This window comes from Mesoplodon densirostris, chromosome 7 (assembly GCF_025265405.1).
Source record: "Mesoplodon densirostris isolate mMesDen1 chromosome 7, mMesDen1 primary haplotype, whole genome shotgun sequence".
NCBI lineage: Eukaryota > Metazoa > Chordata > Mammalia > Artiodactyla > Ziphiidae > Mesoplodon > Mesoplodon densirostris.
This window is the reverse complement of record NC_082667.1, coordinates 47,799,048-47,943,226: the sequence shown is the minus strand read 5'-3', so window position 1 is coordinate 47,943,226 and position 144,179 is coordinate 47,799,048. Positions and strand designations below refer to the sequence as shown.

The following is a 144,179-nucleotide window of genomic DNA, read 5'->3' as shown; positions in this document are numbered from 1 at the left end:
AAAAGGACAAATAATATATGATTCCACTCACATAAGGTATATAAAGTAATCAAACTCATAGAAACAGAAAGTAGAAAGGTGGTTACCAAGGGCTGAGGGGAGTTAAGAGGAGTAATTAGTGTTTGGTGGGTATAGAGTTTCAGTGCTGCAAGATGAAAAATTTCTAGAGATCTATTACTTAACAATGTGACTATACTTAACACTACTAAACTATACACTTAAAGATGGTTAACATGGCAAATTTAATGTTGCGTGTTTTTTACCACAATTTTTAAAACTAGGACAAAATACTTTTTAGATTTCCAAAATGTGAAAGATTTCATCACCAGAAGATGTGCTTTCTAAGAGAATACTTTAGGTAGAATTATACCAGATTAAATGAATCTATAAAAAGAACAAAAAACACCAGAGATGTAAAATATGTGGATAAATACAAATTTTCTTATTTTTAAAAGTTACTTCACAGACAAATGACTACTGATATCAAAAAATGATAACTATGTGATATGTGGTTTATAAAATATGTAGAAGTAAATGTATGACAACAATAGCATAAAGATTGAGAAGAAATGAAAGTACACTGTTGTAACATTCTCATACTATATGTAAAATGGTATATTACTTGAAGATAGATTGTGACAAGTTAAAGATGTTGTCATGAGTTGAATTGTGCTCCTCCAAAATATATTTTCAAGTTCTAATCCCCAGTACCTGTGAATGTAGCCTTATTGGAAATAGTGTCTTTGCAGATGTAAGTTAAAACGAGGTATATTGGGTTAGGGTGAGCCCTTAACCAATGGTGTCCTTATAAGATAAGAGAAATTAGGGTACACAAACACACACAGAGGGGAAATGGCCATGTGAAGTCACAAAGACACGGGGAGAAACGTCATACGAAAATATAAGCAGAGATTGGAACGATGCTTCTACAGGTGAAGAGACACTAAGGGTTGCCAGCAACCACCAGAAGCTAGGAGAGAAGCATGGAACAGATTGTCCTTCAGCACTTCTAGTAGGAACCAACTCTGCCAATACATTGATTTCAGACTTCTAGCCACCAAAATAGTGAGTGAATATATTTGTTATTTTAAGCCACACAGTTTGTGGTACTTTCTTAGAGTAGCCTGAGGAAACTATAGAGAGGTATACTGTATATGCTAAAGCAATCATTACAATTTTTAAAAAGAATTATAGCTAATTGGCCAACAAAGGAATAAAATAGAATAAGAAATATTCAGTTCGTTCAAAATATAAAGGCAGAAGAAAAGGAAAGGGGAATGTAGAACAGGTGGAACACATAGAAATCAAATAGCAAGATGATAGATTTAAAAACCTAGAATATAAAAATCATATTAAATATAAATGGCTTAGACACCTTCTTCATTAAAAGTCAGAAACTGTCAATTTAGATTTTTAAAAATCCAATTATATACTGTATTTAAATATAAAGACACAAATAGGTTAAAAGTGAAAGAATGGGAAAAGCATTGTCATGTTAACACTAATCAAAAGAAAGTTATTGGAGGGACTTCCCTGGCAGTCCAGTGGTTAAGACTGCACTTCCACTGCAGGGGACACAGGTGCAGGCCCTGGTCAAGGAACTAAGATCCCACATGCCGCCTGGTGCAGCCAAAAAAAAAAAAAAAGAAAGAAAAAATGTTATTGGAGTGGCTATATTAATATTATGTAAAGCAACTATACTCCAATAAAAGTTAATTTAAAAAATATTAAACAAAGTAAATTGCAAAGCAAAACATATCACCAATTATTAAGAAGGTTATTTCATAATGATACTGGGATCAATTTACCTTAAATGTTTATTCATATAATAACGAAGCTTCAAAATACAAGAAGCAAGAGCTGATAGAACTGAAAGGAGAAATAGAACAATTCCCATAAAAGAGAGTTCAATAACCTTTTCTCAAGAATTGATAGAACAAGTTGGGAGAAATTCAGAAAGAATAAAGAAGTCTTAAAAAATGCTATCAACCAACTTATGCTAATTGATGTTTTCGAACACTTGGCATAACAGCAGCATATACATTATTTTCAATCACACGTGAAACATTTACCCAGATGGACAAGAGTCTGGGCTATAAATATCAATAAATTTAAAAGAATTCAAATCATACAAAGTATATTCTCTGACCACAATGGAATATAATTAGAAATCAATAGCAGAAAGATATTTGAAAATTTTAAACTATTAGCAATGTAACACACTTCTTTTTTTAAATAGATTTATTTACTTACTTATTTATTTATTTATGTCTGTGTTGGGTCTTCATTGCTGTGCATGGGCTTTCTGTAGCTGCGGTTCGTTGTGGTGCACGTGCTTCTCATTGCGATGGCTTCTCTTGTTGCACAGCACAGGCTCTAGGCATGTGGGCTTCAGTAGTTTTGGCACGTGGGCTCAGTAGTTGTGGCTCGTGGGCTCTAGGGCACAAGCTCTGTAGTTGTGGCGCACGGGCTTAGCTGCTCCTCGGCATGTGGGATCTTCCCGGACCAGGGTTCAAACCTATGTTTCTTGCATTGGCAGGCGGATTCTTAACCACTGTGCCACCAGGGAAGCCTAGGAAAGTAACACACCTTTAAATAACCCACAGGTCAAAGAAAAAAGCAGAGAGAATTTAAAAGTATTTTGAACTGAACTAAAAGAATGAACAATGTTTCAAAATCTGTGGGATATAGTTAAAGCAGTACTTGGCAGGAAATTCATAGCGCTAAACTCATATATGGAGGAGAAAAAGATCTTACACCAATGACCTCAGCTTCCTCCTTAAGAAATTACAAAGAGGAACAACTTAAATCTCAGGTAGGAATAAGAAAGGAAAAAATACAGATCAGAGCAGAATACAATCAAACTGAACACAGAAAAAAGCAAAACAATCAATTAAATATGAAACTAGTTGAGAAGGTCAAAAAAATTATAAACCATTAGCTAGATTGATCAGACATAAAAAAGAGAAGACACAGATGACCAATAACAAGAAAGAGAGATGTGGGCTCACTACAGATTCTGCAGATTTTAAAGAATAATAAAGGAAAGTTATGAGCATTTAAGCCAATAAATTTGAGATGAAATCTGACATTTCATCTTGACATTTCAAAAGAACTGATTTTTTATAAACCTCAACGTACAAAATTGTCTTTATTACTCCAGAATGGCATGCTACAGACACTGTACAGCATGCACATTTATTAACTTCAAAATTAGCTTCAAACCATTTAAAATTAAATTGGAATAAGAGTATAAAATGGAGTGTTAGGGGGGAAAAGATATTCTCACACATACACACACACACACACACACACACACACACACACACACACGTTAGAATCCAAAAAGCTGGTTTTCCAAAACTTTCTCCTAATTTACCTCGGAAACTTTCCGATTGGGATGTACGCTGACTTTCCACCTCAGAATATGAGGACCTGTTTTTATTTTCTGGTTCGTTGACAAGCCACGATTTTGACATCAGATAAATCTCACTCAGCGAAGGAGTTGGGGTAGCGGAGTCTTCTCCTGCTCACCTCTTCTATGAAGTTTTCCCCCTTTATCTTTTTTTTTTTTTTTTTTTTTTTTGCGGTACGCGGGCCTCTCACTGTTGTGGCTTCTCCCGTTGCGGAGCACAGGCTCCGGACGCGCAGGCTCAGCGGCCATGGCTCACGGGCCCAGCCGCTCCGCGGCATGTGGAATCTTCCCGGACCGGGGCACGAACCCGTGTTCCCTGCAACGGCAGGCGGACTCTCAACCACTGCGCCACCAGGGAAGCCCCCCCCACCCCCGCCTTTATCTTGAATACCACTTTCTCCCTAGATAAAGCTAAATGATTTTCCAAGCAACCTTGGTAAGAGCTTTTATAGGATCCTCACAACTTTACAAAATAATCAGTGAGACTGTTTCCCCTCCTGCTTTATAAGTGAGGAAAGAGGCTGCAAAGGGGAGACCTGAAACAGAGGTCTTCAGAGGTTTGGTCCAAGACTTTGATTCTCAATTGTCCTGAGGGAGCCACAAGACTCCTTTGCTCTCTAAACAGTTTTTCTTTCGTCTCATTCACCTAATCCTCCTTTTATAAGCAATACTCTACCGGGTCCCACAGATCCTCAGAAAAAAACAAGCTCCTGCTTGCTGTTGAGGTGCTCAGATTGTGGTGGCACAACCAAATCGTAACATGGCACAAGAAGCTCAAGGTCCAAGGGAGAATATAATATCGATGGAGCAAAGAAATCTCAGGTACTTTTAGACTTTTTAACTGAGTACCTATCTCGTATGCCAAGGGTTGTGCAGTTTTTATATATCCCTGGTCAATACACGAAGTATAATGTATTGGCCAGGAAGTTTTAAGTACCATACCTAAGGTAGATTTTCAACGAATGGGGCAGGTTTAAGATCACTCAGTTTTCATCTGGAAATTTCACAATTTCTGCAGTCTCTATCCTGAGGCGTGGGTAAGTTGTAACCAGTATCCTCCGCGGTCTCCAAACCTCATTGCTGCGCGACACAGCACCTCCCACTGCTAGAAGGCCCTTGAGCTCAACCTCGGTCCTGGAAGCCCAATCAGCGGCCCGGCAGCCACCCAGTGCCCGCCTCGGGCCGTGTCACGTGTTAGCCAAAATGGCTGCGCCCGGGCGACTCGAGCGCAGCTTGGAGTGAGCACTCGCGTGGCTGATGGAGGTTGGAGGAGGCAGTGACTGCTGGGAGGAGAGCGTAAAATAGCAGCATTCCGGGTAAAGGGGTGCAGTAAAAGGCGAGTATCAAGAGAAGCACAGCGTGGTAATGAGATCCCGGGACTGAGTCGCAAGGGGAGGAGGGGAGTCGGTTCTACCGCACCGACCGTCCCTACACTTTCCACCCTAGAAAAAAAGATCTTATATTTAAATTAAGCCTACAGGGGGCAAAAAACAAAAGCCTGTGCTTGAATTTAATCCCGCGTTTACTGCCAATTTACAGGGTGACCTTGGCCTAATTTAATTTTCAGAGGCCCCACTTTCCTCATTTGTCTATCTCGGGAGTTATCTTGAGTGATGTGAGATAGCTAATGCAAAAGCCTTTTGAAATGTTTGTAATATTTAAACGTGGCATTGTCTTTGATAGGGATTTATTATTAATAACCGGGATACAATGGCCTACTGCGGGCTGCCGGATCAGAACTTTTACCGAATTAAGGGTGACTTTTAATAGCGACACCTGACTTTAGAAATGGCTAGTTCACAGAACCAGGAACCTCACCAATATGCAGAGCATAGAACAGAAAACTAGTGATAGCATTAGGCTGGACTTTATGATGTAACAGTATTTCAGACATATACACTATACATTTTATATATACTGAATTTGATTACTGTTTTTATCTCTCTCCACCACACCCCCAACCCCACAACATAAAATTATTCTAAGTTCCTGTAGGGCAGAGATCTTAACGTTATTGTAACCAAGGCCCTCAAAAAGTTTGAGTCCGGGGAAACCCAGACGTAAATTTCTAAGCCTGCATTGTACTACTTATGTTAATTTTAAGTTTAGGGATATGAAATTCAGTGTACTGAACATTTACCAAGCCATCTAATGGCTACCCAGTAAATATTTGTTAAATTAGTGTTATAAATTAATCTTGTAGCAAATGAACAGTGAACCAAAAAAATTAAATTTCAGAGTCATGTTGTCTGTTCTTTCTGAACTTTTTGATTTTCTTAACTCTGCTACCCTGAAATCTTAATGAGCTGTATCTTCAGGCTAAAATTCATCATTCACCCATTCCCTTAATCTTTTATTCACCTCAACTAGCGCAGAGATCAACAAACTACCTGCCTGTGGGCCAGACGAAGCCTATCGCTTGTTTCTTTACAGACAGCCAAAATGATTTTTATATTTTTTAAGTTTTTTTCAAGTATTCGACAAAAGACCATTATGTGACCCGCAAAGCCTAAGATATTTACCATCTGGCCCTTTAGAGAAGTTTGGTGACCTCTGCTCTAGGGTATACCTAGATGTGAAATTGCTGGGTGTATGTGTCTTCTACTTGTTAAGTACCAAATTCTTTTCCAAAGTGGTTGTACCTATGCTTCCACCAGCAGCACATGAGTTTCAGTTACCCCACATTCTTGCCAGTAATTGAAATTTAATTTCTATTTTCCTGATTATAGTGGTTAAGCATATTTTCATATTTATTGTCTGTTTGACTTTCCTCTCTGTGAAGTGCCTGTTCAAACCTTTTGTCAGTTTTTCTATTGGGTTGGTTGCCTTTTTCTTATTGATTTGTACTATTCAATACTTTACATATTCTGGGTACCAACTACTCCTTTGTCAGTTATATTGCAAACATTTTCTCCCCAACTGGCTTATCTTTATGGTATCTGTAAATGAACACAAGTTCATTTTAATTGGTTAATATTAGTTTAATATTAGCTTTATGTGTTTTATGGTTAGTGCTGTTTGCAAATTTACAATATTTTTAAGGGTTACAAAGATATTCTGTATTTCCTATAAGCTTTATGTGTTGTCTTCCACGTTCTGGTTTCTATTTCATAGAATTGTGGGGGGTTTTTGGGGGGGTGTCTAATGCATTAATTTTTCAGATTATGAAATAAAGCTATGGCTACTTCTTTTAAAATTAAATATTTATGGTCTTCCAAAGGCTTTTTATAAGCTCTTTTGCTGTTTTTCTATAGATACACATTATTGAAAAATGATATTTTAATTTAAGGCTCAAGATGGAAAATCATAAACCAGATGATACTGTCAACAAGAACTTAATTGAAATCATAACCAGAAAAACTAACCAACTTCCAGAAGCAGAAAGGTAAGATCCCTTCTTAATTAAAAAATTCTTTTATCAGGTGGATTTTCATCAATTCATCTCAAATTTCTTTGGTTTGAATATAAACAAACATAGAATGTCAGAAGGAAATTGAGTTTTTTTTCTTACATTGATGAGAAAACCAAAGCTCAGATTAGCCATTTTCCTTTAAGTCAAGGCTAAAATTCATTTCTTTGGACATCTGATAGTGCTCCCAGTTTTTCATTTGGCTTAGAGTATAGGCAGATGTATATATTTATGGACTAATTTAAATAACAAACCTTTAAAATAGCTTTTAAACTGTCTTCTTTCTCAATTCATTTCTATCACTACACTTACCAGTCTAAGAGAGTGCCATGTAATACACACAGCTAGACAAGGAATGTCAGAGAAATGGGATCATGGCTAAAAGATCTTTAAGATGTTATTAAATTTATATAGGAAACATACTGATCTTTGAAGACAAGGCTGAGTGAACTCCCACAAAATGTTCTTCAGGCAGCCTTTCTAACATTCCATTTAAACTGAAAATATGAGACCAAAAAGGATGAAGAAGAGTCAGCCTGGGGAGGAGGAAGGAATGGCATATGCCTAGGCCACAGGACAGCAACGAGTTTGTCATATTTGAGGAACCAGTGTTACTAAAGTACAAGGGAAGTGGGCATAAGGTTGAAGGAACAGGAGGAGTTTTAAGCAGGGAATGATCCAGCTAACATTTCCAAAGAACATTACAGTTGCTTTTTGGAAAGTAGATTTAAGGTAGGCGAGAAAAGGAAGAAGAGCAGTAGGAAAACTGGCATAGTAATCCTGGTGAGTGGTGGTGGCAGTTGAAGTGAAAAAAGGATGGATTTGAAATACATTTTGGAAGTATAATCTTACTATCTTGCACAAATTCCAATCTTGCTGATACCAGCTCAACACGGGAGAACCCATAAACCAAGGGCAGTAATAAGATGTATATCCAACCTCCCTCTGCACCCACCACAAACACACACTGTACATCATTTTTGTTATTGTTTTCCAGAGGTAAATAGAAACTTTTTAAGCAGTAAGGTAGGGAAAGCCAGGAAGAATAGAGATGTGACAGCCTTGAAGAGAAGCAAGCAGGCTGTGTTACTGGGACTTTCACCAAATTAGAAATAATAATCAATGGGGAATTCATCTGGAACTGCAAAGTAAGCTTTAATTTGGAATAAACTGCTTTCGAACAGTGGCACCTAAACAGGGCAGATGACAGCATCTCATCTTTGCTTTGTTCGCTATTTTCCTCTGCTTCTATTTTATCTATCCTGGTTCTCCTAAGTTTGAATCCTCATTTCTTGCATTACCAATTTAGATATGTTTAATAGTTATTTGAAAAGTTCTTAAGTGTATGAAACTTTAGTATCAAACACTTCACTTTCTAATCTACAGAATTTCATGTGCCATCTACTTCACTGCCACTTGTTATTTCTGGTCTTATATTTCATGTGTTAGTTCATGTATCTAGTTATTTTATGGGTATTATCTTGCCAAAAAACCTTGAGTTCACGTTTCTAATTGTATAGGCACTTTTTGGGAACACTGACTGGCAATGGGGCTGCTAGATAATAACAATTTTGTATTGAATTATTAATAATGTGACTTTAAGCCACAGGAAATTAAAATCTGGTTGGGAGACAGCAAACATTGCTATTCAGATTCCAGTTACACTCCTTGTTATATTTAGGTACTTATTTATGTAATTTTTAATAATGTTTAACATTAATATATCAACATATTACAATGTATATAATAATTATAATTCATATATAATATATATGGGCAAATTATTTACCTGAGCATTTGTTCCTATGACTAAAAATACATATTTCACAGTATTGTTATGAAGATAAAATAAAAATATTTTAGAGGAAGTGCTCATTTCCCATTCCCTCAGCTCCCACGAGAATACACAGGCCTTTTCACATGCATGTGTTTCGTTGTTTGGTAGCTCTCTAGGCCCTCATCACAATTTAAATATTGTCTTATGTGCCCTAAGTTTCTAAACTGCCTCCTTTGTACTTGGCTAACATTACCATTTCAATACACTTTTGTTATATTGGGTTGAGCAAAATGTTCGTTCGGGTTGTTCATGGAAAAATCCGAACGAACTTTTTGGCCAATCCAATATATCAAGTTTATGTATCTTTCATTCTCCAATAATAAACTATGAAAACACTGAAGATAATTTTTTGTGCCTTCATCACCAAGTCTGCAGCATGCAATAAGTGCTCAATGACTGAATGACAAGTACCATTGTGATTGCAAAGTGACAGGTAAGAAAAGTAGTACCTTACACAATGTAGAAAGCTCAATTAGGAATTCCTAGAAAACCTGTCTTGAGTGTTAACCATCGAAGTTAGAGGGGATAGTGTGTGTGGCTAGTTTGGCTAATTAAGAGAGTAATGAGAAAATTAAGAAGTTGACCCCTGTGTTATAGGAAGCAAAGCAGATGGTAAAGAAGTTAAGTGATAGGCTGAAGCTTTGAATTGGATGCTTTCAATATTCAGCAGTTTTAGTTTTTTTCCCCAAAACTAAAGAATGCATAGAACATGCATTTTAAATTTCATACATGCCTTCCTTAAAAACCAGTTCTACCACTTACTATCCCAAAACATCAATTTATTCTTATTTCAGTGAGTTCTTATAAAGTACCTAGCATAGAGTATCCCTTAAATGTTAGTACTGCTCCACCCCCCTAATCCTGACTCTAATGCTTCAAGGAAGAGTAAAAGGAAACATCAATTTCACCTTATTGAATGCTTTCTATGTGCCAGGTGCTGTTGAAACCAAGATATTTATATCTTTGTATCCACTGTCTTCAAGTTGTTTACAGACTAGTTGGGAAGCCTGACAGTTAAATCTGTGATAAGCTAGTACCACCTTATAATGTGTTTTGCTACAGAAGTAAGTATTGGGTATTGTGGGAGCCTAGAGAGGCATCCAAGTCAGACTCTTCAGAAGCTCTTCCCTGCTGTATACTTGGCCGGGGTCGGGGGGGGGGGGTGTGTGGAATTTCCATACCAATATTCTTTGCAAAATTCCACAATACATTTAGCAAAACTAAATGTATCACTGTATCCTTAAAGTGTTGACCATATTCAAAGCCTTTTAGAATAAAAATCTATATGTAAAACATAATGATTTCTAAAGGTTTTTGTTTTATGGAGCTATAAGATATAAATGTTGGATCCTGTTAATCCTAAAGTCCTGATAAGTTCTGTAACATATGCCAGAATTGTTGGAGAGCTTACACACGCAATACAGCCAAAAAGTTACTGTTTTTTCTCACCGACTCAGGAATCTGCTCGAAAATGGATCAACATATATTGGACTTAATGCTGCCCTCTGTGGCCTAATAGCAAATAGTCTCTTTCGACGCATCCTACATGTGACACAGGCTCGTATAGCTGCTGGCTTACCGATGGCAGTGATCCCATTTTTGACGGCACACGTATCTTACAAAGGTTTTGTAAGCTTACCTTTGAATACAGGTAAATTCTATTTCACTGTCAGCAACAAGTTTGCTTCGGTATATGTACATTATTTGCACCTTACATTAATCCTTAAATAATCATAGCAATTGGCTATATGCTGTAATACAGTCACTGCTTGGATAAGACTGAACCTTGCTAGCCTATGTAAAGCAGCAATTAATTCAGATTAGCATGGTCTACCAAACAAGTAAAATATATACACAGTAATTCTAAATACTTTCCTTTATCTAACTTATCTCTCCCACAGTGTTTAGTAAGAAATATTTGGAAACTTTATCTTTTTTTAAATGCTGACTGCCTTAATTTTTAAAAAATTATAGAATTTTCTTAAGGGGAAAAAATTTTTTATGGGAACAAGACTCTTTATCTTGTTCCCATAAAAATCACCAAATCTCTAAAAGCACTAAATGTGTATATGTGCAATAGTTATCAAATACATGGAGACTTGATTTCCTTTGGACAGTTCACCATATTTGCTGAGTACTCCAAGTATAGCTAAATCATGAAAGAATTTCTGATTAATAATTTTTAAAAAAATTATTACCACAGGTGGTAGTAGGGAGGCAGTCCATTTAAATTCTCTTAAGTGCTACTTCAGATTTGTTTAAATTAGATGAGTATTTGCTTGAATCCCCAAGATCAGTGTGGAAAGACTTTTTTTTTTTTTTTTTTTTTTTTTTTTTTTGAATTACGCGGGCCTCTCACTGCCGTGGCCTCTCCCATTGCGGAGCACAGGCTCCGGATGCGCAGGCCCAGCGGCCATGGCTCACGGGCGCAGCCGCTCCGCGGCACGTGGGATCTTCCCAGACCGGGGCACGAGCCCGTGTCCCCTGCCTCGGCAGGCGGACTCTCAACCACTGTGCCACCAGGGAAGCCCCTGGAAAGACTTTTTACGTGCAGGGAAACTTACTGCACAATAAACTGAACAGAATGAGTGAAAACATAGGTTAGCTTAGCTTTCTATTTTTAATACCTTGTACTAATCTGGAAATGAATAAACAATTTTATAAAAATAAAATCACACTGTATAATGTAAAAATGTAAGATAAATCAAATTGTTAAATTTCCCATGGGTTTAAAAAGTTTCTTAAAGACAAAAATATTAGCTCAGGTTTGCGAATACATGTGCAAAAAGCTAGAAGCAGTGCAAACTGAGTATTATATTCAAGTTCAAAACAAATTAGGGTATTTTTCCTAAGATGGTTTTATCAGTTATTCCTGGCTGTTTTAGATTATCCATATGTGTAATTATACCTTTTAACATGCCTTGTAGAAATGCATTTGCTGTATTACTGCCTGAAAATTGAGTATCTGTGATACATATAAGGGGACCTTGCATTCTTTAAATGTTTGCTTCACTATCCATTTGCTGAACTAATTTATTTCCTAGGTGATTTACATTGTGAAACCTGTACCATAACACGTGGTGGATTGGTGGGTCTTGTTTTTGGTGGCCTGTACCCTGTTTTCTTGGCTATCCCTGTGAATGGTGGCCTAGCAGCCAGGTAGGACTGCTTTCCATAATTATCGAAAAACTTTAATATATATAAATGATTGCCTAGAAAATGCAGACTTTAAAACAGCAAGTACATTTTCTATTTTTAAGGCAATGTTACCTGTTTGACTTGAAAGAGTTAACAAGACTTGTTTTTTCTGGGTAATCAAAGAATACTTCTCAAGAATTTGAAAACACTTCCAGAAATTTATCACACTACCTCTTGGGTGTGTAGTTCAGGTTCTTAACTTTATATATTGAATACTAGCTACAGAGCTGTAAAAAGTACTGTGACTAGCATGAAAGGTACATTATATGCATAATGTTCTTAGGGTTTGAGTACTTCCTCTAAAAAAAATTCCACCAGAAAATGTCTTGCTATAAGCCAAAATAATTCAGTTATTCTCTGATGAACTCTTGTACCAAGCAATCTATACTATATGAGCTTCCAGAGGTGAAACGGAGAAAAGGACAAAAGAAAACAAAAGGGCAGTGTTTATGACTAAAAGACATTGAAGAGAATAGCATTACCTCAGTCTTTACCTAAGCTAGTTTTAAGACTTCTGGAATTAATATGTACTGTACACAGATTTGCCACTTGATACAACTGTCTCTTCTAGTGAACTGTCTCAATGTTTTCTTACAGGTATAACTCAGCCCTGCTACCCGAGAAAGGAAACATCTTAAATTACTGGATCAGGATTTCTAAGCCTGTCTTTAGCAAGATGTTATTTCCCATTTTGCTCCAGACTGGGTTTGCAGCATACCTTGGATCTAGACAATATAAACTCCTTATAAAGGCTCTTCAGTTACCTGAACCTGACCTAGAAATTCAGTGATGTTTAAGCAAATCTGTACACAAAAATAAAACTAAAAATAACCTACATCTAAGTATGAATAAATAAGACTTGTAATTTATCACATGAGGTACAATTCTGGGATCTACAACAAAAGGCTGAATAAATTGTTCAACACTACCCACTCAGACAAGAGCCTACTTCTCTAGTGTTCCCAATACCGTCTCTCCCACATTGCTTGCTCTACTCCTTTACATTAGGCAGTTTGGTCTGTAATACAGGGAAAAAACCACACAGCAGTTTTCACTGAAAACCTCATAAAGAATCCAAACAGGAATGAAAATGGCAGGGGCCAGGGTGGGGAGTATCAATACATACAGAAATGTTACACTTCATTTTCTCAATTCACTGTTTCCATAGGTATTATTCTTTCATAGAATCTTAAAACATATTTAAAAACATCCCTTACAGAGGGATCAATTCCCAGTATTCTTCACAGATGATTATTCAGGCTCAGCTTGAGCTGTCCTAATGATAGTTACCTACTTCAAAAGTCATCTTATTTATATCATTGGAAAGCTATACTCTTATAAGATTAAGGCAAATTCTATCTTTGAAGCTTTCATCTAGTGTGGTATAATTCTTTAGAAGCACATAGACCTGAACCTTTTTTTTTGGCTGTATGATGCTAAGCAAGTTAACTGATCTCTCTGGCCCTGAGTTTCCTCATCAGTAACCTCACTCAAGATTGGTATCGTATATGTAAGTTGACCTAATGTAGCACCTGTCATCAGGCACTCAAATTTGAGGTAGCCATATTCTTCCTATTGTTTCGGTTTTGTTTTTTGAAATATCCTAGGTCTATTCCTCAATTCCTAAGATAGATCACTTAAATTTTTGAAATGATCTATTGTGTTTCCCTTCCTAAAAGTTTTCATCTCAGTTCTTGAAACCATTTTCTCATGTAACAGCATCTAAATCAGCATTGGCCAACAAACCTTTCTGTGATGATGAGGAAATATTTTATATATGACTGATAATATGTTAGCACTAGCCATATGTGGCTACTGAGCACCCAAAATTTGACTAGTGCACCTGAATAACTGAATCTTTTATTTTAATTAATTTAAATTGTTTAGCCACATGTGGATAATAGCCTCAGTATTACACAATGCAGAGCTAGACCAACACTTCCTTATGAAACAAGCCAGTCATACCAAACAATATTTGTGTCATCCAAGACCACATTCACAAGCATCTTAACTATTCTTTTCAAATATAGTGATATATCTGTTAAATAATCTTATGCTACTTAAAATTATATGAAAGGATTTAGCCTGTCACCTAAAAAAGGCAGCTCTGAGAGTGGGACAGGCTTTCAGTGTCCCCTGAAGAAAGCAGTGCAGCCAAAAATTTAAAATTCAATTAATAAAATACAAGGGCATTCCCTGGCAGTCCGGTGGTTAGGACCCCACACTTTCACTGCTGAGGGCGCAAGTTCAATCCCTGGTCGGGGAACTAGAATCACGCAAGCCACGTGGCGAGGTCAAAAAAAAAAAAACGAAACACCAAAACCAAATAGAAACAGATTATTAAAAAAAATTCCCTATCAAACTATGTTTGATTAAAAAAATGATCCCAATTATCAGACAAAAGAATCTGTATTTTACTGTGGATATTCTCTGGGTTATAAAATTAAGGCTGATTTTTCTTTTCATTCTGATTCCTTTCTGGATAATCCCAGCTTTCTGAAATGAATATGCTTTACCTTTACAACTAGGAAAAACATATATAAAAGGGAAAAAAAAACCAAAAATCTTTATTTCACAAGCTAAAATACCATGATAAAGCTGTGTGGCCCAAAATTATACATTTTATGCATGTGCTGTCATTTTTATTTAAAGCAGAGTTCTACTTATCACAGTAAAAAAAAAAATTAAAATTCCTGACTTCAAAAATAAGAAACCCAAATTACTGAATTAGACTCCTTTAAAAAGACAGAATGGTGTAATGAACTTAGATAATTCAAAACCCACTGATATTACTAAATGGATAATTTAGCGCAAATTGTTTCCTTACTTATCCTGAAACACTCCCACTGTACTTACTCCCTAGCATACCACCATCTATAAACACACAAAAATTTACAATGGTTTCTGCAACCAAAAACGATTTCTAACATCTGTCCTCTACCATATTTTTCTTAAATCATCTTCCCAGTTAGTAGAAATGGGCAACATAAGCCAAAGAACATGTTACTTTAAACCTGTTGCTACAAATCTACTTTACCAAAATTTTTGGTCAGGGGGCAAATCTGTGTGAACCTGCTGTGATCTGCATTACAATTTAAGGAAACAGTCATTTTTAGCTAAGACCTAAAGAACACTGCCTCAGTCAGGAAAATAGTTTATTTCAATTCTGTCACAGTAAACAAACTATTTAAACCTGTCTTTCAAAATTTATTCTGTGTAGTTATTTGGCTTTAAAAAAGAAGGTTCATGTTATACTGTACTTAAATTAAGATGTTAATTTGTAAACCCCAGACTATGGTACATTAGAAGCCAGAGGGGTTTGACCTCAGTGGGTAAAAAGGAAACAATTTGATGGCACATTTTAAAGGAAGTTGGGCCACCAATAAAATTCAAATCCGTACATATTAACAGCTACACGAATGTTCAAAACACCAAGTGACCAGATTTTTAAATTAGATTAACTGAAAATTGAGCAAAAGATGAATTTCAACAAATTTTGGGTCAACAAAACTACAAAAAATTGGGAATTCCCTGGCGGTCCAGTGGTTAGGACTCCACACTTTCACTGCAAAGGGCCCGGGTTCACTCCCTGGTTCAGGAAGTAAGATCCCACAAGCCACATGGCATGGCCAAACAAAAACTACAAAAAAAATTATGAAAGCCCTCTGTGACCTCGTTTCTTTTTAAAAAGTGGGAAAAAAGGCTAACTAAAAAATCCTGAATGTACAAATTGGGGAAAGGTAAAAAACTAAGAATAAAAACACTATGAGTATCCAAAGCAATGAACAGGGCAACTTTTTTTTTTTTTTTTTTTTTTTTTTTTTGCGGTATGCGGGCCTCTCACTGTTGTGGCCTCCCCCGTTGCGGAGCACAGGCTCCGGACGCGCAGGCTCAGCGGCCATGGCTCACGGGCCCAGCCGCTCCGCGGCATATGGGATCCTCCCAGACCGGGGCACGAACCCGTATCCCCTGCATCGGCAGGCGGACTCTCAACCACTTGCGCCACCAGGGAGGCCCAGGGCAACTTTCTTTTAACCTTTATCTTTAAAAAATATTTTTCCTCTAATATTACATGATTTGTTGCTAACGATAAAGTAATTTACTTTCTGAATAAAATTTAAATTATCTCCAGTTTAATTTTTCTGCACTTTAAAACTGCATGTAAATGACCACTTGCAGTCTAGGTCAGAGCTCTGAGCTCAGTCTGGTATTATAAGACAATAGGGAGTGACCGGCAGAGAGAGTATTGAGGTATTCAAGTTCAAATATGTAAAAAATACTGTGCTGGCCAAACAAACACTTTACAAGTTTCTAATGGAGGACCTCCCCTTTGTGATCCCTGGCTTAAATGGTAACTACCTGGTTTCTCAACAAAAAACAGTACAGGAAAATATAAAAATATAACCATTTGGGGAGGTCTCAAAATTTTGTATTGATAGCCTGGGGAAAAAAACTAAACACTTGAAAATATTTTACTACCTATTCAACCTTAAATAGTCATAAGATTGTTTAGCTTAAAAGCATACCTCCAAAATACTGAACTAGGTAATCACATACTTTAAAAGGTAATGACTCATTATCAGTGAATTATCCACTCTATTCTATCAAAGCAGTAGTTACAGTCACCAAATAGTGTTGATGCCTACCTGATTTTGGTTACAATACAACCAGCTGTACTGTTCATACTGTAGGAGCATCCATCTATCACATAAGCATAAGCCACTGGGAATGCTCTTTGCTGCCTGGCATCAGAGACACTGAATACACTTACAAGAAACTGAGTGGATTTAATAAATTTTTTATATCACCATACAATAACCAAACTATAATTATTATGATGAATCGTTCTGGAAAGAAAATAAGAGCCTATCTCCTACCCCCTCCCACTTCTATCATCTGCACACTTCCCAAATGAGTCAGTAAGATAAAATGACTCAGTCTAGACCAGGTGAAATAATTGTATTAACATAATCCAACAAAAATGAAATAAAACAACCAGAGTTTTGAGTGTTTTTTCACACTTGTAATGAACTGGGAAAATGTTTCAATTAAGTAAAACAACCATATTCCATGAAAAAAGCCACTCCCATCATCCAGAATACTAAAGCCCTTACATACTAGAGAAATTTTAATATAAAACAGTAGAAACTAGTATACCATTCATTAGAAACCTCAAAATATTTTTAATAAGTCCTCAGAGAAAGCTCAAGAAGCCAAAAACCTCAGAATCCACACATCTTGGCATTACCCTGAATCGCAATTAACTACCCACACATTTAATCATAATCAATTTTTCAAAGATATACAGACAAAGCAATGCATCTATTTAAAAAGACTACTCTTTAAAGACTTTACATTAACTTTTATATTCTACTCAGCAACGTCTGTCTGTACTTCAGATTAGTTCTCATGTTCCAGGAAATAAATACAAACTCATGATATGCCTGTGATCACTGATGGCCTGTTTATGTAATTCTACTCCACTAAATCTAATTCCACAGAATGTGCGCTTGATTATGTAAAGAATCTAATATTCCTTGATGAAATACTATCATTCTCTTCTCCAATGGTTACAATTTTTAAAAGGTATGCAAAGAACTGAGTATCACTCCCATGAAAGACAAAAAAAAGTATAATTTTGTTCCAAAATTAACTTTGTCTCATGTATTTCTATTAAGTCTTTCAAGGATTCCAGAGAATCTTTTCATATCTCCATTTCTGGAAAGTGAAATCAGTATAGAAGTAATTTGGGAACTTGAAAATGGCATTCATTTTTTTCAGCAGATGCCAAATTTTTGACCGACATGGCTCCCACAATTACTTTGTTACCATCAGTCCAGTCAGTTAACAGGTTGTAGGAAAAGATTCGTTTTTGCAGACACTGCTAAGCTGTTTAAAGAGAAGAGAGAGAGATTAATTTAGTGATTATCAAATGCACAAATATTTTAAATATTTCGAACACTTTTTGTCGGATTATATCAGAGGTGTGACTACATTTTAACAAACGTGGACTTTTTAGTTAGGTTTGGTCAAGGAAGCGCAGAAACATTAACTCAATATGATGTGTTAGTTCAATTAATGTATAAATTCCTGTCACCATCGGAAGACAAACATTAAAAGCTACATCTTTACTCTAGTACTTGCTGTATCATTTTGCCACAGAGGCACAATTAGGAAAAAAAAAATTTTTTTTAAAGATTCCCCAAACACTAAATTGCTTTCATCCATTACAGTAAATAGAGCCAAACCTGAAAATTTCTAAATCCATATTATATTCCAGAAATCTCCTTTATCCAACTACTAATCATTCAGAACACAATTTTCTAAAAATAGTAAGACAACAGTTTCATATTAATCATAACTTTTTTAATTAACAAGTAGTGAATAGGACACTTTAAGATATTGTTTACTACATACTGAAATAAACATATCTGTTGTAAATTCAGAAACCCAAACATTTACAGTAAAATGTGTTTACACATAAATATGACCAAATTTATTTAAAGCCCCTGTTAGATAGGTCCTAAATACATGCAATACCATGTAAAAACAAGACCATGACGTTGATGCAAAAAATGACAAAATCACTAATTTACCAAAATTAGAAAAAAAAGAGAATGAAATGGAAACTAAGAAAAGACAGTTAAAACAGAAGCAACCTAACAAAGCAGCTTTTAAAATAGTCGATACTAATCTCCATTTTCAAAAGTTCTTAATCAAGTATTTCCAAAAACTGCCATTTATAAAATGACATTCTAAAAATCTATACTTGGAATGTCAAAGCATCCCAATTCAGAAAGCTTTGACTACTGTTTCTCCCCAGCCCCAAACTTCAAATAATGCAGGAAAATCATTGACATTAGGAAGAAAATATTCCAAGGGAATGGTATAATTTTTAGAAAAACGCACTTACTGCCTCCAGAACCTTTTAAGACCCACAGCATTAACAACAATCATTTTTCCTATTTTCATCCATTATTTTCTAATGTCATGTTAGAGATGAATAAATTATTTGAGCCCATGACTGAAAGATCAACAAACCTGGTTTTATTATGACACCATATTTTTGTCATTGGTACTGCACAAAATTATATACAAAGAAATATATACAAAATGTTCAAGTATTAATTAACTTTCAATTCAAGGCTTCTGTTTCAAAAAGCTACATTTAACATATTCCATAAAGATAGCACAAATTAGTCATTTCAAATAACTTTTCCAACTACTTTTGGTTTTTATATATATTTATATATATAATTCAGTAGGCACTAAAAATCCATGCAGCTGCATTGTGAGGGGCTTGCTCCTGCACTTAGGTATAAGCAGGTTCATCACTCCAGGTTGTGAGTTTGGCTACTATCCATTCATGCTCAAGTGCAGTAGATGATTTTACAAAATATGCTGTAATGCACTGGAAACCAGAGACCAAGTTAGGTCTCAAAAGTGTATTATCTAGCAACAAAACATTTACAGTTCTGCAAGAACAAGATTCCATTTTCATAACCAAATAACAACAAAATAAAACATTTTATATGTAAGATAACTTACATCTTTGGACTGCTGGAAAATACTTTTTAATTATGAACATTTTAAAATAAAAGCAGAAGCCCTGATATTACCTCTTTTTCCTCATTTCTTATACTACCTTTTAAAATAAAGCAGGAAATGTGGCCAGCAGCTGGTCCCGTCTCTTCTGCCCCAACAGCTGTATCCACTTTAGCACAAAGAAAAACAAGGATGCTAAATACGTATATACTTTATCAAACAGTGATGTTTCACAAAGAATTTCTTAATGTCTCTTACACTGAAAGACACTGTGACTCAATCTATACAACTGGACAATAGATAATAGAGTACTTCAAAGGAAGACTATGTCCCAACTTTGGAAAAAGTGTCAATCGTGTCATTAAGTCACTCAATTTTAAAACTTACTTTTAAATAGGACAAATACCCTTGAAATATGGAGAATAAGATTCTTTGTGAAGCCTCACTTTACACGTTTTCATTCACATTTCATAACCTTCAATATCTAATCATACATAAATTTAACCTAAAATTTTAATACAACAAAAATAAAGGTGTTCAACAATTTATTCATACTCAGTGATAGGGTAAATCACTGTGCTGGTCCTCAAAGAAACATTTCATTAACCATTCTTATTCTTCCTTTAAGTAACTAACACCGGAGTCTGATATGCATGTTAATTTCCAACTTCTCTAATGGTGAGATATAAAAATCTATTAATCTGAATAGATTGTATATCTAGATCTATGAAAACTAAAAGGCATTCTTGAATATTTAAGAGATTTCTGTCATCTCCACAAAATAACTATCACATTTGTGTATGCCCCAAGTACTTATTGTCAACCTCTGAAAAGTTGCTCTAAAATTGGAATTCCAATTTGCACCTTGTACAACTCGGAACTTCCATTCAACTTCACCTGTGTCACTTTCTCCAAACTGTATCTCTATTAGCAGCTTTCAGTGTACAGTTGGAACCGATGTCATCCAAGGCCATGTCCACACTGGGGACAGAAGAGCTAGGTACACGCAAGTCTGAACAAGGGGACACATTAACAGCTATTTCAACCAGAAGAAGCAACTTGAATACAATATTGACCAGCACAAGTCTGTTTCCAGGGTGGACAGGGCCCAAATTAGATTCCCCTCCCACCTTCCAAAAAAGAAAAGAAAAAAAAAATCACACACACGCACACAAATTGAGATGTTGCCCATTAAAGTAGACTAAGCAGCAGAGCATGAGCGTTACGTGAAGAGATGGATCCTTACCAGGTTGTGAGGCGGGAACGACTGTTCTGTAACCCCTACAACGGAGCCTGGCAGGAAGGAAATCACCTAAAAAAGAAACTGTCAGAGAGATTTAATAGTGACATGTTATCATTAGGAGTTGGTTACAGTGTCACATTCATGCTTTTAGCTAAACACTTAAAGATTCAATATTACTTTTTTTTCCTCCTCTGAAATGTGTCCAGTGAAGATGTCCCACTAAGGTGTTTTACATGGTGTAAGGGAGTTGAAAGGGGTAAACGCGGATAAAGAGCAGATTACTTGACCCTACATTTTAAGAGAAGACGACGCCTTCCGGGCGCACGCCGAGCAGAACTCCACCGACACCTTATCCTTGTCCACATGAAGACACACTCCTCCGGCTGAGTCGTCCTCTTCCAGCAGGTCCTGCTGCTGCTTTCCCACGGGCAGAGCGTAGTCATGGTCACCGGCGGGCGAGTCTCTGAAGAGCGAGGTGGTCAGCCGCAGTCCCACGCCGCTCAGCCGGCTCAGCAAGCGAGCCAGTCCGGTCTCGTTGGCTAAGACGGCCCGTAGGTAGCGACTCTCCTCCTGCAGTGCTTGTACGCGCTTGCCCAGCTCCCGATTCTCGGCCCGCAGCTCCTGGTTCTCGGCTGCCAGACCCCGTACTCGACTCTCCAGCCCCATCACGTACTCCTTCTTCTTCAGCCGATTGAGACGGGCAGCAGCCGCCGCCGCCTTCCGGGGACTCTTTGTCGCCGCCTGGTTGCTATCGTTGCCGCTGCTGCCGCCGCCTCCTCCCGGGGACTTTCTCCGCCTCTTTTCGCCGCCGACACTGTCACTGCCGCTGCTGCAGCCTCCGATGCCGTTTAACAGCCTCTGCAGCAGGTCAGAAAAGCGCTGCATCTCGGCAGCCGCGGCCTCGTCGTCGTCGTCCCCTCTCCACAGGCCGCCGCTATCCGAGCCTCCACCGGACGAGGAGAGAGGCCCGGGCGAGTTGAGCCCGGGCTCCAGATGCCAGTCTGGTTGCCGGGGGTCCAGCAGATCCGCCAGTTCCAGGCCGGACAGAAAGTCCATGTCCTCCGTCTCCTCCCCGGGGACGCTGGCGATAGCCTCCTCCTCCATCTCCTCGGGCGAGGGCGCGCGCGCGGCCACGACGCCGCGGCCCCCCCTCCCGGCGTCCGACTCGCCCTCGTCGCCGCGCGGCTGTTTGCGACCGGGAGACCCGGCCGCCGCCGTCCCCTCGTCCTCCGCTGCCGCCCGGCTCAAGTCCGGGGGCAGCGAGCAGGTCGCGACCGGCGCCGGGCTCTCGCTGCGGGTTGGGGAGTCGCTGCCCGAGGCCGCCAGCAGTTTGGTCAGGCTATGCCTCATGGGGCCCGACGGCGGGCCCACGTAGGCCCCGGCCCCTCAGACCGGACCTCGCGGGTCCCAAGGACCCAGAGAGGGTAGCCGGGCAGCAGGCCAGAACGAAATGAAGAGGAAGGTCCGAGTCGCCTCCCGCCCCACTTGGCTGGTCGACCCCCCGCGCCGGGGCGGGGGGGGGAGGGAAGGGAGATGGAAGCGGCAAGGCCCAACGATGACTCGACCGCGCCACCCAGACAACGGCCTGGCCGGAAGTCAGTCGATCTCTTTCCAGCCCCTCCCACCGCATTTCGCGCTCCACCAGGCTCTAGTATCGCGAGAGTTCGAATGAGATCTGGAGCTGGAGTAGCTCCAGATCTCCAGTGATGTCATAGTAACACCGGCAAATATAACAACAAGCCTGGGATTCATTGAAAAAGTGGTCTGCCCTCTCGGCCCTCACTTCTCAGTACTCTGTATTCTAGCTTCCACCTCCAGTGAAGCCAATCTCGCTCAGGATTGATCTTTTAGATACCTAATTTATGAATAATCTTAGTTATCCTGGAACTTAAGACTGCTGATCAGATTCTTCTTGGAATTGCTCCTTTCCCCTTTCGCTATATCACAAGATCTTTTCACTCAAACACTTATAGAGTACTAGAAGAAAAAAGAGGTGAATAAGTCATTCATATGTAATTTAATTTTTCCAAGTTTTTATTATAAAAATTTCCAAATATACAGAATATGTGAAAGAATATTACAGTATCCACTATAACTCAACAAAAGTACCCAATACCCAGACTCAACAATTAACATTTTGCCGTATATGCTTTATCTGTATATAAATGTTTGTAAAACTTTTTTTTTTGCAGAATCATCCCAAAGTTGCAGACAAGACACACCACCCAAACATGTTGCAGTATGCACCTCTAAAGATAAGAACATTCTATTTCATAGTCATAATACTATTATCAGGTCTTGGGAAAATTAACAATCTTGCTAATATCTATTACCCATACCATATCCAAATTTGCTCAGCTTTCCTCAAAAATCATCTTTTATAGCAGATATGTTCTTTTGAACCAGGATCCAATCATGGCTCACTTACTGCATTTGATTGTTTTTCCCCCATTTGTCAAACTAGAATAGTCCCTTCCACATTTTAGTTTTTCTTAATATTGGCTTTCTGAAGAGACAAGGTCAGTTGTCTTGAAAAATGCACCATATTCTGGATTTGTCTGTTTCCTCATGGTGTTATTTTGTTCCTCTAGTACCATAAGGTATTTCAGATTTTGAGCAGTTCACAAATACTCTAGAATACAGTGAAACAACTCAAATTTTTACAGAGCAAGGCCAGTGAAAATACAGATGAAATAGGAAGATAAGGAGTTCTGAAAGGAGGAAAAGTTTGTATTAGAATAAGGTGGACGTAAAATCTTACACAATTCCTCAAGTTGAGCCAACAATAGACTAAACTTCCTGGTAACCCAAACAAATAAATAAACTTTCCTTTATTTGCTTATGAGTAAAGTATACATGAATTCCTCAACTATGTTTCCAGTTCTCATGTCTTAAAGAAACTTCTCTATGGGATACTGAATAAAGTAACAGATAGCCTCACCAATAGCTACCTTTATATGGCTGTTTCTTAGAAGGATAGAAAGCAAGTTCCAGGAAAGCTGGACACTGATAGGTCCCAATATTCCAGAACAGCACCTGGCACAGGAGAGGCTTCAATAAATATTTGTTGAATGAATGAATGAAGAAGGTCTCCAACTTTTAGCTGAAGGCATTGCACTAAAGCTCAACCAAATGAAAACAATTCTTCAAGGGGCACAAATAAGCATTACATATGGTATCTAGAAAAAGAAATAAGTGGCCTCCATGTCCTTCTTAACCTTCCCATTAGGAAAGGTTTTGCTAAAGTAGAACAGCAAACAGTTTGCGATAATAAATATTCTGTCATATTTTGACTTACAGGTGTTTTGTGTGGCTGGTAATCCCATCGAACTGCATTTTCTCCTGGGGCAAAATCAAGATCATGGATTGATTTATCATTTTTTCCCTAAATTACAAGATTTTAGATTAAATATACATTGCTTAAGAGCCTCTCCAATTGGATTAAGAGGAAAGTAGAAAACTGAAAGAGAAGAAAGTTTTTACAACGTAGCCTCAGAAGACAAAAAAAGCAACTGAAGCAAGGGTAAAACTCCCAGAAAATGGCCTTCCCTCCCTTTCACCGTTCCTCCCTTTTCTTCTCCTCATTCTTCTCATTCTCTCCTTCTTCAGAGTTGGTTTTTCTTTTTTCTGGTTATAATGATCATTGCAAAAGATTCAGATAGCACAGAACTGTACAAATAAGTAGAAGGATATTACCCATAATCTACCTCAAAATAACTATTATTAAAATTTTGGTGTATAATAGAGTTTTTCTATGTACAGACATAAAACAACACATTGTTTATTTTAGTTCTTTGAACTCTACTCTTTTGGTATGAATATTTTGTGGACATCTTTCATACAACTAAATATAGGTCCACATGCTTATTTTTGATGACTGCCTACAATTCCATTTCATGAACTTTCCAGCTTTCATTCAACCAGTTACTCACTGATAGCACTTAAGTTGTATTGGATTTTTCACCATTATAAACCACACAATAATATTGTGCAAACATCTTTGTTCACTTATCCTATGATTTGCTTAGGATAAAGTATTTGAAGTAGAATTTCTGGCTAAGTTTTTATACATAGACCCTTATTTTTTTATTATTATTATTATTTTTTTTGCGGTACACGGGCCTCTCACTGCTGTGGCTTCTCCCATTGCGGAGCACAGGCTCTGGATGCGCAGGCTCAGCGGCCATGGCTCACAGGCCCAGCTGCTCCGTGGCATGTGAGATCCTCCTGGACCAGGGCACGAACCCGCATCCCCTGCATCAGCAGGCGGACTCTCAACCACTGCGCCACCACGGAAGCCCCATAGACCCTTTTTACATACGGGAAGGTATCTCTCCCCAGTGGTGGTCATGGTATGTAGTTCCTATGCACTCATGAGAGTGGATTTGTTCTTTTTAGAATGTGCCTATCTGAAAATTAAAAGTGATATCCTTTTTTGTGAATGTGCATTTCTTTGATTATTAGAAGGTTGAATGTTTTTCACATGACTAATTGATTTCTAATGTGAATAGCCTTTTTACCTCCTTAGCCCATTTTTCTCTGAGGTAGGAGAAAATGTTTGTCAGGGAAAATATCTGTCTTTGTCCTTCTTGATTTATATGAACTCTTTGCATTATAAGGAAAACATACCTTTGTCTCTTATATATTTTCCAATTTTCCCCCCAGTTGATCATTTACTGGGGGAGGAAAGGGGTAAAAACTGCTTGTTTTGCTATAATTTTTAAATGGTCAATCTATCAAAATTTTCTTCCTGGTTTCTGGCTTTGATGTTAAGCCTAAAAAGGCTTTATTAGCCTAAATAATACTGATATTTACCTATATGTTTTAGAACTTCTTTAATTACTTCTATTTATAATTTACTAAGAGTTTTTTAAAATTAATTTATTTTTTTGTTAGGTCTTTGTTTCTGTGCGAGGGCTTTCTCTAGTTGTGACAAGCGGGGGCCACTCTTCATCGCAGTGCGCGGTCTTCTCGCTGTCGTGGCCTCTCTTGTTGAGGAGCACAGGCTCCAGACGCGCAGGCTCAGTAGTTGTGGCTCACGGGCCTAGTTGCTCCGCAGCATGTGGGATCCTCCCAGACCAGGGCTCGAACCTGTGTCCCCTGCATTAGCAGGCAGATTCTCAACCACTGCACCACCAGGGAAGCCCTACTAAGAGTTTTTAACAAGTGATTATTTCATTTAGCTCCAAATGGAATTTATTCTAGTATAAAATGTGACATAGTAATATAATTTTTTCAAAAAGTTATTTGCCACAATATGATTTATTGAACAATTCATACTTGCCACACTGACTTCCCAACATGTATACCAGATATTAAATTCTTACATAAAGTTGAATGTATTTCTGGTCTTTTTCTTCTATTTCATTGATCAGTCTAACCAATCTGGAAGCAAAATCACTACATTTTTATGCAATTTTATAATATATTTTAATATGTCATAGGACAAGTCCTTTTGTGTTAGTCTTACTTTCTCAGAATTTTTAATCTCTATTTGAATATTTATTCTTCCAGATAACTTTATAAAATTTTCCAAGTTCAAAAAAAAGCTGGAATTTTCATGAAAATTGCATTAAATTTATGAATTTATTTTTCCCAGCGACTTTATGCATTTTTTCCTACTGGACTAAATTATTTCTTCTTTTATATTTTCTAAATGGTTATCGTTGCTACATAGGAAAGCTATTGATTTTTTTGTTAAAATTTTAACTGACTTACCCACTCAACTTTCTTAATAGTTTTTATTTTTAGCTTATTCATTCAAATTTCCCTGGTAGACAATTATATCACCTTATTATATATAATGACAATTTTGGCTCCTTCTTTGCAATACTTATTTCACTATCTTGACTTATGATGAAACAGCATTTCCAGATCGATATCAAATAATGCTGTTAATAACCAACTTACTTGTCTTATTCCTGACTTTAGCAGGAATGCCTCTAGTGTTTAGTTGTTGCTTTGAGATGGGTATTTTTATTTGGTTAAGCTCAGTTGCAGGTAACAGAAACCAATTCAGCTATTTTAAGCAGAAAAAGATGTAATACAGAGAAGGTGTTTACAAAGTAATTGGAAGGACTGGAGGAGTGGGCATTAGGCTGGGTGATCAAGAATGCCTCTCAGTACGATGTCGCCAAACAGGCCTGATAGGTCACTGCTATCTCTGCCCCAGTTGGGAAAGTTGTAAATAGAAAGCTGGAATGTTAGCTTCAAGAGCACCGCTGCTGCCAAAACTCTCAACCTGTTGTATAAATTATCTATTGCTGCCTAAAAAGTTACCCAAAACCTAAAAACATCAATAAAACAACAATAAACATGTGCTTATTGTTGCGGCTTAAAATAACAATAAACATTTGTTATCTCTGGTGGTTTCTATTGGTCAGAAATCTGTAAGTGCCTTGGCTATACAGCTTAGCTCTGGAATTCTCATGGATTTCAGCCAGATTTTGGCCTGGGCTGGAGTCATCTGAAGGCTTGGCTAAAACTAGAGGATCCACTTCCAAGGTGGCTGACAGGTTGCTCCTGGGGGAAACATCAAAAGAAAGATAGGAAGAAAGGAAGGACAGAAGGAAGGACTAATTCGAAAAGATATATGCACCCCATTGTTCATAGCAGCATTATTTATGATAAGCAAGATATGGAAGCAACCTAAGTGTCCATCAACAGATGAATGGCTATATACATATATATACGAATGGATATATAATATATACATATTTATGGCTGGTATATTACTCAGCCATAAAAAGAATGAAATTCTGCCATTTGCAACAATGTGGATGGACCTAGAGAATATTATGCTTAGTGAAATAAGTCAGAGAAAGAAAAATACTGTATGTTATCAATTATATGTGGAATCTAAAAAAGTAAACCAAACTAATGTATATAACACAACAGAAACAGACTTACAGATACAGAAAACAAACTAGTTGTTACCAGTAGGGAGAGGGAAGGGGGAAGGGGCAAGATAGAGGTATGGGATTAAGAGATACAAACTACTATGTATTAAATAGATAAGCAGCAAGGATATATTGTACAGCACAGGGTATTACAGCCATTATTTTGTAATAACTTTAAATGGAGTAAAATCTATAAAAATATTGAATCACTATGCTGTACATCTGAAACTAATATAATATTGTAAATCACCTATAATTGATAGATGATTGATAGATAGATAGATAGATAGAACTAGTGAATGAATACTAGGATGAAAACCCAATGTCTTCAAGAATGTGCTTGGCAGCAAAAACAGCCAAAGCAGAGGGAAAGGATCCCTGCCTCATTTGCATCTTCCAAATATAACTGCAGAGGTGTCTGGCAAATATAATTTGTTTTTGTGTTTCTTTTGTTTTAGTTTTTCCATTTGTGCCATACAGGAAAACACATTAAAAATGATGAATTGGGAGATTGGGATTGACATATATACACTAATATGTATAAAATGGATAACTAATAAGAACCTGCTATATAAAAAAATAAAAATAAAATTCAAAAAAAAACACATTAAAAGAAGGACTGAAATACATTATGAGTACCAATCTATCAAATCCTCCACAAAGACTGTGACTTTATGGTTCTTCATCACCAATACATACATTTATTGGCTTTCCTAAAACAGAGAGTTGGTGTAGAGATGGTAGGGAATGCAGCTGAATCAGGGTTGGGACTTTGCTGAATAGATACAGCAGAAGGATAAGAGTGCTACAGAGGCCGGAATGCTCATTTTAATACAGTTTGCCTATGCACTCATGAAGTATAATCTGTAAAAGGTAGGAACTAAGACCATGAGAGGATTTTTATGATTGGATGAACATTAAAGACTCAAAAGATTGACATTGTCTAGGGTACTATAGGATTATGTTTACAAGTGCTACATATTTGCATGGATTATGTTCAATTCTCAGTGTGCTAGCTGTTTTTCCATTCCTTTCCTCTCAAAAAACCATTTCTGAATGTAAATGAATGAGAATTATAGTATTGTGGACTAATCTGGAATCTGATTTATTTTATTTTAAAATGACCAACATTTGTAACCAACTAAAATAGTAACAAATTACTGGTATGCCTCCCAACTAATCAAGCCCCACAGTTGCAGCCCCTGAAGTTGAGATTTGCTGCTCTGGTGGGGAAAAGGGAGAGCAGGTGTAGAGGAAGTTTGGGCATTAGAGATTTGGAAGCTTAGGAGCAGAGCTTTTCGTGTTCTGATGGGAAGGGCTCCACTTCGCAGGCAGGTGGGAAGTTGTCTTATCTCTCACCCCAGGCACCCCAGAGCCAGACCTTGACTGAGCTGCTCTTGCTTTCCATTGCCAGTTTCAAATCATTTCTCCTCCTCTCTCCTTCACAAACCTCAGCTCTTTATTAACTTTAATTTTTTAAATATTGAAAATCTGCAATCATACAGAGCTAGAGAAAAAAGTATGCTGAATCCCTTGTATGCTCCTCCTCCAAATTTAAGAATTATTAAAATTTTGCCGCACTTGCTTCATCCCCCTGCCTTTTTTCTACCCTGAAATATTGTAAAATAAAAATCCTTGACATATGTCATTTTATCCCTACACACATCACTATACATTTTTAACAATAAGGTCATTTTTTCTGTAACCACAATGTCATGATTGCAACTAGTCAAATTATTATGAATTTCTTGGTGGTATCTAACCTCAGTCAATATTCAATTGTGTCAAAAATTTCCAGCTACAGATGGTTTGATTGAATAAGGACCCAAAGAATTCTAATACATTCCTTATATCTCTCAAACCTCTTTTAATCTAAGACAGCATTCCTCCACCCCTTTTCACCAATGCCATTTGATTTTCCGAAGAAGCCAGGTCAGTTGTCCTGTTCAATGTCCCATTATTCTATATTTGTCTGTTTGCTTTCTTGTACTGTTTTACTTTCCCCTCATCCCCATAGTTCCTGTAAGCGGGAAGTTAGTTCTCAGGGCTTAGTTAGCTTAAGGTTCAACATTTTTGGCCGGAATACTTGCAGGGAGGCGCTGCTCTTCATGGCCAGTCACCTCAGGAGGCATATAACATCTAGCTTTCCTGTTTTTAGTGATGCTAAGATTGATCAATGTTTTCAAATGGTGACTGTAAAATTCTCCATTAACCTTTCTCCTAATGGTTTCATCTAATGATGATCAGTGCCTGAATAAATTATTTCACTACTTTTATTACCTGGGATTCTTTTCTTATCTGGGATTTCTTCAGTGAAAAGCAACTTTATCTCACCACGTATGGGCCATTTCCCCTGTGAAATACAGGGGATAGGAAAAGTAGGATAAATGCTCACTCACTGAAAGCTTTAGCTCTCTGATTTCCTCTTCACCCAGTAAGATCTTATTTAAGGATACCCAGTAAGTGACATGATTTGAAACAAGGCAGTCTGATGCCAATGCTCCCCTTCACTCACTGCACTAATACCTTGACTAGTTTGTTGATCACAGATTTGGGTTTCTAAAGGGCGTAGTGAAAGGATTTGAGTGGGGATAGGGTATGGGGAGGATTGAGCTAAGATTTCTGACAGGGATGGAGATAAATATGGATGTGAGCATAATTGGATTAATCTAGCCAGAGTCTCTTGTTAGAGTCTGCTGTGAGTGCTTATTCTGCAGCCCTAGATGGTGTGGCTATTGTGAAAGCAGTTTTCTTACCAAGAACAGGAAGTGCTATGAAGGCTTCTGAGCTTCTTTAATGCTTTCCTCCTCTCTGCTCTTGGACAATTCTTATACATTATATAGGCTTTAACTTAAATGCCACTTCTAGGAAAAGCTTTCCCTAACCTCTTCTACCTTATGTTAAGAAACCCTGCTATGCACTCCCATGTCATCCTATCCTTTAGCATTTTCTTCTTACCCACTAGGATGCAGATTCAGTGAGGATAAGTTCTCTGCGTTGCTCACGTTGTGCCCAGCACTTAACATAGTGCCTGGCTGATAATAGGCTCCCTATAAATATTTGTTACATTAATGAGATATATTAAATAAATTAGTTATTAATTAAAATTGAATATCAGAGTGGCTTGGCCTGCCCTACCTCTACATCTTTTTTTGTCTGTTAGGGCAAAACCAAAAACCAACACCCAAAGCCTAAAAACTTGAATAGATGAGAAAATAGGCTTTCCAAAATCTAAAATTTAGGTCTCACACAGATGTGAAAATCCATGAGAAAAGTTAATACATTTAAATCTTTATACTTAGGAGAGAAATAGGAATCATAGGAGGCAGTCCTTAGGGTAGAAAAAGATACTGTCATTAGCCGTATGTGGCTGAACATTAATGAAATCAGCAGCCTCCAGCTGAATGGCCTGACCCAGATCTGTCAGGCCATATTTGGCTCTATAGAAAATATGTCTTGTCTACTCAGTTCTTGGGGAAAGAAAAATCTGTAGGCTTTTTGAGTCATCTGCACAGAAATACAGCTTATTGGGAAGCAATTATGCAGAAGATATTTTTTGTTTTTAATTTTAATATACATGTGTATATATATATATATATTTTGCGGGGGGGCTGTGCCATGCGCCTTGTGGGATCTTAGTTCCCCGACCAGGGATTGAACCCAGGCCCTCGGCAGTGAAAGCACAGGGTTGTAACCACTGGACTGCCAGGGAATTCCCAATTTTAAACAGGTGATATATTCACATGGTTCAAGAGTCAAATGATACAAAATGGGATAAGTTGAGAAGTTTCCTTCACACTCCCATCCTTAACCAGCCCTGTCCCCACACTCATCCACACCACTAATAAACACTTTCTTTTTAGCATTTCTTTCTTTTTTTTTTTTTTTTTTTTTTTGCTGTACGCGGGCCTCTCACTGCTGTGGCCTCTCCCGTTGCGGAGCACAGGCTCCGGACACACAGGCTCCGCGGCCATGGCTCGCGGGCCCAGCCGCTCCGCGGCATGTGGGATCTTCCGGGATCGGGGCACGAACCCGTGTCCCCTGCATCGGCAGGCGGACTCTCAACCACTGCGCCACCAGGGAAGCCCAGCATTTCTTTTTTCCAATATTTATTTATACAGATGGGGGTACATATGTTTACATTCTTATCCCCCCCCATTCTCTCCCCCTTACACAAAAGTAATATATGATAGATGTTCTGCACCCTGTTTGTTTTTTAAATAAATTTATTTATTTTATTTATTTATTTTTGACTGCGTTGGGTCTTTGAGCTGTGCTCAGGCTTTCTCTAGTTGTGGAGAGCAGGGGCTACTCACTGCGGTGGCTTCTCTTGTTGTGGAGCACGGGCTCTAGGCTGTCGGGCTCTAGAGCGCAGGCTCAGTAGTTGTGGCACACGGGCTTAGTTGCTCCGCAGGATCTTCCCAGACCAGGGCTTGAACTTGGGTCCGCTGCATTGGCAGGCGGATTCTTAACCACTGCACCACCAGGGAAGTCCCCACACCCTGTTTTTTTCCCCTGCGTATATCCTGGAGATATTTCTATATCAGTGTACAGAGAGCTTCCTTTTTCTTTCTTCCTTTTTCTTGCTCTTTTTTTTTTTTTTTTTTTTTTTTTTTTGCATTTGCAATGTATTCCAAGGTATGGAGGGCCCACAGTTTATTTAATTGGTTCCTTATTGATGGTATGTAGGGTATTTCCAATCTTTTGCTATTACAAACAATTCTGTAATGAATCATCTTAAACATGAAAAGGAAGATTATTTCACACTAGTGCAAATAAGAGTGGATTAGAAGCATTAAATAGGGAGAGTCTGACAAATAGCTAGGATAAGTCCCTTTGTTGAATTGAGGAGTGAGGGGGTTGGAGAAGGGGTGTTGTAGTTAGTTGACTGTGTAATGAATGACCAGGGAGTTCTGTCCAAGGGAAAATTCTTTTCTTGGATTAGTTTTTGCCAAATGGGATAAACAGAAGGTTTGAAAAGAACAACATCAAGTAGCCCTAGGCCCTTAAATTTAATAAGATGTTCTTAATGTTTGGAAAATAATATCCAGTTTGTCCTTAAGGAGATGGACAAATGATTAGAAAAGTCCATTCTTGGCCACCTCCCAAAATTCCAACAACTTTTTTAAGAGGCTGAGATTGAAAAAAAAAAAACAGACTCCCTGCCTGACAAAGCCCTGTCAATCTAAGTAGATGTGGTACAGCAGATACTGTTGGTGGCCCACCCAACATCCATCTCCCTTCATCCTTGCTGGCAAAGCCCTGCTTTTGTCAGGTAGCCCCATCTACTATATGCCACAGAGATTGGCTTCATTCCTATCCTATCCAGGATCCAGGCATATCCTGACTGGTCCAAGTCAGTCATGGTGGCAACATTGCCCATGAAGATGTTTGGTTGGGGTATTTGCATATGGCCCAATTCTGGCCAATGATAATGAAGACAAGTCATCTGGTCAGCTTTGGGGAGAGTAGTTAGGGTCGTGGCCCTTTTTCCTTTATTCATGTGCCAAGAGGTAGTATCTCAAATGTCTGCCCAGTTCTCTTCATCTTGTCATAGTGGGGAACAGAGAATCATTCCTGCCCCGACCCAGCCACAGCTACTCCACAGGTATCTGAGCCAATGAGGGCTGGATAGAACAGCAAGCACCTGGGCAGGTATTCCTTCAAACAATGTTCTTTAAAGGTTTAACTTCAATGTAGTGGAGTTGGGGAGAAATAGATTTTCTATCAATACTTTGTTTATTAGAAACAAATTAACTTCAGTTAATTTTCACTAAGTGAAACGGAGACAGTGTTGTGAAAACATCAGCCAGTCAGTTCACTTTTCCTGTAGTTCTTCTTTTTCTAGCTCTCTTTGATTTTTTTTTGAACCAGACAAGTTCCTTAGAGGCACACTGAAGGGCTTACAGTGTAGGTAACACAAAAGATCACACTTAGCTACACAGCACTAGTCACACGTTATTTGGTTTTAGAATCTCTGTTCTATGGATTTTCATTTTAGGGTTACTGCTTGTGGATGCCACAGACAAATTCACTAGGGATCTAGGTCTGCTTTACAAAGGAGTTTTGTTGTTTTGTTTTTAAATTTCTCCTCAAGGGCAGTCATTTGGAGGTGGCTGATTTACATTTTGACAGTTTGTTCCAATGATAAACATGGCTTTACAGATGAGCATACCACAATAACTAGTTGCCCATGCCCTAATCTGGTCTGGGTCACAGATTAAATACAAGATAAGCACTGAGAGTGGAATTACAAAGTGCTGTGGAGCACAGAGGGGGAAAAAAACCCAACCAACCAACCAAACAAATACAAAACATTGCCCTTTTGTGGTTGGTTAGAAGGTGGTTTGTATACTGAGAAAAAGCATGGGTTTTAGAGCCAGAAAGCAGGTCCAGCTACATAATTTGTTGTGCCCAGCATAAAATGAAAATGTGGAGCCCCTTGCCACACAATTATTAAGAATCTCAAGGCAGCAGCAGTAGAACCAAGTGCAGGGTCCCCGTGCAGGTGGCACGTCCATGAAGCCAGTCCTGCCAGAGGGGCTTGGGTTCAAATCTCACCCCTGCCACCCCAAAACTTCCTGGCTTTGGGCGAGTCACCCTCTCTCTCTGAGTCTCATTTTTTATCTATAAAATAGTGATAATTGAACCTCCCCTGAAGAGTTGGTATAAGGGTGACATGAAAAGCACTTGACACATGATAGGTTCACATTACTCTTACTTTCTTCCTTTGTGTTGTGGGCTCCTTTCCTCAGCTGTTCTCTAGGCATTCATTTTTGACCTTCTATTCTCATTACCCACTTTCTTTTCAATATCTTTCGAAAGGGTATTAGAGTGAGCATTATGGAATGGCCCACATCTAATCATTTGTAACCTACAAAGTGGCAATTTTATATGGTTCAACCTAACACAAACTCCTTAGCATGACTGAACAGTATTGTCCTTAGACTCGGTCAACTGAGACCCTTTCTTTGCGCCCACGTTTTAGGGAGCATGCACCTTACCCATCCCCCATGCTCTTCCAGATGCACCCTTCCCTCCTAATGAGCCCAGGTGGCAAGTCCTCTACTAGCCCACACTCCTGTACGAGGATCCCAGAATTCCCTGCTCAAATGGCCCTCAGGACCCGCTTGGCCTTTGCTCAGGAGCCTCTTCCTCCTCCTCGCAGGCTGGGCACAAAAGTTGAATGGGAGAGATCATCACCCCACTCGACAGCTGTTTGGTAGGAGCTTGCACGGGCCAGCGAGGGTGGAGGAGGGGGCGGGAAGAGATGCTGGCAAGCATGCGCACCAGTCTCTTCGCTAATCCGCCCGAACCTGCGTGGGAGGAGGAGGAGGGCTCGTCTGTGGCTCCTGTTTGTGCACTTGCCAGTCTCCTCCCGCCTCTCTTCTATCTGTAGAGATGCTTCTCCGCACCTCCTCCCAACTACTTATGATTTCCAAGTATTCTGGACATTTTTAAAAACCTCTGTGGCTTTCTACATGATGCTGTCTGAAATCTTTCTCCCTTTTCAACACCTGATAAAAGTCTACTAGTTATTTAAGAACCAGCTTATATATCAACTTCTGTGTTAGTCATCCCGGGCAATCCTCTCTACCATCCCAACTCTTACCCTTAGGCTTTTAACTGGTGTGTGCGTGTGTGTGTTTTACCCGCTGTGATCTCATAACACCCCTTGTGAAAACACATTACACTGTATGTGACTGCTCTTTTGCCCCTGGGCTAGACTGTGTGGGAGCTCTTCCAGGGCAGAAAACATGCTTCTTCATGCTTATTCTCAGTGCCCACCCCCAGAGCTTGGTACTCAGTAGACAGTCAATAAATCTTTCAGTGTGATGTTGTCATCAAAATCCCGGCTCCCCAGTGACCAACTGGCCTTGAGCAAATTACTGAATCTCAGTTTCCTCTTCTTTGAAACAGAAATGAACACTATTAGCTTCTTCAGTGGTGCTAAGGATTAAATAAAACAATACATTGAAAGTGCTTCAGCACAATGATAAATAGTATGCACTCGGTAAAGGGTAACCTTAATCAGCTCCTATATATTCTGATTCTTGGTAATGTGTAAGAGGAAGTAAACAGTCCTTTCATGCCAGCAAGGTGGATCCTTGGAATTTGTATTTAATACCACAATCTTAATAGAACTGTGAGAAAATAGATTTTAAAAATTGCTTTAGGTAAGGCAAGTGATGCTTAAAATTGTTTATTAAAAAGGTACCAAGTAATATTTTTTAATAAATTCAAATCATTAGGTAACTCTTGGCACTCTTGGCACTAAATGTGTGAGAAAAATACTACACTGCAATCTATTTTGGGAAGTATTCATAATAATGCTTCTATGTCAACTAAATATAGGGAAATAAGGAAACATAAAGTGTAGTTTTACATCTACCTCTTTAAGAACTTTGCATAAATATATAATAACTATTATGTTTTTATCATTACACATTTAAGTATTCCTACAAAAATGATGTAAGTATACATACATACATTCCATTTAGATGGGTTTTTTAATAAAAGGAAAGAGTTGCAAGAAAGTATGTTAATAGAAACACAACAATCACTATGTGTTTCTATATATCCAGTGTGCTGTGACCTATTACCCCAAACTGGGGACTTTTGTCTATTAGCATATGGTGCAATATTAAATGAAACTACTGATATTTGCTTTTTTGTACCTTTAAATCCATTTCTATTAAGGAGAAAAACCAAGAAAATGGAATGTGATCTAAGCTTGCAGGAAAAATTAAAATGGGTTGATTTTACTTACTTGAATCTTATTGCTCATATAGACTGACTATAATAAAGTTTGCCTACTTTGGAAAAGAATTTAATGAGCTCAATTTTTGTTCTCCAAGCTAGTGCGAATAAAATAAAATAGAAAGGATACTGCCATAAAGCAGGTGAAGCGAGCAACTGTTTGTCCCATTGCAAAATCAGACACTTTTCTGCAAGTTACCCATGCTATTAATATGCTATTAACTGTTATAGATTACAGTCTCAACTACGGGAGATTACAAGCTTACCTATCTACAAGGGCTAATTATACTATTTTTTTCTTTTCACAGTAACACATCCCATTGCACTTTTAAGATTCACTCAAGTCCATAACGGCTGCTAATTTTAAAACTTAGGACACATGAAGATATCTGAGGTTGAGAATGAATAAGTTATGGGGGAGGTAGAGATACTGACAGCAAACTTAGGAAGATTTCAAAGGCACAGAAAGAAATTTGGTAAATCTTGTGTATTCTAGGTGGTAGGACTGAAAATTAGTGTTATCCTGACAATGGCAACAACAATATCATAGTAAAGTAGTTTTTCTGTGAGTGGTCTCTTGTACTTAAAAGTAGAATAAACGGAATCCTATCTTGACTCTCGCCACAAGGCACAAATCCTCGATTTCTAAATTGGAGGCCAGAGGAACCAGAAGCTTCCTTATGGAAAGAGATGGCGGAGTTTGGCATTGAGTTCTCTCTCCTTGCTTAAAAGATCCAGGCTGTGCTTTTTGAAGGCTTCGGACTGCAGCCTGAGTTCATCGTAAGCCTTCTGGATCCCATCTACCCTGCGCTGGAGTTCCCGGACTCTCAAGTTACTGTCCACAGCCACTGCCTCTTGTTCAAACCGCTCTAGCGCACGCCTCCTGGCCACATTGGCCGTCTCCAACTTCTCCTCAAGCTGGCGGATCTCTGCTTGCTTGTTCTGAAGCACCTTGCCCCTCTCCATGGACAGCTGCAACAGCTCGTCTTTCTCACAAGTGACGGCCTGCAGCCTGGCCTGCAGCTCCCGGTTCAGCTGGCTGTGTGCCTGCTCGGCCTTGGCCATCCGCTCCATGGCCTGCTGGTGCTGCTGCTTGAGGCTCTGCAGCTGGCTGCGCAGCTGCTCTGTGTCCTTGGTGTGGGCGCAGGCCTGCTGGCTCTGGAACAGCTCCAGCAGTTCCTTCTCTCGGGCCTGGGCCTGGCAGGTCTCCTGAGCGCTCCTCTGTTTCAGAGACTCCAGCTCCTTGGTGAGGGCTTCACTCTGGGCAGTGAGCTGCAATACTTTGGCCTCCTGGTCCTTCAGAGCCTGGCTGAAGAGGTGGTCATTCTCCATCCTCAGCTTCTCATTCTCCTCTCTCAGATTGATGTTCTGACTTTTGTGTTCATCCTTGAAGCGGATCATCAACTCATGGTTGGCTGCCAGGGTCATAAAGCGTTCCTCCAGCCTCTGGGCCTGCTCGCTCTTGGCCTTCAGCTTCTCAGCATCCTGCATCCTCTGCTCCTCCAGCTCTGTGTTGAGCAGCTCCAGGATCTGGCAGCGCTCCAGGGCCTCATCTGACCTCCGCTTCAGGATGCAGATGAGCTGGGACTGCTCCTGGATGCGGGAGTACAGCATCGCCTTCTCACTCTTCTCCTCCTCGGACAGTCCCCGGAGGTTTGCTAAGGCTTCCCTCAGACCATCCAGTTCCTTACACTCCATCTCCTCTTCCTGGTTTTCTAGTTTTTTGTTTTGCTTATCTAAGGGTTCTTCAGAGGGTGGGGTGTCCATCCTGAGAGCCGTCTCTTCCTGAGGCATCAGCACTCTCCTCTACTATCGGCCGACTGCACAGCCTCCCCCTCCAGATTTCAAAAGCCGCAGTGTTGCTAGGGACTCCTGGCAATGTCTAGCAGTCATTTTTTCACCCAGTAAGGAGCCCTGTGATTGGTGGACAGGTCTTTAGAATGCCGTGAAGTAACAACAGGGGGACCCCGGTGACTCCAGAACCAATCTGGTCAGGTTATACTTGCCTTTCTAACCAGTCACAGATCTCAGCCCAGTGTCTGGCCTGTACTGTACAGAGATGCCAAGCCCACTTGATTTCCAGCCAGCATCAGAGGAAGAAGCCTGACTCCACATAATTTCTTGTGGGAATAAACAAATCAAGCAGTGGTGACATATTACTCTTCCCTCTCCCCACTTCAGTGGTCATGAGAATAAAGTCATCTCTGTGGAAAGTGTTGGCTCCTTAAAAATTTTGCAATCTATAAATACAAAGTAGCAGTAGTACTCTGAGAGCGGTGATCCTAAATGGCTGTGAGTTTGTACCTGTAGTGTTTAACACACCTCAGTGAAAGAGCAAACCCCAGAGAAATTTCTTTTGTTTCCCGAAGCATTGTCCCCAACTGGGAATACATTTTATTAGCTATTCAGCACTCCCTGTTTTACCCACTGGCACAATAGGGTTACAAAGAAAAGCTTAATGGACAATATAGATGTGATAAACATTAAAACAGAAAAAAAGATTCAAATGAGGCTTACCTTATACACAACAAAGTCAATTCCAGATGGATTAAACAGTTAAATGTAAAGACTAAAATGAAAACAAAGTATTAAAAATGGAAACTAGAGGAAAATAAAGGTAAGCATTAAATTTCTGGGTCAGGAAGGACTTTCTTAGCTTAAATATTATGTAAGAGATGAATAAGGTAACACTTAATTTGACTTAAACATCTAAAGTTATATATAATTTAAAAAATTATGTGACTCTAAGGTCTCTCCAGCCCCTTCTTCCTCAGGACCTGCCTGACGTTTTAGTTTTATTCTCTAGCCTAACACCAGCTATTGACGTTTCCCTAGCAGGCCCTGTCTGTAGGTGTTCCCTCTGCCTGGAATGCTTTTTCCCATTTTGTCCCTTGTCGCTTTAGTAATTTACTCAGCACTTTATACTTAGATAAGAATCACCTCCTCTGTGAAACGTCTCCTAGCCCCTAAGTGTAGACGTCACCACTCACCTCTTTTAGTGCAGCCACTCTAGCCTATTTCTACTTCCAACAGAGCATTTGAAAGCCTTACTGCACTCATCATTTACTCTCCTGCCTTCCCCTGTTAAACTCTGAGATCCTTAGGGGCAGGAACTGTGTTTGTTTCATCCTTGATGACTAGACCAACACCTTGGGGAGACTCAGATAAATATGTGTTGAATGGATGTTGAAGGCAAAAATCGAATAGAGAAAAATATCCACCATAAATATGACAGACAATGGATTTATATTTTTACAAAGAGCCTGTACAAATCAATAAAGCATTAACATCTTAAAAGAGAAATAAACAATTGAATTCATAGATGAGGGGACAGAAATGGCCAAGAATTGAACCCTTTCAGGGATCCAATAAATATAAGTTAACATTAGATATCATTTCATCTATCAAATTAGTCAAAAATTTTCCCATTCTTTTAAGATGACCCAGGACTGGTAAGGGTATAGTGAAATAGGTGCTCTCTTATACCATGGTAAAAGTCAATTGATGTATTGAGAACTTAAAACACCTTTATGCCTTTTGAACTAATGATTGTCCGTCTGGGGGAGGTCTTTGCTGAAAGAAAGGCCTTTTTCTGAAAGAAAAAGTTTTGCTCAAGTGTGGTTTATAACAGCTAAAAGTTGGAAACCAAAATGTCCAAAAAAGAGAAAATTTTAAGAAAATTACGATATTTTCATATAATAGAATATTATGTAGACATTAAACATTATCATGTTTATAGGTAATTTAATGGCATGGAAATACTTGTGTTTGAAAGCTAATTGAAAAAAGCAGGATAAAAAAGTTAAAATTTAGAATGATCTCAATGATGTGAAAACTTAAGTACAGAGCAAAGAGTTAGCTATTCCTGCAATCACTGTTAAGTCTGTGGTCAGACTTAATTTCTCAAGTCATGATGATAAGGAAAAAGCCTGGGGTGTTATTATACATGGATGGATTTTTAAATGCTTCAGGTTTCACTTGGAGCAAAATAGATCTGAAAGAAGAGTTTGAGATTTTTGCTTTGATCTCAAAGATCAGGATCTCCTGTCCCAAATCCTGAATCTGTCTATCAGGGAAAGCTTTCACCAGCAAATGGCTGGGAAAATCTCCTGAACTAAAATTTTAATAACTTAAATTGTAGGTTATTTAGGGTTTATGAAAGTGAATTTAAAAATGTGAGTGAAACCTATTTTTAATTTCCCCCTCACATCTCTTCTTCACTTTTCTTTAAATTTCAAGCTTCATATACTGAAATGGAACTTGAAAAGCTGAGGCAAGTGACTAGAAAATTAGAATAGTTACCTCTTCATTTAAATAAAAGGATCAGACATACATTGAAAATTTTATTTGCTGATTATCATATATGGTTGTCTGATATAGTAAAGTGAATTCACAGAATATGTTTCCTAAGAAAAGAAAAGAAAAGAAAAGAGGAAAAATACTCAAGATGTTAATAGCAGTTGTTTCTTGAGGATGAGCTTATGGATGCTTTCCCCTCTCTTTGTACCTAAGTCCCTTGCACATAATGGATGCTCAATGAAATCTGTTGATTAAATACATTTTCTACTTTAGGAATATTTTATATATCTCTTCTATATTAAAATTATTTTAAATATTAAATTCATAGATCACTTGTCAAGGTTAAAAATCTCAAAAGATCCTAATCAGTATTCATTCACTGATTTATTCAACAAACATTTGTAATGTATGGTGCGGTGCTAGATGCTAAGTATACATGAATAAATTAGGTATATCACTCTTCTCAGAGAACTTTCAGTTTAGTAATAATGACTTTTGGCTCCTTTCTGCCATGGTTTTCTTCGTTATGCCATTTTCCCACCTACCTTTGACCCTGAAGGTATCCAGCATATTCCCTTTCCAGAGGTCCAAGTCATGAACCTTGGCCAATGTTCTCCCTAGTGGTGACCAACGAGTTCCCTCCACTTGTCTTTGTTAAGTCTTTTAACATCTCCTTTTTAAAGCGGCTATTTACAGAGTTGTTCTATATGCCCTACATAGTACTAGGCATTTGTACATCTTCTCTCATTTAATTCTGACAATATTCTTGAAACACAGGCATTATTATCCACATTTTATAGTTAGCAGGGAACAAAGAATCTAATGCACAGAGAGGTTAACTTGTCCCAAGTCACTCAGAGAGTAAGTGATAGAGACAGAATTCAAACCCAGATTTTTTTGATACCAAACCCCATGGTCTTTAGTTCATCATTCATTCATTTGCTTAATCATTCATTCATTCAATTCACATACTGAGAATCTGTTATGTCCAAGGTTTGCAGTCCCAGCTTTTAAGATGATTACAGTCTAATGATGGAGACAAATAATAGAAAAACAGCAATTCAGTATGATAACTGCTAACATAATCATGGATAAATTGGACACATCACTCTTCTCAAAGAATAAAAATAGGGGCACAATGATCTGAAGTCTGATCCCACATCCTGACTGAGGTGCTGAATGTGAAGAGTGAGAGTCTTCTTTTTGTAAGGCTGAAGGAGAACCAGTTCTTTTGGAACAAGTCAGCCAAAGAAGTGGAAGGAATGTTCTGTGATTGGATCAAATGTGTGGGAGCATTTGTTTTGTAAAACAAACTAGTGAAATTAGTGAATGAGCCTGCGGGGGAGTGGAGATAGGAGAGCAATCCCAAAGGAGAATGGGGATGCTTCTTGGGACAAGAATTCTTCTTGGGACAACTTAACCTCTCTGTGCCTTAGTTTCTTTGTTCCCCGCCAACTATAAAATGTGGATAATAATGCCTATGTTTCAAGAATATTGTCAGAATTAAATGAGAGAAGACGTACAAATGCCTAAGAGTACAAGAGAAGGCAGATGTTCGGGGACTTTTTACTTAAATGGTGAGTATGGATGAGAGACGTACAAAGAGGTCCAAGCAAGTTCCCTGGACGTAAGCCTAGGCTAAGAGTAATCATGCTTTGGTGGGCTCCTAGGCCATGTGAACAGGTTATGCAGTTCCCAGGATCCTCACCATCTACTTAAAAGCTGCAGCAGTCCTGATGGCTGGGGAAATTTCAGCCTCCCTGGAAAGAGGCAGCAGTGACTCTTTGGAATATTATTTCATATTTTAAATAATGGAATTTTGAAGCATTTTCACCAAAGGGGGAAACAAATTACATGGCTACCTAGCTCTTGATTTCTCCAGTGCCCATGTGTATGATACCTTATTCTTCTGAAAACGGATCACTTCTCCCTGGCCACAGGGTGGACACATAATCCATGCAGGGCCAAGCATAAGATCTTACCCTATCCATTCCTGGCTACCGTGAGTGGTCCAATAGGTGGGGACGTGACCCAAGCCTGGCCAGTTTCTCCCAGAGCTCTCTCAAGCTGAATCCAGGAAAGAGAAGTGCTTTAGCTGAGAGCTTGTGATGCTGGAGCTGCCTGTCCCTGAGGAAGAGGAGAGACGGTATCTGAGTTCCTGGTTCCAGCCCACGAGTCCCCAAAGTAATCTAGTTCCTGTAGTACTTCCTTAATTCTCTGGGCTAACAGTTTATTTCCAATAAATCCCCCTTTTGGGCTTATTTCTGGCTGGGTTTCTGGAAAAAGAAAAAAAGCCCTAAAACATGCAGTTCAAGGAAATGCCTCCAGTTTAAGAAAATAAAAAATTTCAGCAGGGCCTTTGCCTAAAAATCCCACTGGATGAAAAGTCTGTCAACTTGAGTTCACCAAAGAATTCAGGTTGCCTATACTTTATAATGCATGAAAATCCCATTTAGCCTTCCTCTTGTAGCCAGGTGAGATTAAAGCTTTTGTAGTCTTTTTTTCGGAAAAACAATGTGACATGACATCCCCATGGATGACCTGAGGCAGTTGGAAGTTCTGTGGGCAGATGTAAGGATGGTTCTATTGTCCCCTCTGGTGTTTTGGGGATCTGGGGATGGGGGAGGCGGGCATTCCTAGTCCTAGATGGAGAGATACTAGAACCCATCTCTTTCATGCTTCATAGCTGGCTGGATGCTGACAGATGGCTGAGCAGGTAACTGAAAAAAGGGCTGAGAAAGTAGCTTGTACTATGAAGTGGCAGGAGCTGGAACAGGATTTGCACTTCTGCTACGGCTCCAGCCGATCTTGGAGGTGTGCCTCCTTTCACCTCATCTTGTCCCTCCCTGCAGCCAGAACAGGAAGAGGAAATACAGCTAGATTAACCACCCTCCTAAAAGATCTTGAGAGACAATGAGGGAAGGGCGTTGTTTTAGGTTAGTTGCTCTTACTGGCCAGTGGGTCGAAGGTTCTAGCATCTGTTTCGGGGAAGGGAGGCAAGCACTCCAGATGTTTTCAATGACATTTGTTAGATACCTGTTGTAAGATCTCACCCTCCCCTCACCACCCAGGCTTCCCCCAACCTATATTAAATCAGGGCTTGTTTTGAGAATGGCGAGCTAGTGGGGTTCTAAGGGGGAGTAATGCTTTATGTATTAAATGACCCAAAAATGCCTTTGTGGAAAACTTTAAGAATAAATGTTAATGTATCTTCAAAGCTTTTCAACTACCTTTTTTTTTTTTAATTTTTGGCTGCATTGGGTCTTCATTGCTGCGCGCGGGCTTTTCTCTAGTTGCGGCGAGCAGGGGCTACTCTTCGTTGCGGTGCGTGAGCTTCTCATTGTGGTGGCTTCTCTTGTTGTGGAGCACAGGCTCTAGTCACGCGGGCTTCAGTAGTTGTGGCACATGGGCTCAGTAGTTGTGGCTCGTGGGCTCAGTAGTTGTGGCTCACGGGCTGTAGAGCACAGGCTCAGCAGTTGTGGTGCATGGGCTTAGTTGCTCCACAGCATGTGGGATCTTCCTGGACCAGGGCTCAAACACGAGTCTCCTGCATTGGCAGATGGATTCTTAACCACCGCGCCACCAGGGAAGTCCCTCAACTACTTTTTAAAAATAAAAGTTCTACTCTTAATAACACAGCTGAAGCTTCCAATTTAGAGGAAATGATGCCCAGAGTTGCAGTAAGGACTCTGGAGGAATATTAGCCCAAAAGTTCTTTAGCCTTGCTAGGGAATTTAGATTTTAGGGTTCTTAACATAAAGTATTTCATTTAAAACAAGAAGTAAGATTAATTTGACAATTAAATCATATAATAATTTATTCTAACGGTTTTTAAAAAATACTTTATGAAAAGTATACAAACACAGGAAGTACAGTATAATTTAACAATTTACATTCTAATTAAAACTTTGTTGCAAGGCATGTCTGCGACCACGCTCATGCTCTTTTCATATAGTAGAGTTATAAGAAAAACAGAATCTCATATATGCAAGGTTTTGTTTTATATACGGGCACTCTATTACAAAATACAGGTTTGAGACTTATCTTGGGAGAAAATTAAGCCCAAAACTAAATTCCACCTATGGCCAGTGAGTGGCACCAAAGCACATTTGGGACTTTAACACTGGGAAAAGGGAAAGTTTCTCAAGACAAAAAATATATGCAGTAAATACAGTATCATTGCCCTAACATGGAATTCCATTTTCAATAGAGATTACAGAGTAAATAGTTTTCTTATGAACAAATTCTTTATCATCACTGATATTCTGCTTTTTTGTCCCCTCGTAGGAGTATCCTTCAGTCACTCTTCTACAACCAACATTTTTTCAGTTCATGCAAGGGTTTTCAATGATCAAGTGGCAGGCCCTTCTAACTGTAGCACAAAACTGTGGTTTGAAACACATGGTGGTGGGACTTCCCTGGTGGTCCAGTGGGTAAGACTCCATGCTTCCAGTACAGGGGGCGTGGGTTCGATCCCTGGTCGGGGAATTAAGATCCGACAAGCCTTGTGGCACGGCCAAAAAATGAAAAAAAAACAAAAAAAGAAACACATGATGGCAAATTGGAAAACTTTGTTCATTAACAACACCCCACATTTAATTATTTTTGGCAGCTTTTTCTTTGAAGCAGCAGCAATGGTTTGATTTTCTTAACTTTCTCAAACATCTTCTTTAATGTTGGAGTCACAAACACGTTACATGTTTTGTTATCATTTAAGTCTCTTGGGCCTTGTAACCAAAGAAGTACATGCAGGTTGACTTTAACATGCTGTGTAGCATTTGTTATGGCAATAGATAGAAGGTGAGGATCTCTGTCTACATAGTAACATTTTTAAGATCAGATTCCACCTGTTTAGTAGTTTTCAGTGGAGGAGCCAGTGGACTCTGGGTTCACTTGGAAATCTTGGCAATCAACAGCATTCTAAGAGGCAGGGTTGCTTCAATCCAAGTGTTGGGGGAATTTACCATCTTTTCCCAGAGAGCAACTTCCTCTGAAGTAGAGTCCATCCAATCCACTTCAGTACCATAGCTTTTCCCTGGAGAAAAAGGGAAGCTTTGCATTTAGAAAGGAATAGCTCATTGGGAAAAACTGAGTCATTCCCTAATTATCATTACCAATGGAAACAGCTAGGAAGAGTTTTAACATCACCAGGAGGGCAGAGAAAGAACTGTTTAACCATCTGAGATATCCAATAATGGGACCCACCACAATTGGGATTATTCTCATTACTCTCAGAGTAATGATTTCTCTTCACATCCATATAAAAGGTAGATGAGAATCTGTCAGGTGCATAAGGGGATAGTAGGGAGGATTCCAGCATTGGGTTGGAAGTGACAGTAGGTGATCTCTAGGGAAGTGCAGTTACAGCTTTAGTGTCTAACAGACTCGATTTTGAATCCTGGCTCTGCCACTTATTAGCTCTGTTTCTTAATTTCTTGGAACATCAGTTTCTCTGGGGATAACATTAGAAACAACTCGTAGAACTGCTGTGAGGATTAAATGAAATAATGCAAATAAAGCACTTAGTACAGTGATCAGTGCTCCACAAATATTAGTTACTATTATTATGCAAAGCACACTTTTAGCCATGAAGAGCCATACATGTTTTTTCAGGAAAGAGTAGTGATGAAGGCTTTTCTGGTTTCCCCCACAATAACTTAAGTTCTGTGTGGACAGACATTGCATCCTGTTAATCTTTGTATCCAGAGTCCTTGGCACACAGCCTGACATTCCTTCACTCATTCATTTCATTATGCTTAACAGAAACAATATCTGTTTTCATTAGGAAGAAGCGAAACAACAAACCAACCAATCTCTAGTGTCTCCAGAAGCGTTTGACTCATGGAGAATTTAAAACGTAACAAATGTTACCTGTTCCAAAGCCAATCCGAAGACCTCCCAAAAACTGGTTGGTTAATTTGTAATGGTCCCAGACGGTAAGCTCGACACAGGCTTCCGTCAGGTCCTCGGGCCTGAACCCATCATACACCATCGTGTGGTTGAAGACAGGGTTGGTGGTTTTCCCCACAGCTCTCGTCTTCTGGCGACTTTTCCTACTTGTATCTGGAAGGATGGTACTACAAAAGGAAACATTATTGTGAGAGCATTTTAATAAGACAGTAAACTAATGCTTTCAGTGTGCTTCAGCTACTGAGGATTGGCGAGAGGAAATGGAAGAAAAAAAGAGTGTTAGAGAGATGGTGATGGTGGTGGCGATGGTGGGGCATCCTGCTGGAAAGACTCTCTGCACCAGAGTGGACCACACTTGCTTGGAATCCTGACTCTGCCACTTAGTGGCTGTGTAGTATAGGAAATTGACTTAACCTCTTAGACACTTGTTTCCTCATCTATAAAATGGGAATGGTGATGCCTACCTCAAAAGGTTAATATTAGAATTACATATTAAGCAAACAACTTAGTTCAGTACCTGCACTTAGTGTTTACTATGTAGCAACTGTTTGAGGATTCCTCTAAAATCTATTCCTGATTATCTGTGATAGCCTAAGAAATCAGTCTTGTACAGAACTGCAAAAGAAGAGAAACCTCTCCAATTTGCTAGATTTGACTTTGGGGATAAATTATGTTACATATTTGCAAATATTTACATTTACTTTATGGTAATAATTGAAATTAATTTAACCTACCATGTCTCTGTGAAGGCAAGAAGGGCCGGGACTAGTCTTGGAATGGGAGACCGACCTGAGCTGAAAAACTTATCAGTTGACATCTATGAAGAATATGTATAGGGGGCTTCCCTGGTGGTGCAGTGGTTGAGAGTCCGCCTGCCGATGCAGGGGTTGCGGGTTCGTGCCCCTGTCCGGGAAGATCCCACATGCCGCAGAGCAGCTGGGCCGGTGAGCCATGGCCGCTGAGCCTGCGCTCCACAACGGGAGAGGCCACAACAGTGAGAGGCCCGCGTACCGCAAAAAATTAATAAATAAATAAATAAAATAAAATGTATAGGGAAAATCATAAATAAGGTCATATAAACTTAAATAGCTATAACTGGTCTTCTGGTAGAATCTATATAGATAAAATTAGTCAGAGAGAGTTAGGATAGCACAATAATATCTGTTTAGTTACTATTTACTAGATGCCAAGCATTTATATTACAACAGAGAAAAAGGTTGCAACTTAAAAACCCAAATTGTCTTAAGCTCTTATGAGCTAATTATTAGTATGGGTCTATTTAGCAAATAACTTCCCAGATATTTACAGACTGATGCAAAAGGCCTTTTGCAAATGGGCCACAAAACAGATGCTCCACAAAGGACCCAAGAGGTGTGGCATCACCATTAGCCATTTCATAAACTCTTTAGTAATGAATATTGTCCTCATCAGCAGATGTACCTCCTAGAAGACATTACGTATCTGAGTATGTGATCTCTGGTTTCGATTGTATATATTCCCTCTTACCTTTATGATTTTAAAACTAAATGAAGTACTTCCCTGGTGGTGCAGTGGTTAAGAATTGCCTGCCAATGCAGGGGACACAGGACACAGGTTCAATCCCTGGTCCGAGAAGATCCCACATGCTGCGGAACAACTAAGCCCGTGCACCACAACTACTAAGCCTGTGCTCTAGAGCCCGCGAGCCACAACTACTGAGCCTGCGTGCCGCAACTACTGAGGCCCGCGCGCCTAGAGTCCGCACTCCGCAACAAGAGAAGCCACGGCAATAAGAAGCCCACGCACCACAATGAAGAGTAGCCCCCGCTCGCCGCAACTAGAGAAAGCCCGCACATAGCAGCGAAGACCCAATGCAGCCAAAAATAAATAAATAAATAAATTTATTTAAAAAACCCAAAAAGCAAAAAACTAAATGAAGCCTTGGAGGGGGTTCATGTCAAAGATCCCTCTAGCTCAAGTCGCCACTGTCTCAAGTTATTTTATTTATACTACGAATGATGATTTTCAGCAACACAGATACAGAAAAGTAAAACCAAGCAGCAAAGGCCAGGCTATTGTAGAACTGAGGGTGGAGAATTATCAATGCTGTTACCATTTAACAAAAGAATTTAGATGGCTGCCCCTTAGCATTGGTAGATCAAGGCATTCCTTCACCCAGATGTGCACTTCTCCAGTTGTAGGAAGCTTTTTACCTGTAACAGAAAAAAGAGAGAGAAAATGAAATTCCACTGCCATTCCTCTCTTGGAAGTACTGCATCCAAAGATGCCAACCTAAAAATGGTCTGACATAGCGATGCTAGCTAGTGCTTGATCATATGATCCTAATTGATTATATCTATTCTTAACTATATCTTTCATAGTCTGGCTGTACTGAGCTCAGATAGCTCTATGAAAATAATTTAATTGATTCCAAGTACAGAGTATTACGTCATTCTTTTTGGGTTTTGCTTGGCTCAATGAGATCAATTATAGATATTAGGTATGTGAATCATCCATTTACAGTTATATTCAAAACTACTCAGTGAAATGCATATACCTTTCAAATATTAATACCAATATCAATCGGTGCTGATAGGAGGCATTTTAAACATATTTGAGTACAGAGTAACCAAAACAGGTACTGATTAAGGTATAGTCACTCTTCTTGCTAAAAGTAGTTACAAATTTTATAGGACTATTGTACAGACACGCATAACAGCCAGTATTATGGACAGGGAATTACTGAGAAGTTGGCTTAGTCTGAAGTTGTCCAGGTTGGGTGCACATGGATGGAGGAATACTACCGTATATTTCTGGATGGGTGGGCCCAATCAGTCAACCAACCAGTATTTAATGAGCATCTATTATGTGCTCAGCCCTAGGCTAGGAATGTCATTGGACATACAAGGAATACAGGAAATCTATGTCCTTGGGAGATGTTTACAGTTAAGCTAGAGAGAGAAAATCAATAAAAACTATAAAAATGTAATATAAGAACAAAATGCAAAGTTATTACTGTAATGTTCTAGAAGATGATGTGATCAGTGAGGGTAAAAACATTCAGGAAAAGCTTTAGGGAGGAGATGGGATTTCATCTAAGACTTTGATAGGCTACTGAAAGCACCTGAGTTTGCAACCCCTGATTTCAGTCCTAACATTCATTAAGATTAATTAAGATTAATTAATTAAGATTCTTAAGGAGGACAACTTGGGGAACTGTGTGGGAAATGAGAGGGGGGTTAGCACTCATTTCCTGACAGTCTCTTGCTCCTTAACTGTGCTGGAGAACTGAGGCCCTAACATCAAGGATGCAATTAAAAATTTTGAAGAAAAAGCTTTCTCCTCTAATGAGACCTTGAGAGTAGAGGACAAATGAGCTCTAATTTCTTAGGGGCTTCATATGAATTCTCCCAATTCCCACCTATAGGGGAAAAAAACACCAGTTCCATTTGTATCACAGCACTATACAGGAAAGGCCATTCACGCTGTGGAGATACAAACTTTTGGGAGAGTGAGGTAGAAGTTAAAACAAGGGCTGTAAGCTGGACTGAAAAAAAAAAAGAATTTTTCTCATAAAAAAAGAAAATAGAATGGTGGTTACCAGGAAGGGGAACCTGGAGGGAAGGGGAAGAAGGGCATTGTGGTGTAATGGGTATAGAGTTTCAGATATACAAGATGAAAAAGGCCAGAGATCTGCTTCACAACATTGTACATATACTTAACACTACTAATGGTACACTTAAAAACGGTTAAGAAAAATTTTATGTTATGTGTTTTTACCACAATAAAAAAAAAAAAAGAAAATTTTGTAGTTTACAACTGTGGATTGACTCATTCGGTCTATACGATTACTAAACTGGTAAGTTTATTTAGGGCTTCACCTTTGAAAAAATCACAGAACTCAAAGAAATCCTTGAAGAGGGGAGACATAACGTAAGGACATAAATCTGGACAGAAAATCACTACGTACCAGGCATTGGCTCTGGGACATACTGGAGAGCTAACTTCATTTCACCTCTGTTTTCTGCTTCAAAGGCAACTGGTGCTGTCTGGAAAATGAAAGAATGTCAGCAGGTACGAGACACAAACCATTTACCCTGTTTGTTGGTGCTGTTATGGGACAATATCTGCCTCATTTCTCGGATTAGGTATCACTCATGAGTGCCCTGGATTAAAATTTCCCTCCCCATCAGAGCTAGACTGTTGCTTTTATATCTGAGAAAGCTATATTGTGTATCTTTGTGGGGTACACAGAAAACATCTCAAGGCCTTTAGTTCAGAGAAATCAGAATGGCTTTCTTGGAGACAGGAGAGATGTTCTGGGATGCTTTGGTTTTTATAAAAACACATACATTTTGTCAGTCATTCAGCCAGCACATAAAACAACTTATTTGTATTCTCTTTCTTTGAAGGAGTGAGAAGAGTCGGGGCCGGGGACGGGGGTGGGGGGGAACAAATATTACATTTTCAAAGCTTCATTAACCTAATTATTTTAGACCAAATGAGGAGATGCCTGTAAGAATAACAAAGACTGAACAATAATTTTAAAACATATCTATTATAAGAGAGAGAGAGAGTTCTACTTTCAAATATTGGTCTTTTAGAGCCTTGTTTCCAAAACATGGCTACATGTCAGAAACATAAGGGAAGTTAGTTAAAAATGAGATGCTTTTGACAACGTCTGAGGAATTCTCATCCAGCAAGTCATGGGTAGACCTAGAAATAAGTGCTTCAGGTGATTCTGATGTGATATTTTGGAACCATTTCTTAAGTGGAACTGTTTTATTGTGTAGATACTTAATAATAGTTTGTATTAATTGTATGTATCACTTGCAGCTATGATGGACTAGCTGGGATCACACCAACCCTCACGATGAGGATAAAAAAAAACTGGATTAAAAGAACCTATTTGAAGGTGATGAAGAATTATTACGATAGACAGGACTCAAATGGACGAGATGTTGGAGCCTGACATTCTCTGCTTTCCACTTTGAGGCATTAGCTGATTTTCAAGTAGTGCCAACTGAGAGCACAACAAGTCTAGCAGAAAGAGACTAAGAAGCTGAGCAGGGCTTCTCACAGTGCTGGGGAGGCAAAAACTGGCCAGCTAAGGAGAGATGGTCTCAGAAAATACTCTAGACCAGTAGTTCTCGAAGTATGGTCTCCAGGCCGGCAGCATCAGCAATGCCTGGGAATTTGTTAGAAATGCATATTCTTGGGCCAGATCTTACCAAAACAGAAATCCTCGGAACAGGGCCAGAAATCTATGTTTTAATAAGTCCTTCAGGTGAATTGGATACATGCTAAAATTTGAGTACTACCTAGGTTTTCAGTTGCAACCCATGAAAGACCACAGTCTAGGAATATGGGCAAAGAAAAACTAGATCAGACCATGTGAAAGCTGAACCCCAGCTTCTAGTCAGTTCATTACCAGACTAAATTAAGGTGGTGTGTCCCTACTCTGTGTGTCAGATGCAAAAGTAAACCCTCTCAAATTATCCCTAGAATTTTTCATATGCAATGTCCAGCATGCAATAAAAAATGAACAGGCATAACAGAACAAAGGACCAAATGACCAAACTAAGATAAAAAATTAGATAAGAGAGATTCACAAATGTTTAAGATATTGGAGTTTTCAGATACACACTTTAAATAACTTTGATTAATAAATTCATAAAGATAATGTGAAGATGGAGAATTTTAGCAGAGAAATGGAATCTATAAAAAAGAATGAAATGAAAATGTAGATCTGAAAAGTATAATCGAGGACCTGTAGATGGGTATAACAGCAGGTTAGACACAGCAGATAAGAAAATTATTGAACTAAAAGATAGGTTAGCAAAAAATAGCCAGCCAAAAGAATAGAGAGGAGAAAAAAAATAGAATAGAAAATATAGAAAAGAGCATAAGAAACATATGGGACAGAGTGAAAAGACATAATGATCCCAAACTATGGGTAAGCATTCTGAATGAAAACGCAATTTTACAGCAGCTCTCTCCTGTATCCTAGGCCCCAAACCAACCAACCAACAAACCAAACAAAAAACTCTGCACTTACCTTCCGCTTTAGAGGGTACCACTTCAATTGTTTATTCTGTTTGTTGTCCCAGTCCCAAGTTTCCAAATCAACTTCCACTTCCCCTAGAAAACTATTGCGCTTAAATGTATCTCGATGCCAAACAGACAGGTTCAGTTTCTGTGTCTTTAAGATTTGCCTGTCGATTTTATACTGCAGTTCAAAGAAGGAAATTAAAGTGGTAAATAATATTATTTTATGCCAAAGTTACGACATAGAGATGAAGAAAAAAGTCATCTGTGTAGGTCAGATTTTCTCATCTGTTAGGTTTCAAGTCTCAAGAATATTGCAAAGTCATCTTATTCTAAGTGTCTTGTTTCAAAGAGCTCAAATTCATCTTTCACAAAAGCTCATTTTTCTTTCCCCCTCTGGAAAAGCAAATGATGGCTCAAATATCATAGCCAGTAATAGCTCTCTAAAAACAAAAGCCAATTATTCAATTTTTACTGGATGTTTTTAGTTCTAACTAGATATAACATAAATCAAATTCGGTCTAAAAATACAAATGAAGTTTAATCCAACGGCCTATTTTCTACCTAAGGACAAAGTATTTTTTTAATGGATTTTATTTTTTAGAGCAGTTCTAGATTCACACAAAATTGAAAGTACAGAAGAGTTCCCATATATCACCTGTCTCATATACATACAACCTCTCCCACCATTATCCTGCAAGGACAAGATATTTTTCAAGAAAAGATCAACCTGGGTTTTTTTTTGGCATCCTAATAGTTTTAATCTAAAATGTAGTCAATCCTTGATTACATATAATCATGGAAGGGATAATAGTCTTTCTAATCTAAAAGTAATCTCTACTTGGCTTTATGATATACTACTTGACTGTCCATTTTGGTTGTAGCAGACTTGCCTTTCTCTGAGTTTACCATTTAAACTAGCTGGTTTTTCCTGAGTATAGGGTTGAAGTAGCTGACCTAGAAATAGCTAGGGTTCTGAGGTATATCATAGTCAAATCATAATTAAAAACTTGTTACAGAAAATTCACCCATGGATGACTGAGGGTTAATTTAATGCTGCTCCTTTCCTCAGAGGATAACCAAATACTTGGACAGAATTTTCAGAAAGAGGGAATGAATAATCCTTCTCATATTTGTAGTTTAAATAATCTGTTACTCATGACTAAGGCAGCATAATAAAGTTTGAAGGAAAAAGGAATATGGGCATTTGAGCCAGGTATAGTCTTCATTCATCTATCCATCCATCTATCCTTCCATCTATAAACATTTTTTAAGTACCTATACCAGACACTGCGCTAAGAGCCAGCATTTACTAAGTGTTTAATGCATACTAATTACTTCATACATATTGGTAGGTAGGTACTATTCTTATCTCCCTTTTGCAGATCTGAAGTGCAGATGGGTTAAATCATTTGCGTAAGGGTAGGCAGTTTACAAGCAACACAGAGTTGGTCCCTGCCCTCATGGAACTTACAATTAAACCAGTAGTTAAAGTGCTGAATGTTAACACAGCCTATTGTAAAACTAGGAGACTGAGGCAGCAGGCAGCAGGGAAACTTAGGGGTTAAGGACAGCTTCTCATAGGAAGAGGCATTTCAGGCTGTGGGACGTAGTTATGGACAGAATGTGGGGAAGAATATCCCAGTCTGAAGGAACAGAAAGTCCCAGCATTGTGAGAAAATGTAGTTCCTCCAAAGAACAGAAAGGAATCAGGGTGATCTGAAGAAAGACTATGAAAGTGGAATGAGGCTGGAGCTCAGGTTATCAAGGGAGTGGTGTGCGTGTTAAGATGGGTGTACTTGACCCTAAGGATAATGGGAATCCTCAAATATTTTAAGCAAAGAAATAACATGATCAGAATTAGGCTTTTATAAGATTGTTTTGGCGGCAATGCTCAACTTTATCAGCTGTGTATCCTTGAGCAAGTTCCTTTATTTCTCTAAGCTTCATTTGCCTCATCTGTGAGACGCAGATAATACTATCCCCCTGGCAGGGTATGGAGGGCATGCATGAGATAATGCATACAACAGTCATGGTATATCATCTCATACAAAGCAGATTCTCAGAAAATGGTTATTCATTTCCTTCTCTCTTGGTGACTGACTTCCTCTGTAGAGATACTACCCAAGATGACATGGCCTTTTAAATGCATAGGTCACTATTTAGGATTTTCCTAGATAGAGAGGTCATAGATACCCGCAGTATCTCATTATACACAGGATTCAACGTTTTCTTCACTACAAGCGTTTTCTTCTTGCCCATTTTGCCCTTGTCCGGTAACAGATAAGTCTTTACATATCTAAAAAGAGAATTGAACAGACAAGAAGGTCAGAGAACATAAAAGTGATGTGTCTACCTCCATTTTTAAAAATGCATTGGAAATTGATAGAAGTAATTATTTCATGACACTAGGAAAAGCACTGTGTAATAAATGCTCTCACCAACACCTTTACACTTAAGCTTTTAAAGTGATTTCAGTGGAATTGATAATTTTATATTGTTTTGAAGATTTTTAAGGGATATTTCCTGAATTCCTTTCTTCCTTTGACCTTAACTAATGTGGGGCAGGGGGAAGACGACAGACTTCTAACGTGATGCTTAATTCTATTGGCTAGTTTCCTATTAAGAAAAGGCTTTGATGCTTGCAGAATTTAAAGTTTTTGTGACTGTCTTTTGAAAAAAATAATCTGGTACATACCTAATCAAGCCATATGAATGTTAAAAAAAAAAAGAAGAAACAGAAAAAAAACAAAAAGGCTATTAAGCCCAGTTCCTTTTAGGATTGGGCTTATGCTAGCAAAATAATTAAAACTCAGACTTCTGCATAGGGATAAGTAGGGAATACCATTCAACTTTGTAACTAAACTGAAATGCAGTTAAACCTGTGATTTCAAAGATGAATTGGTAATTCCCCCTAAAGTTCTATAGAATATAATTTAAATATGGAAACTACCTTATTCTAGAATCTTAACTATTTCTGCACCACAGAGCATTATAAAGTATGTCCCACGTGTCCCTAATCTTAGAGAAAGTTTGAAAGTGTGTGGAGATTGGGGCTCAATCTATCATTCCTCATTTTGCTGCTGAATTTATGTAAACAGTCGCTTATCTTCTCTGTCCCTTGTTTCCTTATCTGTAAAAAGAAGGAATCAGGACAAAATGACCTCAAAGGTCCCTTCCAATTTGAAACGTTTTGTGCTTCTCTGATATTTTTATAATTTAGTAGGTTTGGCATATGAATCTATAAAGTAAACAGCATCTCCCCCCAACTTTTTTTCCCAAACGTTCCTTTTAACACAGTCACACACATACCCTCCCTTCAATTACTTTCTTTCCTTCCCAATTTCTACAAGATTAAGAGTAACTAAGAGAAAATAGTGACTCCAAAATGTACTTACGGGTCCGAACGCTGTTTTTTAATATCTGCTGCTGCTAAGTCTTTACACTGGGCCACAAAGACATGCAACTCCTTCAGTGAGTCCACATAGTCGATTGCAAACTGAATATTTCCCTTCACTTCCAGATTGCCAAAGTCTCCACTATAAACACTCATCACACTGCCGCTCACCTGAAAGCGTAGGAAACAAGCAGTGTTTGTCTCTATCTCATTCTTGAACCCAACACAAGGATCATGGATGTAATCTTTGCTTGCCATTATTTCTCTAGTTTGCACATAAAAGCAGTTAATTTAATATGGCATCAAAAAAGCATACCAACACAGACAACCTGACATGATATGCATGACATGATGACTAGTGTTTAACAAAAATTGCCTCTAAGAGACATAGATGAAAAGTGAAATGCAAAGTTTTTTAGATGCTGACTCATTTCAAAGCAGGGTGATTTTATGGTAGGGGGCATTCAGAGTTCCATTTTTAGGCATGCTTAGAATTTAAAGTGTTAAAGAAAGAGGATGTGAGAAACCTCAGGCACACAAATCACAGTGACACATTGCTCTATCAAATTTCCAAGGCACTAAAAAGGAATTTTACTATGTTACCCGTCCACTGAATCTAAGAAAATGCTTACTGAGCCATACACTTTTAGAGGTCAGGAAGGGCAGAAAATGGATGATTGATGAAGGAAGTTTAAAGCCTTCCCAAGGCCATACATTTGATTGTCATCAGCAGAAATTCAATTAAAATAGATTTTTTTACAAAGAGTTTGAAAAATGCAAGGCTAGTAAGAATTTAAGCACAGATTTATCATTTGTTTAGCATACCTGGTGAGATATGTGCATGTGTATATATATCAGAGATATTTGGATAAGTGTATGTGGACATATTTACATATATATTTCTACACACATCTTACATGCACACACAAAACTACCTCACTTTATGAAAGTTCTGTGTAAAGTCAAATTCTCTAAATCAAATCTGAGCAACTACACTTAGGGAGCTTTCCTTTGAAAACTCCATTCTGAATCCCTCTATGGGGCAAAGAATCGTCTCTCCTATTCTTTTATGTGAATCAGTACTTTCATTCATCAGAATAAAAGTCTTGCTAAAAGAGAGGTACAATTCTATACCTGCACACAGTATATAAAAGCATATGAGATATAAGCATACTTTGTGATAGTTACCCCATTTGTTGCACAGAAAAATTTAGTGGTTCATCTTGTTGGTCATTTAGGTTTATTTTTTAAGTACTTACATCCAAAAAACCATATTTATTTATTTTGGATATGAACTCTCTTGTGACTAAAACAGAGAAAAAGGAAGATTTGGCTAGCCAGAAGCCAACTGTGGGTTAGAGAAAAAGCTCTCATGCCCCTGGAATCTGAGAAATACAACAAAAGGCCCTTTTACAGTAGCAGGAGCATGGTGGAGCAAGGTTCGCAGAAGCAGAGGGATATTAACATGAAGCCTTTGTTTACATACAGAAGACAAGGACGTCATGCCAGAGGAGCTGCTAAGATTGGTTAAAGAGCTCGGGCTCTTCTTGTGTCTGCTGAGCTGGTAACTGCCTTCTGATGTTGTATCTGTTTCTCTGTCATCACTCTACAAAACATTATATAATATATACAAAATTTAAATTCAGAATGAGTCAAGATCAAAATCTGTTTAGATAAAGATAATATCCTTGTATCCCACTGATCTATGACATTTTCCAAGGTCAAAGTGCTAACTGCCAAGGAATGGTATTCAAGATGGGGTGGGTGGTCTGCCTTGGACCTCATCTTAGGAGGAGAGCAGTGGTTAGGTACTGAAATAACAAAGCGATTTTTTTCACCTACAAGGTGGCCCCAAGGCGCATTCTCTTAATATTATATATTTATATTGCTTGGAAAACTTTATTGATACATATGAGAAATTAACTTTACCTAGACAATAAATGGTCTAACATTTACTATCAAATCATAAAATGTCATGCCTAATTCCTCTCGTTAACATAGGCTTAACTTCCCTAAATATCAATAGTGTCTCATTTTACTTGAGACACTATTAAACTAGGGAAAACAAATGCTAATCTGATCTGTGTTTCAAGTTTTTTATACATATGTATATATGTGTGTATATATAATTTTAAACCACCTCTTAGGTATTTCAACAGTGCTATTGTGCTTATCTTTTGTGTTGCTATAGGGAAGTATACTGATTTGTACATTCTGCCCACATTAGATTTTAACAAATTTTAAAAAAATAGCAACAAGATACTTATTTTAAATATGTCCCAGGAAATATTTACCTGGGTCAAGAAAGAAAAGTGACAATAATAAATTTTATTATATTTAGATCTATAGTTTATTAGATGGTAGCTTTAAGAATTTATGCTTCAGAATGAGTTCCTTTTGGGGTTAGACAGTTTATGGAGCAGTTCAGTGGCTCCTGGGGTTAGGGAAACACCTTTATGGAGGAGTGATTAGTTCATGCCAACATATTCCAGGGCCCATGCAATTACATGTCAATATAACAGAAGCCAATCCTAACGCAGATTAAGAAAAGGGTTAAAAATTATGATTTATATGGATGAGAAAAGAATCCTTCCTCAAGGGTGAAAAAAATCCATACATTTTTCATGTCTCTATTCTCATACACCCTTCCCACATGCTTACAGACCATTTCCCCCTATCATAGCCGTAATACATTCTACCTGGTACATCAGATCATTAGTGATTATTGGAAGGATAGGACCTTGTCTTGATGACCTGGAACACTGATTTTCATAAAGTTGGTACTCAACAAATGTGACTGACACTAAGCCTCAAAGGGACAGTGGACAAAAGAAGCAATGCCTGATTTCATCCCACTTCCTTTAACATTCAGTCCAACCCCAGGTACTTTGAAAGGTAAAATGATGCAGCTTAATTTGGCATCTCTGACGTACAAACTCAAACAATTTGGACTGTCTTTTGTGTGGAGCAGTGAGGCAGCAGGTTAAAACTGAAGGGAGGAGAAAAATAAAATATCAGGCCAATCAGGTATCACTGGCCTCTCAAATTATTAGATGGTTCATTCATATGACCAACCAAGACCAAAGCATATCTACAAAGGTATAAAACCATAGGAACTACATGAGGTGCCTATGCTGGCTTCCAGCTAATGAGTTAGTTTCAAAGAATGTGTGATTCTTTCCAAAGGAACTGTAACGTGGATTCTTAAGCATATGCAAGGGCTGAATACTTGCAGATACAGTTCATCTAAGGCTAAGAGTAGACAGAACGGTGCCCAGGCGGTGGGGGGAGGAGGGATGTAATTTATATACTGTCCAGAGCTTTCCTTACATTCCATCTACTAAGAGAACACTTAAGGATGAAGCTTTTATTTCGCCATTAAAAATCAGACCAGGGTTTCCCTGGTGGCGCCTGCCGATGTGAGGGACACGGGTTCGTGTCCCGGTCCGGGAGGATCCCGCATGCCGTGGAGCAGCTGGGCCCGTGGGCCATGGCCGCTGAGCCTGCACGTCTGGAGCCTGTGCTCCGCAACGGGAGAGGCCACAACAGTGAGAGGCCTGCGTACCGCAAAAAAAAAAAAAAAAAAAAAAAAAAAAAAAAAAAAAATCAGACCGAAACTGCAAACAGAACAGTTAACATTAAGGTACTCTGTGACAGCACTGTGCACGTAGCAAATTAGTAGCATGGCCAGAACTGGGAGTGCCTAACCTCAAAGCTCAGGCTCCTAACTAGCTGGCTGCAAGAACATGGAATCTTAGTTAAGTCACAGGACCTGAGTTCAAATCCTAGATCTACTTTTTAGTAGCTGTTGGATTTGGGGAAAGTTACTTAACCTCTGTGAGGCTCTTTCTTCTTTTATAAAATGGAGAAATTTGTACCTACCACACTCTGTTTGTGAGAGTTAGACATCAGAGCGAATATCAAGTGCCTGGTACTTACTAGGTACCAAATGAATAATAGGTAATAGTCATGTTCTTACTTGAGACAGTAGGTATAGTAGTTAATAGCATGGGGGTCGGAACTGGGCTCCAGTGCTGGTTTAACCCCTTTCTAGCTGAGTGAGGTTACCTTACCTCTCTTACTCTCAGTTTCCTCATCTGTAATATCTGGGGATAACGATGGTGCCCACCTCCCAGGGTTAATGGAAGATTAAATGAGATAATGTACGTAAAGTGCTTACCCCCAGTTGATATCCTTTAAGTTTTCTATGTCATTGTTACTTTACTATTTTAACATATGCTTTCAAGCTAGTCATGCTACCTAGACTTAGCTTTCACAAATCAACTGTACTCTAAACAACAGAGGAGCTCATGCCAACATTTTTCTGCTAAATTTCTTATTTTGTACCCACTTTGAAACAAAAGTCACATTCCCAAATCTATGCACTTTGACTTCACCACCAATAAGAGTTACTGTATGAGTCAAATGAGATGTGCCTTGCCTTGTTCCAGGACTAACAACACTACCTCTATTGACATGAGAGGCGAAGGTCAGTCCTGCTGACCTCTTCGGTCTCTGCTATGGCTGAATACAGACACACCAACCTTGGCATAGCAAATTCACCTATTTGGTTCCATTTTTCGGAAGGTACAAAAGACAAACTTGCCTCATCTTGGAGAAATTCTGGAACAGACTTGCTCATCCTTTTGAGTTTGTCAGGGTGGGAAAACTGATTATCAGGTTGTGAAGGCACTGTGGAAACTAAACAGTAGCATTTCCATTCAAAATTATCCTCACAGTTGTCAGACAAACATAAGGCATAAGTTGAAAACACACTTTTCTTTCATCTATGAACAGAGATGTTTTTGTAAATTGGTTAAAGGCATAGTAGTTCACATGCACAGGACCATAAGGTAAGCAACATGCAATTATAGAGAGAGAACTAGCAAGGAGTTGAACCAAATAGAAGACAAAAATTTAAAAACCACTAGGTTTACTGGACTGCAGGACTGGATTTGAATTATACTGAAACCTACTACCAATGTGAATTGGTTTTAACTTATATTTTTTCACATTAGAGCTTTGAACCACAAGATCTGTACTTTATTGGTTCATCTCCTTGAGATATATTACATTTTTAACATGCTGCAGGCTGAAAAACTATTTCATCAGATAGCAAGGATCTTTGTACACAACTCAGTCATAAAAGTTTTCTGGCTATTGAGTGTCTAAAAGGAGGTTGGTTTCTTTAGTGATTGTTGGGATTACCTGTAAGAGTGTTTCGCCCTCAGAAAGTCGTGAAAGACTACAATTTCAAAACTAATTATTTTTTGAAAATAGAAATTATTTAGATACCTGTCAATTCAGAGTTTTCAATAGAGGTATCCCAAGGCAAGTTTGAATGATTCAATTTAAGATAATCTAAGAAATTACTATGAATATGTAGCATATGATTTCTTTCTGATACAGTAAGCATATGTGTGGAAGTCACAATAAGATGATGAATTCGCTTCCTCATTTGTATAACTCTAGTTAGAAAACTTTCTTCTTCTTTGCCTAAGAATGACAATGTCTAAGCTTTTCTTATGGTGAATCAGAGCTTCTATATTGAATGGCTTAATATTTTTCAAGGCACTTAGAAGAGTGTCTGGCACATATTAGGCCTTATGTAAATATTTGCTAAACAAATAAACATTATCTGATAGGAAATCTTTAAATTATCTTTTCAGTGTGATATAAATATACTGACTTGACTTTCTCATTGAAAGATACTAGGAAAACAGATAAATAAAAATCAAATTGTATTTCTACATGTAACTCAAAAGGCTCAAATTTAGTCCTGAGCATTAGCTAAATTCATCTTTAGTTAAAAGAAATCTAATGAAGAAAGACAGAAACTTGAACTACACATATTAAATATTTGCTTATTCACATAATAGTTCTCACCTAGCTTTAGGCTCGCAAATGCATCAAAATACATTTATGGTGTCTCACAAGATGATACCTACTTTAATTACTTCCCATTAAACAATAACACATGTGTGTGTGTATTCAGGTGACTTATACTGAAGCAGTAAAAAAGTAGATCCCACAAGAGCACAATGTAGCCCAATGAGTATGCAAAACTTTTTTATCATAACACTACTCCCTATTATTTTCAAAAGTATATATCTGTTACTCAAATGTAGTCAGTTTTACATTTATTGGGCTTTAGTTATTTGTGTTTTGATCATGCATTACATTTTGTCTTGTGGTAAGAATACACTCTTTACTAGAGAAAATGAATAACCCCAGCCCAGACATTAAGAGTCATCTTGGAAAATATCACAAAAAAGAGAAATTAATTTACCCAGAATTTAGCACACGATTAGCCTATTTCCCTTGACCAATAACTAAGCTAATTAGGAGGTCACATATGAAGACACAGACATATAGGCATACATTGTCTATGCCTATGTTTTGTTTCCACTTCTCAAGTTAAATGTTGAACAAAACACAGAAAGATAAACTAGGATGCCCAAACTTAAGTATCCAGTTGCCAGTTCAAAAGCAACTGGAAAAGCCTCTTTACCCAACACCCCTGAGGGACAGAAGTCTTGTTTCCTCTGCAGCAGCCGGACAGAGAACACACACCAAGGGCTGAAGCCTGGATTGCCTTCTTTCCTAGGTGGTTCTTAAGAATTTGTCAGGTCATGTGCCAAAGCTCAGCTCCTTCATCTCTGGCAGGAGAACCTCATGAGCAAAGTTTCAGATTTCAGATGAGATGTCACAGCTTTCAAGCAGTAGCACTTCTCTACCTAATGGCTCCTTCCTTTGGCTGCTCTTCTCTTTAAGAACCATCAGCACATCCAAAGACTGTTGGGAAACTGTTATTAAAAATTATGTGGACTCTTGAGGGCAGGTGTGTGTATCATTATCTTCAACCCTCCAGTGCCTAGGATTATGAAACCACCTCAAACAGGGACGTCAAGAAGACACACATACATATCTGCATGCTTTGCTAGCCTCCACAAACACCTTTTTAATGCCCTATTTGTACTCAAGACAATAGTCACAGTTAAGAACAGCAGTCTTAAGATTGAACAGAAAATGGTGAATAATCATTATCTTTTCTTCATGGTGGATATTAATTAGTTGATGCATATTAGCTACCACAAGTGTACATACATTTCTTTTTTTAAATTGAAATATAGTTGACATACAATATTATGTTGTGTACTAATTAATAACTTGACATTTGCATATAAAATGATCACCATAAGTCTAGCAACCATCTGTCCCCATACAAAGTTATTACAATATTATTGGCCATATTCCTTATGCTGTATATTACATCCCCACAGCTTTTTTATTTTATAACTTAACCTTTTAAGGTTAAGTTATAAAATAAACTTAACCTTTTCCCAGCCACCATGCCCCCCAGAAGCCATCCATTTGTTCTCTATATCTCTGAGTCTGTGTTTTGTTTTGTTTTTTTAGATTCCACATATAAGTGAGATCATATGGTATTTGTCTTTCTCTGACTTATTTCACTTAGCATAATACCCTCTAGATCCATCCATGTTGTCACATACATTTACGACTTGAGATTCAGATGTTCATTTGCTTTATATATTGAACTATACTAGAGTTTAGTTTTGAACCTCAGAGCTTAAACCTTGCGCATTATAAAATTTGCTCCTATAGATAATGTAGAGAGGCATATATGACCATACTACATACTAATTGTCAAAGTACAGTTCTTTCTTAGGTCCAGATACATTATAAATTGCTTCATGTCTATAGCCTTGCGTAAAGGCCATAAGAGATCCAATACTCCAGACCATACTGCAACATAAAAGCCAAGTGATATTAGAAGGGGCCAACTTCATTTTAAGTAAAGACTCAAAGAGCAGAGAGACTGGCAAAAGTATAACAGTACTGAGCAATAACATATGTATATATAACACATATACATATGTATACATAAAAATTCTAAATATATATAACTATCCCTCAGTGGAATCATGAATTAATCTTTCAACACAGATAGTAGTAAAATATTTTTAATAAAACCCTTGTCAGAATGAAATAGTTTTGTAAGCTGCAAGAGTTTAGTATAATAATAAATGCTACATTAATGGGGTTAGTTATTTCAGCACATTTAACACCATGTAGAGCGGCAACATTCAGTCATTTGTGAGAAAGATCCTGCTACTCACTTCCTGGAATGCATTCATTTGTATCTGGTTCCTGAACTGCTTTTTGATCTACTCAGAAGAGCAACATTGAGAATAAATACCACTTTAACAGAAAGATGAAAGAGACACGAAAATAAAGCTCAAATGTCAGTTTCACAACTAAGACTGCAGAATACACGTGACAGTTTTTCAGCTTGCTTTCCTCCATTCCCCAGTGCAATTCTTCATTAGCCTCTTTGAGGTCTCCTGTTCAACTAAATATCCAACATCCAGCACAGGAGATGTGCAGTGTCTTTCCTCTCACTCAATAAGCCACAGCATGGAAAATGGAACGAGCACTGTACTAGGAGTAGTGAAGCTGAGATGCCCGTCCCCACCCTCCCACTGACTGACTAGCTACAAGAGCTTAGATAGATCACCTAATTTCTCTGAGCTTTTCTCATCTGTAAAATGAAGATAAAAATCACTGCCCCACCTACTTCAGTGAGGTGGTTGTAAACATAAAATGAGAAAGACAAAACTATTACATAAAAAAGGAATGTCCTTTGAAGAGCTCTGTTGCTGCATTTTACATGAGAAAGCTCAGTTGATATACATTTTTATCATTATAGTGCAGGCAACTTAGAAAACACAATTCTAGCATACAAGTCTAAATTATATTTATGTTTGCATAAATGCTGAACCATAAAAATCAGACTCATTTCCATCCCTCCCACCACTATTACCCTATTCATTTTATAACTGAACCAAGTAATACCTGATCCATTGACAAGCTGCAAGACCTTCTGGCTCCTTAAACTTCAGAATCAGTTAATTTCACCCCTGGTCTATACTTAGTTATTTACTTGAGCAGAGGCAGGATCCCCACTCTTGTTCTGGGACCCTTTCCTTTGACCTTAAGTCTTTACCAGTTATACCTAGAGAGATCTAAATGCTGAGACTTGAGAATCAAATATAGCAATAACTTAACCCAGAAACCCACTCCACTCTCCCTGCCTTCACAAGGAGTTTTGCAAGTCAGAGTAGCAAAAATCTGCTCATACCCATAGAAATACAATTTCCTATTTTTAGAAACCCTCGCTTCCCAAGGGTCTCTGATGAGATCCTCACAACAGTATCATCAGCAGAAACCTTAAGAATACAAGCAGTATTAAATGCACCAAGTCAGAACCATTTTATAATAACTTAGGCTCAATTCATCACATAGCGGCAAATGACGTTCTTCTATTTCTCTAACAGCTGCATCCCGGTGACTGCCCAAACCATCCCAGAACCTAATACACAGACAGACATGCAAATACATAAAGATATTTACCATCTTCAGCACTACGCACTAATTCTTCTGGCAGATTATCTACTTTTGCTTGATCTGTGCAGGAGAAATTAACAAATGGTTAAAACGACTGACCCTTGGCGAGAAAGAACAGTGAGATTGTCCCTGGAAGCCCCCGGAGTTGGAAGCAATGAGTCAAGATGCGGTGAGGGGTGCAACCAAGATGTCTTCCCCAAAATACTTTCTCTTTAGATTAGCTAGTTGAGCCAGTGCCATAGCGGGAGCTCCCATTTCAGCCCCGATGCAGCTTACATCAGCACACTGCTCCACACGGACTCCCAAGGGTTAGAGGGTTAGCTCAGAGCAAGCAATCAGCTGGCAGCAGGAGAAAGCACAGGGCTGCAACAGCCTCTTTATTCTTCTGGAAATGGTAAGATGCTAGCCATGACTAACACCTTCTCAAACCCACGGTCATTAACAAATATTTCTGCGCGTGCATCATCATTTGTGTATGCCTCTGGGAGCCTTGCTTGGGAAGTCAACTGAAGAGATGTAACTGGGGACCAGCTGCTAAGTGGAATCTTGGCAGGCTCGTGTGAGAGTGGGTATCGGTATTTGGAAAGGAGCATGCAGGAATACCCGTCAGCTGATGGTGTTTTTTATTTTAACTCTACACATTCCTGAGTACTTTAAAGCTGCACCATGGAAATAGCCACATGCTTCTCAGGCAAGAGGTTTGCCAAATTGGACAATTGTTGCTGAGTTTTGGGGTTTTTTTCCCCTCAGGGCCCATCACTAACATCAGGAAGAACAATCAGGGCTGTCCGACAAAGGACTGGACTCGCCTTCTCTGGAAGCATTCAGGCGGATGTGGGGGGTTGGCCACCTGTTAGGGGGCTTTAGAGGGAATTCCTGCACTGGGGGGAGTTTGGAATGGGTGACCTTCAAGGTCCCTTCCAACCCTGAGATTCCAAGATCTTTGGTAGGGTGAGGACTGCATTCCAAACTGGGACTATCGCCCCCAGAGCCCTGAAAATCTCTGAATTTTAAGAATTGTTTAGTGGCATAGCTTTTTCTTTTTTAAAATCTGAGTTTTCAGTCTCAGTTGCAGATGCATAAAAATATCCTAAACATGACAATGGTCAATTTTAATCATATGAGTTTGGCAGTGGTTAACTGGCACTCAATAAGTTTTCGCATGACCATCTGTAATCCCAGGGGTGCATTTTAGCTTAAAAATATTAAGAACAAAACCCCAAGAAGTCACAATCTCTAAGTCCCTATATACATTATGCTATATGTTAGTACTCTAGAAATCCTTTACCAGTTAAAGCAGCAGCCAGTGGGGAATAGTGTGCCTGAAGTGTTGCATGTCAGATAGCCTTTGGGCTTATAATTCCACTATCCAAAAGAAATGCATGGAAAGGGATAAAAGAGAAAGCAAAGTCCTTGAAGCCAGGGACTAATTCATCTCTATATCATGCAAAAATTTATCAGACATCCAACACTGTCATATGTAACACGGTCTCTTCATAAATGCTCTTGTTAATAGCCTGTTGATTTTGAGTCCCAGCTCTGCTGTATGAAAGGAAGCAAACTACTTTACCTCTGGGAACGTCACTTTCCTCATCTGTAAAATGGGAGTAACAATTTGTCCCTCACAGGGTTGCCTATGCCAGTTAAATGGGAAAATGCATATAAAACACTTAGCCAAGTCCTGGCACACAGTGTTCAATCAATGTTAGCTATTACCACTAGAACCACTAGCTACCACAGTCTTTTAAAACTCACTGTGCTTGAATAAACACTCAAACTGGGATTCTTCACGGAAACCTAGTATTCTAGTAACCAAACCTCACGCGTTATTTTAAAAGCAAAGTTCCAGCCACTTTAGGCTGAGCCTCTTCAGCTCACTTGGGAAAAGTTATTCTCATCTGTTAACCCCCCTTTAGGGTTTTCAGTGCACAACAGCATGCAGTGAGGCCACAGAAGAGCACATACGCATTTTTAAGCTGAGATGGGGGCATGAACAGTGAGGCAAACTTTATTCTCACTTGATGAATCTGATGCAATATCTTCTAGACTTTTGGAAGGCATTTTCCTAGCAGCACTCCTTTCCAAAGTTTTCAAAACAGGACTGGGTTCTTCTTCTGAACCTGTTGCAAGACAAAACCGATGAATACTGCACAAAAAAGAAAACAACCGAACTCTTAAATCAATGGACACTGAAATGGTAGGTTGAAAGGAGGCATTATGCCATAAGCCTCTATACTTTTATTCACTCTATGAAGCACTCCAACAGAAGAAAATAAAATTTCTCCACTAAAGAATATTAGTATATTCTTTAAATAACTTTCCTGGTCAAGAAATATTTGTAAGCATAAATGATACAGAAACAAGATTAACAAGATTCCCACATTAATAGAAATGTGCTCTCTTAGTCTTTTACACCTCTATTTTAGGCACATGATTTGTTCTGTGCCAGACTTTGAATCTTTCCCCTTCACTTCTAGCTTTTGAAGACAGCCACAAAATGGTTTTAGGAGCATTAAAATAATTAGCTGAAAACCATAGAAGGCAGGATTCAGATGTTTTAACATCTGTGTATAATTGGGTACACAGATGGGTGAATTCTCCAGATCAACAAATGTAGGTTTTTTGGATTTCACGAACTGGTGAAAGTTCCAACAAAATGTTGGGTAATGACATGAGGTAGTCAACTTTTTATTTTACTAAGGCATTTGCATGGGGGAGGGTCTCTATTATCTACTAATGCCTTTATTTTATAAAAGGAAAGGCACTTTAGGACCATAAGGAAAAAAAAAAAAGGAAGAAAAAGGGCATAACCAGAGAATAAGAACAGTTCTTTAAATACATCTAATTTTATAAAAGTTTTTCTCTAGATAGTCCTTAATTGTTCCATTTTGTCAGTGGAAACTCCATTATGGATAAGCCCTGGTCTGAGTACTCTCATTCATCACTGCTGTAGTCTCAGTGACTAGAAGAGTGGCTTGGCAACAGGCACTTTGAAAATGTTTGCTAAATCAATGAATGATTCCATTAATGAGTCAATGAATTTGGGAACTACTTCTCTAGACAATACTCTCCTGAAATGCATCCCAGCTCTGCCCAATGTTAATAGGCATTCTCCAGTAAATGGATGCTAAGATGAATTAGATTTGGGATGCTCTGTCTTCAAACTTAAAAGGTTTCTTACTGCAGACCTTCTCAGTGACTTTAATATGCTTTAGTGTACTAATCATGTGCATGATCTCCCAGCATTCCCTCCCCCCTTTTTAAAGGAACATGCTGACGTATTGGTTGGTTAAGAGCTCAGCCACAAGTCAAACATGTTAGGCTTCTCATCAAAATTATGGTGCCTTGTTTCAGATTCTTCCCTACTCTCACTCCACCCCCCCTCACTTATTTAAAAAATAATAATTTAGGTTAGAATATACAAAACTATGTACTATTTTATACCTCCTACTTGGCTTATAATTTTAAAATATCTTCTCTGGGCTCTGTCTGTCTGGGTGGTTATTTATATCGACTATTTCTTTTTTAGATAGGCTTTTTTGCTGTTCAATCTGTTATGCTGGTATACTTTAACACAGCCATATACATTAAGCAGTAGTCTGTAAAGTAAGTGCAAATTTACAAGCCCTTCACCTCCTATAGGTCAGTTTGGCCTAGTAACTCATGGGGTAGCTTAGTAAAAGTCTACTTCAACAAGTTTAAGATGTTGCCTTACACTCTTGCATATGTCTGGTTTGAGAGACTGGTATTTTATTTTCCTTTTCTCACCAGTTACAAATGTTAAAGGGGCTTCAGCTTGATTAATTAGGATTAAAGGTGGATTCTTTGGTCAGTTTTCAATAAGAAGCCCTAGAGCTACTTGCAAAGGAGCCCAAACCTCACAAATCAGCCACTCAGTAAAGCTCATTTGTTCTCATTGAGACTGAAGGGAGCCAGAAAATGACAAATTCTATTAATTTTCTACTAAGGAAGGTGATCAACATTAGTTGTTGTGCAATTTTGGTTAGAATGTTCCAGCCAGAGAGCATCCTTTATCATTTCATCACTCTAATCAACTAACTTCTAATCCCTATTTGTTCCTGGGTTTCTTTCCCAATAGCCAGGTTGCTCAGAATAGCAAACTGAGACAAGCCCTATCTTTTATAGCCTGGCTGAAACCAGAAGCCCAAGTCCACTTAGGTGAATATGGTAATTGATTAAGATCTCCATTCACTTAGCTAAGGCTGGAGCCAAAGAAATGCAGCAGGCCAGGCAATGCCCTTATAGGTGGAATCAGGTGAGGTCATCAGACTGAGGCATACCCTAGAAGGGGAGGATCCTGAAGATAACTGCAAACAAGAGGGAGAGAGTGGCAACAGAAACACCACAGCCCAAGGTATCTGAGGGAAACTTCCAGCCTTGCACTTTGTTCCTGATACTTAGCCACTAATGTGGTAAACTACTGTTCTTAAAAGGGAAATGTGTGACCAATATGGGAGTTTCTTGCCACAAATCTTACTAGAGGCTCCTGTATGGACTGCCAATTAGGAAATTCTAATTAGTTCCAAGAGGAAAGCACACTTGGATGTTTTAGAGGTACTCTCTAAAACCCAAAAGTTCTTTAAAAAATACTTTTGAAACCTAAAAATTCTATCATTGATCAGTGAGAATAAAGTCAGATTCTGAAACACTGCCTGATGGGTAAAGCTATCTCTATGTAACTCATTTGATTAAAGAATATAAAAGGAAATGTAGTTTTTTATTAAGAAAATCTAGGGAGAACTGAAGTACAAAGAAGAATTTAGTACCATTTGGGCTTGTCAAATTAATCCCAATTCTAAAAACTACACCATTCTTTATGTCAGCATTACATAAATCAACTCATTAACCAATCAGTTAAAAACTTCAAAATGCTCACTGGAGGTATTTCTATAGCTTTCTGCCTTAGAACTGATGTTTCCATCTGAAAAATCAGAGTCAGAGAAACCTTCTTTTTCTTCCTTTTTCTCTTGTCTCTTATATGGGGATGCCAGAATCAATTCAACTTTACTTATTTTTGTAGAGTTTTCTTTGTTTGTCAGGAGAGGAATGGGTTGCCTATTTCTGGGCACATTAATTGCGTCAGAAGCCTCTTTGAAACCAAGCTCCTGAAAAGCCCCTTCTCAAACTACTGCAACCTCACTTTTATAATTCCTGTCCTCTGGGGGTTTTATAGTTTCCGTGGTCCCTATTTCATGGTCCACAGAAAGTTGTGAGGTTCCAGGGATCTCAACCCCACTTTCAAAACCACAGAGATCTATTGGTAAATCAGTCACAGCTTTTTCTCTTCCCAACACTTTATCACATTGACTGACTTGAGATTTGAAAACACTACTCTTACGTTTCATTTCCGAGGCCTTTGAGGCTTTCCAGTAAAAAGAGGGCACTTTCCCCAAGAACCTGGCCTGCTTTGACTGTGAAGGCTCCTTCTCAGGAGTTTCTTCCTTCACCAACACTTGGAGCTGATAAGAAGGACCGTTAGATGATTCTTTAAGGAGTTTCTCAAAGCCAATCTCAAAAGCACTCCCAGTAATTGATGGAGCCTCAGACTTTTCTACTGTTTCTTTTATTTCCTTAGGATGGAATTCAGAAGCAGCTTGCCTGGGCACCTCAGTACTACCTATTTAACTTTGATGAATAAAGAGTCCCTGTATCACTGTCATATTTTGAGCAGGGGGTTTCAATTGTTTCCTTCAGTAGTTTTTCTAAGACAGCACTGAATTCAAGGAGCTCTGATTTAGGTTGAATAATTGTTTCCCTCACAATTTCTGTCACTTCCTGAGATAACTCTTTGCCATACTGAGCAACAGTAGAAGCAGATGAGCTAAGGGTTTGTTCTGATGGAAGCATTTGGGCAGCTAAATAAGATCCAACTTTATGAGTTTGATCAGGAACTACACTGCAGGAATACAAATCCTTTCTGTCTGGAACTATGCTGTCCATTGTAGTCTGTGATGGGATAACTCCCAGAGAGTTTGAGGGGCTACCTTCTACCTGCACGCCTTCAGGAAATTCTGCTTTTACTTCTCCAGAAACTACTTCCCTCCCAACTGGATAACTCAACCAAGCTTCTCTAAGTAGCTTTTGTAATACAGCCTTTACATCATTCAGTGCAGGTTTGGGTAGAAGAAGAACTTTTTCTACAGTCTCAGAAATTTCCCTTTGAGAAGGTAATGCCTTATTCTGAGGAACTAGATGAGCATCCTTAGAAGAAGGCATACCTTGGGGAGTGTTGGCCACATCCCCAAAAGAACCCTTTCTGTGGTGATAGGAAGGTTGATCCAATGGGTAAGAACCTTCTGCAGCCATCTGAAACAAGTTCTCCGTGTTTAGCTGGCACTCACCACTTTGAGCTTTCTGGGAGAGAGCTGAATTTCCCAAAGTTTCTGCCTCTGGAAAAGAAGCTAGTATCTCTCTCTGATAGGCTGATGTGTTCTGACTCCATTCTATCCCTTCTTCATAAACTCTACTCTCTTCAGACTCAGAGTTGATCCTAGTGGTTGCCGGTTCACATTTGGTTTGCAAGGGAGAGGGTGGAGTTCCAGTTGCTTCCTTCAGGAGTTTGTCTGGACTAGCAGTCAAAGTGTTCGAATTGACCTTTGGAGGAGCTACTGTTTTGTCTATATGCTCATTAATGATCTCCTTAGGTCTTTTGGCTTCTTCCTCAGTATCAGCAAAATCTGTCTTTCGAGGCCATGTCTTATTTTCAGAAATACCTGGTTCAAGCGCTTGTTTTTTATGAACTTTTCCACCAGAGGGCTGGATGACTTGTGATGAGGCTTCTGAAAGCAGCTTCTGTAAGCTGTCATTAAACGTGTCTCTGTAGTCTTTAGAGAAAACACTTGTTTTCACGATGGATTCTTGAATCTCTTGAATCTCTTTGTCAGAGTAATCCTTTTCTTCCTTGAACACTGGAGTAACAAACCCTTCTGTATTTTTTCCCATGTTTTCCTTTGATGACTCATATCCTGGCAACTGATGAGTGGACTTTCTGGGTGGTCTCAATGGAAATGTGGTTTCATTTGGTAACACCTGGAGTGTGCCCTTTGAATTTAATTTCTCTATTTCCTCTCTTTCCGGAACTTTTTTCTGGCTTAGAAGCGTCTCTCTTTCATGGGTATTTTTTCCTGATGATTTAATGTCATTGAATTCTTTGTGTTTCTGGCTAGTAGAAGGCACAGAATTTTTTTGGCTTGTGGTAGTATTCTTCTCAATATTATCTTGACTGTTTGGATTGGCTCCTAAGTCCCAAAACTTTCTCAAATTCTCAAATTGAGAGTGATTATAGACCTGTTCTGTATTGGGTTCATCCATTCTTTCTTTTAGGGATATAACTTTAAAGTTGGGATTCCATTCACCAATTAGAGATCTGTCTTTCTCCAAAGAGGTATGTATTTCACTCCCAACATTTGAAAGAAGTTGCAGTGGTGGAAAAGTAATGTCCTTTTCACAATGCAAACTGTCTGTCACTGGTAATCTTCTTATAGGCTCAGTTGTCTTACTCTGAAACAGAGACACTTTACCTGGTTGGCCAGCTGAAGGATCATTTTTGGATGGACCTGATATTTGGGGCCTGGTCTCTTTAGTTTTATTTGAGGAATAAAAATGGCAGAGATGGGCTGCTTGACCATCCTTATCTAGGACCACTTGTTCGGCAGTGACTTGATTATTATATTTACTACAGCCCATAGATAAACTGTCCATGGACTTCACAGGCTGATATGCTTTAGCAGAAAGTTGTTCCTGACTAAATGAAGATGTCGGTTCTTTATGAGTTAAGTTAGCAGTAGCTTTCTCACCTTCCCAAAAGGATATTCTGTCACTCACTCTTTTGTATTTCTCTCTTTGCACTTGGTTTTGGGGAACCTCACCTGCTTCTTGTAGTTGGACCTTAGGCTTCTTCCAAGGAGATTTATTGTTGGTAGCCTCAGGGGGTGACTCAATAGCCTCCGATTCTGAAGAAGCTTTTAGGATGTAACTATCTCTTCCTTTGCTCTCTCTCTCTGCCTTCACATTGTCTTTCAAACTCCATTGTTCGATAACTGTTGAAGAGTCAAAATTCACTCCTGACTTTCTTCTATTTTCTTCATAAACACAAAGCTTGGGTTCTTCTTCACCTAAACTGTCAACATCCTTAGTGTTGCATGGAACTTGATCTTCTGCATGAGATCCTTTGCAAACACTGTAGGAATAGTTATTGGTTGGAGGAAGTACCCCAATTCCTTCTCCTACGTTTTTTGAAACTTGGCTATAGTCCACAGTTTTACTCTCTTGATTTGGACTGGAGATTTCAAATGGTTGCAGTATGCCTGGACTTTCCTTGCCTTGTGGGGACAAATTAATAGATTTGGGTTTGATATCCACATTTTTGCCATTTCCAAAAGGCATATTTTCCTCTACCTGGAATGTTGAATCAGATCCCACAGGTGTTAATTCAACTTTGGTGGATAACAGAGCCTTTGAGCCATTTTCTTTTTGACTGGTATCATCGGTCACCAAGGCAACAGCAATCCGTGACTTTGAGTCTGTTTTTCCTTTAGGCTCTATTTCTTGGGAATATTGGAGAGATGATTTCTTGTCATCTGAATGAGAACTTCGGTTAAACCAGTCTAGGACTTTAGATATGGAATCATCGGTTGTCTTCCTTATCTCAGTGGCATGTGGACCAGAGCATGAGGACGTCTTAGCTTTTAGGGACTTGAGAAGAGGGGGCTTACCTTGCTGATGGTCTCTAGAACTGAGATCTGGCACCCGAGATGACTCAGGCTCAACGTGAGACAGTTCATCTGCAACACAGAAATGCTTTTCTAAATAAGAAAAGAGAATGCTTAAAGAATTATTATTCAATCACTAACATTATCTTTTAAAAAGGCACTTTGTATTTGCATTTTCTACACCATTAGCTGTTTATATCAGCATTTATCTGGAGTTATAATGTAAACCATCCTAATTAAGATATTCTACCAAAGATGCCCTATAACAGTAAAGGAAGGTAAACATAGGCCCCTGGAAGTATGGGGTGTAAGCCGAATTGGGGAATTTCTTTCAAGTGTCTGTTTTATTCTAAAAAATCAAGTGTATTCTGACCCATGTTACATTTTAAATATTCATTTTTCTCGAAGCTTTGCATAAAATAGACACTCCAGGAAGATACATCATGTTGATTTTATGACGCCACCTATCTACTGGCCCACTCATAAACCCTAGAGAGGGCTTACACTCAAGTTCGAGAAACACAGACTTAGGAGATTTCAGAAGTTAGAAAAACAACGTTCAAGGAAGATTAAACAAGGAGCTCCCTCCAAAACGTCAGAATGGCACAAGAAGGATATTTGCATCCAAGGGCCTTACTCCTGGTATACTGAACCAGAATCTCTGAAGATGGGGCCCAGGAATCTTTCCTACCAGCTATCCCAGTGGTTGTTTTGCATACTGCAGTTTGAGGACCATGGTCTCAAGAGGCTCCTCCATGATCCCCTATTTCCCTTCCACAATCTGTAAGCTGGAGATAGTCTCTGTGAGACAAAGTAAAATGAGGACTGATGGAGAATGGGATTTCTACCTGTTCCCTGATGTTTGCCAACCAACGGCTAGAAGGCTAGGGAAGGACACTTAAATTCTTTCTAGGCTACCAAGAAAGTAGGGAGAAATTATACTCCAATAAAGATGTTAAAAAAAAAAAAAAAAGAAACAGTAGGGAGAGACTTTTCTGAGTTTTATTCACAGGGCACATGGCACATGTAGATGAGGGAACTCAGTTATTCTTTCACTTTAGTTAAGACTAAAGGTGTTTCAGCATTTCTTGCTCTTCCTTATAAATGCTAAGCTACACAATACATGTTCTTGAAAATTACGTAAGCTGAATTTTTATGACGTTAGCTACATCTGAAATGCACCAGAGGAGATGTCAGTTAATAAAATTATCTCTTTGATTTTAATCATCAACTCTGGCTAAATGTAAAAACAACAAAGGCTTATACAATAATTGGCACATAGTGGATACTGGTTTCCTTTCATAACTACACATTATACTATTAAATATATGTCAGTAATGATAAAGTTCCTTTGAGAAATCTTTAAGAATTCTTTGTTAGTCTGTTTAACAGAAGACTAATAATGAAAAAAATGCTTGTACTACACTGTTAGTGAAAGAAGCAGTCTGGACAGTATAAACATAATTTAAATTATATCCATGCGTGAAAATTATTGGAAGGCCCTACAATTAAACATTAGTGATAGTTAGTGCTGGGTGATATCACAGATGATAACTGTTTTATTCTGTATGCATTTCTTCTTTTCAAATGTTTTTACACTTTTCAAATGAAAGTATATTACTTAAAAATAAGAAGATGGCAGATAATGTTTTGTTTCCTTTGAGGAATTCTTTTGTTTTCTTCCAGTATAATATAATGAGTGTGATAATGACTGTTCTAAAGCTCAGAGCTAAAGTCAAACCCTTATAATTCACACAGTTAGAGTTTACCATTCTTTTTTGGTCCTGATTTTCTTCTTATGCTCCATTATTTACTTGTATATATTTCTGTGGTAAACAGGGGGGAAAGCAGGGCATTAATGAGTAAGCAGAACTTTGTTTATAAGCTCTGAGACCAGAAGGCCTGTCTGTCAACCAAAATGGGTTTAGCTGATGATGGCTTCTCCCCAGACTTCATGGTGAGCTGAGATTGAGATTTAAAAATCAGAAAGCAAAAATAAATAGTTAATACAAAATTATAAAGGTAGTCTGTGGGAAAGCAGGTGCACTTTGAAAATCAGGAAAGGTTTACCATTTTTTTCTATGGATTATAACAAAGGAAAATATTACCAAAGAAATTTTTTTTCATCTTTTGGATAAACACTTAAGTAAGCATCACCCAATTATTTGCTAGTGTTTATTCAAACTTTAGTAGTTTCCTTAAAATGAGTTCCTTTATATCTTGAAGAAGCTAATTTTTAATTTTTTAAAAAAAATATTCTCTTCTGTTCCAATGATTTAAAATACCCAGGGAGAGGGGTGATGGAAATGCTTTGTCCTTTAAGAAGTGGATTGATTTGAATAAGTATGAAAATGTATGGCTAAGCAAAAATGACTCAGGGTCACTTAATATTGACTAATAAGGGAGGAGGAGAGCAAATGAGTTAGAAACTTGACTGTTGCTACTGTAAATTTTCCTGACTAGAAAAATTATCATAGAGTTAGATTAGGACTTAGTGAAGATGGGAGAGAGTACACAAAATGATTTTTCCCATTGCTTCTGTTTTAAAACATAAGAATTGTGAAGTAATCATATAGGTATAGGAAAGCCGTTTGAGGCATCCCTTGAGAGTTCTAAGATCTTCAAGAGAGGACTAGTCAGCTAGTTAGCAGGAAAAAGCAGTATTCTCATTGCCTCTCAGCTCACACCAGCTGAAGGAGAAAGTTCCTTCAGAGCATTTAAAGTCTAAGAACAAATGCATGGAGGCCCTGGGCAGGCCAAAGTATGAGGCTTTTTCACAGTAAGAATTTAAAGTCTAGTTTCCCATCCTTTGAGGCTAAGAAAGTGACGGTACTCCTGAAATTAAAAGAGAAACCGAAGTTTGGTTAAATGGTAACTGATAAATTTGCATTAGGTGAGTAATAATATATTTACTCTGTACAAAGGTATTAGCATATGTTTATTTCTCACTCTGTATATACACCTTGATTTAACTCAAAATACTATAATTTGTTTAGTTAAATTATTGATATGATTTTTTTTTTGAATTAAGCATAATGTGCCAGAAAGTGTGCTATCCTGGTTCTTTTAGTTATTGGTGATTGAGGAAAACATGCAAACCCATTAAGAGGCATAAACATTCCCCAGTGCTATCTGCTTGAATTTTAGCGGGAATACCGAGAAAGCAAAATGGGTTTCTACCAGGCTGGCTGGCTGGCCTGGACATTCCAAGCCCATTGGCTCAGTTTTTAGAGCCTGGTAGTGACGAATCTCTTACCAGCAGGGCTTCTGGACAACTCTGATTCAAGCCTTGATAATTCTGATGAGTTAGCTGTGTGTTCATTGATGGCGTGTGAATTCTCAGTGGACTGTGCTCTTGTAGTTAAAACTTCTTTGGGAGAATGGTGCTCATTAATTGGAAAGGAACCAGAAGTTGTTGGCTGATGTGTTTCATTTTTTGATGTACTTGGGCTTGAGGCTGACGGCTGAAAAAGCAAAGGCTTTCTGTATTGGGAAGGCTTAGGATCATTCCAAAACTCATCTATGTCCCCTGCATCTTCTGTTCCATTCTTCAACCTGTCAGATTCTAAAACACTAAATTCTCCTATTTCCTGGCCATGGACTAGCTCCAGACTCTGTGGGAGTTCATCCTTCACTGCAGAGAATCTCACGTGCTTTAATGGCTCCAGTGAGTTTGAGGAGGAGTCATCTTCTAAAGAATGCTCCTTCTCAGAAATTCTCTCATGGATGGTTAGGCCAGGTGACACAATTTTGCTTTTGGGTTCAATGTTCTGATGAAAATGAATAGTTTCTGAGTCTGTGCTACTGGAACTGGAATTGCGTTTCAGGATCCCTCTTGGAGCCCCTCTTGTGTTCAGGGAGTCTGTCCTTTGTCTAGGAAAAGACTGGTTATCATCTTGCTTTAAGTCATGTGATTTATAGATCATTTTCCTGGCTTTGGGGATTGGAGCCTTGATTTGGGACCCATTCTCAGGGCCTGGAAAAGTCTGCTTTGTTTTCTCTAAATTTTGGCTTGAAATATCCAGGATAGATGACTCTTCTTTGGACTCTGACAATTCACCTGAAAAGTAAAACATATTAGATGATACACCAAATGCAGAATAACTCTATAATTTAAAACACCTATCATAAACTTAATCTACATTTAGCAAAAACACTAAATATTAAAGACAATGAAGCATGAAGCATAAAGACAGACCTAATTAAAAAGCCTTAAAAAATTCATGCATGAACTTCATTGAATTTAAGATTGCTGTGCTTTACATACATAGTTTGTGGTACTTTATACTCAATAAAATTTTTTTTTAAAAAAGAAACTTTAAAAATTACTCAAGGAGGGTAAAGAAAAAACACAGAAGTCACTTTAAAAATTTCACATATGGAAACCAGAAAAGGGAGCTCAATTTTTTTCAATCTCAATACCTAAAACAAAAATTAATTTTGTCAAAAAGTTAAAAAAAAAACAGGTAATGTTCCAGTGACTTCTTTTCTGTAAAGTATTTTATGCTATATAAAGTGTATCCAATGGAGAGGAAAAATACACTAATATTAAAACAGGCTAATTGAAACTCCTAACTCTACTGTTTGTTAATTTTCTACCCCTTGTCCAATCTTTGATGCTTGTGGAATCTTCTTACAGTTGCTTTTGAAGAGATTAAATTGTCTAATGTTTCTTCTTAGTAGTAAGAATGGTAAAATTCCATAAGAGGCAGACTTCAATCAGTTAAGCAACAAATCTGATCAAATGCTCCTGGAAGACTGGGCTGATAATTACAGATTAGAGGATTGTAACATTGTCAAGTGGTCTTTTTATCTTGAGGCAAACTCTCAATTTTAAACAGAGAACTGTGTCTGTACCTGGTAGACATTCAATAAAGACTGTTAAATGAATGACTGAATGCCTCTGGTCAAAAAATTTCCCAGGTCACTGTGGGGGGACCCAAGACATGGAGGTCACACAAATGTCAGCTCCGAGACTGGAATGCATGAACTTCCAGTTTCTAAAATTTCTGCTTCCTTCCCTCAGGCAGGAAACCAGTGGGCATAGTAGAAGAAAACCATCAGGACTTTTCACTTTCTCTTGAAAGCTATTTTGGTTAAAGGAACTCTGAGAATTTCCCTTAGTCCATAGATAACAAAGATAAAAATATCTAGCCCATAAAAATAATATTTACCCTCTTCTGAAGTCTGAAAGAAACCAGCCCTTCCATTTTTTGACTGCTCATTTTTGATTTGTTGAGATAAGTGATCTTCTGGCAGCATGGAGCTATTAAATGGATTCTTCCTTTGCTGGGGAAAAATATTGTTTATTAAATTCATTTTAAATGTCACAACAGCAACTCAGTGTCAGCAAATGCTTATTATCTCCAATAGTTGGTAGTTTTATCCAGTAAATTCTATCTGGCATGTTTGAAAAATGATGGTCTTAATTAATCTGGTTAGCAAAGAATTACCATGTATATGCCATACCAAAAAAAAAAAAAAAAACCCAAAAAAAAACGCAGAACAAAATTGTATAAAATATACTCAATTCCAGAGTCCTCCAAAGTTAAACCAGAACCAGGCATTCAAATCTAAATCTCACAGAAGTGAAATTTTTACAGATGTGAGAAAACCTGGGCCTGAACATATCAAAGAGCTGGTCAAGGTTGGGGTAAATCTGAGACTCTAATTAGGGCAGATTCCCACCTGTGCTCTTCCTACTGTATGAGTTTCACTGTGATAGATTAAAGCTGTACTAAATATAATTGTAACTGACCTTTCCTATAAGGATTTAAAAGACAAGGTATCAAGGTATCGAAGTGGTTCATAGTCACTATCATGATCATCAATTCTAATGACAGAAAGCATATCAGTAAATAGAATTTTTTTTCAATTGAAGTATAGTTGATTTACAATGTATTAGTTTCAGGTGTAGAGCAGTGATTCAGTTATACATACATACATATACATATATATATATATATATATATATTTTATTCAGATTCTTTTCTCCTTTAGGTTATTACAAAATATTTAGTATAATTCCTTGTGCTATACAGTAGGTCCTTGTTGGTTATCTATTTTATATATAGTAGTGTGAATATGTTAACCCCTAACTCCTAATTTATCTCTCCCCCCAGCATTTTTTTATTAATGTAAGACTGAATATCAATATTTGCTATCTGTTGTTTCATAAATTGACAATTCCCTCCCCTAAGCAGACCTCTAACAGAGATTCAGGAAGCCATGAATAGGAATAAGGACTGATATGGAACCAACAAGCCACATTCCTATGCTTAAAAGAAGCAGCCCTCAACAGCATTAGACATTTCATTCTTTAGGACAAAAAATCTAGGTCTTTAGCAATGCAGTAACATGATATTCATAAAATTTTCCACCACAAGAGTGATTTCTTATATTAAACAGTAAAAATTATCTATATTTGGTAGGAAAAAAGTACTATGAAATTCTCTTTATTTCACGGTGCTTTGATAAAATGAGAAAAATGGCAGTCCTGCCCCAAATGAGATTTTCAAAGTCTGAGCTCAATCTACCTTGGCTGGAGATACAGCTGACTTCCTTGTGCTTTCCTGGGATGTATCAATCATGGTGGAAGCTGGATTTACCATGCTGGAACTGCAAAAGAAACAATAATTCAGCGAGTAAAAACTTACCCTTTGAGGAAGTGTAAATCACGCCTCTGAAGCCAGAAGCTATTAAGGCAGGATAGGAGAGGAAGTTTGTAAAATCAAACTGCCAGGAAGGTAGAGGGAGTTGGAGCCTAGAGATGATTAAGCAGCGAAGCAAAGGCAATGGTAGAACAGAAATGAAAACAGGCATGAAACAAGACAAAACCATCCATCAGAAGCCTTGAAGTTTTTATCACGGTACCAGGCACACAGGAGGTTCACAGTTTAAATCTGTACAAATAAACTCACCTCAAAGTCAGGACCTAACATCAGATGCAGACTAGAACAGTGAGCAGTTGTTCTCAAGAAGGGAACATCCCTGCTGAAATAAGGCCGCAAAGCATTTTAGAGAGTCCGTAGGTCAGAACCAGAATGGCACTGCTTACTCTAACTCAGGTAGAAAATAGCTAAAGAAAAGACACAGGCGAGACAAGTGATTGGGCAGTAGAACAGAAGAAACAGCAGATCTAAGAGATGCTGTGCCGGGAGGATGGTGGATTGGGGCAACTTACTGGGAACTTCCAACCCAACTCTACAGGCTGGCCAGGTGAGTTCTCATTTGAATACAAGAGGAGTAAAGACAAGCAGAGCATCCAGAAGATGGTGGGAGGTCAGAAGCCTGGAGCTGGCTTAGAGGGGAGAAGAGGATTCTCTAGACCATGATTCCCTACCGGAGGGACAGAGCAGCCCTAGGGTGAGAGTGCGGGGAGGGTGAATGGAGAAAAGTGAGTTGAGCCAGCTCCCTCCTGAACAACTACTCCCGTGGCTGTTGAGTAAGAAGGGCAAAGAGGGTCATAGTGGCCCCCAAGAGGGAGGAAAACTACCCACTCAGACTTCCTGCTCCAGTGGTCCTGCCTCAGGCAAAAGAGGGGAAGTCACTATTGGCTGAAAGCACTGTGCCTGGTTAAACTCCACAAGTTCTCCTAGTGGCATCACAGAGTCAAGGACTTGGAAGAAGAACCTCGGAAGGTGCTGGCTTTTTACAGCGAAGCTAAAGAACTGGAGGGGAGGGAGGGGAGCATTTGCCCCAAGGCCACAGAGCCCTGCCCAAGATTGTTGTCACTAAAATTATGGACTAGATGTTCTAGCAAATTCATTTCCTTTCCTTCTCTCTGCACTTTACTACTTTTGTAGTCCCAGGAACAGGCTGAACACTTGAGGAAGCCATGCTCCCTTTTGTTGCCTTCCTCACTGTTCCAGAAAGGAATTACAGCAGATGAGGCAGTTGTATATCGAATACTGACCACAGGGATGTGAGAAAGGCGGGGGAAAAGGATGGGGAGGGGAAGGGCAGGGAACAAGAGGAGGAACTTATAATGGAGGCAGAATTAAGGCTAATAGAAAAACACATGGCAGGAGGCCTCTGTTCTTGAAACAGGTGAGCACAAAGTTGAATCAAGTTATCTAGCGGGCAATGTGAGAAAAGAATCCTGGTCACTGATAGAACTCACAGTAAAAACAGCCAATAGCTCAGGACTAGAAAGCAATGTCTCCTGAGTGTCACTTTAAGAAGCCAGTGAGTGATACGAGGAAGCTTACAGCAGATGCCATGTTCAGTTTTCTCACAGTGTTTTGTATCATCTCCTTTAGTAAATAAATCAGTCACACAATGAGAGGACCTGGGCCAAATGCTGATGGTTGGGGTCTCCATGGAACAGCCATCTTCTCCTGTCATCTTCCTCCTTTCTCCTTCCCACTCACCAAGAACAAAGGACAAGCAGAGTCTCTACATTCTCCTCCCTCTGCTCCCTGGAAATCCAGTTCCTGCGCCTCTAGCCACCAGGCCCACAACTGTCCACACTGTATATCACGTTGTCCCCTCCTGCCCAGAGATGAAACCAGTCTCTCTCTACTAAACTCTATGCAGCTATGGATTTCATGTCTGCTATTCAACCTCATTCTGTGCATACATATCTTATCTCTCATAGTAAACTGGGAGATACTTAAAGAGTATCTTGACCTTCTTTCTATTCCCCACGATGCCTTGTACAGTGCCTGGTACACAACTGGTGAACGACTGAACAACTGAAGGCCAACTGAGCCAGCGCCAGGGAAGGCAGCAGCACTCAGGTGCCATGGTTTTTTTAAATATCTATGTTGTTTGCCAAATTACAATGAGGCACATTATTTAGGTTTTAAACAAAATGTCTTTGTTCCTGCTATTCAGAAATCAAAAGAGAAGAAGAAATGAGGTATTCAGAGCACACGATCAAACACCAGAAACATACAATATTCACTGGGTTACCTTGTGGTTGGGATTGGCGGGAAATGGGATGAGGGTGAGATACTTGGTTAAGTACAGTTCACAAGTCTGCTTACTAGAAAAAAATAAGAGTCTTATGCCTCACACTGTCTCTGAAACTAAGGAACTAAGATCCCACAAGCCTTGTGGCACAACCAAAAAATTAAAAAATAAATAAGGCAGTTAAAAATAACACTAGACGTACCCTCTTCTGAGGTATTTTTCAGCTTAAATATTAACTGTGTCTGGAATCAGAAGCAAATTTGGCAAGTGTTCTTTTTTTTCCCCCGTGTGTTTTTTTTTCCCCCGTGTTTTTTGTTGTTGATTTCTCCCTTTGGATTGTTGATTTCTCCCTTTCTCCTTGGCAGCTAATGTTGTGCCCATGCCCAGTACCCAGCGCTGTGCTAACACGTATTACACTCCATGAGCCTTCAACACATCAACAAACACTTGAAGAAATATGGCTCAGGGATTGAGTGAAGCAAATTCAAAAATATGCTATGCCTTTTTTTAAAACCCCAAAACACTGGTCCTTTCTCACCGTGTGTGCCAATACTACCGTGCTGAAAATCAGTAACCAGAACTAGAGCTGGGATCACTTGGAGTTTTCTTGGCCACTCGAAAGGGAACCCCATTCTCTGCTCCTCTGCTCATCACACCTCTCTCTGCTTCCCCGTGCTACAGATGCAAACAAAGATGAGTTCCAAAATAACGCAGGTAGCTTCCCAGGCTTGAATACATGCTGAATACCCACAGTGTTTTAACTATTCACAGGCAGAAGCCCACAGAATTGTACCCACAACGGAAGAAGGACTCTTGCCCCAGAGCTTATTAGAAAAACCTCCTTCAGAAGCTCCAATATCCAGTCACTGCTGGCTCACACTCCCCAAGCCCTGACTCCTGGCTGACAAAATATTGACATGTATTGAGTCATTCTATTGAAGTTCACTTAGTCTAAAAGTACAGGCCCCCAAATATACTTAACACACCCAGTTCCCAAATGTTAAAGTATAGGTGAAAAACATGCTGGAACCCGATACTGAGTAAAGCAGTAGTTTCTGACACGGAAAGGAGGAATTAAACAACAGCTCCTTCTACAGTTCTGGGTGATTACCACCCATGCCACGTAATGAGCAAGGCACGCTGGATACATCTAACATTTTTATTCCTGCCTTCTCAACCTACCTCATCTATGTTAAAATAACATAATTATAAGGCCACCTGCAAATTGACAATTTTCTTTCTTCCTGAGAAATGCCAAGTGGTTCCCATACCTCATTTCATTCAGTCTCATAACATCCTGGTGAGGCAGCTTAGTTCTGATGTACGTACAGATGAAACCTGAAAGACTCTTCTGAGGTCACGCGAGAAATGCAGCAAACAATGGAGATGCAAATGTGGACACTATATGCTCTGAGGGCAGTGGCACCTCGGTCCCTTAGGCCCTTAGAGATGAAACGAGTTCCTGGGAGAAGGACAGGAAGTCTGACCCAGATAAAAGAGTACAATGAGCTAAGTTTGTGTCTGACACCCCCAAATCTTCTCTTGTCCCCCTCTTCCCTCAGTCAGTCAGCGCTCTGGTGTCCCCATCAAACCCAGCTCTTAGGAGCTGCTCTCAGTTCCTTGAAGGGGAATCTAAATGCCTGTGTTCTCACTCCCAGAGTTTCTAATATTTAAGGTGTCCTCTTGTTGTATGGAAGGAAGGCAGGCCTTCATCCCATTCGGGAAGTTGCAGGCAGCTGGAACATGGGGAGTCACAAGGAGAAAGAGGTAACGTGTTCTCACATCCCTTCCTGAGCTCCGTGAAATACCTGTATGTATGTGAGAGCCCACACTTCCATTCATTGAGCAACTGCTATGCGCTATGAACTATGTGTTAGGAATTCTACATGTACTAGCTAATTAGAGTCTCAACAATCCTGCTAGCAAACTATTTCATTCCCATTTTACAGCCGAGGAAACAACGGCCCAAGAAGTTAAGTCACTTCTAGTGCAAGGTCACAGAGTCAATTCACAGCTACTGTTAAGGTGTTTCAACCTCTAGCTGACATGGCCTCTACAGACGTAACAGAACATTACAAATCATCCTAGAGGGGAAATAGTGCCGCCTACCACCCAGAACAAAGCAAGTCCTCTCCAAAAGGGAAATGGATAAATAATGGAAAACAATAGAATCAGTATTCCATTATCAGTGTGACATAACTTTACTTATATTTGACTCTGAAATGCCAGTTGCTGCCTACAGTATAGACCCTCTCCCTCACCTGTAAATTATGTTGGAAACATCCCTATTCCCCAGGTACCTCAGCCTTGGATCCTGGATCACTGACTGTCCCACCAGCAAATTCACTGACTCCATTCCAGTTGGAGAATCTGAATTGAGTTGTCTTCACTGAGGAAGTAGAGATAAAATGCAACTGCTCTCCCACAAAAGGGTAACAACTATACCGCCAAGGGACAGACACCAATGGGAAGATCCTTAAATACCTAAAAGCAAATCATCATGGTTCCAAAAGGTGTGTGGCAACGTAACCCCATAATCAGCTATATCGCAGGAACCATGTACTGTACAAATGCACGTTTTGATTGGCCAGATGATAAAAATGTATGGAAAACACAAAAAATCAAGACTGAAATACTGAAGACAATCTGCATCCTTAAGAGACATCTATTGAGTGCCTACCATGTGCCAGGTATTCTACATACGTTACCACTAATTCTCACCATAACCTTTCCTATATAGTATGATTCCTATTTATAGTTAGGAAAAGAGATTCAGAGAGATTAAATGACTTGCCCATGGTCAAATGGCTAATAAGTGGCATAGTCAGGATGTGAATTCATGTCTGCCTGGTTCCTGTGCTTGAGCTTCTTCTACTGCACCAAGCTGTGACAATTTGATCATCATTCATCTCTTTCCTGAAATGACTTATTCCCCAACATTCATTTTGGAGTACCTCTTCACTGACTCTACAGAGATATCCTTAGCACAAATAAAAAAACAGCTCTTGTTGGTGCTGGAAGAAATCACCACTTAACATTTTAGTTTTATTTACTATGCAGATCTGTTAGAAATTCTGGAAGCTGAGAAAGGGTACTGTGCAGGCTTTGTCCACATCAGGGCCCAGAATTCTCTCATACATGCCCCCTTCCCATGCCCATGAGACCTGTCTGGCATTTGCACTCATACAGCAGAACCAAGCCACGAATCCCACGTGCAGCAGCTCTCCCCATGAGCTCAGTCTCACCTTGGATTTGCAGGTGCTACATCTTCTTCTGGCTCTTCTCCAACATCAGTTAGCTCTGGGGGGAGGAAAGCATCTTTGTTGACATTATTCACCCAGCTTTCCTTTGCCCTGTTTGCTCTGTCCTTACTCTGCTCAGCTGAAACAGAAAACGATAAAGACAAGAAGGTTATCTATCTCTTACCTCCACGACCTACAACTCTCATATCAGCTCTTATCACTGAAGGCTGGAACCCGAACGTCAGGCCTCCCCTGAGTGCCCAGGCAGTCACTAATGAGTCTGAGCACTTGGGATCAGAATTGCATCTGCAAGAGGAGTCAAAACACAAAGACCTGGGCTTCCCTGGTGGCACAGTGGTTGAGAGTCCGCCTGCCGATGCAGGGGACACGGGTTCGTGCCCCGGTCCAGGAAGATCCCACATGCCGCAGAGCAGCTGGGCCCGTAAGCCATGGCCGCTGAGCCTGCGCGTCTGGAGCCTGTGCTCCGCAACGGGAGAGGCCACAAGTGAGAGGCCCGCGTACCGCAAAAAAAAAAAAAAAAAAACAAACACAAAGACCTGTATACAAGACCTAGTTATATTACTAAGTTGCTCTGAGGCGGAGGGAAAGTTTTTTGAGCTCTATGAGCCTAATTTTCCTCTTCTTAAAAAGAAGACACTTGTGAAAATTAAAAGAAATCATGCAGGACTTCCCTGGTGGCGCAGTGGTTAAGAATCTGCCTGCCAATGCAGGGGACACGGGTTCGAGCCCTGGTCCGGCAAGATCCCAAGCGCCGCAGAGCAACTAAGCCTGTGCACCACAACTACTGAGCCCGCGTGCCACACTACTGAGCCCATGTGCCACAACTACTGAAGCCCATGCGCCTAGAGCCCGTGCTCCACAATGAAGAGGAGCCCCCACTCGCCGCAACTAGAGAAAGCCCGCACTCAGCAACGAAGACCCAACGCAGCCAAAAATAAATAAATAAATAAACAAACAAATAAATAAATAAAAATAAAAGAAATCATGTAATTAAAAAAAAAATTACATCTGCGAGAGAAGTCAGTAGATTCCCATGTTGTTACCTCCCTACAAGTATAGTCTCCGGAGAGCATGGGTGCACCTTTAAATGTGCAGAGATGACTAAAGCAAAATTCCGACTGCCCTAGGTGAGTCTGACCTGAACTGGGGTCAGGACCAAATGTGTATGGCCAGGGGACGCTCAGGGCAGGGAGTCCTCACTGGGACAGACACACCATCATTACCAAGTATTACTGAACAGCTACAATGGGCCCAACTTGAGGCTGGGCTCTGGGACACAAAGGGGAACAAATGCTTCTATTCTGGAATGTCCCTCTCCACTGCCTCCTCCTCCCCCAATCTCTACACATCCAAATTCTATATCTTCCTTAATAGCCAGCTCAGATGCCAGGGCCCCCTTAAAACCTCTGTGATCCCTCTTCAGGAAATAACCTCTTTTGCCTCTGAACACCCAGAACTCTTTAACTGAACCTCTTAGATAATTAGCATCAACTGAGTGATGACTGAGTGCCAGGCATAGTGCTGAGTCGTTTGCATGCATTATCCTATGAGGAGGTAATTATTTTCCAAGTTTACAGATTTGGAAATTGAGGATCAAAGGGTTCAAGAAACTTGCCTAAGGCCACATAGCCAGTAAGTGCCAGGAATACTTTCATCAGTGTTAAGAAGATGAAGCAATATAAGGGCTCCCAATTTCCAAATACTCACATCCACAGGTCTCTTTACACATAAGTCTATTTTCTTCAGCTGCAAACGGAGTCCACAGTACTAACTTGCACCCTTCAAGATTTCTGAAGGTCTGGGTGGTTTTGGAAATCAAGAGGGCTGTGAGCAATACGTAGCACATCATAAGAGGTCAGCCCTCATCTGTAAGGAGCATGGCTCTGAGTCCGAAAGACTGAAATCCCGGAGCTGTCATTTGCCAACTATATGACCTTGGGCAAGTTACTTCACTTCTCTGAACTTCACATACCCCACATATAGAATGGGGATAATAATACCTACCTTACAAGATTGCTACTACAATTAGAAATAAAAGGGACTAAACGCCTATCATATATTAGATACTGAAGAGGTGACAGCTATTTTCCTTACTGAGTACAGGCTAGAACTAGACAGTGGCTGTTCTTAGGGATAAAGGTTTATACTGGCTAGTGCAGAGTTAATTAGAGACAAGGTACCCAGTTAATATTTGATGAACTCAACAGAATTCTAAAGAAGCCCTCAAAATGCTGTCTTTACAGTCCCTTAAATGATGTACTTTGTTTTTAAAGAAGTACCAGGTGTCAAGGTCATTGAACAGGGAGGCTAATCTCTTCCTGTCACCCTACTCAGGAGAAAAGTTGCTGAATTTTCAGAGTTAAAAGCCAAAGAAAGAGGAAGTGGCAGATCCCTTATAACCCCCAATTGTCTAGGCTACTCCAATTCAACATGGCATCTAAAGGGCTTCCCTCATCCTTCTTCACCACAATAAGTCATTTAGCCCTGCCCTCATCCATCCAAACCCAGGGCAAGGAGATTACGACCTAGAGGACTATGCATGATGCAAAGCACACCCCTAAATGATTTCCGCTGCAGATTTCAGTAACAATTCTGACACCCTTCCTTTCTCCCAAGGACTCCTTCTCCCAAACAAATGCTGGCTCTAAATGTACTAGTCCAATCAACTCACCTGCTCCCTGGTGCCTCTTCTTTACCATGGATGCTCTGATGATATCTGCTCCGTGGATTTTGTTTCTGTGCCTTTTTGCCTTGGCTTCATAAAACCATTGGCCACTCATATTCTTCAGCTCCTGGTCATCCTTAATTTTTTCAGGCAAATGTCTACAAAAGAAAAAAAAGCTTTGCTAAGAACCCACAGTAAATAAATCAGTTTATTATGACACTGCATAAAGAAATCTGTAAACATACAACCAAATGAAGTTCTCAATATCTTACAAGATCCCACAAACCTCCCAGATGACTAACAAATGCATGCTTTGACTGAAAGGTCAGAGAAGCCAAGGCCAACACTTTTTTAAAATTCAAAGATTTAAGCCATGATCCCCAGATGATGCCTGAAATTTCTCAAGAGCAAATTCACTTTTTGGCTGCAGGCTTGTTGTTCACTGTTCAAATGTAAATACCCCAGAGAAAGATGACATATTAAGCTTCCCTAAGCTTTGGTTTCCTCATCTTTAAAAAGAGGTTAATAATAGTAACCCACCTGATGGGGTTGATATGAGGATTAAATTAGCTAATGCATGCAGACCACCCTCTGCACATGCCTGGCACCTAATAAACACTCAGTGAATAACTGGTGAGGAAGTTATCGGCTCATCAGTTCTTGCCATTTCACTGAAATGAGCTTATCAGAGACTTTCCTGGAAGCTTGTAGGGGACAGTGCATGAGGTCCCTGGTTCTTAATGTTATGAATGAATTGAATTCAACAAGAAATGAATTCAACAAGACTGGCTGGGATCAGGAAAGATCATATTTATATGGGGTGGGGAGTGGAGGCAGACATAAATTCCATTTGTGCAGATACTGCATCTAAGTGTTCCACGTCATTCATGCTCACTGAAAAGTTAAAACCTAAAGAACAAACCAAGTACCACCCTCCTAAAATCTCCCTCATTTACAGTGGAGGGGAAAACACTGTTCTACATGACAAGTCTTATCATCTCTGCATCTCTCTATCCACGTCAATAAAATGAGAATCAAAAAATCTATCTTTTCTTTTTTTTTTTTTCTTTTTTCTTTTTTTTTTTTCTTTTTGCGGTATGCGGGCCTCTCACTGCCGTGGCCTCTCCCGTTGCGGAGCACAGGCTCCGGACGCGCAGGCCCAGCGGGCATGGCTCACGGGCCCAGCCGCTCCGCGGCATATGGGATCCTCCCAGATCGGGGCACGAACCCGTATCCCCTGCATCGGCAGGCGGACTCTCAACCACTGCGCCACCAGGGAGGCCCTATCTTTTCTTTTTGATAGAGCTGTACTTACGATAAAGTGGAATAAAAGCCTTAAGGTGACTTTGAACTCTTGGAGGGTAATGTGTTACAAAACTCCAAGAGGGTTTTATGATTGTCATTCGAGCCAATACGCACGCTTCCTAAAGCAGCCAATCTAAGTGTGTTAGCCAGAGAACGTGTATGGCAGCCACACCCAAGGTGGTGGCAGGGCTGTGTGTAAGGGTTGCACGCAGGCCTGCCTGGGAACGGGGAAGGCAGGAGGGGCAGTTACCTGGGTTCTGGCAAGTACGTCTTCTCTCTCCCACGTGTGCCTGGAGAGACCTTTCCAGCCAGAGTCCCACTCTCTGCTGGAAACTCCTCTCCTCCCCCAGTTACCTAGAAAGCAGTGACCCTATGCCAAACATGTCCAATCACAACGCTTGGACACACCTTGTTGTGACAGCCCATCACCAAATCCAGACAGGGACAGTGTCTTCATTTCATGGTTCTGAATCACCAGAGAGGTCATGGTTCTTATAAAATGTTTCTAATGGTTTCCCATTGCCTAAATTTTCTGTTTTTTTTTATTTTTACTGGAGTATAGTTGATTTAAAATGTTGTGTTAGTTTCTACTGTACAGCAAAGTGAGTCAGTTATAGATACACATATATCCCACACTGGTTATACAGAGTATTGAGTAGAGTTACCTGTGCCATACAGTAGGTCTTTATTAGTTATCTCTTTTATATAGAGTAGTGTGTATATTTACAGTAGCCAGAACATGGAAGCAATCTAAATGTCCATCAGCAGAGGAATGGATAAAGAAGATGTGGTACATACATACAATGGAATATTACTCAGCCATAAAAGGAACGAAATAGTGTCATTTGCAGCAACATGGATGGACCTAGAGATTGTCATACTGAGTGAAGTAAGTCAGACAGAGAAAAACAAATATCATATGATATCGCTTGTATGTGGAACCACTGCCTAGCTTTTCAGCACAGCAAAAAATCCACCCTGAGCTGCTGGTAGAGCTTTTACATTCTCTTCCCCAAAGGACCACATTCAAGTTCAATTCCAGAAAAGAGAAGTCCTTCCAGATCTCCTTGACTAGACAGTGAGCCCCTAGGGGCAGGGCCTGTACTCAATATAGCTTTGCTTGGTGTCTGGAAAACAGTGGGTGTTTATTCAGTGCTTTTGGAGTGAAGGGATATCATAAGAGGTCCCTGACCACCTGGCTTCAGGATACCTGTTCAGATTCATTTTCCAGCACTTGCTCCCATGCTCCCCCACGTGCCAGCACACTAGACCTCTTACTGATCTCCACACTGCTCTTACATGACCTCCGTATACATTAAGGGCAGGAAGGTGTGGCAGAAAGACTATGGGCTTTGATGTCTCCTCAAATTAGGTCCAACTCCTAGTTGTGACCCTTCCTAAGTGTGATCTTTGGCAGGTTACTGAACCCCTCTAAGCTTCAGTCTCCTTGTTTATAAAGATAGGGGAAAATAAGACCTACTCTGCAGGACTTCTGGGATGATTAAATGCGATATTTACCTGAAAGTACCTAACAGTGCCCGGATCCTGGTAAGAGACCAATAATGTGCATTCTCTCCAGATGTCTTTCCCTCACTTCTCTGTCCAGCACATGGCCCCTCATCCCTCAGATCTAGGTAGCACCTCCCCAGGGAAGCCTTCCCTGATCCTTGAGGGCACCGTGTGGCTTGCCCTTCTCCGTGCTCCCACAGCTCCTCCACGACAGCACTCACCACACTGTGTTCCAATGATCTATTTGCACATCTGTCTTACACACTAATCTGTGAACTCTGCAAACTCCTTGAAGGCAAGGACTACCTCATAAACACCTTTGTAACAGCAGCATCCAGCACGGAACCTGGCACAGAGCTGATACCCAGAAACTGTTGAGTGAATAAATCAGTTAACAAATAAATGCTCAGCAGCCAACCTAGTCTGAGTAAAGACAAGAGATAGGAGAGATCCTGTCGCTGCTGGGGTTAAGTGAACCACGCTCCATCCCAATGGCAGTGCCTCCTCCTAATGAGGCAGGTCACCTCATCTCTTGGTGGATTAGGGAAAAGCATGATGAAATACGGCATCAGCCACCATCGTGTTGAAGACCACAAACCCTCATAGCATAACAACTCCCAGTTTCTCTTCATGAGATTATTTATTCACTTATCTTTGTTGTTCAACCGAAAGGCACTTTGTAAGGGTCCTTATGCAACTCTTGATCTGCTCCTGCCTAACTGACTGTCTGCAAGTCTCTGATCCCACTAAGCTTTCAGTGCACATGAGCCCGCGCCATGTGAGTCAGGCTTATTGAAGCACATGGCCCTTCATAGTAAAGCCGTTACAGTAAAGAATTGAGGTTGGGTTTCTGGCTCATTTCTTTTAAAGTGTCAAAAGAATAGGAAATTCTTTCAAATTCAGTAAGTGCTATTTATATATCTCTTATCATGATAATCACTACTAGGGTAAGTCAATCTCTTTTTCTGGCTTAGTCATTTGGAATATTTTACAGATGAATCCGTATGTATGACATCAAAGCCCAAGTTTTATAAAGGTGTAGACTAAAAAAAGAAATCCGACCATCTAGGTGGTGCTGTCAAAATCTTCTCTGTACCTAGAGAATATTATGCTTAGTGAAATAAGTCAGACAGAGAAAGATAAATTCTGTATGATATCACTTACATGTAGAATCTAAAAAAATAATACAAATTAATGTACATGCAAAACACAAATAGACTCACAGGCATAGAAAACCAACCGGTGGTTACTAAAGGGGAGAGGGAATGGGGGAGGGGCAAATTAGGGGCACGTGACTAAGAAATATAAAGTACTATGTATAAAATAGATAAGCAACAAGGATATATTGTACAGCAAGGGAATTATAGCCATTATCTTGTAATAACTTTTAATGGAGTATAATCTATAAAAATACCGAATCACAATGCAGTACTAATATAATATGAAACATAATATTGTAAATCAACTATACTTCGATAAAATAATTAAAATAAAAAATAAAATCTTCTCTACCAGCCCATATTGATCTCTTATTTTTCTTGAACTCTAATTGTACCAACCAAATTAGCACTTGATTCTCTCGTTGTTGTACCATTTAGTTGAAGTGGGAAAAAGGTAAGTTTCTTGACACACTTTTTACACCTTACCATCCTCTCCACACGTGCATGTTGTACTTAGTAGAGAGCTAAGGATAGAGACGATGCTCAATAAACACCCATGGGCTGCTGCTGGGCAGAAGTGAAGGCAGAAGAACACTCAACCCAGAGAAGACACTGTCCAGTTGGTCCTCCAGGCAGAACATGCTGGCCACACCTCATTCTTTCAGCTAATACATACAAAGCATGTGTTCGGTACTGGGCCTCACGCGTGGCACTTAACATGCATCATCTCATTTAATCTTTACAATTTCACCATGATGTACAAAGAATTCAGTCAATTGCAAAAGATGGCCATCTTGCTTTCTCTGTATGGTAAAGGCCATATCTGTTCATTTTTTCGTTCAACAGTTCATTAATTCCCTATCGTATACCAGGCATATGCTTGGAATTGTACATAAAAAATTTAGTCCACAGCCCTAACTGCTAACATCAACTCCTGCGGTGCAGAGAGAGTGTGAGCACTTTCAGAGGAAAGCCAGAAGAGCAGTGGTGCCCTTCATCCTGCGTTCAACATTTTTCCTGCTTGTACTCACATAGCACACCCCGGCTTCTAGCTATTCATCATGATGAAGCAAAGGCCTAACATCATAGGCAGGACCTGGTCGATATTATCTGCTCAGCTGTGCATAATAAGAATCAGCAGACTGGCCAGAGAGGTTGATTGATCCATTCCCAGATTTTTCTTTTTTAACCTTTCAGTATATTCTGGGCAAGATGGTTAGACTATGTGATTTGAAAGTACTCTTAGATGTCTGTTTTGAATGAGAGAATGTTTGTTTTGAATGGACCCTAGATAGTTACAAATGGCCTCACTTTAGGGACGAAATGAGGCCCAGAGAGTTTAAGAGGTTTGCCCAAGGTCACACAGAGCTGGGACCAGAAGCCAGCCTGAGTCCTAGCTGACATTCTTTCCACTGTCCCATCATCCTGCCTGAGAGAGCCAAACATGATTTTGATGTCTAAGATGGCTATCACACTTCACTCTTTCGACAAAGGCATTCAACCTTTGATAGAGAATCTGAAAACAAACACGTGAAAATGAAATAAATTGCAAAAGTTCTTTACAGTGGAAAACAAGAAGAAACGTGCATCACTTGTGCTGTGGACACACCACAGACCCCCACAATCTGCTGTGAAGCAGCACAGTGTGTGGGAAGCACAGGCTTTGTAGTCGGATAAGCAAGGTTTCAATCTTACAGGGCACTTAACCTCCTCCACTCTATTTCCTCCCCCTTGTTGAGTGGGTTCAGCTACACTGCTGTGCGGATGAAAGGGGAAAATGTGAAGCTCTGTGTACAGTGTCAATCCTGGACAAATGTTGGTTCCTTTCCCCTTCGCTTTCACAGAAAATGCCATCGGAGGTCCTAGAAAGCAGTTCTTCAATGACAACTGCCTTTGTTTAAAAGCAAGTAGGTCTTAAGGCAGCAGCTGAGGATCATAAGATGCGGTCGTGGTTGAGATGGTGTCTACTGCAAGAACGCCCATCACCCTAGATGTGGTTGTGTGTTTATGGGATGGGGGATGTGGTGCTGGCGGTGTACAGACACACAGCGGCAATGATTTCCTGCTGGCAGTGTGATGCAAAGCACAGGAAATACCACCTCTAGAGTGTGTCACTTTCAAACCGTAAGAGACTAAAGTGACATCTATGTATGTATGGTGGTGTTTCTTTAAAAAAGGAGGACAGAGAGGGAGGAGGTAGCGGGGAGAGAGAAAAAGAATCCATCCTGATGTCTGCTTCACTGCTGGTTTGTGAAATGTCTCCAGCTGGTAGTTAGGAAAGCAAGCTGGGTAGTGAGGCATGGTAATAACTGGGCCTAGCACTGTGGTACAGGTAGGGAGGCAGCATGAAAGACAGTGACCTGGAATTGCTTTCTTCTAACAGAACCCCCGAGATACCACAGTAGATATTCCCTTGGGTTCAAATCCACATTCTACTATTAACAGGTTGAGTGATTTGGGAACTGGACGCTTCCCCTGTTTGACACTCATTTTCTCATCCATGAAATCAGGATGGGAGGTAGCATAAAGGATAAATCATCTCCAAAGTGCCCTGAAAGAGCTTGGATGTGAACAAGTCAAAGCACTGGATAAATCAGGAATGGCAAATAGATTTCAATTTAAATCCAACTCTCATCAACAGCCACATTGAAAAGGACTCTGAGGCAGTGTCTGGTCTTAGTGGGCAGCAGTGCTATAATCCATTAGTAATGTCCTCACGGCTACAGGAGGGTTATACTCCAAAGCCCATAATGAATTAGCATTTGAAATAGCAGTCTGAATTTTAGTGGCAGATTTGCCTTTCTAATGATGTTTTGCTTAGGCTAATATTAGACTTATCTAATTTATGTTTCTAAAGCCATATACTAACTTGGAGGAGGACTGGGGCATTGTAAAATGACGTTAGGGAAACAAGGTTGAGATTTTAAATTTGCGATTGATAATCCATTAAATGGTTAAATGGTAAATTCCTTGAGCACTGGGACCATGTTTCAATTACCCTAAAATTCCTTCCATTTGTTCAGAGAAGTTCCCTAGACTTAATGAGTACTCAATTAAATTTCACTGTATTAAATAGTTGAGAGTTTTAGGAGTAATTTCCTTCTAAGGAATCAGACCACTGACCAGAGAATTCTGTCCTTTTTTAGAGGCATAGGTGGAGTGGTGAATAAGGGAATTAAAATGTATCAATCACCTACTATGTGCTAAGAAGATTAAGAATTATCTTACTTAATCCTGACTGTAATTCTTTGAGTTTGGTACTAGGGTCATTCCCAGTCTCTGAGTTGAGTCTCAGGGAGGTCAAGTAACTTGCTGAATGAACCATAGTTGATCAATGGTGAGGACAGGATTCAAATTCACTAAGTTTTGACTCAAGGTCCACGCGAGGGCCCTTACTGTTCTCCTGAAAAAGCAATACCAGTGTGCAACATGGGGCAGAAGGAAAAGCAGCAGACCAAGAGCTTTTCTTACCATGGTTTTGGCACTGACTAGCTGTGTGACCCTGGGAAAGTCACTTCCCCTCTCTGGGCTTTTCCTTCATTATCGGTAAAGTGACTGATATGGACCCAAAAAATCTTTCCAGAGCTGTCAGGCTATCACTCTGATGGAAGAGCTAGAGACAAACAGCTGTGGGATGGTGACAGGGCTGAAAAGCAAAAGCCCATGGAATAGCATTTTCAGAGACCAGAAACCTAGTCATGGTTCCACCAGCCCAGGAGCAGACAGTCTCAGAACCAACCCAGGTTCCGTCAGTCCTAAAGCAAAGGGTGCCAGAGCTCCATTCCTTTTGTGTGGAGCAGGTTACAGCCTCTGTCAGTGTCCATAGGCTGTGGGCCTCATGCCCATCTGTGCCCCCCACACACAGTCACTCAGTCCTGGACCTGCCTGCGGCCAAGTCCACATGAGCTGCTTGGTGCCTAATTAGGAAGGCCCCCAGAATGGTAACAGTAAACAGGACTTGACTCACACCAGATTTTCACCACCCCAAGCCTTCTTCCTATCAGTTTACAAAAGCAAGAAACAAGGGCAGCACCAGCAGCAGCTTCCGAGGCATCCTCCGAAACTGTGCATGGAAGGAGAATCTGCAAAGTCCCTGCTACAAACGGACTCACAGCGTTCCTGCTGTGGCTGCAGACTGGCTGGCACTAGTGGCTACACACACACCCCTTACGAGGCCCAGTTCCAGGCAGAGCTTTGAATTTTTAAGTATATTTTCAGCAATTACTGTAGATGCCTGAGAAACACCGCCACTCATCTCATACAGAATCACAGAACTACAGGGAAGACCCAGCAGCCTGGAATCTCTGGGGCCAAGTAAATCCAGAAGGGAGGGAGAATGAATCTCTCTTCGTAACCTGGCTAGATAGAGGAAACAGAATTACAGACCACACGTAAGGTCTTGTAAGTGGGAGGAATCAAAGATCGCAGCTCGCCAGGATTCAGAGTCCCCACATCCTGAGGCAGGAAGAGGGACAGGACCCGGTGCAATCCCAGCTCCACTGCTTTCTTTCCCTTCCTCTCCATCTTGTCTTCCGAGAGACTAAAGGAATTCCCATTTCCCACTATGCTTGAAAAATCAACTAATATTTTCTCTGTGCTGCCCCCTCCCCTTCTTTCTAAAATGGGTCTAACAGTCTTCCCAGGATGTCTTGTCTGCTATAGTTTTCTTAGGGAGGGGAGGTGGAGTTAGTGAATGAGTACCTGAGGGCCAGGATTTAGTTCTCACTTCCGACACCTACGGACTACATGAGCTTGGGTGAGTCACCTGACCTGTCTCAAGGTCAATTTCCTCACACATCAAGTGGGTGTAATTACATCCCACCCTGCACCCCCAACTGCACGAGTGTTGTGAGCTCAGAAGAGATAAAAGTCATGTAAGCTCCTTGCAATCTGTTAAGCACTATCGATATATGAATTATTGTTAGTAGCCATAGTCAGACACTTCGGAGTGCTTGAAGTGAATTTCAGCATGTTCTTTTATAAAGCACCCATGTTCAAATTAGGGTCAAAATATGGATAACGAAATATGGGCACAAATAACTCCATTATTCATGATCCTGCTATCCTAAGAAGTAACAACAGGGCTTATGTTCCTTTTGGATAACTCCTAGGTTGGGGATCATGCAGTTAATATGACTAACTCACATTCAGGAAACCTTTCACTGCCTTCAAGGCCCCAGATTACAAAGGCAATGGATGGCAGGGCTTGGACTCAAGCCCACTTCTTCAGCATTCTGACCTCATGCTCCTCCAACCCCGCAAGTGAGTGAAAGTGGCGGGAATGTTGATGTGGGACATTTGGGTTCCTCCCAAAGTGGATAGTGTGTCAAAGTTGCCACTCCTTCTTATGGAACACAAATAAAAAATTGGCTCAGTCAGAACTAATTTCAATTGCTGTTGAAATCAATTCAAACATTTCTGAAGATGTGCAAAAATGTGAGCTACTTCTCAAATTATTTTCTTCTGAAAACTTTAGAAATTAAAAATTTTTTCTAATTTCAAACATGATCCATTTTTTAAGTAGATTCAGTTTAAAAAGTGGATATATATGTGTGTGTTTATATATATATATATATATATATATAGAGAGAGAGAGAGAGAGAGAGAGAGAGAGGTAGATGTATGTAGGTGTTTGTATACATTATTTCATTTTTAATCCAGTGTTTAATAAGTTAAAGGAGTTTAGTTAGGTTTTTAATCAAGACTATTTCCGGCAGGAGTCCTATGGGATAAATTAAGAGATACGGAGGAGAAAGTTCTGTCCAGGAAATAAACTTAAAATTGGAATCCGTTAAGTCAGGCTCCAAGTCAGAACTACCACTTAAGGTTGAGGGAAGAAAAGTGTCCCATCTTCTTACAGACTGCCCATCCTCCACCCATGCCCGAGGACCAGTCCGGCCTCTTACCTGACTCTCTCCTCTTCAGCCCTCTTCAGGGCAGCATCCCGCTGCAGAACCTTCATGATGGCCTCTTGCTCCTCCTCTGTCAGGAAGCTTAAGTCGATCATTTTGAAACGTGTACACAAAAATGACAGTAACAAATATGGCTTAAAATTCTCAAAGCTAAACAACAGTTACTGTAGCCCAGATGATTAGAAGATGCAAAAACGAAATGAAACGATATCTTGTTCAGTTCTTCAGCAAAAGTCTTCTATTGGCTAGGCAAAAGTTTTAGGTGGCTGATAGCAAAATCCTCAGCGCCCTTTCCCTCAAGGAAGCAGTGGTCTGTGGGATGATGTCAAGAAGAGGCTCTCGGGATGCTGCATTCCTTGCCAGACAGGTCACTTGTACCTACAGCGGCATTCCTGCTCACGTCCCCTCTCCTGGACCAGTCTGAGCACAGTATATTCTCCTTCCGTCCAACGTCAACTTGATGAGAGGCAACAGCATCTGAGCATCACCTACCTGCAGAATCGTGAGAGAGTAAACACCATACAGTGAGAGGCAGTTCCTATAAGCATTGCTCTTTATTTTAGGATTTAAAACACGTCTGGGGGGAGAAAACTGACCATGTGAGATGGTGTCTGAGATCAGGGAAACCAGTTCTGCCAGCTTCTTGAGCAAATAGAAAATGGGTCATGAAACATGCTTCAACTCAATTCCGGACCGCCAAGATGGAGAGCGCACAAAAACGCCTGTCAATGTTTAACCATCCACAGAGGGAAGAGATGGTTGCAAAAGGAAGTGGTTCTCTCCAAAAACTCATGGGACGCTAGGCTAAAAGGTCACACTAAAGGTCAGGAAGACCAGGGAGACCTTATTCCAGTTGTCAAGTGATTACCGGTAGGAAACTAGAAATAAAAATTCAAAAATGCTCACTTCTTCTTGCATAGGGACATTCCACTAGAGTGTATCTGTGCTCCGTAATGACAAGAGAATTAGTATTAGGTAGAGGTAATCTGCACAACAATGGGAATTGTTATACTCCACTTAGTCCCACCTCTAACTTTTGCTCGATCTGGAGGCAACTCACCTAGCTTGTCTCCCTTCATTTCCAAGGAGAAAGAACACTTACTGGTGTTGTGTATATAATCTGGGGGAATGGAAGAGGCAGAATTTCAAAACTCCTCAACATTCAAAGTGAGCATTTTTGTGTAGAACCATGGGCAAGAATCGTATTTTCATTGAGGCATTTTAAACCCATGAGCAGTGAGAAGAAGATGAGACCTACAGAATGCCACAGCCAGGTGAAACTTCAGAGATTACTCCAGGATCAGGGCCCTTTACTAAGCACAGTACTGCATACACAGTAGACACTAAAAAACATGGGTTTAGTAAATTTTAAAGCAGCCCTACTTAAGAAAATACAGTGTGTACACTAGTAATTTTTATGAATAAATTCTTTGCTCTTTGGCAAAACAGAATTACTAAGAAGTACTCGCACCACTACTTGCTAACTACAAACCATTAGGTAAGTTACCTAACCACTCTGAGGCTCAGGTTTCTCATTAGGACATCCCTCGAAGGTTGTCAGGATTAAATGAAATAATGAATATAAAAGGGTGCATATCTTGCATCCTGTACCAAAAATAGCTAAAAATATATTCTAGCTTCCTTTCTGAGTTCACACTTTTGTCCCATCCAGCTGGTAAGAGTGTATTGGTTACATAATTTCCTTTTCTCTTTTGTATCTTTCTGATCTCCCCCATGAAGCTTGGACTTCATAGGCAGGTACTCAGGTGACCTTTATTTTATCTTCCTGTAGCTCTTTGCATATTGCCCACAGTGATGACTCAAATAAATATTAAGACAACACTTCACACTTATTTTTTTTAATTTGCATGCACTTGCATATGTTACTGCCTGCTTGTTTGTCTTGAAAAACAACTCATCCTTCAAGATGAAAGTCACCACCTCCAGGAAGCTTTCCCTCACTCCCATAGCCAGAGTTAAATGCTGTAGTAGATTCGATTATTCCTAACTCTTCCCTTCCTCCCTGAAACAGAACTATAAAATCATGTTGCCACTACAGTAAGCAGAGTATTCATCCCTATCTGTCTGGTGGTGGGATTGGCCTGTGACTTACTTTGGCCAATGGAATGTTATAAATGTGATGCAAGCATAGTCTGTGGATGTGCTTGTGTGGTTTGGCTTGGCTTCTTGTACTCTGGCCATAGACCACAAGAAGAGCTTGCCCCAGGTAGCCACTGCCTCTTCAGTCAGGGTCTCAGAAAAAGAGATACAAGAACAGACCAGAACCTCATCCACCTGAAGCAGGGCCACCTTAGCTGGACTGTAGGTATTGAAGCAAGAAGTAAATATTTTTTGTTGGAAGCCACTGAGGTTTAGGGTTGTTATACAACACTTTTGTAGCAGGAACTTGACTAACACAAAAACTTTCTCCTCCACCTACGTATCTCCAGTTATAATTATCTGTCTGCTCTCCATCTCTCCCATCTGACTGTGAGTCTCTCAATGTGAAGAAATAAGTGAATGAGTTGGGACTTCCCTGGTGGCGCAGTGGTTAAGAATCCGCCTGCCAATGCAGGGGACATGGGTTCGAGCCCTGGTCTGGGAAGATCCCACATGCCATGGAGCAACTAAGCCTGTGCGCCACACTACTGAGCCTGCACTCTAGAGCTCACGAGCCACAACTACTGAGCCCGGGTACCACAACTACTGAAGGCTGCACGCCTAGAGCCCATGCTCCGCAACAAGAGAAGCCACTGTAATGAGAAACCTGTGCACCGCAACAGAGTAGTAGTCCCCACTCACCACAACTAGAGAAAGCCCATGCTCAGCAATGAAGACCCAACACAGACAAAAATAAATATATAAATAAATTAATTAACTTAAAAAAAGAAAAGAAATAAGTGAATGAGTAAATGAATTAGTGAACCTAATCCAAATAGACAACTTCACCAGGGGATGGCTATCTCAATTCTTTCATGCACAGTAGCTTTCTTTCATGTGCATTAACTTCCTTAGATCTCAAAGGCTGGCAAGGAAATAGATTCAGGCCACATTCTTGGAAACATGTCCCTCATGAGGCATCACACCGCCTCCCAGATTCAATGGGAGATTGTTTTTAAGTTCAATGAGTTGAGGACAGGAAGAGAACAAAGGAGAAAAACAACTTAAATTTTCCAGCAGTGGTAATTGGCAGGGGGGGCTAAAAGGAGAAATGCTGGTTTCCACACCTTCAAATAGGACTATAAGCTAACCAGTGCTTCTGTGTAAAAGCTTCTAGGGTTGAGTTTTTCCTAAAAATAGGCTATTTGGTGAGGCAAAGGGCAATGTCCTTATTTTACAAAGAAGTGAAGGGCTCGAACCCTTGACTCCTAATTGGGTAGCGGGGAGTTACTACCCAGCCAGATCGTAGGAAAGCCCTCAGATGGCAATCAAGCCTCTTCAGTACCAGGTGCCCCCCCAACTCCCAATATTCTGGATGATATCTATCATGAGAGCTAACCAATTTCGTTCATTCATTCAACAAACATTTATAGAGAGCCTGTTATGTGCCTGACACTGTTCTAAGCACTGGAGATACGGTAATGAGTAAGACATTAAAAACTTCCTGTCCTTGTAGAGTGTATATGTCAGTTGGAGGGGATAATGATCAAACTAAATAATAAAAACATAAATAAAAAATAAAAACAATTATGTAACTTTTGGGAAGGTGATAAAAGCTCTGGAGGAAAACAAAGCTGGGAAGGGAATAATAAGGTGAGGGGCATTGGAGTTTTACGGAGAGTGGCTAGGGTAGGTTTCATTGAGAAGATGATATTTGAGCAAAATCTTGCCAGAGATGAGGGAACGAGCCACACAGGTATCAGAGGGTCCTGAGGTGGGAGTGTATTTGACATGTTCAAGAAACTTCAAGGGAGCCAGTGCTGGAAGGCCAGTGTGCCAGGAGGAGAACAGGTCAGAAAGGGTCTTTCTGAGCAGGTCAGAAAGGAAATAGGTCAGACTGTATCGGGCTTTGCAAGGACTGTAAGATTTCTGCAGCAGCAATAAGGGAAGGCAGAAAAAAAAGAAGGTAATAAATATTTACTGGGCACCTCCTAACGCCTGGCACTTTACATATATCATCTCATTGGATCCTCACAAAGATCTGAGGGAGGTATTTTGTTACCTTTGTTTTTCAAATGAGGACCATGAGGCCCAGGGAGGTGTTTGCCACCAAGCTTGTGTGTGGTGGTGCTGGCATTTGCCAGTGGCTTTGTTAGAATAGGTCACCCCGATATTGACATCTCATTTAATTCTCCCCTGCACACAGATCCTCAAACTGAGGAAGCAGAAAAACGCTCTTCTGTCTGGCTGTGGACCCTCATTCTCTGCTTAAGCATAAAAGAATCTCTGGCCCAGAGCTGGCTGTCAGCATGGAGGCAACCTCAGTGCAAAAATTCGGGAGGGATGAATCTTGGCAACAGGGATGCCTGACGTGTTTACAGAAGGAGTAGCTCCCGGGATGAGCAAACAGTTCTCCTAAGGTTCAGCCCTCCCTCCCATCCTCCTCATGCTACTGAATATGAATATGACAAAGCCATATTTCCAGGCTTAAAACCCTTCACCAACTTCCCACTGTCCTCTGGCTAAGGCTCAAAGTCCTTATGTGGCCTGTAGGGCTCTCCGTGAACTCACACCTGCTTTCTTCTCCAAGCTCTTTTCCTGCCCCACTGAACTTTTTCAGCTCCTTTTGCCTTCAGGCCTTTGCATATGCTTGTCCTGGCTCCTAGAGTACTCGTTCCTGAGAAAATACCTCTTGGGTCTCAGGTGAGATGTCACTTATTGCACAGAAGCCTTCCCCATCCTCCCAAGGCCAGGTTAGGTGCCCCTCTGGAGTGCTCCATGAGCACCTAACTTCTCACTCAGGATACTCACCACACCATCTCCAATCCCATCTACTCACATCTGTCCTCCACTAGTTTATGTGCAAGGCCAGGGCCTCTAAGTGCTTTGTATGCCCACCCAGCACCTGCCACTGTGGCACCCATCTACGTACTAGGCACTCAGGTATTTCATACGTGAACATGGGTGGAAGGGGACTGAGCTTCCACTTCCCCCTTAACACGAACCTGGCTCTAGGGTCCATCATTGAAAAAGCAGGTCCACGTTACTCACTAGGTTCCAGCTCCAGGTCCTTCACATGACTGTCTGGTTTAAATAAATTACATGACTTCTCCAAGCCTCAGTTTCCTCACCTGTATGATGGGTCTCTTCACTCCTACCTTCCCTTCCTTATGGAGATACTGTGAGGCACTGGTGAGAAGGAAGAAAGTGTCAAGGACAAGCAAGGAATGAGCAGCAATAGGAACAGCGGCTAAAAGGGAAATGTGAGGGCTCCAAATGCAAAGTGTGCTTAATTCAAATTTTCCTTGCGTCATTTTGAAATGCATAGAAATACTGAATGACAATGTTGTATAACAGGAACTATCATAGTACTGTAGGCCAATTATACTTCAAAAACAAACAAACTCACAGAAAAAGAGATCAGATTTATGGTTACCAGAGGTGGGGAGTGGGGAGAGGGGCAATTGGAGGAAGGCAGCCAAAAGGTACAAACTTCCAGTTACAAGATAAATAAACACTAAGGAGGTAACGTACAACCTGACAATTATAATTAACACTGCTGGGTGTTAAATATGTAAGTTGTTAAGAGAGTGAACCCTAAGAGTTCTCAACACAAGGAAAAACACTTTTTCTATTTCTTTAACTTTGTATCTACATGAGGTGACGGATGTTCACTAAACTTACTGTGATAATCACTTCATGGTGTATTTAGGTCAAATCATTATGCTGTACACCTTCAACTTACACAGTACTGTATGTCAATTGTATTTCACTGAAACTGGAAGAAAACAAACAAACAAACAACATATTTTGCATGTGTCAGCCCTGCTATGCCACATCTGTAAAAGCCTATACTCTTCTCTTTGTCAGCTGTCCAAAAGACCCCAACAGTTGGCGTTTGCTTTTGATGGCAGCAAAGAGAAGAGCTAGGCTTGCAGGCTTAATCCCCAACATTCTGCCAACCAAACCCAGGTTAAAGTCTGATTAACAGCAGCATTCGTTCCCCCAACTCTCTCTGCACCTTCTCCTTTCCCAGATGGCTGCTGCTGTACCAAAGCCTGCAGACCTCAAGGAAGGGGAGGAAATCTTAAGTAGTGACTCTCACATGAGAGGTTTTCAGAAGAGAAGCAAATTGTTCTGACAGCCCCATGACATCTCAACAGTCTGAAAGGAAGACCAGCGTTCATGTTCTCCCTGAGTCTGCTTTGTTGAGAGAAAGATGAACTTCCTCCTTCCCTCAGGGGTTCCTCACATGATGTTTTCTAAGCCTCTCACCATCTTGGTCATTTTTCTCTGGGCTGAAAAGTGAGCAGGTGGCGTTAAGATCCTTCATACACAGGAGGTCAGTTAATCACTCTGCCCACCCAGTACGGCAGGTCTTCTCCACATCGTGCAGATCACACTGGGCTCGAGGAGTTAAGTAACTTGTCTACAGTCGCTCAATCAGAATGTGATTTGAACCCAGGGCTGTGAGATTCTAAAGCTGCCGCTTTTAATCTTTCATTACACCCCTCCCCCCTTATTCTCTGAGACGTCACACAGCTAGTTAGGCACGAAGATGAAACTAGACCCCCAGGTGTCCTGATTCCCAGCCCAGTCCTGTTTTCACCCAGCTGTCCCTCCTTCTGGATGCCCTACTTTCTTCTTTGTCATTTCCTATGAGTGAATTGCACTGGCCCTCAAAGCACAGCATGCTCTGCAGAACTTGTCAGCAACAGGAAAATGATTGGGCCCTTTGGGTTTGTTTTACGGATAGACATGGAAAAGAAGACAAGCATGGAGAGAGGAGAAAAGGCACCTGTGTCAATATGCGGGTGTTTATATGTGCTCATTAGACTCTGAGAATGGTAGCAATCCCAGGAACCAGAAACTATCACTAAAAGAAGTTTCTTCAGGGCTTCCCTGGTGGCGCAGTGGTTGAGAGTCCGCCTGCCGATGGAGGGGACACGGGTTCGTGCCCCAGTCCGGGAGGATCCCACATGCCTCGGAGCGGCTGGGCCCGTGAGCCATGGCCGCTGAGCCTGCGCGTCCGGAGCCTGTGCTCTGCGGCAGGAGAGGCCACAGCAGTTAGACGCCCACGTACCACAAAAAAATAAATAAATAAAATTTCTTCAGATGTGTTTAAACTCAATCAGAATGTTGTTGTTGTTGTTTTTAATAGAAATGTGTTTTTGTGAACAGCAAACTTTGTCCACAGCACTGTCAGGAAACAACGCTATATGAATATTTTGTTTCTGCATGGTCTCTGCTTTCATCAGTCTACTAAAAAACATGTAAATTACTCAATCTAATGTGTTGCTGAAATTGGGCTTCTTGAGAGGAAAGAACAATTGTCTTGTGACTGGTTCAAAGTAGCTTCTCAAAAACAACCTGAGTTGAATGAATAAATAAAACGAACAAATGAAATGAACCTAGGAAGAAGTGAACAAATGAAAAAATATAGATGGAATAAGAAAGAATAATTTATCCAATAAGTTTCTGTTTTATTTTTCACAGAGGAACAATTGAAAGTCAAAATTGACAGGCACCGCAAGATACAAAGCTTTCACTTTTGTGAGGATTCTTACAAAAGTGGAAGAAATTTTTCTACTTCAGTCACCTCCTTCAGCCCTGGGGCTGACGCAACTGACAGGTAACATTTCCTTAGGTGATCTCAAGCTAAGGATGAAGAAAGTGCAGAGAAGGAAAGACTACTCAGATGTGACAATGCTCCCTACACCTTAATCTCCTCTTCAAACCTAATGATAATGTCTCTGGATTTCTAGAAAAGCTCACCTTCTGCCATTCCTAGGCAAGTTTAGCCTTATGGTACCCGTAGGAATCAAAGAGTTTAGTCAAGGGTAAGAAAATGGGCCACGCGAAGAAGACTATCACACACAACCTACCTTCGTACAGGTACTATGTCGAGTACTAATAAAGGAGGCACAAACCAAGTGTCAGGGGCCACAGGGATTTAGGAAGGAGATCAAATGAGGAGAGCCTTGGAGGCTGAGAAGAAGGGAGTGGACATTCTGGGCAAGTGCACTGGCCATGAAACCGTGAAGGTAGGGTGTTCAAAAAGAAGGCTGGTAACTGGAGTGTAGGGTACAAGTGGGGAAACAGTATCTGGGGTCAGACCTTGAGGGGCCTGAAATGCCAAGGGAGGGAACTGGAACTGGAATTTTTTACATTTTTCAGTCTCAATAAATGTGCCTGAACTACCCTTTTAATCTGTATTGTCTTGGAATATCAGGATTTCAAAAGATAAAAACAGTAAAGAGAAAGGAGCTGGGGAAATGGGCGGCTGAAAATTCATATTAATCTTCACACTTGGGCTGACAACTCAAATCCAAAAAAAGGGATGACAACCTACAAAAGGGATGACTTACAACACATCCAGGAGATTTAAGACAGTATAACAAGGTTCATCGGACATCGCACAGAGCTGCTGTAAAAGCCAACACAGTCATGGGCTCTTATTGGTTACACAGCTTGGGAAGCACCTGGAGCCCTGCCCCAGTTCAAAATGCCAGATGGAAACTTCCTCTCCCTTTGCCATGGCAGCATACACCACAGATCTCAACTCTGGAAGAGATTAGGTCGTATGTCCCAAACGTTGGAATAGTGTACACCGTCTCTACCCTTAGAGAACTTATATTCCAGAAGGGAAGACAGATACTGAACAAGCCTGAGAAGTCCTACAAAACAGAAGAGCAGGGTGCCTTAAAACTTTTAACCAGGAGGCTTATAATGTAGTTTCGGGGGGCCAGGGAAGGCTTCCTTGAAGAACTGATCTCTGTCAATGGTCAACTCTATAGTGATATCTAAATTGGGAGTTCTACCACTTTAATCAAACTTATCATTGCTTGTATCAAAATATGGCTGATGAGCAGCAGATTCCCAGACATTGCTTAAGACCCACTGAATCAAGATCTTCAGGGACAAGGCCCAGGAATCTGCATTTTCTAAAATGTTCCCACAGGATGCAAATGTTTGGCCAGGTTTGGCAATCACAGCTATAAAGGATTCCCAATAGGTCAGAAATGGCTGACGACTGGTTAAAGAGTACAGCAAAATTAAGCATGTTCACTTGTACATCCAGTTGTAACAAGAGCAAACTCAAAAACGAAGTAATGGCTGAATCATGGAGTCATACCCAGTTCTTTGTGCAGATGAGGAAGCTGAGACACAGAGGGGTTAGACCAACTGCTTAACGTCACACAGCTACCTAATGTGAGAGCTGGGACACTCAGAGGAGACCTCCTTTATCTTCCAGGACAGATACAGATTCAACCCACATAAGGATTTGCAAACGGGCTAATAAAATGGGTTGAGATACATTTCCCAGCACCCCTGAAACCAGCACATTGATGATAACAACAGGCATTGCAGATGAATTCTAGATTTAATTATTTTCTAGGTTTCAAATTCAGAGGAAGGGAGTGGAAGAACCAGCTGATTTATTAACCAGGCTGGAATTAAACTCAGAATCATAAAGTTAACTGAACTGTAGCAATCCTCAGCTCTGACTTTAAAAGGACTACATAAACCCTCACTTTTGGAACAATCATGTACATTCCTACTCAGCCTGGCAGTGAGGGACTCTGTCCAAATGTACAAACTCAGGGGTTCTCAAACCTGGCTGTATATTAGCATCACCTGAAAAACTTAAAAAAAATATATCCGTGCCTAGGCCTCTTTGCCTTCCTCCCACCCCATGCCAGTGATTCTGATTTAACTGGTCTGGGGTCAGACCTTACCCGAGATTTTTTTTTTAAGCTACTCAGGGGTTTGAATGTGCAGCCAGCACTGAGGTCACTGAACTCACTGGTCCTCTCCTCTTTCTGGCCCCTGCTCAAATTTAAGACCTAGGGTGAGGCAAGCAAGATGCCCAGGGCCCAAAATTCAAGGAGGCAAGGTTGTGTGAGCACAGAACACTGTACTGCAGCACCCTGAGAGTGAGGCCTCCTTACCAGTCAGGCACCCAGGCACACGATGTAAGGAGACGCTCACTCGCAGGGTATGGCAAGTGCAGTGCCAGTACTTGTGTGACGATTTCTCCATAGATTCGTGCCCTGGCTGCCTTATGTGCCTCACCCTTAGCCCAGACCTGCTCAAATCTCTCTGGTCAGGCCATTAATTATCCCATCAAAGATACATCAAGTTCTTTTTTTATTGAATTTATTACTAATACTATTATTATTATCATTAAATAACATATATTTTCTTTGTTAAAAAAATGTTTGAAAATCACAAAATCATACAAGATATAAAGTAAATGACCTCTTTTTCTCTCACACTTACCAACTTCATTTCAGAGAAGTAATCATTGTTTTACACTGTATTATATGTCAATTCAGGCATTTTCTATTCAGATACTCATATCACATATCTCAACAAAAAAGTGGATATTGTTTCTGTGACTTGGGTTTTAAAAATTTAATAATACCCTTTCAATATTTTTGTTTCTATGTTAGAATAGATAGATGTGTGCCATTTTTCTTTAATTTTTCCTTTTTTATTTTGAAATTAAAAAATTAATTTCAAGCTCATAAAAAACTGCAAGAAGGGCACAAAGAACGTCTCTATACTCTGCATACATTATAGTAGTTTGAAAGTGCTGCTAGAACAAAATGCCAAAAAGATGGGCGACTTCAACAGTAGAAATGTATTTTCTCATAGTTCTGGAGGCTACAAGACCAAGATCAAGGTGTCAGAGGGTTTCATTTCTTCTGAGTCTTTTCTCCTTGTCTTGAAGATGGCCACCTTCCCATGATGTTCTCACATAGTCTTTCCTCTATGAAATACCACCCTAGTGTAAGATATATCGCGTTCTTAACTGTGTGCAAGGTCTTTCTTGCTCCTTTCTGAGAGACACTTGTTTGAAATGGATACAGGTGAATAATGCCGACCACATGCATTAACTATACCCCTTGACATAAGAGGCTGCTGTGATGGCGTAGGACACTCTGGTTTTAGGGTCAAAAGATGCTTGGAAGGGGACTGATCTTTCATTAGTTCTTTGGCAGTTCCCCTCTGGACTCTGGGTTTGTTTCTTGGTCTGTGCTACATAGCCGGTAAGGCCTACCTTACGGGGTTACCGTGAGGATGACACTAGGCTGTAGGTTAAATGGTCTGGGACATAATAAGGGCTTCATAAACACCAGCTGACAATAAATCTTCAACATTTCACCAACTCAATCACCTTTCTATGCTACCTTGAGGTTGGAATGTTACTGCTGCTGCTTTTTCTATTTTCTTCATTAGACTTGTCTCCCTCTTCCAACCTCCCACCCTATTGTAAGAAGGAGTCAAATTCCTGGTTTCTGCAAACACCTCCATCCCCAGAGGCCTTTGAGTAGATTAAAAAAATCTAAATTGGGGGTTGGGGTTTGGCAGTAGAGAGGGTGAGTAGGAGGATCCCATTTTGAAATTTTACCAAAATTCTTCTAAACCTTCTCGTCTTAGGCCTGGACCTCCGCTTTAGAAAATCAAGAGCCAAGAGCCTGACATTTTGGTCTCTGGTTCTACATTAACAGCCCTTCTCTAATTCTTCTTCCTCTAGAGGTGGGCAGCGAGATGCCTTGGCATCCCTGTGTCCTCAGCACCTAGTATGGTGCCTGACTTACAACAGGTGCTTCATTGATTGAATAAAGGGAAGAAAAAAGAGATTACAGGGACAAAAAGCTTTGTCAAGTTATCTTCCATAGATGTGTTTGTTAACTCCCTGGTAGGCAGAATACGGGTCCTCCAAAGATGTCCACATCCTAATTCCTGGAACTTGTGAATATGGTAAATGGTAAAAGGGACGTTACATATGTGATTAAGGATATTAAGGATATCATGATGGGGAAATTATCCCGGATTATTTCAGCAGACCCAATGGAATCACAAGGTCCTCAGAAGGATGCAAGATGGTCTAAAAGAGAGAGAGGAGATGTGAGGATGAAGACAGGTTAGAGTGATGAGCTTTGAAGATGGAGGACGGGACCATGAGCCAAGGAATGCACACAGCCTCTAACAGCTGGAAGAGGCAAGGAAACGTTCTTCCACCAGAGCCTCCAGCAGGAACTCAGCTATGCCAACTCCTTGACTTTACCCTGTAAGACTCATTCGGATTTCTGACCTCCAGAACTGTAAGATAATAGATTTGTGTTGTTTCAAGCCGCTAAGTTTGTGGTATTTGCACTGCAGTAATAGGAAACTAATACAGCCTGAGGATAGATAATGTGCCTTATTCATCTCTGAGCCCCCAGTTTGTTGCCTGGAACTCTGTTGACTAAATACATCTTTAAAAGCAACACTGAGAGTGGATGCTTTCCTCTCCTTGCCATATAGCCAATCAGTTGCCAGGTTTGGTTGACTGAACCTCTGCACTCTCCCTCCAATTCAACCCCTTCTCTCCTTTTCTACCACTCATTTAGAAGGGAACATGAACTGAACATGGCTTCTTTACTTCCTGGTTCACCCTCACTTCTGGCTACTGTATACAGTCCAGCTAGACTCATATTCCAAAGCCCCACTTTGAGCATGCCATACTCAATTTAAAAACTTTCCCCAGCTCTTCCCTGACGGCAGAGTAAATCCAAATTCCTAGTACTGACGTACTTCTCATCCCAAGCTCCCTATCCAATCTTATTTTCCATGGACCCTTTCTCACCCCGTGAATTCCAGCCAAATCACTCCTCAATATCAGCTCTACACTATCATCAGCAGACCTTTGTTCTTGCTGTTCTCGTCACCTAGAATGTCTTTCCCTTATATCTGCACACATCCAAACCTTACAAATCACTCAAGCCCCAGCTTAAATGACACCTCCTCCATGAAGCTGCTCCTGCAGCCCCCTGCCCCTCAGAAATGTCCCTTCCACAAGCTAGCAATAATTACTTCTTTCACTGAGCCCTCGTAGCTCTTATCTGTACATCTGTCATCTGACGTAGGAAAGAGCATAGGCTCTAGAGTCAGACCTGGGTACAATGTGACCCTCTTGTGCAAGTTACTTAGGTTCTCTGAGCCTCAGGCTTCTTATCTGTAAAATGGGCATCATACCTGTCTTACTGGGTTGTTGAGAAGATTTAAGCTCATATATAAGTGCCCAACACAATAAGCATTCAACAATTACATAAACATTACAGAAACTTATAAACATATCAAATTCCTACTTCTAGACTCTTTAAGGGAAAGATTTATGTCCACTTCATTTTTGTAGCCACACAGTACCTTGCACATAGTAGTAAAAAAAAAAAAAAAAAAAAAAAACACCTCTTAAATATTAAGTAAGTCACTGAAGTGTTGGGAGTATCTCTTCAGGCTTCCTGTTCTATGAATAGTAAGGATGGCCTCATTTTTCTCCATTTAAGAGAGAAGGGGAGAAGTATTCTGGTTCTCTTTCGGATCATCTGTGTTAGAATTCTTAAGATAGAAACTTTGTAAGACCTACTCTCTTTGGTTAATGCCTCTCCACTACTCTTCAACCCAACCAACAATTTTAAATGAGTACTGTTTTCATTAGCATAAGTTATATACATTGTTATTTTAATGTCACTGAGTTCTAGATCAGAAAAATAGCTGTTATTCCGGAGCTAGCGGGACAAAGTTCACTTTTACTCCATCACGTCTAGAAATCCCATGCGGGACATGACCCTTCATTCCTCAGTTGGGTATGCAACAGTTACCTTCCTTTAAAGGCATTCCTTAAACCACTTTTATGCTAGAGGAGGAATTTGGCCCTTTATTTCTCAATCTAGTTGGCAGCATCATGAAGAGGAAAGAACATGAGATTTAAAGTCATACGATCTGGTTTGAAAAAAGTCACCCACTGACTAGCTTGGTGACCACGAACATAGCACTTACCTGAGTCTCCATTTCCTCCTTTCTAAAATTGATTCTAACCACTGCCCACCTCCCTTGCTGAATTACTACAGGGGGCCAATAAGACCACATATGGAAAGATAATTTGTGAACTGCAAAAATGCTTTACAGCTATATTTATCCATTTACCTTCTAACACAGCGTGAGCTCCAAAAAAACACCCATAAGATTAGATAGGAGTAAGGGTTCACAGAGCACTCCAGAAGAAATGAAGAATACCTTCACTTCACCTGCCTTCATACAGTCCCTGACCCACAATAGAGAGGTAGTATTGTAATTGTAGATGCCAAATAACCACGGGCAAGTTCCCCTCACAGGATTCTTTTTTTTTTTTTTTTTTTTTTTTTTGCTGTATGCGGGCCTCTCACTGCTGTGGCCTCTCCCGTTGCGGAGCACAGGCCCCGGACACGCAGGCTCCGCGGCCATGGCTCGCGGGCCCAGCCGCTCCGCGGCACGCGGGATCCTCCGGGACCGGGGCACGAACCCGTGTCCCCTGCATCGGCAGGCGGACTCTCAACCACTGCGCCACCAGGGAAGCCCCCCCTCACAGGATTCTTAAGGAATATCTGACTTGATATCTCTAGAGTGTTCCAAGGTGACAGTCCTGAATGAAAGGTGCTATTCAGTGTACTAGGATGCAATTAGTCAGAACTCTACCCAGGCATCATGTCAGACTCTACATATATGGCATCCCTGAATCTTCAAAACCCCACAATCCTTTGAGGTATTTGCTGTAATCCAGAAGGACCTTCACTGTGATTGAGAAGGTATGAGAAATAACCAACCACATCTAAGACAGCACTTAACATTAATTAGCACTTAATATTAGTTAGTGCTTAACATTTTTTTAAAAAAAGGGCAGCAGCCATCCCAACTCCAATCTAGATTTCCCCCATACTCTCGTCCCTTATTTCCCAGGACAGGCTGACTCAGACTCAGTACAATGCCTCACTGAAGGGTAAAAGCCCTAATGAGCAAATCTCATGAAAAATTCAGCTGGTCTTTTGGAGAAAAACAGCTGGAGCTGACCTTAAGAATTCCACTAATTCCCCCTACCACACAGCCTAAAAATAGTCAAAGAGCATTTCTAGCTCGTGATGGCCTTTCCTTTAAAGGACATGATATGCAAAAAAGGCATGCTGGGGTCATTAGCCCAAATCATGCAGTCCCCATGATAAATCTTTGGCTAAATGTTCCTATGAGAATCTGCCTTCACAAGGTCAACACTGGAATTTCATTGTGAAGGCTCCCCTCTACCCTACTCCCCAGGCACCACTGGGTCTATACAAAGATGTACGTTATCAGCCACTGACTAGCTGTGTGGCCACGAGTATGTCAATTTCCATTCTTCGGCCTCAGTTTCCAAATCTGTCAAATGAAATGCTAGACTCTGACCTCTAAGGTCTCCTTCTGGTGTAAGACTCCCTGGGAGGTCCATTCAACGGCTCCTCATTGCCTTCAGGATAAAAGTCAAACCCCTCAGTGTTACATGGGCCCCTCCAGATCTGGCCCCTGCCTTCCCCTCCATTTTCCCCGACATCATACCCTGATGGTCCTTAAATTTACCTCTGACACTTCTGTGCCTTTAGAACACAGAACTCGCTCTGCCTGTAATGCCCTTTCCCAGCTTCTTAGACTCCTCCTCATCTTTCAAGTCACAGTCCAGTTGTCACCTCCTCTGAGAAGGTGAGTCTAGCCCTTTCCTCACAAGTTGGTTACAGTCTTCTCCTCTGTGGTCTCACAGGACTGTATTATACAGCAACTGCCTGCTGACTTGTCAGTCTCCCTTACAAGGACCCTGGGTGCTCCCTGAAGGTAGAAACATCGTGTCCATCTCCTCTGTATTCTCACTACCTGACCCTGTGCCTGCCATACAGTGTTTGCTGATACTGGACCAAATTCCACTGAAGTACCACATGCGTTTTAAAGCGTTGTTACAAAGGACCAGAAATTGATTTTTTTTAAAGGAATGTTTTCTCTGTTCAAAAAGCGAGAAAGTAAACTATCTCCAAGCCTTTGCCTTATTAGGAAAAAATATATATAGCGGTTTGGAATTGTGACATAATCTTCGTGGACATGAAAAATATACACTACATTTGTTTCTGAGAAACCTCTCTTTAAACTAACTGAACCACAGTTTTTTAAAAAGGAGATTCAAATTTAGAAATGATGTCCAACTTGGTGGGTTTTGGTTTGGGGTGGGGTTTAAAAAAAAATTTTTTTTTTTTTAGCAAGAGGAAGGAAAATCTCCAAAAGAGATAAATTATATACTAAGCCTTCTGAAAATTCTCAGCCAGACCCTGGAAAAATCAGATGAAAGGCAACAAGAAAAAATGTGATTTTGTATAGAAAAGCAAAATGCCTTATTAACTACTAATAATATTGAAAAGTATGTATGTGTGTTATAAAAGATAAAAACTAAGTTAATGAAATTAATAGGTAGAACTTGGACTTGACGGAAAAGTTGGAGAAGAAACAGACATTTTATCTTCCTTCAATACCATCTTCCATCTTTATACACATTACCTCTACACCATAAGGCGAACCAGCCAAGTAGGCAGTATTGTCTGTGTTTCACAGATGAGGAAATTGAAGTTCATGGCGGTTAAGGGACTTGCCTAAACATATCTCGCCTCTAAGCTACAGAATTGAAATATGAACCCAGGTCTGCCTGGCTCCGAAGTGCTGTCCGACACACCAGGAAGAGAGTGGTAAAAGTGGAAGGTAGGGCCAGGCACACAGTACCTATGAAGGAACTCAAATTTGCAAAGAGAAGCTGCGTTTCCCTCAATGCCCACATACCCAAGACACTGAGCTCTGCAGTACAGAATGTTGTTAAACCTGACGTGTAATGCAACTAGTTACAAAAGGGATTTTTATGCTTTATGTGATCCAGTTTATCAGCATATATAAATAAACTCCTCAAGTGTGGACAGCAGGCAGGGAGTGTGATGATCCAGCATCAATAGCAAATCTTTTTTTTCCTAAGCCCTCCTGAACAACAAAAATCCTTGCACTGATCCAAGAAAGAGCTTTACAGTGTCAGTCAACACTTAAGATACCCTCCAAAGGCAGGCAAAAATGATCACCGATACTTCATTATTCAGAGTCAGCCTGGAGGAAGAGCTGAAAACCAGTTCTTTCTCTGCTGCTAATGACTGAAACTTTTGGTGGTTTCACTTACCTCCCTGGGTGACTTCACCTATAAAATGAGGCATTTGATCTCTGATCTCTCAGATATCCTCCAATTCTATAAGTTTTTTCCTCATAAGCGTAAAATCAAATGATCAGAGTAAATTCCAACACCACTACCCAGCTAGCTGAGGGAGCAAGAGATGTAGAGGAAGAATATTGGAAGAAAAAAAAAAAAGTCATCCTTCTGCCCAGTGCAAAATCTCTTTTTAGGAAAAAAAAAATCTTTCATAATATATAGCTATACTGAAGGAGAGAATGATAACTAGTAAAACAGGGTATAAAAACTGACAAAAGTTGCCCTTCCTTTCTTTCTGCCCCTCCGTCCTCCTTTCCTCTCTCATTCAGAGTGTCCCCTGTTTGGGACTGGGTGAGGCACTACAGATACAACTATTAAGTAGTAAGACCTGGTTCCTGTTGTCAAGAAGATGTGGCTGCCATGGGCTTCCCTGGTGGCGCAGTGGTTGAGAGTTTGCCTGCCGAGGAAGGGGACACGGGTTCGTGCCCCGGCCCGGGAAGATCCCACATGCCGCAGAGCAGCTGGGCCCGTGAGCCATGGCTGCTGAGCCTGCGCGTCCGGAACCTGTGCTCCGCAACAGGAGAGGCCACAACAGTGAGAGGCCCGCGTACCGCAAAAAAAAAAAAAGAAGAAGATTTGGCTCCCAGCAATAATAACAGCTCCCATTTGTACAAGGTTGGGGGTTTACACTATACTCTGGCATATGTGCTCTTCACAACAACCTTCGGAGGGCAGGAGGGCAGGTAGGAACAAGTATCATCATGATCCTTCTTTTATTGATGTCAAAGCTGAGGTTCGGCAAGGTCAAGTGGCTTGTCCAAGGTCACACAGCTGCTAAGTGACAGAGCTGGGCAGACAACATAGCTGCAGAGGAGGAAAAGGACTACAGATAAAGGGGTATATTTGTGACAACTGTGTGACGGGTGGGGAAGTGAAGAGACGAGGGCAAGAACTGGGAAGTGGTGAAACTTGAGCGGAGCTTTGACTATGGGGTAAGATTTAGACAATTCACAACCTACACTCATTGAATTCAATGCAGAAGACAGCATAACACTACTTTAGAGAGGGTGGAGTGCAGAAAAACAAAAGGATGTCTATATTTATACACACACAGAAGCACACTGTCTTTCATTTAAGAAGTGGACATTCTTTAGCCACCATCAGTAATCAGCATGTGTGTGCTCTGAGTATTTTTCTCAGGAGCAGAAATGGGTGGCTCTGAGCCTTTTCCCTTGGCACTCGCAGTGGGCATCAGGGAAAGGGCCATGTGGTGGTAGGGGCATGGGATCTGTACCCAATGAGCCAGGGTGAAAATCCTTGAACTTGGCACTCTTGACCATTACAGTAACTACCTGAGCTAACTGGCCTTCTCAGTCAGGTATTCTTCTCTGTGAGTGAGACTAGTCACATGCTTGCTTGTATAGCCAGCCTACCTTCCCAAACTGCATTCATTGCTACCTAGGCTCAAGAATGTAATTAATGAGCAACCTGGACCTGGTCCTGAAGTGGGAAGGAAGAGGAGGAGAATGTCTGAAAAAGATTTCAAGGTGATGATAGAGCCTCAAAATTACCTAAGTGTGTAATAACACAGGCCCAGGCTCTGTATATCAGAGAGAGTGGGATTTAAGTCAAACAACAGGAATTGGGCAGACTGTGGATTCAGGCTAAAGGTCCTTGAGAGGGGAGACTTTGGACACAAAGAAGTGTGAGATTAAAGTTAAACCACAGACCTGTTTGGGGTAGGGAATTTAGGGGACAGGAATTCTACAGTTTACTCTTTGTAGAATTATAGATCTTATTTCTTACTAGTAAGACTTTAGTCAATCCTCCAGAATTCTGATTCCAATTTTATTTCATCAGGTAACATTTCAAACAATACCTATTTCATCAAGGATTCTGAGATGGAATTCACAGGTGTAATTCACACAATAGAGGATATTAAACAATCCCCCCTCATCTCCAACCCTAAGCAACTGGAAAGCAGTGGGGATGGGATGGAGGTTGGGACTATATGATGATGGTACCCAGGAAACTGTTTTGGAGTTTGGACTTGAAGCTGAAAGGGACTCTTTCCAATCAGAGGGAATTTAAAACTTCTCTTCCATCACATGAACCCAGTACTATTTGCAGAGTGGATACAATGACCAAAGATAAACAGAGCTCCAAACTAGGCAGCAGAACCAGTGCCAGCATCTTTTCAGCCTTTCTGGCACCTTGAGGAGCTCATCAGAAGGCAGCAGAGCCTTCCACAGACATCTACCAGTGGAGTCTTGAAGACTTGTCCTTGAGCAAGTGCCGAGTAATGACTAAGCTTAGTGAGGAGGAACAAGAATAGACACACATATACTCTATCTCCCTACCTATCCACCTATCTAAAATGTAGTGTGTATATATACAAATATTTTCAAATATATATATACATTTGAATATAACAGCATTTGTATACATGAATATATGCTATAAATATATATATATACACATATATATATTTACATCTCAATCATTTGCAACCAATTTATGAAATCCTGAGAACTCCTCATCCTATTGTTATATAAAGAAAACTGTTGCTAAGTGACTATAAAGCCAGGATTCTGATGCCCAGGTAGGGGGTAAAATCAGGCACCTCTCCCCAGTAAAACAACGTCCTAACAAGGCTTATTTTGGTTCAGATGTAGTTGGGGTTTTTTTGTTTGTTTTTGGGGAGATTAGCAGGATTATATGTGAAGTTACTTACTGCTGTTGTAAGTAACTATGTAAGTAACTATGAAGACCCACCATGTTAGAAGATGTACATAAGCTGTCTCACTGAATCCTCAGTCCAACACTGTAAGGAAAGTATCATTATCATTCCTGTTTTACAGAAGAGGAACCGGGCTCAGAGGAGTGGAGGAACTTCACCCCCGTCTGTCTTCTTAAATACTAATTCACACACAGATATGGGTATATGTGTGTATTTTATAGATAACAGCTAGCTTCTACAAACCGATAATAGAATTTCAAGTTTTCATTTCAAAAACTACAAACCGGGCTTCCCTGGTGGTGCAGTGGTTGGGAGTGTGCCTGCCGACGCAGGGGACACGGGTTCGTGCCCCGGTCCGGGAAGATCCCACATGCCGCGGAGTGGCTGGGCCCGTGAGCCATGGCCACTGAGCCTGCGCATCCAGAGCCTGTGCTCCACAACAGGAGAGGCCACAATATTGAGAGGCCCGCGTACCGCAAAAAACAAAACAAGAAAAACTACAAACATATGGGTCAGGTAATACTTATAAATTCTTATTATACTGGGGATTTTTTTCCTAGCGAAGGTAGATCTTAAATAAATGGCTAAGCTATAATGGAAAGCTGAAATATTTAGGTAAATCAATCTTACCCATAACTTTGATTACAGAAGAAGATGAGCCCTCATTTTATAAATTTTTAATCAATGAAGACTGATCAATAAATACCTCCTAAGGACATCTGTGTGAGAGAGACTTATCAGGTACATTACGCTTCAGAGGACGGCTGTGATTGTGGAAAACCCGAATGTACTGGAAAAAGAATACTGTCATGGGAATTAAGGTCAATCTCTCTCCCAGCTCAGACACTCCTGACCTGTGTGATGTCGGGCAAGTCACTTAACCTTCTGGGTCTTTGTTCACCTCATTTGCAAAATAATGGCACTGAAAAAGATGATCTTTCTTTTCCAAAGAGGGATCTCATAGAGCCAGCAATAAAATGCTCTGATTCATACTGGTGAAAAGAGCAAAATTCAGACCACAGCAGAATTTGGCTACAATAGGCCATGGCCCCATAACTCACAAGAATACTTTTCATCTCAAAGCCCAGAATGACGCCATCCCAATGTGGCAGGAGCAAGTTAACATAGTCATTCAGTAGTGCTCAGGCTCCTCTAAAGAGTAAGATATTTTACAACCAAATTAAACAGTCCTTATTCTTGACAGTAAACAGCAAACTAGGCAAAATTAGTTATTATTGACTAATAATAACTATAAGAATATCAAAGGCTTAGGCAGCACTTACCATATGACAGGCATTGTTCTAAACACTTTATATCATTAATTCATTAATTTCTCATAACTATATGCCAAGGTAAGCATTTTACAGATAAGGAAACAGAGAGACTAAGTAACTTAGTAAGTCACAGTGCAGGACTCTACTCAGCTGTTCAGCACCAGTGTCCACACGCTTGACCTCCATGCCACCCTGCCCCTCATGGACAACGGTGTCACCCGCTAGATGCCTGGATTGTAGCCTTATTAAGTCTTTGGCTCTTCCTGCCCCTTTCTCTCTGACCCTTGCGGACTCTCTGGCTTGTTTCATTTTCTAGTCTCCAGCAGATTCTGCCCACCGGTTTCCTTGGACTGAACTTTCTGAAGCAGCACAAGGACAGAAGGAGCCAGAAGGCCTCCAGCAGCCTAGTGGACGCTATTCAGCCACAACAGCCATGGGTCATGTGTCCCAGAGCAAACTTCTTGGTCTGACCTGACACAATGTCCTAAAATCAGCCTTCACAAGGTAACTGAAAATTCATCTTTCTTAAACCCAGGGAGAACTCTCACCTTCACCAAGAGACAAGTCAGAGGAGAAAAGAAACATTTCCCCAGGAAAAGCATTTAATGAACTCAGATAAATTAAGACTAAACTTTGTAAAAGTTTAATGGTAGAGATGGTGCAACACAATGGTCTGAAAATAGAGTCTGGGCTTTAAGGGCAGGCTTAACCACCACATGCCTCAAATTCCTTCTGCCTTATTCTTCCATTTGGAAGGCCAAAGCCACCAAGAAGAAAAAAGGAGTGTGGTGAACCTCATGAATGCGTTGCAAAAGGGAATTAAACAAATTAATAGAGATGTGAAGAAAAAGAATCTTATCTAAAGATATGATATTCTCTGCCTGATTTTTTTTTTCATCTTGGATACAAGAGAAGAAAAAAGAATGGGAGAAAAGACTGAGGAGATCAAAGAGAACTAGTCAGCCTGCAATGCTCTTTCATTTCAAATTCTGGGTCCATAATTATATTATTCCCCAAAATAATAGCTTTCAAATGCCACTACTATAGGCTGAGATACAAAGGAAATAAATTATATCATCATGGGGCTTCACTTTATTAAATATTCATTGTATTACATTCATGTACCTCAGAAGCACAGAAAACTACCATCCTTCAACATTCATCAAAAAAAGAATTATACAAAAAACCCCACCACCTTAAATTTTAGCGTTTCATTTCTTCCCACAATCCCACAGAGCTGGTAGGGGGAAAATGTTTCCATCACCTACATTTACAAACTAGTTTCTATCAGCCCTTGGAGTCACTAGTTACTCACATCACAGCCTTCTGCCTGCTACAACACACCAGTATTTGCATGTATTTAATGCAGTATCTTCTTATTTGGGTGTTACTTCTTACTTGGATCAGTCAGGAGAGGTTTCAAGGTAGGGAGGAAAGAAGTAGGAGGTGAGAAAAGGGCAATTTGAGTCAAGAGAAATCCCAAACCCACTCCACATTGAAATCACAGCTATATATGATGTATGGTCCCCGCTAAAGGGAAAAGCATCTGGGGGCCCCTAAAAGCTAGAAGGCAAAACACCAATGAGGTCTATTTTGTGGGACTCAGTCTCACCTGAGGACAGAGGCTTTTGTAATTCTGAACAAAACTCAAATGAAATGACATATGCTAAATAACAGAGGGGATAGAACAGACTTTCAGTATGAGCTCAAACTAACAACACAGCTCATTTGAGGGCAGATGGAAATAAACCCCCTTCAGGGATGTAAAACAGAAGGAAAAGTGGGATTTCAACTTTCCGCTTAACTAGCTTTTATCTGGCAAATGTCTAATATCTTCCTAGGAGTCAAAGTCCTTGTCTACCAGTCTTATAAAAAGAAAAGAAGATTTTTTAATTGACTTTTTAAATTGAAGTACAGTTGATTTACAACGTTGTACCAATCTCTCCTGTACAGCAAAGTGACTCAGTTGTACATATGTGTGTGTGTGTGTGTGTATACACACACACACATTCTTTTTTTTTAATATTCTTTTCTATTATGGTTTATCCCAGGAGACTGGATATAGTTCCCTGTGCTATACAGTAGGACCTTATTATTTATCCATTCTAAGGGTAATAGTTTGCATCTACCAACTCCAGACTCCCAGTCCATCCCTCTCCCTTCCCTCCTCCCCCTTGGCAACCACAGGTATGATCTCTATGTCTGTGAATCTGTTTCTGTTTTGTAGATAGGTTTATTTGTGCCATATTTTAGATTCCACATATAAATGATATCATATGGTATTTGTCTTTCTCTTTCTGACTTACTTAGTATGATAATCTCTAGTTGCATCCATGTTGCTGCAAATGGCATTATTTCATTCTTTTTTAAGGCTGAGTAGTATTCCATTGTATATATGTACCACATCTTCTTTATCCATTCATCTGTCGATGGACATTTAGGTTGTTTCCATGTTTTGGCTATTGTGAATAGTGCTGCTATGAACATAGGAGTGCACGTTTCTTTTTTTTTTTTTTTTTTTTTTTTGCGGTACGCGGGCCTCTCACTGTTGTGGCCTCTCCCGTTGCGGAGCACAGGCTCCGGACGCGCAGGCTCAGTGGCCATGGCTCACGGGCCCAGCCGCTCCGCGGCATGTGGGATCTTCCCAGACCGGGGCATGAACCCGTGTCCCCTGCATCGGCAGGCGGACTCTCAACCACTGCGCCACCAGGGAAGTCCTCATGTTTCTTTTTGAATTAAGTTTTGTCTGGGTATATGCCCAGGAGTGGGATTGCTGGATCATATGGTAATTCTATTTTTAGTTTTCTGAGGAACATCCATACTGTTTTCCATAGTGGCTGCACCAACTTACATTCCCACCAACTGTGTAGGAGGGTTCCCTTTTCTCCACACCCTCCTCAGCATTTGTTATTTGTAGACTTTTTAATTATGGCCATTCTGACTGGTGTGAGGTGATACCTCATTGTAGTTTCGATTTGCATTTCTCTAATGATTAGTAGTGTTGAGCAGCTTTTCATCTGCCTACTGGCCATCTGTATGTCTTCTTTGGAGAAATGTCTATTACAGTCTTCTGCCTTTTTTTTTTTTTTTTTTTTTTTTTTTGCAGTACGCGGGCCTCTCACTGTTGTGGCCTCTCCCGTTGCATGGCCCACGGGCCCAGCCGCTCCGCGGCATGTGGGATCTTCCCAGACCGGGGCACGAACTTGTGTCCCCTGCACCGGCAGGCGGACTCTCAACCACTGTGCCACCAGGGAAGCCCCTGCCCATTTTTTATTGGGTTGTTTTTTTGTTGTTGAATTGTATGAGCTGTTTGTATATTTTGGAGATTAAGCCCTTGTCGGTTACATAATTTGCAAATATTTTCTCCCATTGTGTATGTTTTTTTTTTTTTATGGTTTCCTTTGCTGTGCAAAAGCTTATAAGTTTGATTAGGTCCCATTTTTTAACTTTTGTTTTTAAGGAAGAGCAGATTTGTAAACAATTTCTACAGAAACTTCTTCTATTCTTCTGTTTCCAAAATAATTCCAAAGCCTGACTGGTAAGATTTTCAATTAAATTTTTAATCATTAAATGCTACAGAAAGTCTGACTTGGTCCAGGAGAAGTCAGAGAGTAAAACCCTGAAAATTGAATTCTTGAGGCCTGTCAGAGTCCACAGGAGCTTAATGAGGTCCACACCCTGGACTTCCAGCTTCATTTTCCAAAGAAGCCATATACTGAGAGCCGTAGGCTACTGAAGTCCAAGAGTTAACAAAGGTAATTTTCCTTCACCTACTCCTTAGTAGAATGTAAGTTGTATAATGCTTAGCTCAAAAAAGTACTCACTGAATGAGTGCTAAATGAAAGAACAAAATATCCCCAGGGAAGGCACGACAGTGACTCCCACTTCATGCTCTGCCTGAGGTTAGACCCAACTATGCTACATAAGTAGTGTAAAAAAGAAATCTTGTTCATAGCAGCTTTATTTGTAATGGCCAGAAATTAGGAATAATCCTGATGCCCTTCAAGAGGTGAAGAGTTAAACTGCAGTATATCCATACCATGGGATACTACTAAGCAATAAAAAGAACAAACTATAGATACACACAACAACTTGGATAAATCTTAAGGGAATTATGCTAACTGTAAAAGAAAGCTAATCCCAAAGGTTATATACTCTATCATTCCATCTGTGTGACATTCTTGAAATGGCAAGATTATAGAAATGGAGAACAGAAGAGTGGTTGCCAGGGGTTGGGAATGGGGATAGAGTAGGCAAGAGGAAGATGGAAATGGTTGTAAAAGGAAAGAGGGAGAGATCCTTGTGGGAATGGAACTGATCGGTATCTTGATAGTGGCAGATGCACATGATAAGATTGTACAGCACTTAACACACCCAGGTGAGCACTCTTGTGCTCACACACCTGAGTACATGTAATACTGAGGATATCTGAATTGTATGGATGTCATTATCCTAGTTATGATTATTATACTATAGTTGTGCAAGATGTTACCATTGAGGGAAACCGGGTAAAGCGTACACAGGTCTCTCTGTATCATTTCTTACAACTATATAAGAATCTATAATTATCTTAAAAGTTTTTTTAAAATCTTAAGAAATCTCTCCTCTGTCACCATAAGCTCCACCATTTGAGACTGAATGTTTAACACATGAAATCTTTCCTCACCACCTACATAGATCTCTCCCGCCTCTAAATGCACAGGCTGTTTTTATCACATAATCAAACTCCTCTTCTTACATTAAGGACAGGTGTTTCAGGACTCATCTCCTTATAGGATAAAAGCTCCTGCAACAGGAGCAATGTGCTCTACCTTTTTGATACCCTCTCCTTGCCTAGCACAATGTTGAACCAAGAGCAGAGACTGAATAAAAATGGTTTTAATAAATATGTGAATGAAGGAATGTACACATTTTCTACTCCTTATAGTAGAGCTGGGTACCCCAGTAATTCACAATCCTGTTGCTCCAATTTTCTCAACTTTGAAAGGCCTGTAAAAGCTGTGCTCCCCACCCTAGCCTTACAGGCCTACAGTGAGGTTAAAGGTCACCTCCCACTGAGGCTGCAGTAGTAGCTGCATTGATTATCTGCTGTGTGATCTTGTGCCAGCGAATTTCTCTGAACCTCAGTTTTCCCATTTGTAAAATGGGGGATACTATTTATTTTTGCAAAATGGTGGCCAATTCTTAGTAAGTTCATGTCTTTTCAATAAATAGTGTTTTATTCATGTAGCACCTTTCTCTAAAGATTGAACTTTACTTCCATTTACAATGGCAAAAGTAATGTGTGCAAAGTAAATGGAGACAGAGGATGGAGAAATGGGAGGAGACCAGTTCAAGTGGAAGCTGACAAGGGAATTTACTGGTAGCTGTTAGGACAATGCACCGCAAGTACCCCTCCCTGCAAATTACTGTGGAAGAAGGCTTATCTCGGGCATGGCCTCCTCCCCTTGCTTTCATGCCTTGGTCCTGTCCAAAGGCAGCATAGACACTAGGGTAAGAAACCCCAAAAGTCTACGATCCCTAAGAATAGTGGGCTGGTGGTACTGAAGAGAAGGAGAAAGGGCTTCTGTTTATTTTCTCTGCCAGGGAAGTATTTGTTTTCAGGGTAAGTCTACTGCTTCCTTCTCAGGGCTGGGAGTGCCTTAGTCCATTCTTACCCAGAGGGTGATAACTTTTCCCCTAAGTATGCAGCTGTCTGAAAACATATTTGCTCTGGATGTGTCACTGGGTTATGAAGAGTTCTATGAGAAACACTTGACACATGGCTGTTTCCAAGCCCAGGCAGTAGAGATATTTGCTGACCCATAAGACAGAGATGGACAAACACTGGATATAGTTCCAGGGCCCAGGTTTTAAAAGAATATACTTAGTCGGTTGGTCAGTCATTCTGAGCCCTGACTATACACCTGGCCTCAGCTAGAAACTGAGGAGGAATCATGCATGACTGTTACAGAAGAGACCCCGTCCCTTAATGGAGATCCTGGTCTAATTTTGCATATTCACACGTTTGCTTTACTTCTACCATGATGATCTTGCATGGAACAACAGCATGTTTTGTCAAAGCCAAGGTCTTAAAAAAAGAACATCATTCCAAGCATATTCCCTATAACCAGCAGAAGTGTATGAAATAGAATATAAAGATATGTCCAAGTTAGACAACAAACGTATGGCATAACCCACAGATTTCAGAGAAAAAGAAATGAATGTGCTGTCTAGAAGGATTAAAAATCTTTAAAACTTTATGAGTTCTATTCTCTTCCTTATTAATGCAATGAATAATAGCATATACTCATTAAGTAATTACTACGTGCCAGGCACTATATACTAAGCGTTTCAAAGAATTCGTTTAATGTTTAAAACAATCTCAAGAGTGATGTGCATAATAGTTTTTCTATTTTATAGATGAGGAAACTTCAGCTTAGAAAGACCAAGGATATAAAACCAGGATCATCTGATTCAGAACCAGTATTCTTGATCTTCACACTAAGCTACACTGCTCTGGGCTTGTTTTACAGAGAAGGCCAAGGTTGTTATTGTTATTACTGAGAAGAAAGTATACTTAGTATTGGTCCTTCAAACATATTAGGTGGAACCACACAAAACTGCAATATGCAAATGTTCTGATCCACAGAAATGACAATTTCACTTGGTTCAACGTAATACAATATCAAGACAGAGAATGACATGTGCCTGGTCCCAGCACAGTCCCTAACTAGCTGTGAGACTTTGGGCAAATCACTAGTCTTCACTTGTCTCATCCCATAAAATGAAAACGTTGAGCTGAATTTGTCTTTAAGTTCCCTTCCAGCTCTATAATTACAAGGGAAGGAAGAGAAGCACCATAATTCATTTGTTCAATAATTATTTCTTAAGTGACAACTACATGCCAAACACTGTGCTTTCTCTTTCATTCTAAATTCATCTGCATTTCAAGGACAGCCTCCCAGCAGCTTCCTCTGATCCCTGGGCTCTCACTTGTTAGATGTAAAAACCCAGCTTGAGGATTCTTGCTTGCCTTCTATTTAGGGAAACTGGCATGTGCCTTAGGATGGTAGCAGCTCCTGCCCCATCACCATTCCACAGCATAAGGGAAAACCAAATGCCCTAGAAACTACTTCAGGGTGAAGAGATAAAGTATGGCATGGCAGAGAAATGGTACATGTGTACAAACGTGCATCTTCCAAAACAAAGAACTCTCAGTAAGTATACTGGCTCACAGTGACCTCCAGAAAATGTTCTTTTTTCTGGTCTTTACTTGCACACCCCCTCCACCAGGAAGACAGTCATCTAGCCTTTTAAATTTAAAAAAAATCCAGAAGGAAGAGACCTCAGTTTTGCTGGGTAGAGCACTTGAGCATCTAGTCACAGCGTTTGCAATGATTAAAGATTGGGAGTAGAGGATTATGGGAAAACAGCAAGCCTGTTTGGGGATTATGGGAAAACGGCAAGCCGCAAGACATTAATTCAACACTGACTGTGCTACTCAGTAGCTCTGTGAGCCTGGATTCATCATTCAACCTGCCTTTGCCTCAGTTTCCTCATCTGTAGAATAAAGACTGGGATAGACAACTTCTAAGTTCCTTTCCTATCCTAAAGGTGGACCAGCCCTTTATCATCTAAGTTTTTACCATCTAATCTGCCATCTGTTCCCTTTTGCACGTCCACTGTGGACCCAGCAAACAGCTGTTTTCCAACACGCCTACAACAGCTCTTCAAATACATACTTGAAGTATCTCATGTGTGTCCACTTCAATCCCTCTCTTCTGGCTTAAGTCGTGTGGTTAGCAAGATGTTGGGAGTAACTCATGTGGAGTCATATAGCTAAACTTTGAGCTCATAGATAAGGGAATACATGCAGCAAATAGCTGTTTGCTTTCTCAATTTCTTGAAATTGAGAAAGACCCATAACTCTCAACCTCATTCCCTGGGAATCCTACCAGCTGTTACAGGAATACAAAAGCTGCAGGAGAAGGGGATGAATAACCTTGACATGCTGACAGTCTAGCTGAGATCGAACCTACACACAGTATGTAACTGGTGAATTCTACAGGAAAGATTATTATTATGTGCTAAATTTGGGTATGTACCCAGTATGAGTCAAAAGAAGCCAGATGAGCAAGGTTCGATGTGGGGTATAGTCTGCTTCAGCAAAAAACCGTTGTTCTATAGATTGGACTCTGAATCATTGAAAAAGACCCAACTCACCAGGGAAAATATGACATCAACCCAGCCTCTAACCTCTTCAAATTAGGGGTGACCCTGGGCTCTACCAATAGAGCTCTCTCAGACCCTTCTGGGATAGATCAGAAAGGGTTATCTGACAGGGCAGTGGAGGCCATTGTCAGCCACATGTCCCTTGCCCTTCTGTGTTCTATTCTCAGTCAGGGCTGCTCATTTCTCTCTTAACCTGTAGCTTAACTTAATAGTCCATTTAATGCAAACCATCGCCAAATGGGGCTCCTATGAAATGTGTCACTTTGAGTACCTTTAAGTCTCCAGAAGGATTTTTCCTCCTCCTCAAACAACTACCTTTTAGAAACTAAATAAATAAACCACAGAATCAAAATGATTTCACAAGAGAAGTAATCACAAAAGCTAATTGTTTGTTAATAAACTGCTACTCCACCTGCCCAGTTTCATTACAAAATACAAATACCTATAAGGAAGAAAGTCATTTGTGAACTGTTATTAATCAAATTCTATGTTTTAGAGATGAGCAGTTTTCTATTTTCTCTTCAAGGATTTTGAATTATAAACTTTCTCTAAGAGACAGACATGGAGAAAAGTTTCAGCCACATCAAAATTTGAAAACATCCATGAAATGTAAGCTGATATATCTCATAACTGATGTTTTTATAAACCTGTCCTTAAAAATCAAGGGCATGCTCTCAGTACTTTCTGTCATGGAAATTGTTCCAACAGGCAAATAAATAGGCATTTCCATGGTTAAGGCCTCACAGCTGTCATATTATTTAGTTCTGCACAAATGAAAAATCCCCAAAAAAAAGGTTGGAGGATCTGTGGCTGGAATCTGGCAAACAATTGCATTTCCACTTTGTTCTGGTCAGTATGCTCCCTCAATGCAAATATGAACACCACAAAATATTTAATTAAAAACAACTATGTGGTCTGAAAAACAAGTCCAGCACAACTGGAAACATGTCCAAATGAGAAGTTAACGCTTTGCCATCTTTAATTAATGATGCTATGAAACTCATTAGAGAAAAGAGCTCACAGTTCCTCAACCCCCATGCTCCAATGACTCAAAAATGCACATTCAACTCTAAAGGACAACAGAACAAGCAATAAAATCTCCTATTTCCTCAAGGTCACAGAATAGACTTTCATATCACAAACTCTAAAGAATCCAAATTCCCAACCGGTCATCATGTTTCTCCATGAACTGGTCTCCCAGTGGGGGAACTTGAGTTTATGAAGTCTTCCCTGCTTGTTTGAACTTGATTTCTACTATTTGCCTGGTATTTGAGGGAAGAAAAAAACAACATTATGTTAGGGGGAAAAGTATGAAAAGACTCAAACATGAACTTTCATTTCTTTCTGATAAAAATTTAAAATATTGTTTAAGGTTTATATAGACCTAAAAGAAAAGCAGAATTTCCAGAAATTGCTCCAGGAATTCATGGAAAGAGAAGCCTTTCACCTGTACTATTCTTTTAATAAATAAAGCAAAGAAATAGCAAGAACTAGATGGCCTTTCAAAATGCCTAGGTTCCCTCAAATGATTGTTGACAAGGGAGCCAAGACCACTCAATGGAAAAAGGACAGTCTTTTTCATCAATAATGCTGATAAAACTGGATATCCACATGCAAAATAATGAAGTTGGCCCTTCACCTAACACCATATACAAAAATTAACTTAAAATGGATCAAAGACCTAAATATAAGACCTAAAACATACAATTCTTAGAAGAAACCACAGGGCAAAAGCTTCATGACATTGGATTTGGCGGTGACTTCTTGACTATGACACCAAAGGCACAGGCAGCAAAAGAAAAAAATAGATAAATTGGAACTCACGAAAATTTTAAAGTTTTGTGCGTCAAAACACTGTCAACAGAGTAAAAAGGCACCCCACAGAATGAAAAAAACTTGAAAATCACATATATCTGATAAAGAATTAATATCCAAAAGTTATAGAGAACTCCTAAAGCTCAACAAAAAAAACACCCAATTAAAAATGGGCAAAAGACTTGATGTTTCTCCAGAGAAGATATACAAATGTCCAATAAGCACATGAAAAGATACCTGACACCACTAATCACTAGGGAAATGCAAATCAAAACTGCAAAGAGATACCATCTCACATCCATTAGGATGGCTACTATGAAAGAAAAAAAAACAGAAAAGAGCAAGTGTTGGCAAGGATGTGGAGAAATTAGAACCCTTGTGCAGAGTTGATGGGAGTGCAAAGTGGTACAGCCTCTGTGGAAAACAGTACAGCAGTTCCTCAAAAAATTAAAAGTAGAATTATCATATGATCCAGCAATTCCACTTCTGGGTACATACCCAAAAGAATTGAAAGCAAGGTCTTGAAGAGATATTTATACACCCATGTTCACAGCAGCATTTTTCACAACAGCTAAAAAGTGGAAGCAACACAAGTATCCATTGATAGATGAATGGATAAACAAAATGTGGTATATACATATAATGGAATATTACTGGCCCTTAAAAAGAAAGGAAATTTTGACATATGCTACAATATGGGAGATCTTTGAGGACATTATGCTAAGTGAAATAAGCCAGTCACAAAAAGAGAAATACTGTATGATGCCACTCACATGAGGTACTTTGAGTAATCAAATCACAGAAACAGAAAGGAGAATGGTAGTTGACAGGGGGTAGGAGTAGGGTGAAATGGGGAATTATTGTTCAATGGGTATAGAATTTCCATTTTATAAGATGAAAAGAGTTATGAGATGGATGATGGTGATGGCCCCACAACATTGTGAATGTGTTTGATGCCACTGAACACTTAGAAAAGGTTAGGATGATAAATTTTATGTGTATTTTACCACAATAAAAAAAAAACTGGGGGGGCTTCCCTGGTGGCGCAGTGGTTGAGAGTCCGCCTGCCGATGCAGGGGACACGGGTTCGTGCCCCAGTCCGGGAAGGTCCCACATGCCGCGGAGCGGCTGGGCCCGTGAGCCATGGCCGCTGAGCCTGCGCGTCCAGAGCCTGTGCTCCGCAACGGGTGAGGTCACAACAGTGAGAGGCCCGCGTACCGGAAAAAAAACAAAAAACAAAAAAAAATTGGGGGAAAATGCCTAGGTTCCTATTCCTTTATAATATCACTGAAGAGCAGTTAAGTGGCTGCTCTTTGGTATCCACATTTACATTTCAGAGTTACCACTTATATGTGACCTTGGGCAAGTTACTTAGTCTCTCTGCATTTCAGCTTCCTCATTGGTAAAATATCTACTTCAAGGTATGATGTGAGGATGAGATGGGTTTGTAGGTGTAAAGCATTTAGTCTCGCATAATAAACACTACCTAAGTACTAGCTGTTATTATTACGACCTCCACCACTAAATCTATTCTCAGCATCACAAATAAAATCTCATCCCACCAAGGAGAAACCATTTGCATTTCATTCTCTGAAATGATGATGGCCTGGCCCCAGGTTCAACATCTGATCTAAAAAAAGTGAATCTTCCCTTCCTCAGCAGGAGCACACTAATGGGAACTGGGGCCCAAGTTACTCTGTCCTTTGGGCAGCAAAAGAGGTAAGACACTTACCCCCCAGTTGCATTTATTCAACAAATGTTCATTGTGTACCTAGTCTGTGCTGGGCCCTGTACCGGATGCTAAACTTATTTGTTCATACCCAGCACTTCCCACTGTACTCTGTGGAGCCCAAGGCCTTGTTTCCTTACTGAAATATGCTTATCATCTAAAAGCAATGTGGTATAAAAGCATTTCCTAGGATGAAACTAATAAGAAGAGAAGAGGGCACCCCAAATCACCTATTTCTATTTTCCTCCTTATAGTTCTGTTCTTTAAAAAGAAAACAACTCTCCATTTACTTTCAAATTTCATAAAGCAGATTGTTCCCAGACAAGTTTTTATCCAAGATTATCAGGAAGACTTCAGGCACACTTGTTCTGAAACTGACAAAATGACAGAGCAGGCCATTCCTGCCTCCACCCGCTCATGGACTACAGCACACTCCTGGGCCCTGTGAATAGAGCCAGGACCCTGGAAAGGCAATACACAAGCCTAGGGCATGCACAGAAGCCACCATTGCCAGGGAAACTTCCTCCTTCTCTAAATCTTCCAGCTAGGCACCAGAAGATAAAACTTCTCGAAACTTAACATTTACTGAGGCCCAGGTAAGGCTTAGCCACATGTAAAAGACCTGATATAGTGATGGATTATTAATTATTTTATGAAGTCACACCATTGTGTTCAGGCAGCACAATGGGGAAAAAAAAAAAAAAAAAAAAAAGAGCACTGACTTGGGAGTTTGGACCTAGGCTTGAATTCCAGGGCTACCACTCACTAGCTGTGTGACTCTTGACAAGTATTTCACTTCTTCTAAGTTTCATTTTCCTTAACTATGTTTGTACAGCTTAAAATTCCTACCTTTGAGGATCTTTGTGAGGACTAAAGGAAATGATTCATGTTAAATACCTAGCTGATGTCCGACACAATAGAATCTCAACATTATGGATACCCTTCCCACCCCTTATTTTCAGGCAGGAAAAATGTCCCAAGGAACTCAACTCCTGATTTAGAGGAATAATAAGAATGGGTGGATCCCAGGCTAATACTGCCCCTAGTTTTTCTAAGAGCCTAGTTCTGATAACTAATATTTTTAGGACTCTGACAGTACTTGAGAGTTATGAAAAATCAAACCAAGCCTCCTCCAATAGCTCTTTCTCACCCAAATTTTACAGAGAGCAATCAAGAAGGCTTCAGCTTTATCTCACAGAGCATTATGTTCATTCACATGCCCATATGCATACAGTCTTAAGAATTGTGTTCTTCTCTTATGTGAGGACCAATAACCTCTCCAAAACTTTAATAACTCCGAAGTCTTAGCTAAAAGAAAAAAGAAAAAAAAGGATTGGGTCTGCATTTGTGGCATCTCATGGTGTGTTGAGTGGATCCCCAAGACCAGCCCCAGATTTCTGATGGTTCAGTGGGAGGACTCATAGCACAGCATACAATCATACAGCCGTGATTTATTACAGTGAAAGAATACAAAGCAAAATCAGCAAGGAAAAAAGGTAGATGGGGTGAAGTCTGGGGAAAACCAGGCATGGGCTTCAAAGAGGCCTATCTCAGCTGAGTCATACACACAAGTTGTGACAACATGTGTGAAATGTTAGCAACCATGCAAGCTCATTAGAGTCAGCGTCCAGGGGTTTTTATTGGGGACTGGCCATGTAGATACCCCCGCCTGGCATGTACCCAAATTCCAGACTCCCAGAAGGAAAGCAGGTGCTCAGCATAAACTGCATTGTTTGCACAGTTTAGATACAGTGAGCTACTGGTATCACTGAGAGTGGTGGGAACCCTTCTGCAATCCAAGTTCCCAGATACCAGTCAAGGACCAACCTTGCAAGCAAGCATTTCTAAGGACAAGCAGTCTCAGGCTCACTATGTTAATCCCTTCCCGCACACACAAAACAAAAACCCAAATATCTAACTAATAACTGCCCTCTGACCACTAAATTCTTATACCCAATTGACATGTTGAAATTCGTATTAAAAAAAAAAGATAGTGAATATAACTCAGTGTTTCAAAATATATTCATTCAGCACATTTGTACTGTGTCAGCCTGCTGGGCTCCGGGCAATAAGGAAATAACAATAAGTGCCTGCCCTCTAAGAAATTTCAGACCAATAGGGACGATAAGATGAGTACACAAAGGAGCATTAACACAGGTGGTATGCGATGACGACCATAAAAGAGGTATAAGCCAAACACTAAACCAGTTAGAGAAGGGAGAGGAAACTTCCTGCTGTGATGAACCAGGAAGGTTTTGGTAAGAATTACCACAGAGCTGGGGTTTTAGGAACAGGTAAGATTTTGAGAGCAAGTGGCAGGGCAGGGAAGAGCTCAAGAAGGGGAATAAAAGTATCATTCCAGGGCTTCCCTGGTGGCGCAGTGGTTGAGAATCTGCCTGCTAATGCAGGGGACACAGGTTCGAGCCCTGGTCTGGGAGGATCCCACATGCCGCTGAGCAACTAGGCCCGTGAGCCACAACTACTGAGCCTGCGCGTCTGGAGCCTGTGCTCCGCAACAAGAGAGGCCGCGATAGTGAGAGGCCCGCGCACCGCGATGAAGAGTGGCCCCCACTTGCCACAACTAGAGAAAGCCCTCGCACAGAAACCAAGACCCAACACAGCACAGATAAATAAATTAATTAATAAACTCCTACCCCCAACATCTTAAAAAAAAAAGTATCGTTCAAGGAACAGACAAGAAGCTATGTAAACAATGCACAGAGGTTGCTATAGGGAAAGGGAAATACGGTTTGAATGGAAGACTAAGTGCATAGAAGGGGATAGTGGAAGATATGAATCTAAAACACAGGTCTCAAATGTCAAACGAAGGAATTGTGTTTTATGCAGTGGGTAATGGGGGAGTCTGTGAGTTTTTTTACTTTTCTAAACATGTTACTTTAGCATGAATGAGAGGAGTCACTATAATCAAAAGGACCAGGGCTTTTGCCATAGATCTCACAAAAGCCGCAGACAGCTAGAAGGTGCAAAGAGGTGAAATATAAATGTCATTTGGGAACAACATTGAGAAGGAAGCAGTAACAATGCTCCTCAGGAGATGCAGGAATCAAACAAGACTCAAAGTTCTTAAGTCAGCTGCGGGATTAGTGCATTCAACCAGAAGTGCCTGGAAGGGCAGCCAGGTTAAAGGTAAAAACTAATAACAGGGCAGAAAATTCAGTGGCTGTGTCTAGAACTCCGATGGAGATGAGGAACCAGTGCTCAGGAAGGAGGTGGCGACTTGAATGGCAAATGTGGAGGAAGCCAGCTTAGAGGCTCAGCTGTAGCAGAGGAGAAGCCAAACACTACACACGGCAAGTCAAGAGCTATGCATTTCTTCTGCCTCAAGCAAACATAACTAGGCTCTTAAGCTTGACAGAGAGATAGCACTATAAACATAAGCATGCACACGCGCACACACACACACACACACACACACGTGCACACTACTGAGAAGTGCTCTGTGGCCAGAGTGCCTCGGTTCAGATCCTGACTCCACCATGTATTAGATTTCTGATCTGAGACAAGTTACTTAACGTCTATGCATGCCTCTGATTTCCCATAAAATGGGCTCAATAATAGTACCTATCTCATAAAGTTGTGGTGAGGATTCAATGAGTTAATTCATGTAAAGAGCTTAATGCAAAGTCTGTCTGGCACATAGTGAGTATTCAGTAACTGTTGGCCACTATTATTATCTTGAGTCTCACTATAATGTCATGAGATAAAGCCAGGCAATCATCATCTCCATATTACTAATAAGGAAACTGAGGCTCAGAGAGGAAATACTTGCCCAATTTTCACACAGTGCAGAATACAAGTTAGGAGTTTATAAAGTCCAGTCTCCTTAACGAGATTTACAAAGCTCTCCATGTTCAGCCCACCTGCTACCTCCCTGGCCTCAGTTCCTGCCAACCTTACCTTGAACGTGAAACTGTGCCCGCCACACTACTTCCTGCCCCTCTTCACTTTCTGATCCCTATTCATCCCTCAAGTCTCCTCTCAAGTGTCACCTCTTCAGGAAGCCCTTGGCACTTGCTCCCTCTTCCCTCTCACCACCCCACCTCCCTCTGTACTCACATCTGACTATTAACATCACACCATGTGTAATTATAGACGTCTGCTTTCCCTACTGGACTCTGAGCCTAAAACAATTTCTGGCACACAGTAAACACTGAGTATTTATTGAATGAACTAACTCTTGTCTCTAAGTCTGATACTCTTCCCCGCAGAGCATGCTGCCCCTTTATCCACAAACGTTTGCTGTTTAGTAACAGTTTAAAAAGAGTAGCGACAAAATTTCACCAAAGATCAACCAGTCATACTATACTTAAATATCAAACTAAACTTAAACACGTGGTCATTGCACCTATAGGGAGTGAAGCACACAAACACACCCTTCAAAGAGCTGACCATTCCCACCCACAGCTCATCTGTCTTGGTGCCTGTGGTCTCAAAGGAGAGAGACCAAACCCGAATCTATCAAAGGATTCCTCTTCCGCTTGATTAACCCACTGAGAAGGACCTGGGGCTTGGCACATGAGGAAGACAGGTTCAAAGGTCTCACATTCCAAAACCCCAAGGTGAGGTGCCTCCAGGAGGTTAAAGGGTACATCTTGCAACCTGTGTTCCACCTGTCAGCCTGAGACTAGCTTTCAGTTCCCAATGACTCAGAGAGTGATCATGGGGAAAGGTTACCAGAGAAGGGAAAAAAGGAGCACGTCCACTCCATCCGCAGTTCCTCACACACCAAGCAAACACCTGTGCTCCATTCCACGAACATCTGTTCCCGGAAGCTTCTGACAGGTGGAGCCACATCTCCTCCACACCCTTGGCTCGGGCCACCACCCAGTTCATGTGGGAAGCGGGTGATCCTCTCCACATCTAGGCAACTCTAGCAACGGAGGCTGATCTCCCCAGGGGCTCTTCCCTGAGGAACTCCGGGTATATGTCAGGTTTTCCTGTTGGTCTGGATAAAGCTGACAACACTCAGGGAAACAGAAACACAGGCCCAGAAACATACAAACACACACTTGTGTATACTTGTATCTGACGCTGATGGCTTGGGGAAAAGGGCCACTCAGTTTCTTGCAATTTGCCCACAGATGAGTTTTGTGGCCCACGCCTCCCTGCTCCTCCCCCGCCAGGAAACTCAGAGACTGCTAACCGCAGCAGTGCCTACTGAGCACGAGAAATTCTGCAAAGCAGGAACCAAATTCAACACGTACTGGGTGTCAACAATTCCCAGAACTTCAATTCTGGAAATACGGCCCTTACACATTCTTTCTGGGTCCAAGCCTCAATCGTTTTGCCAGAAGGACACCTGGGTCCTTATTAAAAGTGGTAAATTGGGTCTTCCCTGGTGGCGCAGTGGTTGAGAGTCCGTCTGCCGATGCAGGGGACACGAGTCTGTGCCCCGGTCCGGGAAGATCCCACATGCCGCGGAGCGGCTGGGCCCGTGAGCCATGGCCGCTGAGCCTGGGCGTCCGGAGCCTGTGCTCCGCAACGGGAGAGGCCACAACGGTGAGAGGCCCGCGCACCGCAAAACAAAAAAAAAAAAAAAAAAAAAAAAGATAAATATGCTTAACTCCAAGGCAGGCATAGTTATCATCTTGGAATTAATCCCCAATGTGGTCCAGTCCATAAATTAGTATAGGAGCCACCATTTTCCAACACATGTGTACCTTCCTCCAGAAGTCTTGAATTACACAGCAGCACCATCTCTGCTCCTACAGGTACCTTTTACCAAAAGCTTTAAAATATCTTATCTGTTCCCACAAGTCCAAACAAGCGTGCCTTCGATCAACCTCAAATCCACCTTCCATACTTTGGACAGTGTTACTATCCTAAAGTCTAGTTATTTCGCACACAATATTGAGACACTTCCATTAGTTCCTTGCTGCCTTCAAGATAAGGGACAAGTTTTTAGCCTGGTTTCACCTTTGGGCATCCGCTCCCCACGTTAAATATATGACCATTAAATATACGCCCTCATTTAATCCTCTGAGCAAAATGTGAGGCAGGTCTGATCATTCCCATTTTACAGACACATTGAGGAAGTGATATGCTATGGTGATAGTTGCAGACTTGGGGGACAACCAAGGTCTCAGGATGTGCCCTTCAACATGTCCCAAGATGGCAGACCTAAAACAACCCTAGAATCCATTCTATAAAAAATCAAAGAATTAAACTGAAAACCCAGACCCTTTATTTCTATTTTTTTAATTCTTTTTCAAATTCTTTTCCCATTTAGGTTATTACAGAATATTGAGCAGAGTTCCCTGTGCTCTACAGTAGGTCCTTGTTGGTTAGCCATTTTAAATATAGCAGTGTGTGCATGTCAATCCCAAACTCCCAGTCTATCTGTCCCCCTCACCATTCCCCCCTGGTAACCATAAGTTCATTTTCTAAGTCTGTGAGCCAGACCCTTTATATCTGAAACTCAAATGATTCGTCTAAAACCAGCAGTGGTGAAGATTCTGCCCTAAAGAATCTAACATGCCAGAGTTCAGTCTTCCTCCCAGCACAGATGGCTGGCAGAGGGGGCAGAGTGGTTGAGGCACGGATCTGACAGGGCGCCTTGGCTTGGCCTGGGATCCGGCCCATGCCCTCAGCCTCAGAGCCCTGTGTTTTAATCAACTGACTCAGCCAGTGGCAGGAGAGACCAGGCGCCTGTGGCCGTGAGTAATGGGAGCACAAAACACATCTGTCTAATCAGAAGCTGAGGGTGTCAGTTACACTAGGAGTTACAGTAAAACAATGCTCTACAAGGGAAAAAAGAATGTCTATTCACTCAGAAGTTAAGCAATGCCTTTCTTTCTCCCTCTAACTCACAATGCAAATTTGTGGAATTGTTTACTAGGTCTTAAACCCCCCTCTCAAATATTTCTTGATGCATTTATAGAAAGAAGACTTATCTATGGATAGCAAACCAAATCTGGTCTACTAGTTGCTGCAAAATGTCTAGAAAGTATGACATTAGGAAATGCTTTTATTTGGGCTTCCTTTCATCTCTATCATGATTTTGAGGGATAATGCATAGCAACGTGTTTTTGTAAGTGGTAAGTACTTCACATATGTAAAGTCACTGCAACCACCTGAGGATCATTACACCACATTTCAGCATAGACTTCATTTCAGAAGAGTGATTCATTCATTCTTCCATTTGTTCATTTATTAATTCATTGAAAATACTTTACTAAGTTCCCATTGAGTGCCAGGCAATTAGATGCAGAATTAAACCAGAGATTCCAAGCCCTTAGAGCCTCAATCTTTTCCCAAATTGGCCTTTTCATCTCCAAGGTGTTCCAGCCACACCTGGCGCTCTCTCCTCTCTCCAGTCTCCTCTCTCCCTCCCTCGCCCTAGCCTACGGTTCTAAACCGCTCTAGAGTGTGTTTCTCTCACGTTCTGCAAGGGTCCCAGCACAGGACCAATACCCAGTGGGCACTAAAGAAAAGTACTGTATTTAGTGATTTCAGAAGTGAGTACTTTGTGACGCACACAGCCTTATCTGAGGATGTTCTAGATTAACAGTAACAAATAGATGAGCAGAAACAACTCTCCCCTCAATGATCTATGGATCATGTGTTCTGCATGAGGGCAGTCAGCTGGGGAGACCCTTAGAAAATAATGAGGGGGCACTGAAAGCAACAGGAAGTGGGAACATTTTCTGACACCTGATTCATTTGGATTCTTTACCAAACTTTTATCTGGGCAAATGTGAATGGAAAATAACCCAGAATCATAGATTTTTAAGACTGGAAAGAACTTCATCTGGTCCAACTCCCTCTATAGATTAAAACAAAAAACAAGGCTCTGGGAGAGGACATGACTAAACCCAGAGCTCACAGCCTATCTGTGAGATAGGAGTAGAAGCCAAGCCACCTGCCTCCCGATACAGGGCCCACTCCTCTCCGCAGAGCTGCTCCGAGCTGGGCGAGTGCCCCCAGGGGTGCATCATCACCTTTCCGGCTGCTGTCACTGCTTCCTCCCAGCATGCCTCTGCCTTGCTTTAGGCAGATAGAGACAGCCCTCAGGAGCTCTGGGACTCCCAGTGCAAAGGAACAGCTCCCTTGAATGACAAGCCTGTTTTTATTCTGTGAAATGGGACTATTTTCTGTCCTTTACTTCGCTTCACGATTGTGATGAAGATCAGTGAGATGCCAGCCACGCAGGAATCCTATATTCTTTGAAGAAAACAGAGCAGGGATCCAACAGAGCATCTGCGTCATAATTAAGTCCTACTGACGTTAGGCCCAGGAGTTAGATTTCAGCATTTTTATAAAGACCGACAATGTTTTTGGTTTTTTCTACCTTAAATTTTTTTTTTTAATTGCATACACACTGACATGCGATTCAAGTAACAAACAGTAACACCTGCCACTTGGTCCTCCTAGTGACTTCGGTGGAGAAAAATCACGTAGGTGTCATTATTTCCAATTTAGGGAAGGAAAAAGTGGTTCACAGAAGCTACCCAAAGTCACACAGGTACTAAAATGCAATGTTGGAGCAAGGACCTTATCTAAGGCTCTCTCCTCCTCACTGTGCTATTTAGCTTTAGAACTTTCTGCTCACGTTTTGCACATCAACAACACTGAAGAGCTACCTTTTTGTTACATCTGAGACATTTCAGATACTCGAGTCACTTCAACAAGGAGCACAACTTGACTCCGTAACTTCAGTAGCAGCCCCACTGCGGGCACTTCTTTCTGCTGGAAACTAAATGACACAGGGGAACTATAGGGGGTAAACTTTGGGGTTCACAAACAGGATTAACCTTTATGATGTCTTTAATTATTCATGATTTACTCTCAACATTCTTTCAGAAGCAACCTGAGATGGCTCTTAGCCCTGACAATAATACAATCAAAAGTAAGGGTTATATTCATTTGTTCTTTTTTTTTTTTTTTAACATACAGATAGAGAGAAAAGATTTAGAAGGCTGTATCCCAAGTTTTGCATTAGTTGTTTCTGAGTACAGATGTATTATTATTCATGCTAATCTGTATTTTATCTTTTTCTACAACAAATAGGTATAGTTTTGGTAATAAGAAAACAAACAATAATGATATCACTTACACGTGGAATCTTACAAAAGCTAAACTCATAGAAACAGAGAGTAAAACGATGATTGCCAAAGGCTGGGGAGTGGGGGAAACGGAGATCTTGGTCAAAGCATACAGATTTCCAGTTATAAGATGAATAAGTTCTTAGGATCTAATATACAGCATGGTGACTATAGTATGTATTACATACTTGAAAGTTGCTAAGAGACTAAATCTTAAACGTCCTCACTACAAGAAAAATAGTAGTGATATATACATGTATGAAATCATCACGTGTACACCCTAGACTTATGCAATGTCATTTATATCTTAATAGGTCTGGGGGAGGGAAAACAATGATTGTTTTTATTTTTTAAATATGTTCTTCACTCTGAAAAATGGGAAAAGAGGTTATCACCACAGGAGGCTGGGAAGCTCTATCACTATGAACCAAGTGACTAGAAAATGCAAACAATACTTAAAGCTCCCAGACCAGAACCTTTGTCCTGTTTCTCCATTTGGGTACTCTCAGCCCTGCAAGAATATAAAGCAATATGCCAGGACACCAATTTTACACAAATATATTGGGGAAGAAAACTATATATAAATATTTATTAGAAAAACTAAATTTGACAGACATACGGAATCAAATGAAAAAACCTGCATAAATCCTTAAAACAATTTTCATGCTCGCTGGGGCCAATCTGAACTATAACCCAACCCCCAGGAGCACTTGTCAGGCTTCTTTTGCTATTAGAGACTCTTCTAATGGAGAAGTTTGGGAAGCCCTAAGGCAAATAGTACCATCTTGTTTCCTCCCCTTTTTGAGAGAACAGAAACCTGATTAAAACTAAGTCACTTTTCCTTTTAACTTTTTTAAAAAGTCAAATTTGTCTTCATCTACTACCTTTAAAAACTCCTTTATAAAACAGGTGGCAGCCAACACATTACCAGGGAAATCTGTAAGCCCACAGGGGCACAGTTCACCCTACCTTCCTTGCCCGAGAGGGAGAACTATCTGGCCTGGCATCCTGGGTTCTGAGGATGGTGAGGGCCCGGGCTGCCCCAGGGGCTGCCTCACATTTCTTCAGGACAGCAGACCACTCTGCACAAGGTGCTAATTCATTCATTCCACAAATGTTTATTGAGCGAAGTCTGAGAAAGGCCTCTTAGGGGACAGTGGGATCATTCACAAGCCAACGGTCAGGTCTAACGGATCAGCTGTGGACAATCAATCTTTCATGAGACCTCAAACCACCTCTAGGATAAAGCAAACAGGGCCCTCACCCAACCCACTCACTCACCAGCAGCTGGGTGGGATCAGGCAGGCGTTCCAGAATGGGACTGCTGCTTGAGAGACGCTAAGGCATCACTGATGCCCACCAGAATGGCTGAAACGCCTGCACCATAAATGACATAACACCTCCAGAATGCTTTGAATGGAGTCTGTCACCTCGTGAAAACTCAGTAACAATCATTTTTGCTGTCACTATTCCAACTTGCCCTTACTCAAGGAGCACCAAAAAAGGGAAAAGAACGCAGGTTTCAGAGTCAGAAAGATTGGATTTGAATCCCAGCTCTGCCACTTACTAGCTATGTGACTAAGGGAAGCCATCTTTCTGAGCCTCAGTTTCTCATTTGTAAAATGGGGTAAATATCAGGATACCAGCTCTCACGTGGCTTTGTGAGAACTAAGGACGTGTTACATGCAAAGAAGAGTGTCTGGCCCATAAGTGCCCCCAAAAAAGTCAATATTGCCACTGCCCTGCCCCCCTCCTCCACTGCTCTTGATGGACCCTGGAATCTCCTTTCACCTGGAGCCCACACTGAGGGCTGAGGGAAAGAGAAGGGAGAGAATTGCTGGAGACCTTCCACAGAACCCACCAAAGTCCCCTGCTCCTTTCAAGCACCCTCCTCCGTGTGGCTGCTCCGTCCTACTGACAGTTGGCTGCATAGCTGAGAACGGCTGCCAAGAAGGGGACGGGAAGCTGAACAGCAGTTGGAATCCATCCCACCTTCCAGTGTTGTCTGTCTGTCTGTCTGAAACCCCATGGGGCTTCCTCTGCACATCCTTGCATGGTAGAGGCTGACAGTATGATTCATAGTCTGTTCTTATCTAGGCTTCCATCTCAACCCAGAGCCCAAAGCCCTGGAGGCTGCTGGTCACAGACCAGCACTCAACGAAAGTGAGGACTTTTCATTCAGGCAGGAAGTGGAGCCCCTCAAAGTCAAAGGGGATTTATAAAGGGAGGAGGGAGGAAAAGGAAGAGGGAGGCTGCAGAGAGAGAGGCCCACTTCCTACATGCTGGGAGAGCCCTATGTCCTAGCTGCTGAAGCAGTTGGTTTTCTACTTTGAAAGATAATAAATCTCATTCCTGTATTTATAACTCACCACGGGACAAGGTCTGGGTGTAGGAGGAGAATTCCAAAACAAATCTGCTTATTTTCCAGGTAGAAATCATCGGCACCCAACTCCCCCTTCCCAACCCCCCGCCTGCAGGTAGGTCCTAACGCCCTACCTTACTCCACCTGAGCAATCTAGGGGCAGTTACTCTGTAGTCAGGGCCACCCAGCAGCCAGTCCCAAGCCCAGGCTCAGTCCTCGAAAGCCCCAGGAAACGCGACAGCCCACGGAACCGCCGCCTACCCAAGCACCTCGGCTTCCTGGAGACCGTCCCCTGGGCAGCGGAGCCGGCTCTTCAGTGAGTGCGAAATTGAGAAAGGGCGCTTGCCGGGTGTCAAAACCAAGTTCACGTTTTAGAACTCAGAAGACCAGAAAAGCATCACCATTCAACACAAACTCCCTCATTTAACGGAGGAGGAAACACAGACCCAGAGAGGGAAAGAAAGTTGCCCGAGGTAACACAGCGAGTGGGCAGATTAGTCGAGGCTAGAGCCGGACGCGCTGACAGCCTCTCGCCGCCTCCCTCGTCCTCTTGGCCGCAGACCCCACCGGTTGAAGCAAACCCCGCAACCCCGAGCGCGGTGCGGCGCGTTACCTTCCTCCGGACTGGGCGCTGCGAGCCTCCTCTTCCCCGGCGGGGTGCTGGCGGCTCTGCCCGGCTCGCTCGCCCTGCAGTCCAGGTGCCGCCCGGCCGCTGTCAGCGATGGGAGGCGCGTGCGGGCTCCCCGTCGGGCGGCGGGCGGGCGCGCTGGGGCCGCTCCCGGACGCCCGGGCCAATAGCTCTGCGCCCGCGCCCGGCCCGCCCCCGCGCCCCGCCCCGGCCCGGCGCGGCCTCAGCTGCCTTGGACTCCAGCCCTCTCTCGGGTCCTTCTCCCACCCCTCCCCGCCCCCCTCCTGTTTCTTCTCTCCCCCTTAGCTCCCCATCTTGGCTTCCTTCTCAACAACTTTTACCCCGAAACAACTTTTTCACT

General features: G+C 40.6%; 4 protein-coding genes across 8 annotated transcripts; 1 reads left to right on the top strand and 3 right to left on the bottom strand.

Moving 5' to 3' along the window:
- Positions 1-4,580: 4,580 nt before the first annotated feature.
- Positions 4,581-12,701, top strand: TMEM126A (transmembrane protein 126A). Its single transcript, XM_060105312.1, has 5 exons — positions 4,581-4,751; positions 6,705-6,800; positions 10,119-10,312; positions 11,706-11,820; positions 12,457-12,701. Exons 2-5 carry the CDS (start codon positions 6,712-6,714, stop codon positions 12,647-12,649), a joined length of 591 nt encoding a protein of 196 aa, XP_059961295.1. The 5' UTR covers positions 4,581-4,751; positions 6,705-6,711; the 3' UTR covers positions 12,650-12,701.
- Positions 12,702-16,819: 4,118 nt separating this feature from the next.
- On the bottom strand, positions 16,820-22,228 carry CREBZF (CREB/ATF bZIP transcription factor). Of its 5 annotated transcripts, XM_060104941.1 has the most exons (4): positions 20,940-22,228; positions 20,651-20,728; positions 19,505-19,573; positions 16,824-17,748 (listed from the first exon to the last, which is right to left on the bottom strand). In XM_060104941.1, the coding sequence occupies exons 1-2, from the start codon at positions 21,995-21,997 to the stop codon at positions 20,713-20,715; spliced, it is 1,074 nt and encodes a 357-aa protein (XP_059960924.1). In that variant the 5' UTR covers positions 21,998-22,228; the 3' UTR covers positions 16,824-17,748; positions 19,505-19,573; positions 20,651-20,712. The 5 variants fall into 5 exon arrangements, with proteins under 5 accessions (XP_059960921.1, XP_059960924.1, XP_059960922.1 ...); XM_060104938.1 differs by having other exon boundaries at positions 16,820-17,748; positions 19,505-20,728; XM_060104939.1 differs by lacking the exon at positions 16,824-17,748 and having other exon boundaries at positions 18,290-20,416.
- A 14,059-nt stretch (positions 22,229-36,287) lies between these two features.
- On the bottom strand, positions 36,288-38,734 carry CCDC89 (coiled-coil domain containing 89). The gene has a single exon (XM_060104537.1). It carries the CDS (start codon positions 38,098-38,100, stop codon positions 36,985-36,987), a length of 1,116 nt encoding a protein of 371 aa, XP_059960520.1. The 5' UTR covers positions 38,101-38,734; the 3' UTR covers positions 36,288-36,984.
- A 5,662-nt stretch (positions 38,735-44,396) lies between these two features.
- SYTL2 (synaptotagmin like 2) lies at positions 44,397-143,951 on the bottom strand. Its single transcript, XM_060104466.1, is given in 20 exon segments — positions 44,397-45,640; positions 46,477-46,682; positions 48,608-48,707; positions 50,465-50,543; positions 52,553-52,723; positions 54,739-54,841; positions 55,941-56,110; positions 57,426-57,545; positions 60,546-60,640; positions 65,375-65,428; positions 67,387-67,488; positions 70,266-71,010; positions 71,012-74,172; positions 77,357-78,160; positions 79,275-79,389; positions 80,637-80,718; positions 86,262-86,397; positions 88,951-89,102; positions 98,825-99,322; positions 143,804-143,951. Coding segments are annotated over 19 exon segments (6,642 nt in total). The 5' UTR covers positions 98,926-99,322; positions 143,804-143,951; the 3' UTR covers positions 44,397-45,494.
- Between the last annotated feature and the right edge of the window lie 228 nt (positions 143,952-144,179).

Excerpts from the sequence above, each read along its gene's own strand:
- TMEM126A (XM_060105312.1), top strand. The coding sequence starts at position 6,712 with ATGGAAAATCATAAACCAGATGATACTGTCAACAAGAACTTAATTGAA. Across the intron at positions 6,801-10,118 it reads CAACTTCCAGAAGCAGAAAG|GAATCTGCTCGAAAATGGAT; the intron begins GTAAGATCCCTT and ends TCACCGACTCAG. Across the intron at positions 10,313-11,705 it reads AAGCTTACCTTTGAATACAG|GTGATTTACATTGTGAAACC; the intron begins GTAAATTCTATT and ends TTTATTTCCTAG.
- CREBZF (XM_060104938.1), bottom strand. The coding sequence starts at position 21,997 with ATGAGGCATAGCCTGACCAAACTGCTGGCGGCCTCGGGCAGCGACTCC.
- CCDC89 (XM_060104537.1), bottom strand. The coding sequence starts at position 38,100 with ATGCCTCAGGAAGAGACGGCTCTCAGGATGGACACCCCACCCTCTGAA.